Source organism: Magnolia sinica, chromosome 11 (genome assembly GCF_029962835.1).
Source record: "Magnolia sinica isolate HGM2019 chromosome 11, MsV1, whole genome shotgun sequence".
In the NCBI taxonomy this organism is placed as follows: domain Eukaryota; kingdom Viridiplantae; phylum Streptophyta; class Magnoliopsida; order Magnoliales; family Magnoliaceae; genus Magnolia; species Magnolia sinica.
In genome coordinates, this window is record NC_080583.1 from 31,816,636 (window position 1) to 31,960,814 (window position 144,179).

Sequence of the window (144,179 nt, forward strand, 5' to 3'; positions counted from 1 at the left end):
CCAGCCCATCCAATAAGAGTGTCCCACTTAGTTACGGGGTCAGACCGAGTTTCAGATGCATCCAAATTTCAGGTGGGCACGAGCAAGCACTTTTATGTGTTTTAGCATGTCATCACATGATTTTAGATGGTGTGGGCCACCTGAGTTCCGTGTACGGCTGATTCTTGGGATATCCCAATAAGTAAAGGGGACCCATCAAATGGACAATGTTGATGTTCAACACGCATCATGGTGGGGCCTGAGGTGAGGCTCACTGACCCTGCAATTTCCAAGCAGCAAGACACTGCTTGTTGCACATCCTCTAGACGCTGGCAGCAACAGCGTCCAAAGCTATTGTGTGTGTGTGTGTGTGTATAAAGGTTTTTCATAGGTGGGGCCCACATCAAGATGATCCATTCCATCTGTTGCATTCTCTAGCTTATGACAATTCTAACGAGCCCAATATTGGATATGTTTTGACGCACAGAAACATCACAGCGGTCCCTAATAGTCTATATCGCCAAAACTACTGTTTTCTACAACGTGGCGCGCCAAAGATTCGGTGTGGCTTCATTTTTCGGCTCAATGCCTAAAATGAGTGGGGAAATTGGGTGGATGATGTGGATCAATACATATATCAAGGCGGGGTCCATGTCCAGTGGATTGGATGGTGTGGGTAAAACACTCACGTCATGGTGGGGTCTTGGATGTTATGAACTAAAACACATGCATCAGGGTGGTGCCACAGGATGCACTCTGCACATCATCAAGGTGGGCCCCACGTCCCATGCATGGACAGGGTGGATTTCAACATATACATCAAGGTAGGCCGCACCATCTATGGTTGGACGATGGATGGGATGGATGAAATGCATTCATCTAGTGGGTCCACATGTGTGGCCCACTAGCTTGTATCAAGCTGATATTTGTGTTTTTGTTGCGTCCAGACCTGCTGGATGGTGTGGATAGCAGCCTGTCCGGGCTGGTCACGACCCACCTAGCCCACATACTCACCACCTGGACGGACGATGTAGATAAGCAGCACATACATTAAGGCAGGGTCCATCAGGGTGAGCCACACAGTCCTAGGACCAGGCAGATATTTGGGTTTTGCCTTACACCTGAGCCCAAAACGGCAGTAGGTGGCCCTGTTGCTGGATAATGGGCGTCCCACTGTTGGACAGCTGTGGGCCCACTTGATGGACAATGTGGATCAATATACATCAACAGGTGGGTCATCATACAATGGAGAGAGAGAGAGAGAGAGAGAGAGAGAGAGAGAGAGAAACGTGAGGTGGGGAGGAGCTCCGCCACTATGAGCTCCCCCAAGACAATCACAATACATACATCAAGGTGATCCCAGATCATGTGGGCCCTAAATCAACAATTCTGGGTGGGAATCCCATTCCCACCACAACAATCAAGGTCTAGATGACCTCTTGTAAATGGATAATAATTAAACATCATGGTGGGGTCCATAGAGAATGGCTCCATCATGGAATACACATATATATCATGGTGGGCCATTGGCCACACATTGGGTCTAAAATAGGATCCATACCATTAATTGGAAGGCCCAACTTGGCCCACTACTAAAACCACAATCTAATCTTACAAAGCACCCACCTATGGTCCTCTTCCTTAGCTCCTTGGAATCCTTGCTTCCTAAGCTCTCTCTTTGATGGAGGATGATGAAGATTGAAGGGTTGAATGGTGAGATTTCGGGTAGGGAAGTGAGCCTTGATCTTGGGTTCTTTCTCTTTTCTCTCCTTAGTCTTTTTCAGGAGAGATGACATGAGGGTTGACTTTTGGGTGAGAGAGGGATGGGTGTGATGGGTGGAGTGATGAGTTGTGTACTTGACTTGTACTTGATTGATAGAGATTCTCTTAGGATTCGCAACGCGTGGCGACGGTGCGTTCGCTAAGGTACAAGTCTCGGGTCAAGTTGACTCGGGTTGACAGGGCGCAACTTAGGGTCGCGTACAAATGCCGACTACAGGTTGCTGGTTGCCGAAATTCAATGGGGAGGATCGCGAGGGTCTAAGGAACGGTATGGACTAGGTTACGGGCCTTATAGTTTCGCACGATGTGGCTGTGCTACTTAAGTATCAACGGAATGTCATGTTTTTCCTTAAAGTCCATCTCCTTTTCGAGTTGGGAAGGGTTAAAATTCCCTCCTTTGGAGATTGGACGGTCCAAATCAGGGGTAGTCAAGAAAACACTGACTTTTTGGGGTGGGTTTCCTCAGTGCTCACGGTTTTCGCGAGTGCCGTTACTATGTGCGAAAGAACTCTATTCCGATTTGGATGTTGATAGGTGGGGTCTACTTTTGATGAACTTCTTAGAAATCCACTCCATCCATCATCTTTGCAAGGTCATGCCCAGCTATGACATCAAATATGGGACAAATCTAAGTCTTAGGTAGGCCACAGTACATTTGACAATCAGACCGTACCAACGCTCTAACGTGCATGTTGAGGCAACATAACATTGATACATATTGGTCATGACCTCATGTGGGGTCCACTGTGATGTTTGGTGAGCAATCCACTCCGTTCACCATATTTGTCCCACTCTGTTAGGACACGGGGTAAAAGATGAGGAAGTTTCGTAAATCAGGTGGGCCGCACCATTTAAATAAGTGGAAATTGACACTCACTATTAAATCTTTAGTATTGGTTGAATAGTGACATGCACGTGCTAGTTTTATTTATAAAATTGCCAGCAATTCCTCAATCATTACCTTCCGACATTAGTTATGTTAAAGTACACCATCCAAACGCCCTGAAATTTAGCAGGTATCTACCATTTTTCGTGCTCTTTCCATCGATCCAATTTGGGTCCCGATCTCCCAAGGATGTCCAAAACATTCTTTTAAATGACTAACAGACTTCGTGCTTCAAGACTGAGGTTACACATATTTGGTTGAAACTTCTAACATGTATACCCTTAGTGGGTTGATTTCTGGTCCCTGGGCAGTGACCCCCTGACCCATCTGTGCCGTGGAGCAGGTGTCCCATTGTCGGATGAGCGGTTGTTCTGAATTTGGTGGCAAACGAATGACCCAATTGACCGCGGGGGCCTTATTTGCGATCAACGATCGTTGGTGATTGATCGGGGCCACAGTTATACGGATATCAGCAGGGAAATATTCTTAACTAATGCTTCGAGTTTGGTTGCGATCTAACGGTCGGAAATCCACAACTTTTGTGAAAAAGTGGAAGGTCTATTTCACTTAAGTTTTCAGATTACAACCTAGGAGATTCGCGCCTTTCAAGCACTTAGCTTCTAGCCCAAGTTGAACAGTTCTTGGCACTTTCTTGGTTCATCACCCGCAATGGATGTCAAGCCCAGTGAGACGGACATTATTCTATAATTTTGGAACTAATGGACCACTAACGAGCGGTCTGGAGCATGTTCGGATGATCGGGCATTTTTTAATGAATTGGATAGAGAGATTTCTTAGGTGCAGTTTTTAGGGTCTAGATTAACTAAGTGCACAGTGTGACCTATTTGAAATTAACAAAAATGGTGATTCAGTCATAATTATCCTAAGCCGTTGGTTCTTAGGCTAAATGAGTAAATAGGTTGACTTAGTCCGTTAATTAAGATCCGGGCCATAACTGGCTTGGCTTTGGGTAGATCTTTAATTTAGTTATGGTTGTCTTGATTAGTTAGTGATATGTTGGTTATAATTGGGCCCTAGATGAACAATTTACAAGGCTAGACTTGAGGTTTAAGTGATCAGGCAAATTTGTTGGCTTCATATGGTTGGTTAATCGAATTCGTGCAGTTCTTTACTGGTATCGTGTATGTATAAGCTCACCTCGAGCATCAAGGGTCAATAAGTGACGACGTGGGCTAGTTATATATATATATATATATATATATATATATATATATATATATATATATATATAAATTAAGGATTTTTTGTCATCCAAAATAGCAAAAATTCAAGACGTTACACATGTATTTACTTTATCAGTATTGTACCTTAAACCATTGTTTAATGGAGATGTATGTTGCTTATAGAGTTCTTCACGTTCATATGCATGGTATGGTGCATACTAACTATGCTAGTCTGGATTATTGTAGTCTACCCCCCTTAAATTTTTTTTACCTAATGGTTTACTACAATTTTTATTTTATTTATTTATTTATTTAAAAGATTTAGATTCATGACGATAGGTCCCCTCTATCTAGAGTAAAAATATATGTTTTTAATCTTCGGCTAACACGGAGAGACGGTTGTAGTTGGCTTGAACCCGATACATTGATCATCTACCTGACCAGGGTAGAAGGCTCGTTGTATCCATTCCTAGTCCTAGTGGATCCTGGTCTTTTACTCGGTCAAATCAGTGAGTACATTGGTAGTCATGCAGGATTGAGAAATGGGTTAAGCCGCGAATGCCTCGTAATTGTATGATTTTGTAATTTCATAATCCGATCATCCTAAATGTTTAGGGAATATCATAATTCATCGAAAAGTTTAAGCCTTATATTTAGAAGGTTATCATCCGGGTCTTGGTCAAGGAAAGTTCTCATTTTAATTCTTGTCTAAATCAGTAATTAATAAATCTCTCACTATGCCTATGGTCAAACGATTATCCTGAAAAGGTTTCCAGTAGCCTAAGGTTTTCTCTTGACGTTACCGTTTCGATCGTATGGCCAGTGAGTTATAAACAAACCGTGCTTCGGTTTCGTTAACTTTGAGAGGAAGGAAGAATCGAGAGTTCTAAGATATTTCAGAGGTTTGGAGTTTTAGTGACATAAGGAAAGTCGCATAAAAGGAAAGAGGAAGGACATCTCCTCAACGTGGTCTGAACCTTGAATCCATAAGAGAATAAGAAACTCATAATCTTTTAGTGAAGTCCGTCTTGAATAAGAACTTACAAAGTATTAAATAATCAAACTCAACCCTATTCAAGAGTCATAGTTCAACCGTACTAGAAACTACTTGAAATAAAAATAATATATATATATATATACTAAAAATAATCTAATTTAATCATACAAGACAATTTCTAACATGGTTAGAAGCAATTCCTAAAAAGACACCAAATACTAAAACTCTAATATGAAAACGATACACTTGATTAATCAGCGAGGTTACATAAACTTTTGGTTTCACATGTCTATTGTTCGTAACATCCTTGCCACTGTTACCTACTAAATTATTTTTATAATTCCTTTTTTTTTTTTACTAATTCATTCCTAAGTTAAATTTTATCCTACAAAATTTCATTATATTTCAAGCTTCATAAAAATTATAAAAATTCTAGAAGTACGAGTCATCCAATACCAATGATTTTTTGTTTGTTTCTAAAATACATCTACTTCTTATACCGTTTTTCATACTTAAAGTAACTAAATTATTTTCTAAATTTTTATAGTAAATTATCAGTAAGTTTACTCTCATATTAAAAAATTTCATCTCATATTGAGTTGTAGAAAAATTATTAAAATTCTAGAAGTGACAGTTGTCTGAAACTAACAATTTTTATATGATGGCGAAATGTATCTATTTCTTGTAATGTTTCTTATACTTTTAATAACTGAATTATTTTAAAAAATTTTATAATAATTTATCATTAAGTTTAAATCTATTTCACAAAATTTCAACTCATTTAGAGTTATGGATAAATTACTAAAATTCCAGAAGTAACAATTGTCTGAAACTAATGATTTTTGTACAGTTGTCAAATCATCCTCAATTTAACTATATTATAATTTATTAATAATAATAATATTATTATATGAAACTAGACTTATCAAGCTTTAATTTGGCTTTTGAATCACCTAAATTGAAGTTATATTGAAGGAGATATGATTTTTCAAAATTTGCCTAAAATCTGAATTTTTCTAAAAAAATCCGGTAGTGGCCCCACCACCCCCTGTGGTGTTCAGCGGTGGTCCACCAATCTGGTGGTGCCGCGTCGTTTTGGTGGTGGCTCTGCCACTCTTTGTTAGAAATTGGCGTATCTCGCAAACCAGAATGAGTAATTCAACGTGCCATATATGATTTTGGGGTAAGAGGAGCCAATTTAGACAAAAAAACTTAGTTATTTTGTGAGATTCCATCAGGTCAATGGTCTATAATCCAATTTATTTACATTTTTACTATTTATAGTAAGTTTTAATTTAATTATAGCTCTTCATCCTTTGAGCTTTAGGAGTTGTGTATAATATGAAAAGTACTTAGAAAAATTAGAAGAATAAAGTGGTGAAATGTGAGAAGTTGGTGGCCTTGAGGAAGATGAGTTTAGGGAATAAGGGAAAATGTAATAAGATGGTGTTTGAAAGGGAGATTCTTGTAGCAAGATGACCTAGAGGTGAGGAGATTCAAGGAAAGGAGGTTTAGTGGGGAGGATTTAAGGGTTTGGAAGCAAGGGTTTAGGTTTTTGAGGGGGAGTTGGAAGAAATTCGAATTTAAGGTAAGAACGGGTAGGTTTAGGGCAAATGGGGCTTAAAAGGGGTCTATCAAAAGGCAGAAAGGGGGCCCACACGCTTCCACTGTGCCCGGTGGCGATACCAAATTTGTAAATTTTCGCCTGATTGCAGGCTGAAACACATTCTAATGCTCCAAGACCCAGCCTCTACTATCATCATAGCTACTCTCTTTTCATTTAGGTCTGTTCTAAATTCAAATTTATAAACTAAGACCCGAATACTCGAGATGACTACGTGTTCGGCCCTAGGGTTCAACGTTGCTAAGTTTTAGTGCTCCCATCCATGTCAGCGAATGCATTATGTTGAGTCCACAGCCTACGGCCTAGTTTAATTCCAAACCATGCTCTGATACTACCTGTAATGCCTTGGATTTCAGGGGCCAAGAGATACTCGACTCCTGACATCCCGGGTGCCACTTATGTCTTGCGAATTAACAAAATGCGAGTATAATCTAATTGATACATGAGCAATTGAGAAATTAAATGGATCATGCGACATAAACCACGACTAAATTACTGAATTAAAGTGCAACTAATAAAATATATAATTAGCAAAATGAAATAGTACGGGTGATATACGGGACAACGTCCTAACAAAATAATGGTCTAAAAGAATGTGCAAATGTCCCCTTGCCCTAAGGCCCCATCGCTAGTCCCAGGCCTATGGTGATTTGTCCAAAAGCTACAAGTAGGAGAGTTCCTCCTCCTTGTCTATACTCACCCCATCTAGCGCATCGAGCTCCATGACACTTGCCTCTAAGATAAGGTCTGGTTGGTGTTTTAAAACACCGTCCCAGAGTGGGAGTGAGTGATCAACTCAGTGGGTTCCATTAGAAATAAGTTACACAAGTTATCAATTCCATAGACACAATTACTGAAAAACATCAAACTCAAAGTTCCTAGCTACTTTTTTTAATGCATATGCATGTTATTATGATATGATGCATGCCCTCGCCATCAAACACTCCCTTGAGCAACACCATCTTACGTTCACAAATGCCCAACACTCCCTCAATGCGGCCTCGATTGCCAAATTGCCAACTTAACTAATGCAATGCGATGGAGAATATGTTAGCCAAGTGTTTAGTTACATTCATCCATCCAACAGTTTTGGGAAAACTGGGACACCATAACGAAGTCAATGCCCTAACCGGATCGTGAGGCCCAGGTGGCCATGGTGGCCTTGCGCTTGCGATACTTGATCCATTTGGGTTCATTACTCCCAGAAAATGCATACGAAAGGCAGCTTGTAAAGTAGGCTTACTCGCAGTTATTATGGGGAGGTTCATCACCCCAGGTAGGTCGACAACTCGAGCATAGTGTCCCATTCCACCATGCCCAACTCATGAGGCGGGTTAGTACCCTAGATTGCTGGTGGTCATTATGGGGAGGTTTATCACCCCAGCAAGCATAGTATCCCATTCCACCATGCCCGACTCGCGAGGCGGGTTAATAACCTTGATTGCTCGCGGTCACTACAGGGAGGCTCGTCACCCCAGCATAGGCCGACAGCTTTAGCATAGTGTCTCATCCACCATGTCTGGCTTCCGTGACTTGTGGATCTCATCATATTCGTTACCAGTGGGCGCTACATGGGCGTAGGGTGTCTCAGGTTCAAACAGGCGCGACCATACATGGTTAATAGACATGGTTGGTCAGTTAGTGGGGCCAATTTGTTCAATTCAGGCGAACAGTGGAACACTCGGCATTGGGTGCGAGCATCCCACATAGTCCAACTACTGCCTGCTATCCGTGTTCAACCTAAATTGTTCAGATTGGTCATTAAATGGCTCAACCAGTGGGGCTGCCCGTACAGGTCTTGTAGTTTCGCTGGCCAACCCAGAAAAGGATTTAATCATTTAACATTATACTAGAGATCATAAACTACTCTTAGTCACAGAAAATTCAGGCATGCATATCAATAAACATAGGCATTCAACCCAATCGAAACATATTAATGACATGTAGGCATATTACCCCCAAATCATCACAAATTTGGGGGTACATCAAAATTAATTTCATATAACAAAATTTGAAGTAAAGAAGGGCAACAATTCAATATCTTGGCCTAATCTAGCATGGAAGCAAACATTGGATATTCTAAACATAATTAGGCAAATTTAAAGAGAAGTAATTACTAACAAATTTCTTACTAATCAACATGCACAGCAACTTCACACATGTAATCATTAATTTCAGCCTAGGTTCAGTAATTGGTCACCTACGGATAATGGTCCACACTTAGGAATGGTTTGGCGGTTTGCAGAGCCACTCTCAAGGTGTCGGTCGTGCGGTTGAGCGTATCGGAGCCCCGTGCCGATAGAATTTGCATGTTAGTGTGCATGCAAGTGGCCTAATGTGCTAAAACTTGCAAAAGGGCTGGATGGATTACCTTCCGATTGTTGGTGGGCCGCTGCTACGGCGGTGGAGTCGTGGGCTCCCACGCGGGCTGTGGTATGAGGGGGAAATTCTTCAAATTTCATCTCCTTTGAGCTCTCTCTCTCTCTCTCTCTCTCTCTTTCTCTCTCTACCCTCTCCACTCTCTCTCTCTATTTCTCCCACTTATAGTAAAAATTCGTATGGGAGAGAGGGAGTGTGATTTTGGACTTGTATAGTCTGGAATTTTTGTCTAAATGACCCTATGAACTCTTATTCTAACATGCGTACCTCTAGTGGGTTGATTTCTGGTCCCTTGGCCCATTCCAGTGGCCCCCTGACCCATCTGTGCCGTAGACCAGGTGTCCCATTTTTGGATGAGCAGTTGTTCTGAATTTGGTGGCAAACGGATGACCCAATTGACCTCGGGGGCCTTATTTGCGATCAACGGTCGTCGGTGACCGATCGGGGCCACAGTTATACAGATATGAGTAAGGAAATATCCTTAACTCATGCTGCGAGTTTGGTTGCGATTTAATGGTCGGAAAACCATAATTTTGTGAAAAAGCGGAAGATCGATTTCACTTAAGTTTTCAGATTTTAGTATAGGGGATTCGCACGTTTCAAGCACCTGGCTTCTGGCCCAAGTTGAGCAGTTCTGGGCATTTTTTTGGTTCATCACCCACAATGGACGTCAAGCCCAGTGAGACGGACATTATTCTATAATTTTGAAACTAGTAAGCCACTAACAAGCGGTCTGGAGCTTGTTTTGATGATCAGAGCATTTTTTGAATGAATCGGGTAGAGAAATTTCTTGGGCGCAGTTGTTAGGATCTAGATTAATTAAGTTTATAGTGTAGTCTATTCGAAATTAGCGAAAATGGTAATTCGGTCATAATTACCCTAAGCCGTTGGTTCTTAGGATAAATGAGTAAATAGGTTGGCTTAGTCCATTAATTAAGATTTGGACCATGGCTGGCGTGGATTTGGGTAGATCTTTAATTTAGTTACAGTTGTCTTGATTAATCAATAATAGGTTGGTTAGAATTGGGTTCTAGATGAACAATTTACAAGGCTAGACTTGAGGTTTAAGTGATTAGGCGGATTCATTGGCTTCATATGATTGGTTAATCGAATTTGTGCGGTTCTTTACTGCTATTGTGCATGTATAGGCTCACCTCGAGCGTCAAGGGTTAGTAAGTGATGACGTGGGGTATATATATACATATAATACTCTTTAGACATAATACTAAGAAGCTGTAACATCCTAAATTTTTGCTATTTTGAATTGCCAAAAATCCTTTTATATATATATATATATATATATATATATATATATATATATATATATATATATATATATATATATATATATATATATATATATATAAGGATTTTTGGCAATTCAAAATAGCAAAAATTTAAGATGTTACAGCTTCTTAGTATTATGTCTAAAGAGTATTACTTGAATATTAGTATAAAAGAGCCTTTAGAAGGCCTAGCATTACTTAGAATAAAACTAGTGATTTGATTGGTTATCCTAGTACAGTCGTCTCTTTTGTTGGGGAAAATTGTTGATTTGTTGATGTATTTGACTGCTTAGGGGACAAGGCGTCTTAGAGCACTTCCAGAAGCATACATGAGAGAGCACATACAGAAAAACAGAAGTTTAATTAATATCTAAGTTCAAATTACATTCCAAGCTATTACATTCCACAGGTCCTTAATTACATTCCTGGGAAAATGCCCTTGATTTCGAGATATAACATGCCAGTGCAACCTTTGATCATGGATAAGAATAACGACGCATGACATCCTTTACAGAGGTGTTACCTTGGCTCACAAGGGTGTCCTTACGCTTTATTTATTTTGAATATGTTCCAAGCACTTTTGGAAGGAGAAAACCCCTGGTGAGTCAAAACAAGGGTGCTCGGGACAGGAGTCCAATGTCGCATATGCATGGCCATCATGGGGCTTGCATTGAGGGGTAGTCCTATTGACTGTGAAAGATTGGCTCTTAGGACCAGCCTAGGGAACATCCTTGTGGGAATGTACAACGGGCATCCTATTCTTGGGGCGTGCAGATGGCCAGCGACCTTCTTTCTTTGGAATTCAAAGGGTGCCCAAGTTAGGCGGACATGGTGGCCATCCAATGGCTTGATACTTTTCCGAATTTTGGACTTAGCTCGGTAAAGTGTCTTTCTTCAGTGCGCAACAAATAATGAACCAACATAAATTTATGAGCCATACCATGAAACATTGGAAGAGACTGATCGAACTAATACGAGAAAATCAATTTGCATTTATTCCGGGAAGGTCAACCGTTGAGCTATTTTACAACTCAAGCATTTGTTGAAGAAATACAAGGAGATGACCTCCAAATCGTCTTGATTAATTTAGTTAAAGAATATGATAGATTCAAAGAGGATTCATCTAATCCGGGTTTGAAAGGAAATGTGTTTCAAGAGAATACGTTGTTATGATTAAGGATATATATGAGGGAGTAGTAACAAATGTGAGGACCATTACTATGGAGTTAAGTTAGTTTCCAATTACTATAGGCTTACAATGAGGGGTTGGCATTGAGCTTGTATCCTTTTACACTAGTTGTGTACAAGTGGACGAGGCATGTACAAGAATTTACAACAACAAAAAAAATAATAAAAATAATAATAATAATAATAAATGTAAAAAAATGTAAAAAATAAAAAAATAAAAAAATAAATAAAAATTAAAAAAAAGAAGTGAAAATTGTGATTAAAACCTCGTTAACAATTCAAACATTTAATAAAACACAACTTTTGAATGATGAACCTAGCAAAAAACCCCCTGATGGATTGTACTATCAACCAAATCTACGCTATAAGAATGTTCCTAGGCTCTTTTGGATCATATAGACTTCAATGGCATCCTAATGCATGCAACTAGCTATACCCACATATCAGCCACTGCAATTGAATTTACGAGCTAGGCAAAGTAGATTAGACAAACTTTTGAGTGATGAACCTAGCAAAAAATCCCTCGATGGATTGTACTATCAACCAAATCTAAGCTATAAGAATGTTCCTAGGCTCTTGTTGGATCATATAGACCTCAATGGCATCCTAATGCATGCAACTAGCTACACCCACATATCAGCCACTGCAATTGAGTTTACGAGCTACGTAAAGTAGATTAGACCGTAAACTTAGAATTCCCTTAGAATTCCCTTATGTGTCTGAGCTCTTGATTTGGAACAGAAAAGCATTTAGAAACTATTACTTTTAAGACCAAGGTGTTAACACACCCACGAGTCCCGTGTGACTCATTCGAGTTGACTTTAGCGGGGAGAATCCAATCTGGTTCTAAATCAAATCTTGTTCTGAGTCAGAATTGAAAATATGGTTGACTCAGCTTACTCACCCCCATTCAGGCAAGTGGCCAAGTCTTAAAACCATGCTTAAGACTACTATTTCTCACATCCTCCTGAGTAGGGAAAAAAGGATGGCACATGGAGAATGGAGAATGTGAGAACTTACCTTGCTGTCAAGAACACAATTGTGGTGGAGGAGAGGAACATCTGGTATTGGTCATTGATGAGTTTCTTGATGAGCTTGTGAGGCCTGTCATATCCTAAAGATTGATATTCACACGGTACGCCATCAAATAAGAGAAGATGATCTGGATATGTATATTTCTGGCTTGACGGGTAAAGAAACTGCTGAGCATGGATCTTTCAACCTTGTGAAACTGTCCTCAAATTTTTTATCACATTCTTGTGGTTGATCATCCGCAATATATGCTGTTAACACTAGAAAACCTAGAAAGTATCGAAACACTCACTCAATCAGACAAGTTAGTTTTCTTATCACACAATTTGCAAGCAATGGCACCATCCCAAAGAGAGTATCTGTTAGATTGGCCAAAAACTACATTTAGAGGAGATTATGCTACACTACCCCTCCGCCCCGAATGCTGCTAGTTATGACAACATTGCTCTTCCCTGCCCCACCAGTTAATTTCCAATTTGTGGCTTTCCTGACAAACAATCCCCGAACCGTTAAAACTTCAAAATGGCTCTTTCACAAACTATGAGAGTATATGGATATCCAATCTTTTTCTGATTTTCTTCAGAAAACTATAGAAATAAGTTGCTGAGATTGCCAGTGGAGGCAATGAATGGTGGTGATCTGCTACTGAGAATGCATACATACTGACCATTTCTATCGTGATGATCAGCTTATATAAATTTTTGCATTGTGTGCTCAAAATTGGAACCTCAAAAATTCAACTTGTCCGTGTTTCTGCGAGCAAGTGGATTCCCACTACCGTGCATTTGGGCTATTAAATTCAAGATACGGTAAAACTAGGGCTGGCAATGGACTGTGGACTTGAGCTAAGCAAAATGAAGATTTTGAATAGGGCAGCCCATCTGACGTAGGGATGAATGTGATGAGGTCAATCACCGTCTTCCTCAAGGATAACTACTCTTAATCCACGGAGCTTCTTTGGACTCCTCACGGAGACTTCTTGAATCCACGAGGAAGAGAAATAGAAATAATTTTAAAATATATGAAAGAAGCTTGTTGAATATTGATAAACAAGTCTACAACCCTTTAAATAGGAATACCAAGACTTGGAAGAAGTTTAGGAATTAAACTATAACTAAAACTCCCTAAAATTTGTAACTTACCATAAATAATAAATTTCTATTTATAGTGTCCTATGTGGCTTAACCACGTTAAGCTCCTAATTTTTCTAAACACTTTTCATGTTGGACACAACTCCTAAAGCCCAATGGATGAAGAATTATAATCAAACAAAAACTTACTGAAAATAGTGAAAACGAAAATAAACACGAAATTTGACCATCGATCTAATGGAATCTCGCAAATTCGGCATGGGCAACCCAGCTATGCCAGGTTGGTTGGCTAAAGTAGCTCAACCTACCCCAAAATCATATATGGCACATCGAGTAACTCATTCTGGTTTGCGAGATATGCCTATTTTAAGGTTCTAACGGTCTTGATGACTTCTGTTGTCGACCGGGCCTTTTCTGATCCATCTTGGCCATGAAATTGTCCGCGACACGCTCTACATCACCATCAGGCCCAATCCGAACAGTTCAAAATTTGGGCCTAAGACAACCCCAGGTCCAGCCGTTGACAGTCCTAAGAAAAACCAAGCAGCCTATCACTAAATGGGGACTTCAAAAGAACCGTTCCTTATATATGAGTATTTGGGGAATGGGGACCCGTGGCATGTTCGCAAGATCGGGCCATCCCATCAGACAGAGCCCACCATCTACATGCCTGGCCTAAAAGCCAGAGTCCACACATCATGTGGGCCAGTGTAGGCTCATTGTGGATCAGAGTTCAATTACTTCAAATGCCCATTCATATCATACATGCGTGGCACACCTAATGAGTAACATTAGGGCCAGAGAAAATTCTTTGTAGGGTCCACTTACAGTCCAGATCCCGTACATGTACACACACGGCACAGAGTGCATCCTCTTTGCACCAATCTCCTTTAGCAGGATTGAAAAGCTGTAGACAGAGAGAAGCAAAAAAGACAACTGAAGAGGGAGAAGGAAAAAAAAGAAAGAAATACTAAACCATCTCAAATGTACAATATTTATCATATTTTATTAATTACCATGAGTCCAGATCCAATAACAAAACTTTGTATGGTACAAAGGTGCATCAAAGTGTATTTAAATGCGTATTGGTGTGTCCAAGTTCATCTAAGTGCTATATACTTAGATGCACTTATACAACACTTAGACGCACTTATACACACTTTGGATGTGCTTATACACACTTTGGTACACATTGTACCAGTACAAATTTTCATAAAGGATCAGGTTCTTAGTATCATTCTATAGAGAAAGATGACATAGGCAGTTTTTTTTTTTTTTTTTTTTTTTAAGGGACCTTTGAACCTTTTACAGCAAGAAAGAAACTGCAATAACACTGCAATCGATGCAACAGTATGAGTGCCAGTGAAAAATAGCAAATGGCTATTACTTAGAGTGAAATTGGTAGAAAGCAAGTAACCTGCCTGTGGTCAGCTTGTGATTGATTATCATACAGTACGTGAGCAGTCCTTTGAGGGGAATTTTGTGCTTTCATTGCCTGTGAAATTTGTGCTTTCATTGCCTGTCTGAAGCCCAATTAAAGGAGGGTTGCATCAGGTTGGCAGCCAGCATGAAACTTTTGCCATAACTTTCATCACGGATCCTGGCAAGATGGCAGAACAAGATTCATGTAACCAAACCCAACCGGTCGGGTTAAGGCTTAGATGATGATGAAGTCAGCAGTCCACGAAAGAGTCTGCTTCCATCTTTAACCTCTCATAGGATGGATTTGGGGGTCCCACGGGCCATTTTCTACACGATGTATACAGGAAAGTGCATGCAGGGAATATCTTCAAGAACAAAAAAGAATAGCCGTGATGATCCAGAAAACCAAGAATCAACACCATTGCACTGTAATAATCCTTCAAATTCTGTAGAAATTGCACATAGCTAGCTTTGCTGGAGGCTATCTTCTGTAATATTATACCAGGAGTCATCTACCATGTATCCTTTGGGAGGTGAACGTATGATAGAAATCATAAGAGCTTGCTAGATGGGCCATTTTAGTTGCATTCCATCTTTGTTGTTCTTGATAGCTTACCTTTTCAACAATGACTGTGGTACTCTAGCTGTGCCATAGCACACCAATTTCCCGATCTGGTGAACTACACCCAACCTGGATGCACGGAACAACCATCTATGATTTGGACTCTTCATTGTGCAGGTTCCGCCACCGTCAATGGACCACTGTCCAAAAATCAATCAAGATTGGATGATCCTACCTGTCCAATCGATGGCCTTTTTCACATGCATTGCCAACATTCTTTCCTGCTGTCCATCTGTAGGCTGTCAATCCAACCTTTGAGATCTTCCAGTCTGTGAATTTCTCTACACTGATTGATCCAGTCGAAACCACCCAATGAACAGTTCACATACTGTACCATCATGCCATGCATCCAATTTGAGCACAGCACACCAGAGAAGGGAACTGGTGCAATACTCTTCCCAATATAAAATCAGAAGAATATGTTTTACCCCAAAAGGAAAAAGATCTCTTCTTCCCGGTGACCCTATAGGCATCCTATTCCAGGTCAAACAAGCTTTTTGCACCAGTGGAGAACACTAAACAGTTTTGGTTCGAGAATATTCCTAAACGTCCGTTTACTTCTTTTTGCATCTTCGATATCTAGAGTTCTATATGCAAGAGCCAGCAAATACATCGCAGGGTGGAGTCTCCTGCACATAATTAAAGAAACATAAGTAATGCAAGTCCAATGTCGGAAATAAAGTAACCATACAGCTGAAAATGAAGGTTGGGTAGAGCATCCTGCAATTCCTAATCAGATAAGTGAAGAAAATATATCTTCTTAATTTTTTTGGTAAATTATGGAACTATATCTATTTGTATTGTTTCTATACTATATACCATAGTTTAGAAACTTGAAAACAACTTGACTCGATATCCAGTTGGGTTGGGTTGACTTGAAAACTCAATTCAACTTCACTCAGTACTTAAATACTAAACTAGGATTAATATTTCACTAAAAATTGATATTTTGAATAGTACGACTACAAAAATCGGCAAACAAAATCGTAAGTGATCTATAGCTTGTTTAAGGTTGCTGGTAAAAATTCCTAGCAATTGCATAGATCTTTCCACATAAAAATGAATTCACTGGGCAGGTGACTTGGTTCAAGTCATGTCAAGTCGACCGAGTAGGCGAGCCGACTAGACAAGTCTGAAAAGTGTCAATCATGCCACCGAGTTTCAAGGAGACAGCTTGATTTCTCGTCCAGCCAAGTTGACTCAGCAAAGTTACAAGTCGAGGCATGAAGATTCAGAACTATGGTCTAGACACAGTTCACTAGCCAGTGAGAGTGAATCCGTTTGGAAAATAGAAACTTAGTTAAATTTACTGAAAATCAAAGAGATAAGAGGGAACTGAGTAACAATGGCTAGTGAGAATACAGTCGACTAGAAAATAGAATAATTGTCTTCCAAAGCTTCCAAAAAGTCATAAATTGGATCCAACATGCATTTGGAAAAGTTTAACACGCTAATCACTACAGTTATAGTATTATCATATATGTCATCATAGACTTGTCCTAGATATTTGGGGTTGGTTATTCAAATCATTTTTCAATTGTAATTCCTATCAAAAGCCTTATCCCCCACCTCAATCCTTGTCTTTCAAGTTCTTCCTCTCATCCCTTATCTGATTCTTTTAACCTTAATAAAGGTTCGTGTAACGACCCTGAATTTTTGAACTATATTAAACCCAGATTAATTAAGATTAAAATTTGATATTTTAATTTATAACAAAAATGAAATACTTAGAACGTTGGTAGAGGTACTCTCGCGGAAGGTAAGGTCAGAGGATCAATTCCTGGCACTATGAGATTTAACTTTTTGCGCAAATTTACAAAACCCAAGAAGAATCTTCTAGATTCAGGGCTTTCTCTCTATATAAAGGGAGGAATCATAGGAATTTCATGCGGAAACCATAAAACCAAAAAGAGCAACAGAGAGAGAGAGAGAGAGAGAGAGAGAGAGAGAGAGAGAGAGAGAGAGGTCATGGAAAGAGAACTTCTGCCGGTAAGTTCCTAGTTTGGCTTTCTTAAAATTTTGTATTTTGATTTAAAACCCTAGATCTACACAATGAATGAGCTAGATCGACCCTACATCCACTGTTTCAATCTATAGGAGGATTTGAAGATGAGAAGACGACTTTTGTGCGAGATCTCGTGTCGTAGAGATTAGCTTTCAACAATCCAGTGTAGGTCTAGATCCATTCGATTTGGAGGTTTCCTAAGGCCAAAACCTACCATGGCCATGAATTCTTCTAACTAATGGGTTACCCACAGCGACGATCGCATATGCTATTCGACAACATTAGCTGTAGAACGGTTTCAACTATCAATTGTAAATCCCGATATTCGGATTCGGGGATCCTCTAGTTTTCCCAATTTCTGATGTGGGAATAATCATTGGATGGTTTGGAACTAATCCATGAATTGATTGAATCCATAAAAGTTAAGGTGATAGAGGGAATAACCCTAAGTTTTTGGAAAATCGGATTGTGTAACAGAACCCAGCTGACTTCGATCGATCGATCAATCAAAAAGGTCGATTTTTGTCTAGCAACCAAAGTCTGAAATTCGTAACATGGATCAATTGATCGATGCTTAGGTTCAATCGATCAAGGGATTCCTCGAGCGATCTCGATCGATCGAGGGTATCGATCGAGGATGATGAAATCTTTCCAGCGACCAAATTGATTTATTTCCAAACTTTTTTGATCCATCGATCAAAGGATTCGATCAATCGAAGGGGACCAAAAGTGTCCAGAGACCTAATCTTATAAATTTAAATTTCTCCAATCTAGTCAATTGATTAGAGGATCGATCAAGAGCCTTCGATGCTTGCTTGCTCGCTCGATCGATCGATCATAGTGATCTACAGTCCCCTCTTTTTTCAAACCGAGTTAACGAATTAATAAGACTAATAGATTAATGGTGGGTCATCTTCTATTAAGCAAAGGTGGACCCCATTGGATGGAATAGCTAAATTAAATTTGTGAATTATTTAATAGGGATTCACATTCTAGATTCCAAAGCATAACTGTTCGGCGGATTTAGCTCTACCAAAAACAGGTGAGAGAATCCCAATGTGTCTCATTCCTATACAATTAAGATACACGTTATGAATGCTATGACTGTTATGATTGTTACGATTGCTATGTGTTGTGTTATCATGCTAAGATGATCCCTGTTGTATGATCAATGCTCTGAACGATTACTAATGTAAACTGCATGTGTGGGCATATTAACTATTACGTTCAAGAATTCATTATTTCCTCTCATACAGAGAGATGTATATGTTGATTGCATATGTCGATACATAGACATTGTGCATGCATTACAAGCATCCAAGCGACCCTATGTTGATTCCTAGAGGCCAACTCTAGGTGACTTCATGCACACCTTGTGCCTGTGTTCCTTGGGGATCTCTCTAGATGGTCTCCTGGTAGATTCGCTACCAAATGCCCATGTTAGTGGATGCCTACTTATGGAATAGATGTGGGCCTTGCCCATGCCTACCTACGGTGGAAGCCTGCTAGGTGCAGATGCGGGTTAACAGATATCCAACCCAAGTAAGTGGATGATCATCCCACTTGACATGCATTCCATAACATTTCTGCATAAATATTCATACTGCAATATCTTACTTGTGTTGTGTATGAACCATGACGGGTGCACTCACTAGCCTGGCCAACTAACATTGTGGATTGACAACCGTACAGACGCAAAGGAGACAGGAAATTTGAATCAAGTGCCGAAGAATGAGGCCCGATTGGCGGATGAAACTTAGGATCAATGGCTGTATTTGGTGGAAGATGAACTAGTTGAATTGGATAGATGAATTGTTTATATGATTGATTGATAAGAGATTTAGTTTCCCTTAGTATATTTACTAATGTCTAGGTTTGATTCAAGATTGTTCAAGAACATGATATTGCTGAACGATTATCTGATTTTATAGTTGAATAAAGTCCAAAATGGGTGGACGTAGTTGAATTTCGGAATTTAATTATGTGGTTGTGAATGTGATGGGTTTGGTAATGGAAAAGTATGCGATTGTGTGGATGTATGAATGTTAATTCAGTGTGAACTTAGAATACGTTAAATTACGCCTCCAAACAAATGTATGATAAGTAGAATTATGTATACTTGGCATACGAGTCATGGACTGTAACTCGGGTCTGAGGGTGCACACTCTACATTTAAATTGTAGGGCATGACAAAATGGTATCAGAGAGAGGTTTTCATTAAACTTAGAGTGACCTGTAGGCAGTGTATAAAATATCGGCGATATTATCGAAATATCGCCGATAATATCGGTGTCGCCGGCTATGTGACACTGAAACCCAGTTTTTTCGATTCGCTCCCAACAGTCGCCGATAATCTCGCCAGATTACTGGTATTTTCAAAATAATCGTAGATATGTCGCTGTTCCCACTAAGTGTTCGAGTTGTCGATATCGCTACAAGTTTCGCTGGCCAGAGATAAAGATATAATATCGTTATCGCCGATAATATCGCCGATAACCGGAAATGCAGAGAAAAAGGGGGGAAATTGGGGAAAATGGTGGAATTTTTCAGTGAAACTTCAAGACATGCCTAAATACACATATTTACATATTCAGGAATGAAAATTTTGCAAAAAGAATGCATTAAATTAGAAGTTTCCATTTAATGTGGGCCAAAAAGTGTGCGTTGTCGTAAGAAATCACTCAAATAGTAACTAAAATTAGTTTATATAATATACAAATGCAAGCTTACAACAATTAAGACATGAAAAAGTAAATGAATTGAAAAAAATACACATTTCTGGCCATGTTTCATCCCCACATGGAGTGACGAGGTGGCTCGTAATCATTGTCTGGATCCCGTGGCAGTTGAGAGTAGTATTGATGCTCAACATATTGGCAGTACTGTTCCCATGTCATCCTCTGCTCGTACCAATTGAGGAACTCTCTTATGTACCTCTGATATTTATTTATATCAAAATTAGTTTATATAATATTGGCAGTATTGTTCCCATGTTTCTAGGTTTCGCTAAGCCCACACGCCTGCATAAGACAGATCATGAACATCGCCCCCACTTGTGCCAGCTTGGCACATAGGTGCAAGATCCAATTCATTAATCAGGGTGGAAGCACTATGAAGATATCATGGCCCAATAATCAAGTGGGCCACTTAATTAGAATGGCTACAGCTATCAAGACAAATGCATGGTTTAAAGAAATTGGCTGAAATTTTCCAAGCCATCCACCTATTTCTAACTTCACGGACCACCTGATTAGTGGTACGGCCTGAATTTTATACGAGAGTATTTTCCCAGCTGGACCCACCTGATTAGTGGTACATTCGCCCATCACACGTGGCAATGTGGCAGATATGAATAAGAACCAAGCCGATCATCAGGCTGGTCCTCTCCATGTTCCAAAATTCAAGGTGGGCCATGCATGTAAAAAAAAGGTGGGTAAAAGAAATTGATATTATTAGCTGTCCGTATTCAATGTACACGTGAGGTTTAATCCATTTTTTTTAAGCCCACACATTATGTGTGTGCTAGATCTACTCCGTTTACCAATTTAACATGGTCATTCAAGGGCATGGTTTAAAAAATGAGCCAGATCTATGACTCAGTTGGGCCAGAATATCTAAAAGTATATCTACCGTTGAAAAGTAAATTATTTCATCCAGGGCCCACCATATGCTCTAGATCAAATTCGAATTGATCATTGGTGCAGCCAGTATTTGAAATATCGGTATCACATTATACAAAAAATGAGGTATATCCCAATCTCAAGTGTACCACATTATACGAAACAGTGTTGAATGACCTTAAACCATTAAAAACTTTTTGGGGCCATCAAATCATTAGATCAAGCTGATCTTTGTTTTTTCCCTTCATCTGGGTCTTTATGACCTAATCAACAGATTGGATGCAAATAAATAGTACAGTGGGCCTTAGTGGGATTTACATGATGGATATCCAGTCACTATTGTTTTCCTGTGGTGTGGTGCACCTGAGATTTATAACCCTTTGATTTTTGGCATAAAGCACTAAAATGATATTTAAAAATGGATGAACGGAATGGATGAAATAAATACATCATGGTGGGGTACACAGATCACTGACAACCAGCCACGGGCTGGTGTCAGGGGGTGTAGCCAATCCGTTCCCCTTGTCAGTATCCAATCCGCGCCCAATTCGCAGGGTGTTGCTCTGCAAGCTCAGGTGGGGCCCACTGTGATGTTTGTGAAAAATCCTCCCCGTCCATCCATTTTGTGAGTTCATTTTAGGACATGATGCCAAAAATGAACTGTATCTAAAACTCAAGTGAGTCTAAAACGTGATAATTAAACATCCACAGTTGAAATATTCGTGGGGCAACAGAAGTTTTGATTCATGCCAATATTTATTTATTTTTTTAGTTCATCCCAATTGTAATGATATTATTAACGGTATGGATGGCATCTAAACATCCCTGTTGAACCCAGGAAGGTTTCAACGGTAGGAATTTCTCAAACCACATTTTCCTTTAGTACAACTCATTTGAGCTTTGGATACCATTCATTTTTTACAACTAGTCCTAAAATGAAATCACAAAACGGATGGATGGAGAGGACTTCTCACAAACATCACAGTAAGCCTCACCTGAGCTTGCAGCGCAGGAACACATGGAAAGTTCAGGAAATCCACGTCCAGATCCGCGCGCTGCGGAAACGGATTTGGCTACTCCCTGCCGTGCTCTGCGAGCCCCATCACGAGGTATGTGTTTCATCCATGCCATCCATCTATTTTTATAGATAATTTTATAATGCGTTAAAAAAAAAAAAAAAAAAAAAGAGGTATATACCAATCTCAATTGGACCACATTACAAGAAACTGTGTTGAATGAACTTTGACCATTAAAAACTTTTTGGGGGCCATAAAGATTTTGGAACAACCTGATCTTTGTTTTTTCCCTTCATCTGAGTCTTTATGATCTAATTAACAGATTGGATGTCAAATAAACAGTACAGTGGGCCTTAGGAGGATTTAAATGGTGGATATCCAATCACTTAAGTTTTCCTATGGTGTGGTCCACCTGAGTTTTAGATCTACCTCATTTTTTGGATAAAGCTCTAAAATAATATTTAAAAATTAATGGACAGCATGGATACAATAGATCCATCATGGTGGGGCCCACAGAGTACCAACCTGCACCCTCAACGCCCAAGCCATAGTGGGGTGGCCTCAAAGTGATACACCTAGGTGAGCTTGCAACGTCAAAGCTCACCTGTGGAGTCCACCGTGATTTATATATTTTATCCACTTCGTCCATCCATTTTAACAGATAATTTTAGTTCTTGAGCCTAAAAACTAAGTATATCCAAACCTCAAGTGGACCACACCATAGGAAACATTATGAATTGAACATTTACCGTTGAAAATATCTCGGGGCCATAGAAGTTTTGGATCAAACTTTTATTCGTTTTTTCCCTTCATCCATGTCTGTATGATCTTATGAACAGGTTGGATGAGAAATAAATATCACTGTGGGCCCTAGAAAAGTTTTAATGGTGGAAGATATTATTCAAACTGTTTCCAATGGTGTGGTCCACTTGATCTCTTAGTACACTTAAATTTTGGTCTCAACCCCTAAAATAATATGGAAAAACGGATGGACCGCATGGATAGACCAGATACATTCTCGGTGGGCCCCAGTACGATAAGAGCGTACTGAGTAACCAAGTACGCAATCCAATCATGCCCACGGCCCGCCCGATCCCCAATTTGGGATAAAAACCCAAAATCCCTCTTCACCTTCCGAAAATTTCAAATTTTCATTCCATCCCACCGATTTCTCCGTATTTTTAGATCGAAAATCCCTCTCCCTCATCCCAAATAAAAAAAAAAACCCTCTATTTTCGAATAAGATCTCAGCCCGCGGATTTGAGAAGTTGATGAAGATTTTTCGACGGAAAAAAAAAAGAAATTTATGGAGTTGAATCTTACCGAAAATGCGATCTGCACTCAACAACAGCTGAATTCGCATCGTTCTCCAAATTCGGGCAAAAAAACGGGTATTTCTTTATGTTTTTTTGTGATTTTCTCACCGACAACCCCCCCTTTTATTGATAAAAGTGGGTTGTTGGCTATAGTTCCTACCCGTGGTTGGTGGGAACAACGAAATATCGGTGTGATAATGGAAATACCGATAATATTGGCGAGATTTCGGTGATATCTGGAAACGACACAAAATTGCCTCACTGGCGACACCGAAATTATCGGCGATATTTCGATATTATCGTCGACAATTTGAACACTGGTTGTGACTTACCGTGACCTGGAGCAATGACCCTAAGACCCAATGGATAGCCAATTGGATTCCATGATTTCCATCAATATACTAAAAATACCTGTTTTTTCGCCTGAATTTGGAGGAAGACGCGAATTCACAGCCTTAAGTGTAGATTAGCAATTTTCGGTAAGATTCAACCCCAAAAATTTCCTTTTTTCCATTGAAAAATCCTGCAACTTCTCGAATCCACTTCCGGGGCGAGATCTTGAGGGTTTTTTTTCTTATTTGGAATGAGGGAGAGGGATTTTCGGTTGAAATTTTGCAGAATTCGGTGGGCAGGAGAGGAATTTTGAAATTTTGAGAGGGATTTTCGGAATTTGGGGATCGAGCGAGCGTAAATGGGGATCGGGAGAACGTAAATGGGATCATGTACGTGGTTTCGTACGCTGTTAACGTACCGATTATATTCTGTTGGGCCCACCGAGAATGTATCTGGTCAATCCATGTCCTCCGTTTTTCCATCTTATTTTAGGGGTTGAGACCAAAATTTAAGCATACCCAAAGATCGAGTGGACTATACCATTGGAAACAGTTGGAATAATGATTTCCACTGTTAAAACCTTTTTAGGGCCCACAGTGATGTTTATTTCTCATCCAACCTGTTCATAAGATCACACAGACATGGATGAAGGGAAAACACAAATATCAGCTTGATCCAAAACTTCTGTGGCCCCTAAGAAATTTTCAACGGTAGATTTCAATTCATACTGTTTACTATGATGTGGTCCACTTGAGGTTTGGATATACTTCGTTTTTAGGCTCAAGATCTAAAATTATCTGCTAAAATGGATGGACGGAGTGGATAAAATACATAAATCACGGTGGACCCCACAGTTGAAACCTTCGTGGTTCACGTTCAACTGCTCAAGTGAGCCGTACGAAAGGAAAAATGTGGTTTGGGAAATTCCAACCATTGAAACCTTCCTGGTTCAACAGTGATGTTTAGATGCCATCCGTACCGTTAATAATGTCATTACTCTTGAGATGAACTGAAAACAAAAATATTGGCATGAATTAAAACTTATGTGACCCCACGAATATTTCAACTGTGGACGTTTAATTATCACTTTTTAGGCTCACTTGAGCTTTAGATACGGTTCATTTTTAGCATCATGTCATAAAATGAACTCACAAAACGGATGAACGGGGAGGATTTTTCACAAACATCACATCGAGCCCCACTTGAGCTTGCAGCGCAGGAAGGAAATCTCAGTCCTGCACTGCATGGGCGTGGGCGCGGATGAAAAATAGGTTTCGTGGGTGGAAATCATTATTTCCACTGTTTCCTGTGGTATGGTCCACTTGAGACTTGTATAAGCTTCAATTTTGGGCTCAATGCCTAAAATGCTATGGAAAAATGGATGGAAGGTGTGGATAAACCACATAAATTCACAGTGGGCCCAACTTAGAGCGTACTGAGTAACTCAGTAGCTAATCCGATTTCTGGATTGGCTACTGACAAAAGTTGTAGCCAAAGACACCCAGAACCATAGCTCAACTCGCAGACTGAGTGGAGATACCTCATTTCAACACATGGTATCGATCCCCAGTGGGGTGGCTAATGGCTACTGATGTGACGTCACCGAGCTATGTGGACCCAACCATGATGCATGTGTTATATCCATACCATCCATTAATTTGGAGAGAGATTTTTATGGCATGAGAAAAAGAATGAGATAGATCTAAAGTTCAAGTGGACCCCACCATAGAAAACAGTGGGGACAATGACGTCCAGCATTCAAAACTTCTTAGGGGCCACTGAAGTTTCTGATCAAGCTGATATTTTTATTTTCACTTCATTTATCTCGATGTTAACTTATGAATAGGTTGGATCTCAAAAATACATCACAGTGGACCCTATAAATATTTCAACGGTGGGTGTGATTGCTCCCACGGTTTTCTGTGGTGGATCCACTTTAACTTTAGATCTATCTCATTCATTTTCTACATTATTTTATAGAATGAGACCGGAACTGAGGTATATAGTCTCAAGTGGACCACATTATCGAAAATAGTGTTGAATAAACTGCAACCATTAAAAACTTTTTTAGGGCGGTCCTGTGGTGTCAAGTGGACCATTAAAAACAGTGTGGAGCAACAGGATGACTATCAGAGGTACATAAGAGAGTTCCTCAATTGGTACGAGCAGAGGATGACCTGGGAACAGTACTGCCAATATGTTGGGCAGCAGTACTACTCTCAACTGCCACAGGATTTGGACAATGATTACAAGCCACCTCGTCACTCTATGTGGGGATGAAACATGGCCAGAAATGTGTATTTTTTTCAATTCATTTACTTTTGCATCTCTTAATTATTATAAGCTTGCATTTGTATTATATAAACTAATTTTGGTTATTATTTGAGTGATTTCTCACGACAACGCATACATTTTGGCCCCCATAAAATGGAAACTTCTAATTTAATGCATTCTTTTTGCAAACTTTTCATTCATGAATATGTAAATATGTGTATTTAGGCATGTCCTGAAGTTTCACTGAAAAATTCCACCATTTTCCTCATATTTCCCCCTTTTTCCCTGCATTTCTGGTTATTGGCGATATTATCAGCGATAACGACATTATATCTTTATCTCCGGCCAACGAAACTTGTAGCGATACCGACAACTCGAACACTGCCTGTAGGTAATGCGACCATACACACATAAATGTAGATCCCTAAAATTATAAACTCTATACTTAGGATTCACCCCTTGATTGTGATGATTGACAAAGAACTTAGAAACCAAGTTTAAATGCCACCAACACCCCGAATTGTGCTTAGTAACTAATAACTGAAATTTGAACTTTTAGTCCGCAACATTCTGCAAAACAAAAGTGGACAGCAGGAAACATTTATACCAAACCTTAGCTCTTATTGTAGGACATGATGGCCCCAAAGAAGACACGCGGTTTACGCGATATTGTCCCATCGGCTAGTGTCATTGTCCCCCCACGAACCAGCAGTAAACCCAAAAATTCCATTAGAATTTGAAACGTCTGTTAGAGAACAAGATGAGAACGTTGAGGGGGGAGAGGAGACGAAAAGTCATTCCCCTGCCCCTCTAACGGGAAACTTGGGTGGTGTCGAGCCTAGTGCGTAACTTCCATTACCACAGACTGCTATATACGCACATTACGCTGGATCTAGCCCCCAACCACGTGATGTCACGTTTTTATTAGTAACTTAGATGGCAGATATGATAAAACAACAACAAGACCAATTTGTAGCCCAATGGAACATGACAGTGAACATGAATCAGGCACCTCAAGGCCAGTGTAATCCAGCCTTATCTAGACACGAGCCATTAGGTGGAGTATACTTGAGAAATTCACAAAATTGCGACCACCAATGTTCAAAGGCGCTTCAGATTTGACAATAGCAGAAGACTGGCTGATGGAGGTTGAAAAGATTCTACAAGCGATAGATTGTCCAGAAAACCAAATGGTTAGATTGGCGACGTTCATTCTCCAAGGTGATATATGGTGGAGATCGGCTAAGAGATTGGTCTCGATGGAGCATGTGTGGACTTGGAGAGAATTCAGAAGCAAGTTCCACGAAAAATACTTTCCTAAGGCCTATCGTTTTCAGAAGATGGTCGAGTTCTCATAGTTGGAGCAAGGGGCTATAATAGTAGCTCAATATGAGGCAAAGTTCGCCAAATTATCCCGATGTGCCCCGAAGGTGGTGGAAGACAGAATAAAAGATTCAGAAAATTGAAGAAAGCCTACATCAGAACATTAGAACCTGATTTGGTTGTGCGGATATCCAGAAGTATTCTGAAATCGTCGAGAAAGCCTCGCGAGTCGAACGAGACAGGGAACGAACCCGTGCTCAGTTAAGAGAACATCAGAATAGGACCACACCCAGTAACAACAACCATAAGAAAAGAGGCAACAGACCAATGCCCCAACCACAACACCAAATACTCGAGTGGCCTTTTGCAGGGAATTGTACATATTGTGGGAAGTATGAGCATAAGGCACAATTTTGTAGGACTCGACTTAGAGACATCGGACAATTGTCACCACTTCAGCAATCATCTTCAAGGCTACCGTCCCCTGCACCAACTCAATAGTTCGTCCAGTCGCCCCAGACATCTAGACTGTCACATTCATAACCTTAGGCGTCGCATTCTGTGCCTCATCAGCCGTCACAGAATTAGCAGAATCGACCCCAACAATCATCACGACCTGCGAATTCTGAAGGATGACAACCGTTCAGACATCAGCCTACGCAAGCGAAAGTTTACACCGTCACACCTACTGAAGAACCATAAGTTGATAATAATGTCATAGAAGGTACGATTATCATGTTCGATAAGCTTGTTGCCATATTGTTTGATTTTGGAGCTTTGTTATCATTAGTTGCAACTGTGATAGTTGAATGGTTACGAGTTAAAACCAACAGCTCTTAGTAAGTTAATTTCGGTATATCACCAGTGGGGAAAACTGTCACATTGGACAAGATATGTAAATCCTTTGAAATTAGAATCAAAGCTATCCTGATGCTAGTAGATCTAGTAGCAATGAATATGAAGGGGTATGCTATTATTTTAGGAATGGGTTGGCTTACTTCCTATCACGCCAAGATTGATTGTCATGCCAAGACAGTTACTTTCTCTGTTCCAGGGAAAGAGCTTTTCCAAATCCAAGGGTGACAAAAGGACGAAAAAGTAAAACGTATTATGGTGCTAAAGGATGGAGAATCGTAGAAGTTGGTGTTAGAGAAAATTGTGATTGTTGAGGCATAAAAAAATAAGAGGAAAGAATTCAAGAAAAGAAGATTGAAAAGTGAAAAGAGGAAGGAAATAGAAAAAGAAGAAGAACAAGTATTTTTAAGGAGGGTTTGCGTGGGTCCGCGCAAGGCATATCGATTGCGTGGGGTCGCGCAACCAATAACTTAGTTGTGTGGGGTCGCGCAACTGATTTCTGTGCTTATTGCCCATGAATGATCAAAATCAATGAAAGGTAGGTCCCTTGGCACCAAGATCGAGGTTTCTCACGTGCGGAGGCCTATAAATACCCCCCTTCCCCCCTCATTTGAAAGTATTGAAGATTTTGGAAGAAGTGCAGAGCAGCAAAGAAGACTGAAGGTAGGATTGAAGAGAAGTCCGTGGTTTGCGCAGACCCGCACAAACCATGTTGGTTGTGCGGGTCCGCGCAACCAGACTGCCATGCAGTTTATAATGATGAAAGGCTGAAATGCTGCCGGAATGATCAAGCTTCAGTTTTCCTGCTATCCAAGCTTCAAGAAGAGAAATCAGTTGATTGGATCCACATGATATTCATCTTAAAGAGATGATCAAATCATGAGTTGAAGTGCTGCCGAATTTGACAGCCGACTTAAACATTTGAACTTTGTTAATTTCTATATTCTAAATAATTTATCTTAGAATCAAGGGATGCTGAGGATGTAAATGAACTCAAAATTAATAATACAATGATTGTTCTTGATATACTCTTTCTCTGTTATATTTGAATAAGATAATCTCCCAAATTGAAATACATTTGTTTCTTGTTTGAAACAACAATTGTGGAAGTATCCAGAGGTTTTTCAAGATATACCTAGATTGCCGCCTAGAAGAGGTAGAGTTCAACATTGACCTCGTACCATGAATTGCACCTATATCGATCTAGCCATACAATATGCCACCGATAGAGCTGCAAGAGCTTAAGAAATAGTTAGAAGAACTGAAGACTCAAGGTTTCATCAAACCAAGTACGTCACCATGGGGAGCACCTGTACTATTTGTGAATAAGAAGGATGGGAGCATGCAATTATGCATAGATTGTCATCGGCTGAATGAAGTGACGATAAAAAATAAATACCCACTCCCGCGTTGTAGACACCCCACCCAGGCTAATACTTTGGGGAAGCTAAAGACAGTCTGAGAACCGTGATCAAACACCGAACCCTGATCCGAACCAAACCCTAATCTGAACCCCCTGATCCAAACCAAATTCGAACCAAACCCTAATCCGAACCCTGATCCGAACTAAACCCTAATCCAAACCTTGAACCAAACTAATCCAAGCCCTGATCCAAACACTAATCAGAACTCAAAAGCCCGAAAGGAGACTGCCGGACGAACCAGGGCATTAAGTGAGGCCCACCGACCAAAGCTCGACCCGATCCAAGCTTGGGAGGTAGTTGAATTACCGTGGGCGGTAATCTAACTGCCGCTCCAGAAAGAGACAATTGTCTCCTCCGAACAACAGCTATCTCTCGTCCCAAAGTCAACTTTCATATGGATTTACCCATCCAGCCTACCTTATTTACCATTTTACCAACCTCCAAGAGCCAATGAGAGCATGCCATGTGGCATTCATCTCTCCTCAACCAATCCCAAGCTGCCATGCCAGCATTTACCCCCCTCAAACCCAACAATAACCACATTCCATTGGAGAAGGCTATAAATAGCCCTCTCCTCTTCACATTTCACACACTTCCCATTCTTAAAATCCAAGCGAGAGAGAGAGAGAGAGAGAGAGAGAGAGAGAGGTCCAAGATCAGATTTTTTTAGTCATCTCTTAGCCTTCTCCTAACCTTCTCAATCTCGAGTCTAGCACTGATTGATCATGGTGCAACCCATGTTTTAACTTATCCAAGTTCAAGCCAAAGATTCTTTTACTTTATGCAAGCATTCATCATAGCATTTACTCCCTTCTCAACCCTCCTGCTCCTTTAGATCTCTAGTGAACGTATGCTCTGTGACTTGCCGTACATCGGATCCTATCATATCAGAAATTCATAGTAATCTAGTCCATTTTTCTTTACCTCTTTACATAAGCATCATCACATCCGCCCTTTAAACACATTGTTGAACGTATGCTTTGTGCCTTGCCAAAATCTCGGATCTTGCCGCATCAAAAATCCACATGTGCCTAGTCCCATTTGGACTCCATCATCCAACCCTTGAGATTGTTTTATCACACTAAGTAGAGACCATACATTTATACAGGCAGAGAGGATGCTTAACCCCTTCCCTCTTTGTAACCGAGGTTCCTTAGAATCCCGAATTGCAGACCAGGAGTCAATATAAGGTAGGAGAGTCTTTGGATTTCTCTAACCTTGAGTATTCCGCGGGATCTAGCCGACTACGTGATTCTAAGATTAAGTGGCTAGTGGCGACTCCAAACTGACATCACACACACCCCATCCTACAAACAAGCAAAAACATCTGCAACATCTGAAAGATTCGCCAGATGAGCGTGGCCGCCGATTTCCAGCGTTCACATGTGCATTGATGATTTAATTATCTGAAGGGAGCTGGTTACTTTTCTACGATTGACCTAAGGTCGGGATATCAACAATTATGGATCAAGGAAGAAGACGTTTATAAGACGGCTTTCAGGACACGCTACGGGCACTATGAGTTCCTAGTTATGATGCCCTTTGGCTTGACCGATGCCCCAATCGTGTTCATGGATTTAATGAATAGGGTATTCCAGTCGTATTTGGATCAATTTGTGATCGTGTTCATTGATGATATATTAATTTATTCTAAAGACCAGCAAAGATCACGAGGTGCACTTTAAAATTACGCAAGGTGGTGGTGGGCCACTCGAGTTATACATGTAGAAGCTTAGCAGAGCTAAGGAATGAATGGCTATGAACTAGAGGGGGGGTGATTAGGACCAAGGACTTACCACGTACACACCCGTGTTGATGGCCGACACAAGGGCTTACACACGTACTCACCTATGCCGGTCACACGTACTCACCCGTGTTGGTGTCAATACGGTCCTACACAAGAACCTACGTGAGTTTGGGTTACAAACTCTACAATCAATCCTATACAAGGAAGGAGTGTGTGGACTCTTACAATTGAGAACTTATTTGTCAAATTGAGCCCCTTTTGTAGTGTCGTGCTTGAATCATTTCTTTAAAGCTCTCTCGTGCTTGAATCTGGTCCTCAAATGCTCCCCCGATCGTCGATGTTGATGCTTTAGCTCATACGATCATTTGCCTTGCATATTATGTGCCAATGAGGTAACCAAGGCAATGGAGGTTGGGTGAGTCTCCTATAGCACATGAGAATATTGTAATTCCTAGGGGATTCACCTAGAAGGGTCTTCTAGAGAGTTTAGACAAGAATTTGACTATAGGCAGTGTCTAATTTCGAAAAGGTGAGAATCCATCCACATCTTCGAATAGGAGCATGGAATGCTCATTAGATTAAAGAATCACAAGAAGATTGGCATGAAACTCTTTGGATTGAGGTCTAGGATGTGTGGCATAAGTGGGAAAACACCTAGCCTCTATTTGAACCAAAAACCCCTCCAAAAGCCCAAATATTAAATGCCCTATAAACAGTGTTAGAAGTATCGGTATAGCTACAAGTTTCGTTGGCCAGGGATACAGAAACAATATCAATATCGCCAATTATATCGCTGATAACCGGAAATGCGGGGAAACATGGGAAAAATGATAGAATTTTTAGTGAAACTTTAGAAGATGTTAAAATGTACATATTTGCATATTTAGAAATAAATAAATAAATAATTGCAAAAAGAATGCATATATAACAAGTATCCATTTAATGGGGCCTTAAAAGTAGGTGCTGTTGTAAGAAATCAGTCCAATCGTCTCGTTTGGCCTATTTAACCATCCAACCTTCCATCCAAACATCCATCGATATTGCAAAATATCAAATACATGATATTTCACCAAAAAAATCATTAACAATTGGAAAGGAAACAAAAGATTGTCATCGCATATGTTGCAATATCGAGATATTATCAATATTATCAATGACAAATTGAACACTACATACAACCATGTGCCCATAAAAAAAAATTTGAAATAATTTTTTTTTTTTCTAATAAACAATTTTGATGATATTGATACGTTGGCGATATTATTGAAATATCATCAATACACTTATGAGACAAGCATTACCTAGAATTTACACAGTCGAAAATATTGACGACACATTAGCGATATTAATGCATTGGCAATACAAGCGACACCTAGAATTTACATAGTTGAAAATATTGGCGATTACATTAGCGATATTGATACATTGGCAATACTTAGCGATACATTACTAATACCTGAAATTTCTGATACTACCAGCGTTATCGGTATCGCTACCAGTGTTATCGGTATCGCTGAGTTGGAGATAAAGATAATATTGAAGATAATTTGAACATTGCCTGTATATAGGAACCAAGTTCCAACAGTAAAAAAAAGGGGCAAAAATCGGTCAGTTCAATGGGATCGAAAGACCCTTTGATGAGATCAAGCACATAGAATTTCCAACTGAAATGTTGCTAGACAGATATGATGCTTCTACTCGATGCTATCGAGTGTTCTTCAATGCTATCGAGCAGCTTCTTTGATCCCATCGAGTGGTATCTCGATGTCATCAAGTAGCTCAGATATACAGGTCAATGCTTGCTAGACAGCTCAGACCCTTCAAAGTTTATCAAAGACGAAGGCGGCCAACGAATACATCTTTATGGCTCGATGATGGTTCATGGCACAACCAATGAGGATTTTGAAGACCTTACACGTGTCCCTAAATTAATTGAAGGGCCTATATTAAGAGGACACATGTGTAGGATGAGTTAGAAGACTGATTTGTTACGCATGATTTATTTATTTATTTCTTTATTTTTAAGAAAGCTTTGTTTTGCGCGTTTTTTTTCTTTTGTTATAGGGGTAGTTTAGTCATTTTCTTTTAAATCCGAATTTTATAAATAGGGTGTTTTCTACCCTAAACCTAATAATGATGCTTTTTAATGAAAGCTTGGTGCCTCACTGTGATAATTTCTTCTCTTCCCCTAATTTCTTCTCTTCTTCTAAATTCTATTTCTAATGTCAGCAGAAGGGATGCGTGCAAACCTAGAGAAAGTCAAGACCATAGTTGATTGGCCTGAACTAAGGAACATCCATAAAGTGCGACGCTTCCATGGCTTAGCCACATTCTATCGTCAATTCATTAGGAGTTTTAGCACGATTATGGCTCCCATTACATAATGTATGAAGAAGGGAGAATTCGTGTGGTTGAAAGCCGCAGTTAAGGCTTTTAAAGAAATTATGGGCAAGATGGTCGAAGCTCTCGTCATGCGCTTTCCCAACATTTTTAAAGTCTTCGAAGTTGCGTGTGATGCATCTGGTGTTGGTATAGGTGGAGTCCTGAATCAAGAGGGTCATCCTGTAGCCTATTTCAGTGAGAAATTGAATGAGGCAAAACAAAAATACTCTACCTATGATAAGGAATTTTATGTGGTAGTGCAGTCTTTGAGACATTGGCGCCACTACCTCCTACCACAGGTATTTTTGTTATTCTCTGATCATGAGGCCTTATGTTATCTTCACCCCCAGAAGAAACTTAATCAAAGGCACGCTAAGTTGGTTGTGTTCTTTCAAGAGTATTTGTTTGTCCTGAAACACAAGGCCGGAGTAGAGAATAAACCAGCTAATGCCCTTAGCCGTAAAGTGGCGTTGCTCAATTCTTTGAGTGTAAGAGTTGTCAGTTTTGAGCAACTGAGAAACGAGTACATGTCCAAATTTTGAGGGTACCTATACGTCACTCTTGAACGATTAGTAAAGTGCGGGGGATTTCGTGTTGAGAGATGGATTCCTTTTTAAAGGAAATCGTTTACGTATTCCCCGTACGTCTCTCCGTGAATTCCTCGTCTGGGAGCTTCATTTGGGAGGGATAGTTGGCCACTTTGGCTGTGATAAGACTATTGCCCTCGTAGAAGATCGTTTCTATTGGCCAAGTCTTAAGCGAGATGTCGCCAAAATTTTAGGGCAGTGTAGAATGTGTCAGATGGCGAAGCAGCAAAAGAAAAATTCCGGATTATATACGCCATTACCTGTGCCACATGCGCCGTGGCAAGACATTAGCATGGATTTCATGCTTGGACTTCCCAAGACGATTAAAAAGCATGATTCCATTTTTGTCGTTGTGGATCGCTTCTCTCAGATGGCGCATTTCATCCCATGTTCTAAAACTTCAGATGCTTCTAATATTGCTAAGGTCTTTTTCGATGGTGTGGTCCATCTCCATGGTTTACCTAAGACCATAGTGTCTAACCATGATGTCAGATTTACTAGCTATTTTTGGAAGACACTATGACACATGATGGGAACACGTTTGTAATTTTCTACTACATACCACCTCCAAATTGATAGACAAATTAAGGTGGTTAATCGTAGCCTTGGAAACCTCTTACGATGCTTAGTGGGTGAACATGTGAAAACTTGGGATTTGATTCTACCTATAGCCAAGTTCGCCTACAACAGTTCAGTCAATAGATCTACAGGGTTGAGTCCATTTAAAATTGTTAGTGGGTACAAACCTCGAATGCCCATAGACTTGTTACCCATGTCAGTTACCCAAAGATCTTCTGAGTCAGTCAATGCATTTGCACGACCCATTCATGACTTGCATGCACATGTTAGATAGTGAATAAATGCAAGTAATGATAATTATAAATGTTCAACTGACCAACATCGAGGGTGGACAGAATTTAATGAAGGGAATTATGTAATGGTTAGGATTAGACCAGAGCAGTTTCTTCCGGGTTCCGCTAAGCAATTACAAGCTCGCAGTAATGGACCATTCAAAGTATTGCTTACAATTGGGTTTAATGCGTACAGGGTAGACTTTCCACCTGAAATGGGAATAAATTCGACGATCAATGTGGAAGATCCAATCCTCTGTCCTAACCCTTACATCATTTCTTCTTCTCACCCTTGGCCACTTTCCGACTTTACTTCTCAACCCACTCCACCCCTTCCACCATCAATTGACTGTAAGGAAGCGATTGAAGGAATAGTGGAAGAGGAGATTGTTTCCACACGAGATGAGGGCTTCCAAAGGTACCTTGTCAAATGGAAGAACAAGCCACCATCCGATTCCACGTGACTTACAGAAGCGGAACTGCAGTGGATTGATCCAGATTTTCTTGAGACGCATAAAAGTTTTAATTTGTCAGAGCCGAGTTCTTCTCACCCGAGGGGAGTTGATGAGGACATTAGACCCTTCGAAGTTTATCAAAGATGAAGGCAGCCGACGAATACATCTTTATGACTCGATGATGGTTCATGGCACAATCAAGGAGGATTTTGAAGACCTTACACGTGTCCCTAGATTAATTGAAGGCCCCACATTAGGAAGGCACACGTGTAGGATGAGTTGGAAGACTAATTTGTTATGTGGGATTTTTTTTCTTAGAAAGCTTTGTTTTGCGCATTTTTTTCTTTTGTTATAAGGGTAGTTTAGTCATTTTCTTTTAAATCCGAATTTTATAAATAGGGTGTTTTCTACCCTAAACCTAATAATGATATTTTTTAATGAAAGCTTGGTGCCTCCTTCCCCTTTCTGTGGTATTTTCTTTTCTTCCCCTAATCACTTTTCTTCTTCTAAATTCTATTTTTAGCCCTCCAACCTTCTTCTTCTCTTTTTATGCCTAGTATTCTTTGATTGCTATTGACCCTGAAAATCTGAGAATTGATCCCAACCCTCTCTCAGATTTTTCAGTCGTCCCTATTCCAGAAATCCTTTGATTTCCGGGACTGGATAAGCTGCATTGATTATTGGATTGAAACCATGCAAGATCGGGAGGTCCCATCCCTTGCCGGATCCAATCCACACATGATTTGAATATGATACCGCAGGATTGTGATAATGGTCTACAACCATTGCATGTTTCCTTTGTTATTATCTTTACTATGATGTGGAATGTTGAATATTTCAATTGATTTGCTCAGTTTATTTCGCTGGATAATTTATGTGCTCACACATGCATTTTACTTTAAACCGTCCTGCATCACCTAATCCATGAATTGATTGAATCCATAAAAGTTAAGGAGATAGAGGGAAAAACCTTTAAGTTTTCATAAAATCGCAACAGAACCTAGCCGACTTTGGTCGATCGATCGAAGATGACCTATCGATCGATCAGGTCAGTTTTTGTCCAACAACCAAAGTCTGAAATTCATAATATGGATCGATTAATCGATACTTAGGTTCGATCGATCGAGGGATTCCTCGAGCGATCTCGATCAATCGAGGGTATTAATCGAGCATGGTGAAATCTTTCCACCGACCAAATTGATTTATTTCTAACCTTTCTCAATCCATCGATCAGAGGGTTCGATCAATCGAAGGGGGGACCAAAAGTGTCCAGAGCCTAATCTTATAAATTCGAATTTCTCCGATCCATAGTCAATTGATCAAAGGATCGATTGAGAGCCTTCGATGCTTGCTCGATCGATCGATCACATTGATCAACAGACCCATGTTTTTATTTTTCAAACTAAGTTAACGAATTAATAAGACTATAATGGATTAATGGTGGGTCATCTTGGATTGAGCAAATGTGGACCCCACTGGATGGAATAGCTAAATTAAATTTGTGAATTGTTTAATAGGGATTCGAATTCTAGATTCCAAAGCGTAACTATTTGAATGATTTAGCTCTACCAATAACGGGTGAGTGAATCCCAACGTGTCTCATACCTATACGGTTAAAATAGATGTTATAATTGTTATGATTATTATGATTGCTATGTGCTGTGTTACGATGCTAAGATGATCCTTGTTGTATGATCCATGCTCTGAACGATTGCTAATGCAAATTGAATATGTAGGCATATAAACTATTACATTCATGAATTCATTATTTCCTCTCATACAGAGAGATGTATACGTTGACTGCATATGTCGATGGATAGACATTACGCATGCATTACATGCATCCATAGCGTTCCTGCGCTAATTCTTAGAGGCCCGCTCTTGATGAGTGCATGCACACCTCGTGCCTGGGCTCCTAAGGGATCTCCCTAGATGGTCTCCTGGTAGAATTGTTGCCAGATGCCCACGTTAGTGGAAGCCTATTCACGTAGTAAATGCAGGACTTGCCCATGCTTACCTACAGTAGAAGCTTGTCAGGTGTAGATGCGGGTTGACAGATATCTAACCCAAGTGGACGATCATCCTACTTGACATGCATTTCATAACATTTTTGCATACATATTCATACCTGTATATATGTATATGTGTGTGTGTGTGTGTGTGTGTGTGTGTGTACATATATACTAGATGTTGCTTGTGCTATCTTGTATTGTGTATGAACCATGATGGGTTCACTCACTAGCTTGGCTAGATAACATTGTGGATTGACAACCGTACAGAGGCGAACGAGACAGGAAATCCGAACCAAGTGTCGTAGAATGAGGCCCGGTTAGCGGATGAAACTCAAGATCAATGGCCATATTTGGCGGAAGATGAACTAGCTGCATTGGATGGATGAATTGTTTATGATTGATTGATAAGAGATTTAGTTTCCATTAATATAGCTACTAATGTCTAGGTTTAATTTGAGATTGTTTATGAACATGATATTGTTGAACGATATCTGATTTCATAGTTGAATAAAGTCCCAAATGGGTTGACGTACTTGAATTTTGGAATTTAATTATGTGGTTGTGAATGTGATGAGTTTGGTAATGGAAAAGTATACAATTGTGTGGATGTATGAATATTGATTTGGGGTGAACTTAGAATACGTTAAATTATGCCTCCAAAAAAATGTATGACGGGTGGAATTATGTACACTTGGTGTAAGAGTCATGGACTATAACTCGGGTTTAAGGGTGCACACTGAATCCAAATTGTGGGGCGTGACAGTTCGCCTCCTTGGATCATCTCAATGTTACCCAAATCATAAAATACCCCTACGTTTTGCATTATGAATTGCGCAATCTCGATTTGAGAACCAGATTGCTATTTTTAGCTGTCTGAAATATAGTTCTATTTCACTTACTATTGATTAAGTTGTAATGAAAAACTTATATTTACAATGTACAGACTAATACTTCTATTTATTCAGTTATAATATAATACTAAGCATGCAGGGTCAATAATAACATGCATAATTTCTTACAAAATTTGCAACATGAGTTCATACATAAACCTCTATTGCATACAGTTAGTGTATGTACTGAAGCAACACATGTCCTACCCCCAGATTACCATGTATTGGAGGAAGTAGTGTACCACTTACCCGTTCATGTACCATGTCCTGACGCGACCCACGATCCAATTAAACCTTGGGCCATCTCTAGGTTCGAGTACCACATCACCAAACCATCTCAATATACTCTTCATCATTGTATCTCCTGTTGGGCCTATAACGTGCTGCTCACAATGACCTCATTATTGATTCTATCCATACCAATCTTCCCATCCATCCTCATCTCTTCAAAGCTCATTTTGCTCATGTTGCTGACTCATTGTCCAACACTCTGCCTACATAGCATCGCTGGTCGTATAGGAGCCTTAAACAAATTTCCCTCAAGTTCATTGGCACATGACACATGCGAGGTTTGCAAATTCCACATGATGGGGAGCCCTGCCTATACACAAGCAGGCACATATGTTGTTATGGAAACTTGTGCGAGATTCACACTTGATCAAGCGGGCTACATTGTTTAGATGTTTTGGCCTAAAAATGAGGCCATTTCACACCCACCTTGGTTGGGCCAACACATACAAAACAAATGAATATCCAGAAAACACACACACACACACACACACACACACACACACACACACACACACACAAAAAATCAACTGTCACTTAGCATTCTACAATGTGGCTCACTTGCAGAGCGAAATGGTCCAACGTTTAGGCAACAGATCCAAGCATTGTTTCCAATAAGATGGAACACTTAGATCTTGCACACATGTTCCATAATGGCATGTGTACCTACAGGCAATGGGCAGGGCTCTACGAATGTGGAATTAGAACCTCCACACATGCCATGATCACAGAGCACATGGAAGCCCAACTCCACTTCAGCTCTTAATCTATTGGATACATTCTCACTAATCACTCCATTCTTTTGAATTGTAGAACCAAGTTATGAAACATGTCAATTTAAGGATCTCCTAGACATTGACTTCAACTAAAGCCTAACCTCTATAATTATTCACACTAAGTTGCATTCCATGTACTGTCTTGTTTCTGTTAATTTTAAAACCTCTAGACTTAAAGCTTTCCTCCAAACCTGTCTTTGAATTTACCCACTGTAAAAGCCCATTTGGTGGATAAGGTTAAAGACATTTGATTGGCCCTTTGGCTGCATAGCTCAATCAGTCCATTCGAGGGGCCATTGGGTTGGATCTGTCAGCCTCATAGTCCAATCAGACTGCTGGATTGGTCCAGATGAGTCATCTGGCCCTTGAGATCATCCAAATCAACAATCAAGTCAACATGAACTGTTGATGTGTTCAAATATGCAATTTGCAAGGATGCAATTTGCAAGGATGGATGGCGTAGAACATTAGGTGTGGTTAAATTTTTAATCAGAATGACATGGATAGTTGGATCTTCAATTAGGATATCCTAGATCATTTGGATGAACAGTTGCCAGGTAACACATGCAAGTCTGGTCTCACACTAGTACAAAAACAGTTTTCAGCATTTTGAAAAAGTAAAACTGGGCTAATTAAGCAATTATTAAAGGAGACACTCAAAGCAATGAGCAGGGCAACAAAGACAGCTATAGCTGAAGCTGCAATGCATAGACGTTATTATATGTTGAAAAGGTTAACTTACTTCTCGGGTTCCATTGAACTGAAGACACCCCATTCCCTTTGGGATGGGACTGTTTTGCCTTTCTTTTCTCGGCCGAATGTTTCGACATACCAACCACCAATGTCATGCATGCAACAACGAGGCTCAAACAGCCAAAATCTACATAATAACACAAAAAAGATGTTGTCTCAAGTTGTCCACAAATTTGAAACCTCTCTCTAATGACTCGCCAACAAAATAGGAAAAAAGAAGAAAGAAAACAAAATGTGCATAGGAGCTATGGTTTCAACACATTGTATAATTACAAGAAATTCATCACATGCATTAACTGATATTACACAAAGATCCATTTGATGTCAAGGACATGCATATACCCACCTTTACCCAAAATGTCAAATCAGGGTCAAACTGAATAGTAAAAAGATGGACAAAAACCATGAGTTTTCAGAGTTTTTTGAAAATTAATAAAAATAAGAAAAAAGTAATATATAAAGAAATAATTTTGTAGCATCTATTATTCCACATCAAAGATCTTAGTGAATCAAGAACTTAGTGCCAGCGCATTTCCATGGATGATGCATATGAAGCATCGTCACGAATCTAACATAGAAAGCATCAAACCCTGTTACATCGTCACCACTCTAACATAGAAAGTATCCAACCTTGTTAGTTGCCTGCAACTCCATTCCATCTTTCCATTAATCCCTATGATATGGTAAGTATAAACTACAAAATCTACTAGACTTCATTTAATTCTTTTTAATGGCAAATTTTACAGCGTACAAAAATTTTCGTTAAAAATAGGATTGAAGTTGAATCATGAAACATTTCCTACGAGAGTCAAATAAGTCATAAGATTTGAGTAGATTATTGGATCTTAACAACTTAGGTTTATTGTAAATAACCTACGAAAACAACCACATCAAATGAAAAATCACACAAAAAAAAGAAGTTGTGGAATGAAAGGAAAATGATGTATAATAATTTTAGGGTATTGTTATTGTTGATGATTGTGGATGTGGGTGTTGTTGATGATTGTGGATGTGGGTATTGTTGATGATTGTGGATGTGGGTCGTGATGAATGAAATAATGGGCCATACAGTGGTACAACCCACCTAGCTTTGTGTTTTGTCCATGTGTCCCTTTACTTAGTCTATTAGGTATACTTGAGAAACTTATGAAATATTGTAAATTAGTGAGATATTTTTTTGGGAAATTGCTTTTTTGACTTGATATATAAAGGAAGAGAGCAGGATGTGTAACTCTTATTCACTCTCTATTCTCTTTTTCTTTCTTTTTACATCTACATAATTCTATATGGTATTAGATCGGATTTCATTCTGATTTACACAACTTTTATCTCTTCTATCTCATATTTTTTTTTCTTTTTCTTTGTGCTCTTCATATCTCACTTGTGCTGAAGTAAAGTTTCTTGGGTCTTTTGTGATGGTTCATGTGTAAAAGGGTATGTTGTGTTCGTAATCATCACTCTTGTGTTTGGTTGGAACATGTAGGCTAATTGTTTCATCAAGTGTGGTGTGTACATGGTGTGGAGTGTACAAATGGAGCATTCTTATATCAGGCGGAGTCAACCCTCATTGGTGTAAGCATTGTGCTATGCTCTTTGGTTTCTTCTTCTTATGGAGGTGTAGGGTGATCAAAGTTCTGATTCCTAAATCCATTTGATTTTCTTGGGGTTCAAATAATCTCTATAAAACTAAATGGAGCAAATTATCACCAATGGTCTAAATCGATCCTTGTATTTTTATATGGCCAAAGGAAAATTAAAATATTTGACCAAGGAAAAACTAGATGAAAGTGATAGAACATACGATCATTGAATCCAGGAAAATCCTTAGATCATGATGCGGTTGTGGAACAATTTGGAAACATATATCTATTAGTGGGAATGTGATAATTCTAAATATTGCAAAGGAGGTGTGGGATACATGACGAGAGATGTATTCATTCGATGAAAGCATTTCTTATACACATCAATTGTTTGAAAAGATTTTTGCATTCCAACAAGGAGATGAGACTGATGGGAACATCCCGCGCACACGCGCAGGCATGCCGGGCCCCCTATGCACGTACGCCAGAAGGAGGGCCCCACCGTCGATCTGGATCGATGACAACGTCCAGGGAGGGCTTCCTAGTTAGAAGACGAAATTTTGGTTCAAGAGAGTGGACCCGATAGCCAAGAAAAGCCCATCATGGGATCTCATGATCATGGCCCACTAGTCAGATTGATTTCATATTTTAGGTTGTGCTTATTAATGTTATTTAGAACATCATGGATGCTTTAGATTTCTTTAATTAGTTTTTATTTTGGTTTACTTCATCGCCAAGTAATAGGTTGCGCACATGGCGCGAGTTTTGAGGTATAGGGTTTTCTTATAAATAGGCACCCCTTGTAGCTTTTTTTTTCATTCATTGAAGATTAATAAAAATTCTGCGTTTTCCTACTCTCTGAGTTGTAAAGCCTAATTGGGTGCGAAAACCTCCCTTCATCGAAGGGTTAACTACCGTGGTGCGAAGCCACATCTATCCCGATTCGCCCCCATCCATCGCCATCTCTACTACCCATCTTCTACCATCTCTTCTTCTCATTTCACCCCGTTATCTACACTTCGAATCAATCTATTGCAGCAATTCTCCTCCCCACAGTAGAATTTTAGAATCTGGCCCTACAGGAGGGCTGAAACTTCAGTGGAGCACCATGCACAAACCGTGCATCGGATCGAGCTGAGATTTGGGAGTTTTGGAGTCCATCCCTGGCCGACCAAGGCCAATGTGGCCTTTTTCTGAATAGTGGGCCCCACACACGTGCGGCCGTGATCACACGCACGTGCGTCTGGGCCATTGTTGTTGTTCGCGTGCGGGAATTGTCTTCCGGTTCAGGTTTTCTTCTTATTTTACCCTCTCATACCAGTTTTTCATAAACCCTAACCCTAGATCGCATTATCCTTAATTTATTTGTCCCTTTTCTCACCCTACGGTTCCTTGAATTGAAATTGGTGAATCCCTTGGATTAAAGACTAATTGTTGTGCATGTGTGGATGATTACTGCTTATCTTTGAGCATCGTTTGGTTTATAATTTTAATAGATTCAGCCCTAACATGTGTAGGCCTGGACCCGCATAGATTCCCCTTAATTGAATGGTTTGGACTTTCATGTGGGATATGGAATTTGTGTAATTGTTTCTGAACTAACGTGATCTTAAGCTTGAAATCTTGCACATCATATTTAAATTTCATGTCTTGCATCAAAGACCTTCAGTGAATATTTTTTAAAACTCAAAGGAATGTGGGAAGAATTGAATGCATATTAGCCACTGACTAGTAATATTGAGAAACAACGTCAACAACGTGAGGAGTTATGCGTGGCTAAATTTCTATTTGACTTAAAACTAGAATATGAGCCAGTGAGTGCACAGATCTTAGGTGGCAAGGATGTTTCATCTCTAAATGAATTTTATACCCACCTTCAACCTGTATGCCGTGACTCTATGGGTGGAGTCAGTAATAATTCGGTTTTAGCATATTTGTTGGGCGTGTCAAAGGTCATGGTTGTGGTGGCCAAAGTAATAAAGGTGGTGGCAGAAGTAATCAAGGTAATCAAGGTGGTCGTGGTGATGTAGGGAGAGTTTGTGGTAGAGGTTATTGACCTAAGAAGTGTACTCAACATGGGCTTACAAATCACAACGTTGATAAATGTTGAAACATACATGGAAATCTAGCTTGGGCAAATCAGGCATCTTATTTAGAAAAGAGTAGTGGGTCTCGTTCTACTAGTTTTACTCCAACTCAACAACCAAGTGCATCTAGTGACATGGTCATGCTAACTAAAGATGAGTATTCCAAGTTATTGAAGAATCAGCCTATCTGTACTACTACTCCCACTTCCATAGTCACTTTCCTAAACTCGAGCATGACTTGTTTAGGGTACTAGTTCTCTACTCTATGGGTCATTGAATTTGGAGCCTCTGACCATTTGACAAGATAGCCTAATGCCTTTTCCTCTATTGATACATTATGGTCAAGTTGGTCAGTCACTTTGGCAGATGATACCCAGTCCAAAATGTGTGTAATGGGTACCATTCATCTACATTTGTTCTTTCATTGTCATTTGTCATCTTTGTACCTAAATTTCCTTTTTATTCTTTTGTTTGTTAACAAACTGACAAAATCACTTTATTGTTATGCAAATTTATATCCTTTTTTTATTTCTCATTTCTATTTCTTTTTGCTTCTACATAGTTCTATAGTTATCTTCACCCACTCTGACTGATAAATACACCTATCCTTTATTTTTATTTTTTATACGTAATGATTTAAATATCGGTGTTGAAGCATATATCGCACACGAAAACATGTAAGTATCGCATGGGAATGTTCCATGCATCACGAAATGTATTGTTGTTTTAGGGAAACATGGGAGGGAAACATTGGGAAATTAATTGAATTTTTCATTGAAACTTCAGGGGATGCTAAAAAAAAAAAAAAAACAAACAAACATTATTACACAATGACTCTAGAGATCACGAAAAACAAGTATACATTATAAGTTTCCTAATCCTTAGTAATGGGTTCTAAATTATGCGTTTTCTAACAGAAGTGATGCAATTATATCCAAAAATCAGTCATATCCTTTATAAATCATATAAGATGGGTATAAAAACACAACCAATGCTTTCGAAAACACAAAAAGAAGTAAATATATACATGTGCCCTCATTACACCTATGCAATTGTGCCTCAAATCCACGTACAATTACACAGCAGTTCAAAGTCATCAACTCCATCTCCACAGGGGTGGCCATAATACTGCTCCTTCACGTATCAACGATTAAAATTCTTATGTATTGATAATGCTCATCCTCACCAAGCTAGATTAGTACACCCATCCATGGATATTGTGTAATTGTCAGTCCGTGGTTGATGTGGATCTGGAGCTGGATATATGTTGAGTATATATGTCACTCCTAGATACATTTGCCTATAGTGATACCATGGATATCCCTACTCATGTTTAAGTATACTATTGCCTGTATCAATAGCCGAATGATAGCATATATGTATTGTAACTGTTGAGTCACTTGTCACATATCTATATTATGGCACAAAACTAGAGCTACCCTACCCACCATTGATATCCATCGATCCCGTGGTCCGTGCTAAAGACTCCTTAGTGCCCCTAAGTTGCTTCTTCTTATGACGATTATACTTATTCTTTGGCTAAGAAGCCCGTGTAAGGACAAGATGAGAATCTTAGTCTTCGTCCTCAGTGACATGCTCAAATTCTCCCCCTAGTGAACGAGCTAATAGGCCTCTGACTTTTGAGTCTTGCTACAGACTTCACCGTCGTTGTCACCTCATCATCACCACCATCATGGCCATCACTACCATTGTCGCCACCTCCATCACTTTGTGTTGTTGTTAGTGTCGTAGAGAGTGTGGCCATCACGTGCCCCATGAGATCCTGATTTTTGGCTCTCCAATACCCCTGGACAATGGAACAAAAGCTTTGAGGGGAGATCTTGCATCCTCTACAATTGCACCAATGTCGATGCACTGGGATGCCACCTCCTCTATTATCTTTGGATTTGTCTATCCATCTACTTGATCCAGGTCAACTAACTTAAACTCGTAAAATGGGTTATTTGTATCCCCTTCATAAAATGCATTATGACCAATCATCATGAGATCTAGTGGGTCCTCTTCTGCTCTTCTTACACCTACCCATAGCAGCCTCTGTCGAAACTATATGTTATAGTGACAGAATAACAGCCTTTGGAGCCTCTCGTAACCCAATTTGTTTCGTTTCTTCATGCGGAAATGCAGGGAAACATGGGAAAAACCGGTGGAATTTTCTGCGAAACTTCATGAGATGTTAAAATGTACATATTTGCATTTTCAGAAATTTTTTTTTTTTTTAAAATATGTAAAAAGAATGCATACATAACAAATTTGCATTTAATGGGGCCTTAAAAGCATGTGTTGTAGTAAGAAATCAGTCCAACCATCCCATCTAGCCCATTTAACCATCCAACCCTCCATCTAAACATCCATCGATATTGCAAAATATCAACAACACATGATATTTCACTAAGAAATCATCAACAATTGGAAAGGAAACGAAGGATTGTGGTCTAAATATCGCACGTGTTGTGATATCGATAATATCGAGATATAATCAATATTATCAACAACAAATTGAACACTACATACAACCATGTGCCCATGAAAAAAAAATGAAATAATTTTTTTTCTAATAAACAAAAATTTGATGATATCAATACATTGGCGATATTATTAAAATATCATTGATATACTTATGATACAAGTATTACATAGAATTTACATAGTCGAAAATATTGGTGATACATTGGCAATATTGATGCATTGGCAATACAAGCGACACCTAGAATTTACATAGTTGAAAATATTAGCGATTACATTAGCGATATTGATACATTGGCGATACTTAGCGATACATGGCTAATACCTGAAATTTTTTATACTACCGGCGTTATCGGTATCGCTGAGATGAAGATAAAGATAATATCGGAGATATTTCGATAATATCGGAGATAATTCGAACACTGATCGAAACTATATGTTATAGTGACAAAATAACAGCCTTTGGAGCCTCTTGTAACCCAATTTGTTTTGTTCCTTTATGTAAATGAGTTAGAACGTGCTCCAATTTTACTGACACGATGATGATGACACCGTTTGTGTGAGTCGTAGATAGCTAATCACTATAAGGTCATGGATCACTCCTGTGCATGGCCCACCAATCGGTTGCAAATTGATCGTGGTCATCTCTTAGTCTCATATGTAATTTTAAAACACAAAGACTAACTTTTAACTACAAAACTGCATGCAACAACTCACATGGCATCAGTCTTTTTCGCCTCTTCTGCAACTTTGCACCCAAACAAGCCCCTCGCATCTCGAAAGTCCACAATATGTTGATGGCATTTTATACTAATTGTCAGTATAATGTCTGGCAGGAACCAAGGGAAGAATTTAAATGTAATAGTTTACGTTGTTTCCAAAACGAGCTTTCTTCAAAAAATTGGGGAATAACTTCTCGTATACTTTGTGCACCATAGTCTTTAAGTCATTGTTTTCGAAAGTCTACGACTGTAGTGGTACTAGGAATTCAAGAAGTATGCTAAAACACATCACGGTGCACATATTTACACTTAGTGTCAAAGAAATAACCATACAGGCCCTTTCTATGGAAGCAACCAATAAAGCATTGAAACATATAAACAATTAAATAAAATTACTTACAAGCCATGTGAAGTGGGCACTCAAAAGCCCCATCCCATCGGTCATCAATGATTGTGCATCCACTTATACACCTTCAAGGCTTTAACCTTGATGACATCTTTCATGTACCGTAAGGACTAGTACATGGAACCCATCAACGGATGTCTGGTTATCCACCATCCTTGGCACTTTGTATGCAGTCTCAAAAAGTGTTGTTCATGATAATCCCCTCAATCGTCATTGCCAATTTATTGTTGCTTTGTTTCCAATTTGCATATTCTCTAGAATTAAACAACTCTCCATACTTGTGTTTCAAAATGCTTTCTAAGGCAATGAAGTTAGTGGAGAATCATGTCGCCCCTGGCCATAGTACATCATCATAACACCTCACATGTATCTCGCCTAATAGGTAGGTTTGATTGCAGATGAAATTTGTAATTATCCAAGCATGAACAATCACCATCTTAATTGCAGGCATGTCCCCTATCACCTCAACATTAATCAATGCAATGAATTGTGCACAGGGTCCAGTATAGCTCATACTTCTTCATCAACTCCTTCCTCCCCTTAACGAATGCACTCATGTTGCCAGTGACAAACTGCACAACATTCTTCCTCCCCACCTTCTTCATTACATCCTTCATTGGCCAATATATATGATGCAAGGTATTCCGTATCGGCAATAGTGGTCGTAACGGTCACCACAGTTACCGATGTGGGTATCAGTCGTTATGGCCGATACGGAGGCATAGCGACCGTTACGACCCCTGTAACAGTTGAAATTTTCTCCCCCGAAAAATTCTAGAAAATTCAGAATAATGTAAATATTCCAAATTTGTATTCATTCTTTTGTTTTGAACATGTTTATGGTAACGCAACAGTCCACTCTTTGGTGAGAGTGTTGTGTTGGGCTGTCTAGTCAATTTATAAGCATGGTAATGTGTCTCTAATCTTTACACGTCACAATCAAGCATTAGAATTAGAAATCGTAAAAAATGCATGTATACCACTTTTTTATTTTTTGAAAAATTGACCCTCAGATCTTCTATTCGCCCAAATCGCTTCAATTTACTGTTTTAATTCTAAAAACTATAGTACGAGTGGTTGAAATCTATCGTAGGATGATCAGGGAAAGTTTTTTGAATGAGAAATTTAAAAATAATAATAATAATAATAATGAGAAAAATGGATTTACATCGGAAAAAAAAAAAAAGTGGTCATTTTTCAACCGTTATTGGGGTAATGGTCGTCATGCCGCACAACGGCCAATACGATCGCAAAAAACCAATTGCTTCTTTTCACCCCCATATCATGTAACGGTCACGACCGTTACCCATACGTATCGGCCTTTATAGCCGTATCATAATAGAGATGAAACACCTTGATATGATGTGTTCTCAATTTCATTCGACATATTAACGAACTAATTTTAATAGACTATAAAATTTATGATGGACAACTTTGTCAGCCCTATCCATCTGTTACAACCAATGTTCGCAATATCGATACTATCAGCCGATATATCCTGTGATACTATCAGTATCGCAGTCCGACGATATGAAACCCTCAGAAATTAGAAAAAAAAGAAGAAGATAATTTGATAAACTCCTTTGTATTGGCGATATATTGCAAGATATAGCGAAATATCGACTGATATCACCAACATTGGAGAAAAATATAGAAAAAATTTCTCTTACGGTTGTGATCTTACTGATGGAGTTGCTTTCTTCTGGATTTAGTGGGTCGCTGTCAACATCGCCGGATCATGTAAGAAGATCCCTAAAACCTTTCTTTTTTCCTTCAAAGAAAACCATATTTCCGGCGAGGATGATGTGGATTTGGGTTGGGATTTGCAAAAAGAAAGATTTTCGGGAGAGATTTTTGGAAATATTGCGATTCCAGCAAGATTTTGAGATGGATTGCACTGTTCTCTCGACTGTCTTTAACGGAGAAGAGAGTCGAAAGACTCTCTCTCTCTCTCTGTCTCGTCTTTAACATAGAAGAGAGTCAAAGGACTCTCTCTCTCTCTCTATCTCTCTCTCTCTCTCTTAACGCAGGGAATAGATTAGTTGTTATGCAGATACAGCCAAGTGGGTGTTAATCTTACCGCGTGGGGCCCATCTTGATGAGTGCATTTTATATCCACACCGCACATCCTTTTTTTTTCCGATTATTTAAGGATGTTATCCAAAAACGTAAGCAGATCCAAATCTCAGGTGGGCCTTGGGAAATTTTTTAATGATGAGCGTTCAGTAATCACTATTTCATGTGGTGTGGTTCACTTGAGATTTGGATATGCTTAATGTTTGGGACCATGACCTAAAATGGGCTGGAAAAACGAATGGACATATTAGATATACAGCATATCATCAAGGTGGGCCCTATAGTAAGGTGAACACCCACTAAGCTATTATCCGGGTAACACCTAATCCACACCCCTTAACTTAAGGGAGAGTGGATTCGAAACGACCCGATTGCACAAAAGGCAGTGCGGCCCTTTCAGTGGGGCCCACCTTGATTTATTTATTGTATATCCATTTCATCCATCCATTTAGAGATATCATTTTAGGTCATGAAAAAAAAAAAGAATGAGGCAAATCCAAAGCTCAAGTGGTCCCTGCAAATATATATATATATATATATATATATATATATATATATATATATATTGGGGATTAAAGGCCTACCATTAAAAACTTCTTTGAGGCTTGGGGCCACAGATGTTTTCGATCAAGCTAATATATGTGCTTTCCCTTCATCCATGTCTGCCTAAACTTATAAACAGGTTGGATCTCAAATAAACATCATGGAGGGCCCCCCACAAATGGTTTCAAGTTTCAACGTTAGCCATCATTATCCCCACTGCTTTCTGCGGTGTGTCCACCTAGGCTTTGGATCAGCCTCATTCTTTGGCTTGTGATCTAAAATGATATCTCCAAATGGATGGATGGTGTGGATATAACACATACATCATGGTGGGGTTGCAGTCAGGGTCCCACCCAAAACCCTGTTCGGTCGCACGCGCGATTGGGTACTACCCCCACCTGGTTGAAATCGGATTGTGTACTGAGTTACTCAGTATGCTCCTATCGTACTAAGTAAACTCTATTTGGGCCCACGGTGATTGTACTTAGTTTATCCATGTTTACAGTGGTATGATCTACTTAATCTTTGGATATGAATCAATTTTGGGCTCAAACCCTTAAATTAGATGGAAAAATGGATGGACGGCGTGGATAGACCACATACATTCAAAGTGGACCCAAATGAGTGGTCACTGAATGTTTAAACAGTGGTCACCGAATCTCCACTATTTCCTCTCGTGCGGCTGCCCTGAGTTTTGGATCCACATGATTTTTTGTCTGATGTCCTAAAATGATCTTTAAAAAAAAAAGATGGATGGGATGGATTTTTTAGAAACATCATGGTGAGCCCCATGTAGCATCCCAGTGTAGCAAATAAACCCCTAGCCGGACGCGGATTAGTTTCTGACAGGTTGAGTTGCGAGACTCGCTACCGAGGTGACGTCACCAAGTTCTGTAGGCCCCACCATGATGTATGTGTTGTATCCTCACTGTCCATCTATTTTTCTAAACCATTTTAGGGTATGAGACCAAAAATGAGGTATATACCAATCTCAAGTGGACCACATTACAGGAAATAGTGTTGAGTGAACAGATCATTAAAAACTTTTTGGGGCCCATAAAAGTACTGGATCAAGATAATCTCTGATTTTTCCCCTCATCTTGGTCTATATGACCTAATCAACAGATTGGATGTCAAATAAACAGTACAGTGGGTCTTAGGAGGATTTTAATGGTAGATATCCAATCACTATTGTTTTCATGACGTGTGGTCCATTAGAGATTTGGATCTGACTCATTCTTTACCTCGTACACTAAAATGATATCTTCAAATGGTTGGACGATGTGGATACGAAACATAAACCATGGTGGACCCACAGAATCTCTCGATGTCGCTTCAGTAGCAAGTCTCGCTACTCAACCTGTCATAGCTAATCCGCGTTCCTACGGAAGCGGGTACGTACGTGTCGTGTGAGGACGCGAATTGCGCACTGAGTAAATTATGTGGGGTCCATTGTGATTTACATATTTTATCCACTCCGTCCATCCATTTTAATAGATAATTTGAGGGCTTTAGCCCAAAAACTAAGTATATCCAAATCTCAAGTGGACCTCACCACAGGAAATAGTGTGAATTGAAATTATACCGTCTAAAACTCCATAGGGGCCACATAAGTTCTGGATCAATCTATTATTTGTGTTTTTCCTTCATCCATGTCTTTGTGATCTTATGAACGAGTTGGATGACAAATAAACATCACTGTAGGCCCTACCAAGGTTTCAACGGTGGAAATCATTATTACCACTATTTACTGGGTGTGGTCCACTTGGCTAGAAATGTGTATTTTTTTTTTTTAATTCATTTACTTTTACATGTCTTAATTATTGTAAGCTTGCATTTGTATTATATAAACTCTTTGGTTACTATTTGAGTGATTTCTTACGACAACGCATGCCTTTTAGCCCCCATTAAATGGAAACTTATTATTTAATGCATTCTTTTTGTAATTTTTTCATTCCTACATATGTAAATATGTGTATTTAGGCATGTCTTGAAGTTTCACTGAAAAATTCCATCATTTTCTCCATGTTTCCCCATTTTTCCTTGCATTTCCAGTTATCGGCGATAACGATATTATATTTGTATCCCCGGCCAGCGAAACTTGTAGCGATACCGACAACTCGAACACTGGCTACAATAACTTAAAATATGTAATGCATCAATATATCATTGATGCATTGCAATATCCTGCAATATATTAGGCAATCCAGCCCATCGGCATCATGCGATATTCGATAGACTAATACTATTGATATTTAAATCGTTGGTTATACGATAGTGCAATGTTATACCAATGTATTGATAACAAAAAGAACTAACAACATATAGCCAGAAGCAGAAAGGATGGTTGTATTTATCCATCAGACTGGGAATAAACAATGACATACTAAATTTATGGATAAACTAATCCAATACGGAAATGATGATTCAACTTGAATATTGCAACAGTGATCACTGAAATAATTAGGAACCCATCTGTCAATATAAATTTTACAGAAATGGCTCAGCTTACTTGCTGGGTGGTAACCTGGCTCTGCTGCATCTGCATTCACAAGCTGAAACTTCATCTCCAACTTGGTACCAATGCATGTGCTTCACCTAAACAAAGTAAACAATATCACTTGATCACAGAGATCAACAGAAAGTCAATTTCTTGAACACCGACATTCAATAGCAAAACAAGAATTACGAGACCACCCTACGGTAACTTTGGGTAGTAAATATATGATCATATGTGCATGAAAGAGTCAACCAATAAAAATATAGTATAATGAAACTAGAAGAAGCGTTAGGTTAGCTTAATAAACAACCAGTCACAAGTGCAAACATGTTAGGGGTTATGACCAAGTCTGTCACGCCCCAAAAAGGGACCTCGGGCCATATAACATGTCTGCACTGCCCCTAATGGGTATGTGACTGGGCCACAATTGGGATTTGACTGGGGAAATTTTGGGGTTTGTACAGTTGGTACTGTTTCCCTCAACTATGATATCCAACAAGATAAGAGAGCAATTCAAAATTGTATTCCACTATGTAACATTTATAGGTACACGAATGCGTGAGTTTCAATTGACATAAATACACCGCAAAAATCCAAAGGATGAAACATTAGAGTGTGCTAATATAACCCTTACTATGCTACTCCTGTTGTTTGCCTTCGCCTGACAAAAAAAATGAGAATAAGGCATGAGCTAAAAAGCCCAGTGAATACATCTCTCATGTGTGCGGTGTTTCTATGATATGCCATGAAACTTAACAATATCAGAGTGCGCAAGGTACCTGTATACAATGCAATATGATACAATGGCATATGATGCCAATAAACATGATAAAATGCAATAATGTATACCACGCCTCCAAGGCCAAATACCCAACACATCAAGCAAGTCTGTCACACCCCAAAAATGAAGCTCGGGCCCCTGACTCCGCTCTTGGGATGTGACTGGCGAAAATTTGGATAAACTTTTTTTTTATATAGTTGGTAGTGTTTCCCTCAACTATGATGTCCAATGAGATAAGAGAGTAATTCAAAATTTTATTCCACTACGTAACATTTATAGGCACAACGAATGCACGAGTTCCAATTTACATAAATACACAGCAGAAATCCAAAAAATGGAACAGCAGAGTGCGTTAATATAATCTATGCTATGCTACTCCCATCATCTGCCTTGTCTTGAAAAAAAAAATGAGAATAAGGAAGACATAAGCTAAAATACCCAGTCAGTACATCTCTCGTGAGTGCAGTGTTTCTATATCATGCCATGAAATTTAACAACATCAAAGTGCACAAGGTACCTGTATGCAATTCAATATGATGCAATGCCATATAATGCTAATAAACATGATGTAATGCAACAAAATGCCAAATGCAGTCATGTATACCATGCCTCCAAGGCCAAATATCCAACGCATCTCAGTACTGTTATCCTCTAAAAAGCATCAGGGTCGATACCCAAGCACACCTAGTTATGGCCTCGCATACCCGCCTCGTCAATGGGACCAAACACATCATGGCCAATAAACTACTCCACCCGGCAGTCGGCAACAGACCCTATTGCACTCCAACACACCAAGAGGTCAACCTGAACCCATTTTGCACATCCGCCCATACCAGGTTGGACAGACCTCTTCCCATGCGACCACAACGGTGAGAGTCAAACGCATCATGACCCATGTGTCCACCCAGTCTCAATGGTACCAATGAGGTTTAGAGAATTTCACCCACGAGGCTTAGTCTATTTATCCCCAATATAAACAATAGTCCCGGTGTTCCGAAAAACCACGAATAAGTTTGTGGTATCAAATCGATCATAATATGCCATAACATCCAATCATGCATGAATATAATATGTCCACAATTATGCCATGATTCTAACACATGAAATGCACCCAATCATCCAATGCCTTAGTCATGCAAATGCAATGCACAAGTGCAATCATGCTCATGCTCCATCCGCATATACAATGTACCCAATCAACCAAGGTTCCAACCAAGCATTACCCAATCAACTAGGGTTCCAACCATGCATATACAATACATCCAATCAACCAAGGTTTCAACCAAGCATGAACCTAATCAACCAGGGTTTCAACCAAGCATGTAACCAAGCAACCAGGGTTACCAACCTCCACATACCACCTAACATAAATTGTGGCTCCTCAGTCCACATATAATAATAATCATGGCCCATAAGTCCATATGTAATCCACATCACAATAACCATGGCCCCTCAAATCATGCATATGACCATTCTGTGATCCAAATTCATGAAGTCATGAAAATGCTCTTCCATATGCTCCATACACACATGCCATACATCAAATCAACCATGATGCATATGTATGCATGTCTAGTGTATCAAAATGGCACGGTGAAACATACGTGCACTCGGGTAGCCCCACTATATATATATCGAGGAATGCTTAGCCCCACTATATATATATATATCGAGGAATGCTCACCTGTGCACAAGTGATATGAACGAAAAACTGAACCATCCATGTGATGCAGCACCCCATGAAAACCTCAGGGCCCAATTTTCACCCTAATCCAAAACTTTGGGGGGCCATGGCAAAAGGAAACAGTTTCCTCCCTCGATTTGTCTCTCTTTTTCCATGGCCCACCAAAGTTTTGGATAAGGGTAAAAGTTGGGCCCTGGGGGTTTCATGGGGCGCTGCATCACATGGACTATTCAGATTTTGGGCTCATATCACGGGAGATGAGTTCTGAAAAGGTTCTCATGAGAACTCGTGAGAACTGGTGCGCAGGTGAGCATTCCTCTATATGTGTGTGTGTGTGTGTGTGTGTAAGGTACGTACAATAATACAAGACCGTGCTCTTTACTTACCCCCGTCCCCCCCCAAAAAAAAATCTAGTTATCAAGTTGGTCGCATGAGGTACTAGTCAGTCAATCAGATAGTATGAGTTAAACTGCCCACTATTTTCATACAGGGTGGGTTACGTGATGAGTGGACTACCCTGATGTTTGGGTCAGGTGATCTTCATGGTGGGGTCCACCTCGTTATTTGTTGAGAATGTGGTGAAAATAGATGAAATGCCTTTTTTCTTCTATACATTCTCAACCACTTCTATTATTACGGTAAAACCAAAACAAAAGGAAAAAATATTCGCCTACTCAATTAGCAAGATTACAAGAGTATCCCAATGATAATAAAAGATATGTATACCAACACTCACCCTCAAGCTAAAGCATAAATATCAATCATACCCAACTTGCTTGTGATATAACATAGCCTACTTTTCTCAATTTCTTTTATATGAATATGGGTCATGTAAAGTTCCGATTGGATGTAAGCCACAATAATGAGTTCTGTAGCAACCTTTTCCTTTCCGCTTCTATATTTGTTCTCTCGTGCTACATTGGATTATTTTCTATGTGAATTATTGCTTGGTTATCATGGTAAAAACAATAGGAGAACAAACTTCAATTCCCAACTTCATCAAAAGCTTCCTTAACCGCATTAATTCATAGGCAGATCCAGTGTTTTAAATATCGATGATATCGGCCGATATATCTTGTATCCCACCTGTGCGATACAAAATGCAAAAGTAGTGGGATATATCCCACATGTTTGATCCGGTGAGCATTTTTTTATTTTGATTCTTTTTTCTTTTTTTTTGTAAATTATGTTAAATTAGTGTCATATTGTTATAAATCAATGATTTTTCATGGTTTGCATGAAAAATCATGGATTGGGAGCTTTGATTTTGAGATTTGGAGGAGAAGGACCGAGTAATGGAAAATTGAAAAAAATCAAAATTTTCCCAATTTCTCGCAAATCGGTTGCAATCTTTATATCCAAACATAAAATCAAACATGTATGTAACCTGATCTAGTGATTCTTCTTTTGCTTTTGAATGTGTTGCTTGTGTTTCCACACATCTTCTTACATTTATAAATTATATGAGTAAACTTTGAATATACTTGCATCAATTCAATTAAATAACGCATAGATTAGGACCCCATACAAAGATAACCTATTATGTGAACTTGTTTTTTTGTAATGTTTTGATTTGTAAGTGTGTATTGATGTCTTTTTTAACAATCACTGAAATTTCATTGAAAAATTCGACCAATTTCCAATGTTTCCCCATGTTTCCAACAACAGCGATACATTACGCGATACAACCAATATATCCCATGCAATAACTAATACATATCTGTATCCCAAGGGTGCGATACATAACGCGATACCGATATTTCAAATACTGGGTAGAGCATGCCAAAACCCAACAGTTTGCTTCAACAATTAATCTAGCCACCACAAATTGTTTACTGCTCTTCCAACTAACAAGTTTCTCACCAAAGAAGGTAGAAAATCCTATAGATGATGCCTACCTGTCTTCAATTGTGCCCAGTTTGCATCTGAGTATCCCTCCATGCTCATTTGCTCATGATTTGAATACAAGATATCATTCATAGTTGCCTACTTCAGGTATCTCGGGATTATATTGGCATTTGCCATATGAGATAGCCAGGGTGGATGCATGAATTGGCAATGACACTGATCACATATGAAATTTCACATGTAGTTATTGCAAAGAAATTAGTTAGAACACGATCTGCAATAACCTCATCCTAACTGACATGTTTTTAATTAGTGTATCACATTGCCTTGTCCCAAACATACTTACATTTTTCCATAAATCTAGTTTTATTTTCTCATAAATACAAATATCTAAATGAGCAATCTCAATTCCCAATAAGTATTTAAGTGTCCCGAAGTCATAAATGTCAAAATCCTGATGTAAATACCTCTTGAACTTCCCAATCTCACTTGTGTCATCACCAGTAAGGATAGCAATTTTCTCTTCCTTTCTCCTCACAAGGAATGCATGATCTACTGAACTCCTCTTATGCCCATCTTCAGCATGACACTACTGAAATCTATCACAAGCTGCCCTGAGAGATTGTGTTTAGGCCACATAGAGCCTGTTTCAGCTCACAGACTTTCCCACGCTACCCCATAGGCTGAAACCCAAGAGGAAGACAACATAAACTTCCTCCTGGATGTCCCCATGTACAAAAGCATTCTTTACATCAGACTGATACAAAGGCCATATCTACATCATATGTTTGTGTAAAGTGACATGCAATTGTTTATGCAATGTTTGTATAAAGCGCTATGCAACTGTTCATGCAACTAAACAGCCTTTATACTTGTCACGTGAAGACCTTCCCGCTTGCCACTATGGACAAGAAAGAGCATCTATGACACAGGAAGGAATTTCAACAGTCGAAAATGAAGCAACAAATGACTGAAATGAAGGATAAGGAGAATTATGGGAAACAAAATTACTAAGAGGATGAGAAATGGCATGAGTTGGATACCCAGTAGGACAAGAACAAGGACCTTAAGGAATAGAGGACAGCAAGGAATTGTGAAAGAGATTAGTGATTGGTCAATTGAGGTGATATGAATTAAACCTTCTCCCCCTGTCAAGTATACACCTACAACTCTTTAGTGGCAGTTGGAGATTTCTCTGAAGCAACCAAACTACCAGTGGGGGCAATGGAAGGAAGAGGTACCATCTCAAAAGAAGAAGCAAATTGTTGATGAGGACAAAAGAATGGTACAGAGATGTCCATGAAGACAAGATTTTCTCAGGAGAGGATTGTAACGCTTATGCTCCCTGATAGTACTAGGGTATCCAAGAAGACACAATGGACCAAGGACCCAACTAATCCTTTGTTTTCCAAGAATATGTGCAAAGCAAATATACCCAAATACATGAGTAACGAACAATTTTTATTTTTATTTTTTTATTGAATCTTGGATTTTTACCATCAAAGTTAGGAAATGGTGTGTGAGTTATTATAGCAGTAGTTAGAACCATCACATCCCAATACATTTTTTCAACTTCACCCCAAGAAGTGGGCATTTGGTAACTTCAAGTAGATTATTTTTCTATTCTGCTACACCATTTTGTTGTTGCATATATGGACATGAACTCAGGAATATCGAGCCTTCATCCCATGTTCTTGAAAGAAAAGTTACAATTAGTTACTCATGTATTTCCACCCATTATCCGAACAAATGACTTTAATTTAGCAGTCATGTTCATCCCACATTATCCAAATGAAGAACTTTAGTTTAACAGCCAATTGAACTTGAACCATCTTTTGAAATCTTTGAAATATAGGAAAGATATAATATTTCAAGTTCATAAGAGAAATCCATGCAACACACAAACAGTCGTCAATAAATGAAATAAAAATAGCGAAAGCCAAGAAAAGAAATAATGGGAGTTGGTTCCCAACATTGGAATGAAAAATCTCAAATGGAAATAAACTTCTTTTATTTCTAACTAGAAAGGGCTTCTACAATGTTTCAACAATTGACAAGTATCAAGCTGTACCTTAACACTATCAGACTCGAGTAAACTCACAAAAAGAGAATGAATGCAAGAAAAAAGGAGTCTAACCAAGTCGAGCATGCAATAAAGTAAATTGGTTTTTGTTCTGCACTTATTGAGAGATAAAAGCTACTAAGGGATCAAACCCATTTTCCATTGTTTGTGAAGCCTTTCTTTGTGGGAATTTGTGAGAAACGCCATTTCCCACTTTATTTCCATCTCTAAGAAAGGCATTTTTCCATAATGGAAGGAAAATGGATTTCTCAAGGGTAAACCCGAATATGCCACCATCCATCTTCAATCGCCTCACATGTGTCACGTGTGTCAATGTGCCACTATTGTCCATCTTTGATGATGATCCACATGTTCACTATGTGACATGTGCCAATGTGCCACATGTGTACCATCCATCTTCTCTACGCCCCACATTTGTAAAGCGTCCCACATGTGCTAATGTGCCACATGTGATACCATCTTCTCTTGCGCCCCACATGTGCTAATGTGTCACATGTGCCACATGTACCACAATTCATCTTCTCTTGTGCTCCACATGTGATAGCACTTTGCATGTGCCAATGTGCCACATTTAGTATTGCCCATCTTCAATTGTTCCAAATATGCCACAAGTGCCAATGGTGTTAATGTGTAGAATTGTTGCCATCTAGTTTCAAGTGCACACGTGTTATATGTGCCAATGTGTGTCGTGCGCCAATGTGTGTCGTGTGCCTCATGTGCTACCGTACAGCTTCAAGCACCTCACTTGTACCACATGTGCCACACTTCAGCTTCAAGCACCCACATATGTCGCGTATGTCACATGCCACCGTCCATCTTCAAGCATCCCACATGCGCCACATGTGCTAAGTTTAACAACAAATCTGAAAATATATCCTAAATTCTAGGAAAATCTCATTGAAAAACAAACAAGGAAGCAATGTTTCCTTTCTTGTAGTCCGTTGGAAATAATGTTTCCCAAGAAAAACTATTTCCTTTTCTCTGCTTTTCATGAATCCAAACAGGCCCTAAGGTAGTAGCTTCTCACTGAAGTCCTCCAAAATCAAATCACCACCAATCACCTTCCCCCATTATGTTTCAATTTAGTTGTTTAATGATGCTTGGCACTTTACTAAAAGGAGATTTGATGATAATGAAGGAACATGTAAAACTGATATTGCAAGAGTGACTAAAAGGTCCCTCTTATTTGAAATGGTAGTTCTTCAACCATCAACAATTTGAACAATTTCATAACTAGAAATATGATAGAAGGATGAAAAACTAATGGTCAGTCATGTGATCAAAGGCACCTAAATCAATTATCCAAGAAACACCAGGTTCTAAAATTGAGGCATGATGTAAGCAGATCAGTGTAGGTAGAGGGGAGAAGTTGAACAAGTTGCTTCCTCAAGTCTACAATGATCACATCTATGAGGTTGCAAAAAGAACATCCTAAAGGCAACGAATGATGGTTATCAATAGCGTCACTACTCACAACATTAGATATAGTGGCACAAGGCTTTGGCTTGAACTCCGGTGGCTTTAGCTCTAGATGAAGGATCCAATACATGTCTATGGTATGTTCTTTCTGCCATTGTCCGGGCATCAAAATTTTCACTTCTCAACATGCATAAGCCTTCTATTTCCAATATTAAGAGTATCCAATCTTCTATTAAAATCGCCTTGTGTATTCGCCATCAATATTGAGTACTCGAGTATAAGAATAGTTGGGATCAACAAATTGATGGCCAGAGATGAAGATGGGCAGGATTGGTACTAGAGCTGCTGGAAAAATGAATTAGATGAAGGTGCTCTCACTGATTTCGTTGGATAAACCACTGGGAGAAGAAGATGATGATGACGAAGATCCAACTATGTAACTAAATTTCGATGACAAAGAACATATTGTTAGTGCACTGATTTGTGCATCTTGTTTGTCAATCACGTGAGTCCGTGTGTCATGTAGTCGGTTGAGCCCTTGGAAGCTGAAGACCGAATACACAAGTGAACATGAGCATCAAGGAGCAAAGATCATGTAAATGAGGTCCCTTGGTGACCCTAACCCTTGACCCAAAACATCCCCTTAAACATCTAGATGATCATGATTTAATAAGTAAACCTTATTGATCATCCCTCAGCCTTAGGAGCCTAATTGGAACATGATAAGGCTAGTAGAGGTGCTAAGTTGTTATGAAATCGTATGCCCAAAACAACAGTTTTCAAGTAGCCTTCGATCCCATCGACAAGGTGTCGATGGGACTCGATCCAATCGAAGGTCCACTCAATTAGATCGATTAATGAGTCCAACAACCATATAAAGATAATTATGGATTTTCTCAATGGGATCGACAGAGGGTTCGATCCTATCAAACGACCTTCGATCCCATCAAACGACCTTTTGATCATATCGAAAGAGTCGTTAACTAGCCATTTTATAGCCGTTATAAATCGGTTTCTTATAAAAGAACATTCGGTTCTTGGGCATTTGCATGGGTTTTTTGTGCAATAGAAGCCTAGTTGATTCCATGATTATATCCCTCATTGTAAGCCTCTAAGTCCATGAGATCTAAATTATCTTCCTTGTGATTCATCACTTGAAAGAGGATTCCAACCTCAATGTTGAAGATGAACTTGATCTCCACCTTGTTCTAGAGATTGGATTTGAACCAATAGTCAAATCTTTGTCCAAACCCTCTTGATCACCCATATAGGTGAATCTTCTTGGATTACAACCTTTCATTAGTTGTAGACTTGCAGCAGATTCACCCAACCTCCCATCACTGATGCAGGACATGAAATTTAAGTATAAGATGCAAGAATTCAGGCTTATATCATACCAATTCAGAAACAGTTACACAAATTCCACGTCCCACATGACAATCTAAATCATTCAATTAAAAGGGGAATCTATGCGGGTCCAGGCCGACACAAGCTAGGACTGGACCAATAAAAATTATAAACCAAACAATGTCAAAGGGAAATAGAAATCAACCACACATGCATAAAAATCAATCCCTAATACAAGGGGTTCCCCAATTTCAATTCAAGCAACCCTGGGGTGATAAAAACGGCAAACAAATTAGGGAAAACGCAATCTAGGTTTAGGGTTAATGAAGAAAACATGTATGAGGAGGCAAAGAGGAATAAAACTTGAACCAAAGACGATTCCCGCATGTGGACAGCGGGCCTAGGGCGCTCGCACGTGCGCAGGTACCTAGCCGGACGGGCAAGGGGACGTCGATTGTGGAAAAACTCTCCTTGGCCCTGGTCGGCCAGGGGTGTGCTCCAAAACCCCGAAGTTTCGGGTCGATCTGAGCTACGGCTTGTGCGTGGTGCTCCGCCGAAGTTTCAGCCCTCCTACAGGGCCAAAATCTGGAATTCTGCTATAAAGAAGAAAACTGCTGCACCAAAGGGCAAATTGGAAGCACGAATGGTGGTAGAAGATGAAAAAGAGAGATGATGGAGGATGGGGGTGAATCGGGATCGATGTGGCTTCGCACTACGGTAGTTAGCCCTTCAAAAAGGGAGGGCTTCACACCCACTTTTGAATTCTTCCACAACTCACTAAGAGAGCAGAAAAATAAAGCAGGAATTTTTATTAAACTTGAATGAATCCAAAGAACTACAAGGGGTGCCTATTTATAAGGAAAACCCTATACTCCTAAAGTCGCATCATGTGTGCAACCTATTATTTGGCGATGAAGTAAAATACATTAAAAACCAAACAAAGAAATCTAAAGCGTTCATGATGTTCTAAGTAATAACAATAAGCAAAACCTAAAATATGAAATCAATCCGACTGGTGGGCTACGATCATGAGATTCCATGGTGGGCTTTTCTTGGCTATTGGGTCCACTCTCTTGAACCAAAACTTCGTCTTCTAACTAGGAGGCCCTCACTGGACGTCGTCATCGATCTAGATCAACGGTGGAGCCCTCCTTCTGCCGTACGAGCGTAGGGGGGGTGGTGTGCGTGCACGTGTGGACGGCGTGCATTAGATGTCCCCATCAATTCTCCCCGGCTGCGAAGATTTCGCTACTAGCGAAATAAAACTCCTGAACCACTCCAAAATGTAAGGATCAAGTCTATGAAGCTCCTCAGCGAGTCACGCATTGGTTGAAGCTAGATGTGACTTCCAATTGACCAAGAACTTCTGCAACCCGCCGTCCGACGTTGAAACTATGTGATGGTCCAGGATATCCTCTATTTCTTCTCTGGGTGTGTGAAGGTTAGGTATGGTAAGTAGAGGCTGGAAAGAACAGTCGGGACGAGTAGGTGTGGGAAGTAGATGATGGAAATATGGGTCGGGACGGGTAAGTATGGGACGTATAGGCTGAAAAAATGGGTCGGGAATGGTAGGTATGGGAGGTAGAGGCTTGGAAAATGGGCCGAGTCGGGTAGGTATGGGACATAGAGGCTGGGAAAATGGGTCGAGAAGGGTAGGTATGGGAGGTAGAGGTTGGGAAGATGAGTCGGGAGGGGGGCATGGATCAAGGGATAAATCTGGGGAATCAGGATGATTAGGCAAAAGGCTGGACAATGCATCAATGACCCCTTGAAATGCAACTAGATCCTCCACATTGAATGTGGAACTAGTTCCCATTGAGGGTGGAAGATTTGCCACATCCGTATTGAGACTATTTCATTTTATAATTTTGAATGGTCCAGCGCTATGCACGTGTAATTTTCGAACGGCTCCCTAAGGGTACCGCTTTGGCCTAATGCGGATCATCACAGAGTCCCTTACATTGAATTCCTTGAAACATTTATGTTGGTCTGTAGAAAGTAATCTTCATTACTAGTCATGATCTTCTGCCTGATTTCTTGATGCCATGAATGAATGTGATGCGCAAAAGACTATGCGAGCTCTGACAGCCTATGGGACAGTGACATAGGGACAAGATCAATAGGTTTCCAAGGTTTATAACGAGTAACGACATCATAAGGACTGAGACCTGCGGACCTATCGACAAAACTATTAAACGCAAACTCGGTTGTAGGTATTACGGTGTCCCATGTTCTGGTATATTCTGTCCCTCATAGGAGGAGACTTATCCGGTAGATCATCAGGAAAGACATCACGAAACTCATCCACTACCGGAATGGCCTCAGTGGATAACTCTACACTAGCCTCTGGTGCACTCTCTCTAGCCACGAGGCCGCATATGTTGTACCCTCAAAATAATGGTCTTGATGTGCCTCATGGGGTGAGGGCACGGGTGCACGCCCATGGCTGATTCCTTGGCCACCTGCTTGAGATTGGCCAGCTTCCCTAATGGTGGGGTTTGTCCTAAGGGAGGCCTCTATTTGGTCAAGGCGTTAATCTACGCTTTGTTTCAAGCGCTTACCCCAAGACTCGATATACTAGGACACCTCGTTTAATGACTCTAGCAGTTGTTCCATGTTTAGTGTAGGGTACTAGCCAAAACCATGACCCGTACGTGTGGGCGTGTAACTTGCTAACTCCACCTAAGGACTTTCTACGACGACTATATGGGACTGATCCTATGAGACTATATGAGGGGACTATGCAATGTTACTCCAACAATATAGTTAATAAAATAATGGACTATGGACTCCTAAAAGCTACATATGATGGACTAGATGCATGACGGACTCAAACAAACTAACCCTAATCATGTAATGTATTCCCTTATAAGAACCCTAAGCTCTGATACAAAATTTGATGCAGGACATGAAATTTAAGTATGAGATGCAAGAATTCAGGCTTAGATCATACCAATTTAGAAACAGTTACACAAATTCCACATCCCACATGACAGTCCAAATCATTCAATTAAAAGGGGAATCTATGCGGGTCCAGGCCGACACAGGCTAGGACTGGACTAATAAAAATTATAAACCAAACGATGTCAAAGGGAAATAGAAATCAACCACACATGCATAAAAATCAGTCCCTAATCCAAGGGATTCTCCAATTTCAATTCAAGGAACCCTAGGGTAATGAAAACAGCACACAAATTAGGGAAAACACAATCTAGGTTTAGGGTTTATGAAGAAAACATGCATGAGGAGGCAAAGAGGAATAAAACCTGAACCAAAGACGATTCCCGCGTGTGGACAACGGGCCTGGGGTGCTCGCACATGCGTAGGTACCTAGCCGCACGTGCGAGGAGGCATCGATTGCGGAAAAACTCTCCTTGGCCCTGGTCAGCCAGGGGTGTGTTCCAAAACTCCGAAGTTTCGGGTCGATCCGAGCTGGGCTAGTGCATAGTGCTCCGCCGAAGTTTCAGCCCGGGCCAAAATCTGGAATTTTGTTGTAAAGAAGAAAACTGCTGCACCAAAGGAAGAACTTGAAGCACGAATGGTGGTAGAAGATGAAAAAGAGAGATGATGGAGGATGGTGGTGAATCGAGATCGATGTGGCTTCGCACTCACTTTTGAATTCTTCCACAACTCACAAAGAGAGCAGAAAAATAAAATAGGAATTTTTATTAAACTTGAATGAATTCAAAGAACTACAAGGGGTGACCATTTATAGGGAAAACCCTATACCCCTAAACTCGCGCCATGTGCGTAACCTGTTACTTGGCGATGAGGTAAACTAAAATGAAAATCAAACAAAGAAATCGAAAGCATTCATGATGTTCTATATAATAACAATAAGCAAAACCTAAAATATGAAATCAATCTGACTAGTGGGCCACGATTATGAGATCCCATGATGGGCTTTTCTTGGCTATCGGGTTCTCTCTTGAACCGAAACTTCGTCTTCTAACTAGGAGACCCTCCCTGGACATCATCATCGATCTAGATCGACGATGGAACCCTCCTTCTGGCCTACGAGCATGGGGGGGGATGTGCATGCACGTGTGGACGACGTGCGCTGGATGTCCCCATCAATCACCTTGTTCACCTCAAAGAAACACTTCATGCAAGGTGTTTAACTTGAAGCATAAGCCTTGGCAAAGTATTAACATCATGATCTGGGGAGCAAAGGGGGCATTAATTGAAGCATGGGAGAGCATCGATCACACAACCACGACGGCACGTCAACGAGTCTCAACTCAACAAGTGTCATTGAGTGAGTACATGTACACTCCTTCCTTGTGTAGGATTGAGTGTAAGAGTTTGATTTCCAAACTCGATTAAGTTCTTGTGTAGGACACTAGTTCTTGTGTAAGACCTAAATCAAGTCATTGTGTAGGCAAGAAACATGGGTGAATACGTGTAGGTTCTTGTGTAAGACTGAGTGTAAGACCCGAGGCCCCGAAATCTAGATCGAACACTAGATAGCCGTTGGCTGTAAGTCCATTGGCCCCGAGAATGTTTTGACTTAATCATAATGTTGTTCTGTTATCGATCCGCAAGCCGTATTTCAACCCGATGTCCGAATTTTAAGATACGGACTACAAATTAAACAATCTAAGAAATGACAATTATGTCCTTATTTTATCTGGCAGAGCCCCACCATCGAGTTTTCAAAATCCGTTAGGTCCGAGAGCCTAACCGTTGTGACCGTAGTCGAGTCACGGAGTTAATGGCGAAAACAGCATGTTAATAGGACACCCGCATTGTAAGTTATGCATAGATATGCATATGTATATTTTAATAAAATAACTCAAATGACATCGATTTTTTTAAAATCCTTGGAATGTTTTCTTTCAAATCACTTAAATAACATTTTGTTTATTGCTACTATAAGCTTAAACTTCTCAAAATCATCACAAAACATCCCATAACCCTCCTTTTTAAACAAAAGCCAATTTAAAACCATTTTCAAATCCATAAATATGAAAACTAACATCCCATTTCCAGCACGCTCTTTCTTTTTGAGTGTGAAGTTGAGAAGAAGAAGAAGAAGAAGAAGAGGAAATAGAAGCTGAGGTTGAGAACCAAACCTCTGATAGTTACAGGTGAGTGCATAGATTAGGAGCACGCTTATGTGTACGTTGGGGTTTCCTTGAAAACCCTATCGCTGGATTTTTATTTAGGGTTAGGTGAGTACTGGAATTTTTGTTTTAAGGTTAGATTATTGCTGGATTTTCTGTTTTAAGATTAGGTTTATGCTGGATTTTCATTTAGGGTTAGGTGAGTGCTGGAATTTCTGTTTTAAGGTTAGATTATTGCTGGATTTTCTGTTTTAGGGTTAGGTGAGTGCTGGAATTTCTGTTTTAAGGTTAGATTATTGCTGAATTTTCTGTTTTAGGGTTAGGTTTATACTGGATTTTCATTTAGGGTTAGGTGACTGCTGGAATTTCGGTTTTAAGGTTAGATTATTGCTGGATTTTCTGTTTTAGGGTTAGGTTATTGTTGAATTTTCATTTAGGGTTAGGTGATTGCTGGAATTTCTGTTTTAAGGTTAGATTATTACTGGATTTTCTGTTTGGATTAGCTTCTCGCTGGATTTTCATTTAATGACTCCTCCCTTAGTCTGAGAATCTCTCTTTTGGATTGCATAAACACGAGGTTGCATTTGAAGGGGTAAGGGTTGTCTACGTTGCTGCCGCTGTGACTGCTATTGAGACTGTTGTTGTTGGGGCCTATACTGTGTCCTATATGGTGGCCTTTGCTGCTGGGGCTGCTGATGCCTAGGTGGTTGATATGGCTGCTGTTTCTGCGGATTGGGACAATCCTTTTTACGGTGCCCTACACCACCACAATTATAACAGGCTCCGAAAAACTGTCGCTAAGGAACAAACGGTGATACTGGGAACTGACATCAGGTTTGGCTAAAAACTGTCGTTGAGGAACAGATGGTGATACTGGGAGTCTTACATCAGGTCTGGCTGCATTATCATATCTAATTGTAGGCCTCTTTGGGGATGAAAAGGGCTGAAAACTACTACCACTCTCTGAACTAAATCTCCTCTTCCTTTGCTGATTAGAAGTAGATGGATGCGTACTTTGTTGTTGGTTCCAATCAGACTTGAAAATCTGTGCCTTCGCTACTACTCCCTCAAGAGTCGACAACGCAAACCCCCTAACTCAAGATTGCAAACTAGGACGCAAACCATCGTCAAATTTCCTCGCCTTTAAATCATCATTGGCTACTAAATGTGGAGCAAAACGAGATAATTCTATAAAACAAGCCTCATAGTCAGTAACAGACATCTCACCCTGAACCAAAGAATCAAATTCATGTGCTTTCTGACGACGAACAGCTACGGGGAAAAACTTACGATCGAATTGGTCTTTAAATGCTTCCCATGTCCACACAACTTTTGGATCTACTGAACGAACAACTGACTTCCACCATTGTTCTGCCTCTCCTTGCAATTGATAAGTCGCTACGGTAACACATTGCTTGAAAGTACAACCCATAACTTGAAAAAAGTTTCTCTATTTCTGACTTCCATAACTCGGCTGCTATAGGATCTGGCTTACCAGAAAAACAAGGTGGACAGTGAATCCAGCAATAACCTAACCCGAAAACAGAAAATCTAGCAATAACCTAACCCGAAAACAGAAAATCCAGCAATCACCTAACCCTAAATAAAAATCCAGTAATAACCTGACCCTAAAACAGAAAATCCAGTAATAACCTAACCCTAAAACAGAAAATCCAGCAATCACCTAACCCTAAATGAAAATCCAACAATAACCTAACCCTAAAACAGAAAATCCAGCAATCACCTAACCCTAAATGAAAATCCAACAATAACCTAACCCTAAAACAGAAAATCCAGCAATCACCTAACCCTAAATGAAAATCCAGCAATAACCTAACCCTAAAACAGAAAATGCAGCAATAACCTAACCCTAAAATAGAAAATCCAGCAATAACCTATCCCAAAATTAGAAAATTCAGCAATAGGGTTTTCAAGGAAACCCTAATGTACACATATGCATGCTCCTAATCTATGCACTCATCTGTAACTATCAGGGGATTGGTTCTAAACCTCAGCTTCTATTTCCTTTTCTTCTTCTTCTTCTTCTTCTCAACTAGAGTGCTGGAAATGGGATATTAAAAGAGTGTTTTTATGTTTTTATGTTTATAGTTATGTTTGGGAGGTGTTTTGTGATGTTTTTGAGAAGTGCGGGCTTATGGTAACAATATAACAATGTTATTTAAGTAATTTGAACTAACGTATTCCAAGGAGTTTAAAAACATCGAGGTCATTTGAGTATATTTTCTCAAAATATACATATGCAAATCTATGCATAACTTACAATCCGGGTGTCCTATTGACATTAGGGCTGAAAGTTGGGCGGGTTCAACCTGAACGACCCGTGACCAACTCGACCGACCCGTGACCGACCCGACATTGGGTGGGGCTCCGCCAGATAAAATAAGGACATAATTGTCATTTCTCAGATTGTTTAATTTGAAGTCCGTATCTTAAAATTCAGGCATCGGGTTGAAATACGGCTTGCGGATCGATAATAGAACAACATTATGATCAAGTCAAAACATTCTCAGGGCCAATGGACTTACAGCCAACGGCTATCCAGTGTACGATCCAGATTTCGGGGCCTCGGGTCTTACAATTCTTCCCTTAGAGGGTCCGTGAGTGGAAATCCCTAAACTCGGATTGGAACTATTGGGAGCAACCAATGCCTAGACCGGGTGGAAGAATAGAGCGTTGGAATGCCAAAATACCAAAGTAGGCAGCGACTCCCACCAACGCGTGTCGATTGGTTGAGAGGTTTGACCTGACCTGTTTATAGGCAAGCAAAGACAGGCTGTGTGTGACGAGCTCGTAAATTGTCCGTTATCGTTTTGCCAGGCGACTTATGACTTCTCTCTGTTAGGCAGATAGTGAGGTTCAACACAAGTGGGTTAGACTTAGTTCGGCCCATGAACTATGTAGTCCCACCTCTGTAGTTGACCACGGTGGAAAAGTCTGTACAAGTGGGTAGCAATCATATGCGAGTCCCACCTCTGTTTCAGACTTTGGTGATCCAATTGGGAAATGTGGAAAGTTGTGGAAATGTTGAAAGAGTGTATGTTACGAGTGGGTAAAAGTCCCACCTCTGTATATAAAAATGATTTGGAACATAAAAAGTGGCATAATGCATGGTATCTTTATTTTATTGTTATCGATCCAGAAAGCCTGTGCATTCCTGTGCATTATAGGAGCATGACATGAAATATGCATTTTCACACACACGCACTCACTGGGCTTAGTAGCTCAAGCTTTCCTTTCTATTTTTTTTACAGGTGAGAGTAGGGAGTTGCGGGAGTAGAGGCTACAGACTCCAGTTGTCCTTTTTGTTTTGTACATATCAGTATATATATTTTTTTTGTAATACCCTGAATATGTACATCAGGTATAGTAAATATGACATGGTTTATGTTTTGGTTTTGCCTTGATGTACTCAGTTGTATACAATAATATATATTGAATATGATGAAATTTTGAGAAATGATATGTGTTTGTCGTCTTTACTTTTAAAAATCCTCCTTATGGAGCCCCGCTTATGGGACTTAGTATGTGATAATTGAAAGTCCCAAAATCGGAGTTCTACGGATGCTGTTAACCAAAATTTGGTGTATAGTAATCATGAATTACCAACACTAGATTTAGGGTCGTGACAGAAAATGGTATCAGAGTATGATCTGGGAAATATCTGCATAAATCATATAATGTATTTACTATATGTTGTTGTTTTAGAGTTGTCAGGTTCATGCTTTGCGAAGTAGAGGAGTTGTATGGTTATTTACTATTGTGTTACTTGTTCTTTTTAGGCTAATTCGGTGTTTTATCTATAGGATGCCGCCTAGAAAGAATCCTGTTCAGACTCCTCCAGTGCAACCCAAGTCTAAGTCAAAATCTACATCAAAATCTGTTCAGACTCCTCCAGTGCAACCCAAGTATAAGTCAAAATCTATGTCAAAATCTGTTCCAGATCCAGTTATACCTGTTCCTGCAACACAACTTCAACAATTGTTGTAGACTATGTCAACTATAACGGCTAATCAAAAGCAGCGATCTAGTTATATTCTTGAGACATCAGCGCAGGAGAGAGCCATTGCTCCTTTTATGGAGTTTAGACATCTAGATTAGTGAGATTATTAATGGAAGGTTGGATGATAGAGATGAGTTAGTTTTGTTTAAATTCATACAAATTGCCATCGGTTTCTCGCTATCCCTTACAAAGTCCACCCACTACCTGTTTGACAAAACGTTTACAAAGTCCGCCCACTACCTGTTTGACAAAACTTTTAAAAGAATTATCATTCCTCCTTTTGATGTAGTTAATTCTTGAGAAAAAGCATGCTTGTGGCATGAAGTCTTATCGCGGAATGAATTCCGGATTGGAGTTAGATTGGCTAAGTCATGTGCATATCATATGCATGGTTCATAGTTGATGTATCATTGTATGATTGAGAGTGAATGATTCATATCATGGTATGGTGATCATAGTGGGTTGTGTTGCGATAGACGATGTGTCGATGATTAGTATGTAAACTGTCTAAATACAGGATGCATTACATGAGACCCCTATGAGAAACTTAAAATGCATGAGGAGAACACATGAGGAAGGTCATCCTTTGCTTATATTGAAAAACATGATATATTGTGCTTGTATTTGGACTCATGCATACATGCATATAGTGATTGTAAATGCGATGAAACATGCTTTGTTATGACATAAGTTAGACACCACACCGAAAATGTGTAATTCAACAGGACATGATTAGAGGGTCCGTGGGTGAAAATCCCTAAACCCCGATTGGTACCATTGGGAGCAACCAATGCCAAGACCGGGTGGAAGAACAGAGCGCTGGAATGCCGAAATACCAAAGTAGGCAACGACTCCCACCGACGCGTGTCGATTGGTTGAGAGGTTTGACCTGACCTGCTTATGGGCAAGCAAAGATAGGTTGTGTGTGACGAGCTCGTAAATTGTCCGCTATCGTTTTACCAGGCGACTTATGACTTCTCGCTGCTAGGCAGATAGTGAGGTTCAACACAAGTGGGTTAGACTAGTTCGACCCGTGAACTATGTAGTCCCACCTCTGTAATTGACCACGGTGGAAAAGTCTATACAAGTGGGTAGCAATCATATGCGAGTCCCACCTCTGTTTCAGACTTTGGTAATCTAATCGGGAAATGTGGAAAGTTGTGGAAACGTTGAAAGAGTATGTATTTTACAAGTGGGTAAAAGTCCCACCTCTCTATATAAAAATGATTTGGAACATAAAAAGTGATATAATGCATGGTATTTTTATTTTATTGTTATCGATCCAGAAAGCCCGTGCATTCCTGTGCATTATAGGAGCATGACATGAAACATGCATTTTCACTGCACACACGCACTCACTAGGCTTAGTAGCTCAAGCTTTCCTTTCTATTTTTTCTTACAGGTAAGAGTAGGGAGCTGCGGGAGTGGAGGCTATAGACTCCAATTGTCCTTTTTGTTTTGTACATATCAGTGTATATATATTTTTGTAATACCCTGAATAATCAGGTATAGTAAATATGACATGGTTTATGTTTTGGTTTTGCCTTGATGTGCTTAGTTGTACACTGTAATATATGTTAAATATGATGAAATTTTGAGAAATGATATGTGTTTGTCATCTTTACTTTTAGAAATCCTCCTTGTGGAGCCCCGCTTATGGGACTTAGTATGTGATAGTTGGAAGTCCCAAAATCGGAGTTCTACGGAGGCTGTCAATTAAAATTTGGTGTATAGTAATCATGGATTACCAACACTAGATTTAGGGTCGTGACAGCGAGGTTCGTAACTAGCCTAAAAAAACCATGTAAGTCTCCAAGGAAACTAGTCCTTGTGTAGGATTGTAAAGGTTAGAGGTGAATCTGATTTAAAACCTCCGATACTGAAATCCGGTACACTCATGGGTTGAGTGTATGTCACGCCCCGGGATTAGAATCCGGTATATGGGTGATGGATGTTTTCTGCTTATGGGCCCACCATGTTGTACGTGTATATCCACGCTGTCTAGTCCACTAGACATGGGCCCACCATGCTGTACGTGTTTCATCTATGCACGTGTTTCTTGGCTATCGGGTCCACTCTCTTGAACCAAAATTTCGTCTTCTAACTAGGAGGCCCTCCCTGGACATCATCATCGATCCAGATCAACGGTGGACCCCTCCTTCTGGCGTACGAGCGTGGGGGGGTGTGCGTGCACGTGTGGACGGCGTGCGCTGGATGTCCCCATCAATCACCTTGGTCACCTCAAAGAAACACTTCATGCAAGGTGTTTAATCTTGAAGTATAAGCTTTGGTAAAGCATTAGCATCATGATCAGGGGAGCAAAGGGGGCATTGATTGAAGTATGGGAGAGCATCAATCACACAACCCAAGACGGCACGTCAACAAGTCTTAATTCAACAAGTGTCATTGAGTGAGTACATGTAAACTCCTTGTGTACGATTGAGTGTAAGAGTTTGATTTCCAAACTCGATTAAGTTCTTGTGTAGGACATTGGTTCTTGTGTAAGACCTAAATCAAGTCATTGTATGGGCAACCAACATGGGTGAATACATGTAGGTTCTTGTGTAAGACCGAAATTCGTAACTAACCTATAAAAAACCATGTAAGTCTCCAAGGGAGCCAGTCCTTGTGTAGGATTGTAAATGTTAGAGGTGAATCTGATTTAAAACCTCCAATACTGAAATCCGGTACACTCATGGGTTGAGTGCATGTCACGCCCCAGGATCGGAATCTGGTGTATGGGTGATGGATGTGTTCTGGTTGTGGGCCCACCATGCTGTACGTGTATATCCACGCTGTCCAGTCCACTAGACATGGGCCCACCATGTTGTACGTGTTTCATCTATGCCGTCCACTTGTGCGGCCCACTGTGACGTATGATGTATCCACGCTGCCTGTCCGTTTGGACAGGCCTGGATGAAGGAAAATGCAAATATCAATTTGGTTCAAACTGTGGTGGGCCACTCACGTGGACCTAGCTGCCATATGTGTAGGGCCCACCTTCTTGTATATACAGGTTGCCCATCCATTTTTCCTAGATTATGGGCTGCCCCATTGGCCCAATGTGATGTATATGAGGCCCATGTAGTGAGGCCCAATGTGATGCAAGTAAGGCCCTTATGTGAGGCCCAATATGATGTATATCAGCCCTTATTGTGAGGCCCAATATGATGTATATGTAGCCCTTGTGTGAGGCCCATTGTGGTGCATATGAGGCCTATGTGATGAGGCCCAATTGTGATGTGTGATTCCACCATGTTGTATGTGGTGATGTTGTTAGTTGTTGTTTGTGAGTTATGTTTATTATGAAACAAATTCATATTAAAAATCCTCCTTGTAGGATCACAGGATCGGAACCTGATATATAGGTGCCGGGAACCGAGAATAGGGTACTATGGAGGCTGTCAGCGCCAGATTCAGCGATTGGAAATTTTGTGAGCCCGGTTTCCGAGTTTGAGGCGTGACAGTGCGTCTGCCAGGAGTCGAGTAGGGAAACCGAACTAATATACGTGCTTGTGTTTAGGATTGTCTTTGTGCACTTGTTTAATTATGCTTATGTGATTGATTGATGAATTATATGTATGCATGATTAGATGAATGTTAGGATTTGATAGTTAGCACATCCCACAGACATGTATATTATCATGTTTATAGACTAGTTGCTTCATAGGAATATGATTCGTAATCTATATGATTGGAAGCCTTAGTGTTAAATTTCCCTACTTAGTTTTAATTGGAAATTAGTTTAAGTAGGCAATTGGATTTGATTGTCATAAATTTTATTTGGTCCTAATCACCCCCCCTCCCCTAGGACATAGCATTCATTCCTTAACTCCGTCAAGCTTCTGCACATATAGACTGCGGGCCCACCACCTTGTGCAATTTTAAAAATAATGCAAAAGTTGAAAATGTCAGATCTATTCAAAATGAGCAAAACATGACTTAGAAATTGCAACAATTACGCCCTTGCTTCAAATAGGTAACAATAAGAGGAGGTAACAATAAGGGATGGACTGTTCCTTCGATGTCCATTCAACCTCGTAATTGTTTAATAAACATCGAGTGGGATAATTCCAACGTTCTAGGGGTGTGAGGCGTTAACACACCCCAATTGAATAAATCAAGAAAATTTGTTGTCTCTTGTAGACTAGTTGTGTGAGTCGAATAAGGAACAACGGCATCAACTATGGACTCAACTGAGTTGGATTGACCCAGATATGAAGCATAATGCTAAACATACAAATGAAGCATTGAGAAAATGATACACTTGCAACATTTATTGAAGTATACTCTTAACTTCACAAGGCATATTGACAAGATATTTTCCCCCAAGTTTGCTGAAACTTTCATGTTGTATTAGTATTTGGGGGTGTTAATTAAAATGAAACTAACTAAAAGAGTGTGAAATGAAAGTTAAACAGGGTTAAGGTGGTGCATACATTTCATGTTGGAGTTAAATTTCAGCCCTCTCTACACTGCATCAAAATCAAACTGGACAAACAATAAGGGTTTCACATGATCTGGAGAGATACAACGAATAGATGTTTTAGGAGGAAAATACAATAAGAAATATGGCAGCTCCTACCAACTTTTGGGCCTTCAAATTTTCAGGGAAAACAAGGAGAAATAGAAACTTATGATTATGTGGGGTAAGGATATCAAGGATGTTCTATCGGTTTAGAAAAATCATCAAGGGCCAAAAGGTCATTTCCCCATTTAGGTGGTGGGTTTTGATGATTGATTTTAAAGGTTCTTTGTGGAGGAAATTTCAAGGGAGCAAGGACAACTTGATTGGAATGTTGTAATACGGAAAAAAGTAGAAGAAAAACTATTGGGGAATCCTGGGCATTCTACAAACAAATATTGAAATTTGTGCTTTTATGAAAAAAGTTAAGGGCAATGGAGCTCTATGCTTGTAGTTGCGCAAAGAGATTCAAGGTTCTCGAAAGATGGACAAAGGGATAAGTCTCTCATGAATGTGAAGAAATTTATAATAGAAGCAAAGAACCAAAAAGTTAAAGATTCCCAGGCAATCCACAAATGAAGAGAAATATAAGCTTGTTAAGAAAATCTAAAAAGATTAAAGTGAGGGAGAGAAAGAAGGCGAACAAGGGAAGACACAAGATGGAGAGACGGGGAGAGAGAGAGAGAGAGAGAGAGAGAGAGAGAGAGAGAGAGAGAAGAGATTAGGGCTTAATTTGTGTGTTAGTTGTTGTGGAAATGAGGGTCACAATGTGCATAAGTTCCTGTGGAGCACGATACTAAGGATCTTTGTCATTTATTTTATTCTCATCCTTTGTAATATTATATTTCTATTTTTGTAAATATTCACTCATTATAAATAAAGATATTGAGTGGGAGAGAATCCCCCTCTCTCTTCTCTAATATCATGAAATAAAGTGGTACGAGACTTCCTTAGTAAGTTCGTTTTTCTTCCTCCCAAATCTATTGTCTTTTCTTCCACCCTCATATTTCTTTTATTTCTTTTCTTTGAGAGTCCACTGAAAAAATCTGATAGACCCTTGAGACCCTTTTTCTCCTTATGGTGATGAAAGAAGGTATACTAGCCCCATCATTATCTTCTTAAGGTTTAAAGGGACCCATCCAGCACCCTCAATAGAGCTAGTAGCCATTTGCATCTGTAGCAGGGTCCATGGACCCCCACTTTATTCCAATGGTAAACCCATTAGGATCCACTTATGCTAGCTCCAGGGTCCATAGACCCCACTAATGTCACTAGCAAACCCATCACTGTCCACCTACATCCAGTAGCAGGGTCCAGGCACCCCACACCAGTGTACCTTTCAGGGCCCACCTCCATCAATAGCAGGGTCGAGGCACCCCACTGACATCATCAGCATGCCCATAAGAGTTCACCTGCATTAGTAACAAGCTTCATAGACCCTATTGCCATCGCTAGTAGAACCATTAATGCAGGACATGAAATTAAACATGATGTATGAGATGTCAGGCTTAAAATCACCTTAGTTCAAAAACAATTACACAAATTCCATATCCTACATAAAAAGTCCAAACATTCAAGTAAAGGGGAATCTATGCGGGTCCAGGCCTACGCAGGATAAGACTGGACCAATAAAAAATTATAAACCAAACGATGCTCAAAGGAAAATAGAAATCAACCACACATGCATAGCAAACAATCCCTAATCCAAGGGATTCCCCAATTTCAATTCAAGGAACCCTAGGGTGAAAAAAGGGGTAAATAAATTAGGGCTAATGCAAATTAAGGCTAGGCTTTAGGAAATAGGAATGAAAAGAGGAAAACCTGACCTGGAGAAAGCTCCTGCGTGCAGATAATGAACCAGGGCTGACACACGTGCGCGGGTGGGCTGGCCTCACGTGTGATGGAAGCCCGCCTCCCCAAAGTGAGACCTAGGCCTTGGTCGGCCAGGGGAGTCCTCCAAGTTTGACGACGATCCGACGTAAGGTGGAGGCGTAGTGTTCCGCCGAAGTTTCAACTCTCCTACAGGTCCAGATTCTGGAAACTGGCTGTAGGGGGATGAATAGCTACAAAAGCTGAAAAATTCAAAGCGATAATGATGATAGAAGATGAGATATATGGATGGGAGAGGATAGAGACTGATGGGGATAAATGTGGCTTCACACCACGTAGTTAGCCCTTCGAAAAGGGAGGGCTTCGCACCCACTTTTGAATTCTTCCACAACTCACTAAGAGAGTAGAAAAAGAAAATAGGAATTTTTATTAAGTTCGATGAATCAAAAGAACTACAAGGGGTGCCTATTTATAGGAAAAACCCTATACCCCAAAGACTCGCACCATATGCACAACCTATTACTTGGCGATGAAGTAAACTAAAATAAAAACCAAACAAAGAAATCTAAAGCGTTCACGATGTTCTAAATAATAACAATAAACAAAACCTAAAATATGAAATCAATCCGACGAGTGGGCCACGATCATGAGATCCCATGATGGGCTTTTCTTGACTATTGGGCCCACCCTTTTAAACAAAAACTTCGTGTTCTAGCTAGGAGGCCCTCCCTGGACGTCGTCATCGAGCCAGATCGATGGTGGGGCCCTCCTGCGTACGTACGTGCGTAGGGGTGGCATGCATGCGCGTATGCGCGTGACGTCCCCATCAACCATCTGCATCCAACAACACTAACAACAGATTCTATGGAACTCACATTACTGGCAAATTAGTCTAGGTCCATCAGGGTTCGCAGTAATGTCCACTTAATACATCATTCTTCTTGAGCATCCCAGCTCCATCCACTATCATCAACTGAGAATTTCATGGGTCCCACCACCATAGCAACGAACCTCATAAAGACAGTGGCACTTGCAGAAACATTCTCAAGTCAAATCTATTCCTTCTAAGTACTTTTTATTAAGATGACAGAAAATTATCAAAAAGTCCAGTTCACAAGGGGACACAATGATCATCCTGGTCTTACGATAACTACTGTCAAACTAGATGGCGGAAATTATCTAGAATGGTCGCAATCTATGAAAATGCATGTTGGATATAGAAAAAAAAAAAAAAAAACTTAGATTTGTAATGGGCAACAAGAAAGAAGTACCCACCCATGATCAATCTCATGATATAGCGAAAATGAGAATTTGACCTTCATGTCATGGTTGTTGCACCCAATACAACCAAACATATATCAAGGGTCATGGTTCCTAAGGACAACAAAGGACATCTGGGACACAGTCACCAAGACATCCTCTCAAAGAAATGATCTGGCCCATCTATATAAACTTTAACATTGAAATTGCTAACCTTCAGCAAGGGGAAAAGATTGTTGAGGAATGTTTATGGACCTACAAAAGAAAAAAAGAAAAAAAAGAAAAAAGTAGTTGGACCATCATCAGGCTATTACATTGCAAAACATGTCTAGAAATAAATGTAGCAACTAAGAATTTTCAATTTTCAAGCTAGATTCCATCCTGATTTTAAGTTGTAGAGTGTTCAGATTTTTGAGAGAGATTCCTACACCTTTAAAATGTATAATTATATTTGAGGAGAGGCTAGACATCGAGCAACCACTTTTGGAATAATCTGTTGTTTCAGAATGCCCTATTCTAGCAGTTGACACTAAACCATTCAAAGCACAAGCACTGGGAAAAAAGTATACAATCTTCCTATAGACAAGGATAGGTTGAGATGCGCTCATTACAGGAGAAGACACCTTTGAAAGCAATGTTGAATCATCAATCCAAGTCTCCACACGAAAGACTTGTTAAAAATCAAGGGCCAATACGACTATAGATCAAGGGGGAGAAAGGTTCCAATGATCCTAGTTTAAATGGTTTTACTCCAAACACAGGCAAAGACATTAGTGGTCTTCAGCAACAATTGGCAGCTCTTAAAGATTCTCTTCCATCTACTACACTGGTGGAGTGGTGAGGTACATACGTTATCTACTAATCACATTTTTCAGTCGACATTTACATACTAGCTAACCGATTCAAGAGCATTTTATCACATGACTAGTACAAAAAATGGTTACCTCTCGTATTCTTCCATGTTTAGTGTATTAAACTCGCAGATGGGTCCTTATCCCAAGCCTCTAGAAAGAGAACCTATTGTCTTTCAGTCTCTTCACCCATATGAGTATCACGATGGAGAGGATCGTGCTGTCTTCTTCCTACTATTCGTTGAGGCAACACTCAAGTCCAGCAAGACCAACTGTAAGGTAAAAGAGGTCTACCAACCTCATTATGAGTATCTTGGAGCAATATTAGTGCCTCCAAGTTGAGAATGAAAGTATTTGGGCATATGCCATGTAATGCAGGGGCATTTTCACACCGGGCTCGAGTGGGGTGGCCTGTGGGATGCAGGGGCACACTCAGGGTGGGCGGCCCATGTGAGGCGGGTGGCTCATGTGAAGCGGGCCCCACCGATGTGAGGTGGGTGGCTCGTGTCAAGTGGAACCTATGTGAAATGGGGCCCACGATGGGGGTTCAGCCAAGGTCCTAACCCATGTGATGTGGGGCTTGGGCTATGAGATAAAGGGATTAATTCGCCATTCTCTATCAATTCGAGCTTTTAAGGCAAGTGATTAATTGTCCTGCATCAAAGTGGTATCAGAGTGGGAGGTCTCGTGTTCGAGACTCCTCACCGGGGATGATTAATGCAGAGGAATTTTCACACCAGGCTCGAGTGGGGTAGCCTGTGGGATGCAAGGGCACACTTGGGGTGGGTGGCTCATGTGAATCGGAACCCATGTGAAGTGGGGCCCACGAGGAGGGGTTCGGCCAAAGTCCTAACCCATGGGATGTGGGAGCTGGACCATGAGATAAAGGGATAATTTGCTATGCTCTATCAATTCGAGCTTTTAGAGCAAGTGATTAATTGTCTTGCATCACCATGTCATAGGAAGACAATAACGCGCCAACTCCTTCACGAGCAATTGGTAGAAGCCATATGAGTTAACCCACAAATAAGGTTAGGACCTGTTGTTTTGCTGTTTGTAATTGCCACCATTAATCGAACCACCAGCCTCCACCACTTGGATGTGTATTGATTGAAGCTTATTCCCCATTTGTCCCATGGACTCCCTACAACCCAAACCCTCATTAGCCGCCATGAAGCCCCCACCGCCGCCGCCCGCCTTCTACTCTAACCCAACATATGAACCGGGGTAATATCGACCAGTCCACACACTGCCAATCAGCCAACCAGCACACAAGTAAACCTAACATCCATCGTCTTTCCATTGTTGGGCGACCTAAGATCCCCACGTCTTTGCTAATATGGCACACCAACTTATGCTTTATCTGATGTGCATCCTCCCATTTATAGCCTACCTCACCCACAAATTCCTCAATCACCACCAACTTATCCAGATCCACTACCTTATATATGTCAAGCTCCCCCACCAACAGGTAACCTGCTTCCTGCTTTCCCACCAGACTGTACCGGCCTCGCGGTCTATATTGAAATCAACACCATGCTGAATTGGAAGAGTAGCCCCAACTGAAAAACCTGCATCTATTTACCATAGAGATCCACATCAACCCTTGTCTTCAGGAGTTCATGCCACTCCAATATGAGAAGTTTGACTGGTTGTAGGAAACTCTAGGTTATTCATGAAGGAATTCCCTTAGTCCTTATATCATGTCATTGTGCCAGTTTTGACTGTTTCTCGAGCCTCTCGCCGCCCTCCATCTCTACATGGCGGCAGATGCAGGTGACTTTTAGTTTCACACTATATCCTCCTAACTGTTCAACACCCAGGACCCAGTTTTAGTACACAGAATGACAAGGAATCATCCGACTCCTACACGATCCGTTCTTGAAGCCTCACTGTTAAGTTAGGATAGACCTTCTCTAGACAACAATAATAATAATAAATCAACAAATTTGTGTGCAGAGCCTGCAAATAAAGACCCGGAAAATCATCTTGGGGCGGGGCTCATGTCATTCCAAGAGTAGATGATCAAGACTGTCATTGATGATGAGACCTTCAAAACTTGAACTACATGAAAGGTCAAAGTTGATGAACTTGTGAGGAATCTCAGTGCTGCAAAGGGCAGTAGGGTGGAGTATGTGGCAACAATCAAGATGATAAAGGAAGAAGAGGTGGTGGCCATGCACAGAGAGAAGATTTATGGCTGAAGGATTACAATTTTCAACCTAAATGATACTGACAAAAGGCATAACAGCAAGAAGGTTGCAGTTGTTGCATTAAAGTATGATATTAAGAAGGGGAATTACACCAAGTCCTGATCCTGCCAGTATCATAAGAAATTGGGCCAAGGCACTTGATTCTGTGGGACCATTCACGAATTATTCGCAATTGCATAAAAACACAGCAAGATTGGAAACAAATGTGAACTCCAGCATTGTTAAACAAACTAAATAAAGAAAAAAACAGAAGTGATCTGTATTAAAAGAGGGGCTGGAGCAATCTTATTAGACTAGAGCTCCCAGGTGCACAAGGTGCTATAGCACACTCCACTCTTTAGATTACAGTTCTTGACCCCTTTATACAGATAGAAGTCACCAACCACCTCCCCGCAAGTATCCGATGTGGAACTAAAGTTGAAAGACAATAAACAAAAGACCCCACAAAATAATAGGCTGAGTTAGTATTCTCAACTAGCACAGAAGACAAAAACATACCAATTAAACCTCTAAATTTCTCTGAGATGCCACACGGTTGATAGAGAACTCCAATATACTCTGAACTTCTTGTAGAATCCTAAGTTTTAATGTGGTGGTTTTCAACTCATACAAGGGGGCATATAGAGGCTGAAGTGGCATGTTGTGGTTGAACACCATGATTCACGACCAGTCACAAATTGTTTGAGCTGCACCCTATCTATTGGCATGGCATGCTCTGATTTGAGAGGCTTAGCCAATCTTCTCTCCATTTGCCTAGATGAAGATCCCTTTAGTTGATTCAATCACCGGAAACCATTGGAAAGAAAAGAAGACTATACAGAAATCAGACTTGTAGTTCCCTTCTACCTTGTTTGATTCCACCCCTCTTCAATTCATTTTTAGTATGTGAGCAGGCATGCTTGGTTCAGCCAGCGTGCTGGCACTTACAGTCTTTTATCTCGCATTTTCCCGCTTAGCTTGTTTTAGCTTTGACAGCAAAAATGATAGGCCACCTTCTGTTACTAGAAACCAGCCTTACCTTCGGGTGTGTTTTGCCTGGATAACAAAGTGAGTGAGATTATTTAGCCTATTCTGCCCCCTCGTTTACAGTTCAATCATGAGACCAGACAACGATGCACTTACATCCTTACACCAAGTACCCAAACGGTAGCAGCAGGAACACATATTATAGGTAAGCATTTTCGCATCAAAATTAAATTGGTTGTAACAATTGATGGTATGGTAATGAACAAGCTTGAATTTACGAGCTACATCTAACAGTGAATAAAAACAAGAAATTCTGAGAGTCATGCTAAAACCCAAATCTAGCATTCCAAGTGTATCCCAATGCACCACGGGTTTTTTTTTTCAACAATATGCTCTATTTACAAGAAGGAAGCAGCCATAACAATAATGCATAAATTGGAAACATCATATTTGTTTTCTACTTGAGGGTAACAAGAAAGCAAATGCATCCAAAAATGAATCAACAATATTGGATCATGGAAGATAAAAAGAGAAGGACATTGAAGAGAACAGTTGTACAAACCATCAATGTTCTATGCTTCATAATCGCATGAGTTTTTGTACCACTGTTATTGTAGACAAAGCAGGATCCATCTTCTGAGTTGGTTCCTAGTCCAGATATCGTCCCCAATAGAATCCTTGATCCAACTGAACTGCTTGAACTTGAAATTGAGGAAGATGTTTTCCTCACACACATTTCATCTACATTAGAATTGAGGAAAACATGAATGTGATCTTGAGAATCTTGATTTTGAGTCCCACTAGCAAAGCTTTTAGGAGGAATCCTGGTTGCTACAGCAACTAATTCACCAGAAATATGCAGCTCCAAATCTTTATAAACATCTGATGCATGGTCTCTACAGTTTCTGATTTCCATATGCTCAACTTCATCATTTTCTAAATCTCTAGATTTCGTGGTAATGCTTACAGGCTGGACATGCTGAGACATCTCAGAAACTATGGAAATGAAAGGATTTATTTTTTCAGAGCAAACATGAGATATCTCCGGAATCTTGTCTACTACATTAACAATTCCAAAAAGATCACGTCCTGAAACCAAGTGCAGAACCTCGGGAGTTTGGTATGCAGACCTTTCCTCAGCTTCAAAACAATCTGGAAGCAGATCCATGGACTCAATGAGCGGACCATAGTAAGCTGCGTGTATGGCGGAATAGAATTCATCTTCAAGTATATCGAAGTAGCCTGAGCCAACCACGACCCTTTTCTGTGACAGTATATCATTTATAGCAAATCTGTACCATTTTAGCCATTCCACTACTTCCATCTGCTCTGTCTTAGTTACATGAGACTCATATCTATACAAAGTTGAACCCTGTCGTGGTTGCTTTGGGACGATCTTCCTCTTCGTGAACAAGTACTGATCATAGTGGGCCCTTCTCTCAGAATCCGAAAGAATCTGTACCGAATATTGATGAGATTTCTTAGCATAAAAATTTCCACCAATAAATATAAAATTATATAATAGTATATCATGGTATGTTGTACCAACACCTATGCATGACAAAATTTGTGCAAACAAACACACTTAGAATGCAAATGTGTGTACACTTATGTGCAGAAACATACACATGAGTACACACACACACAAGCAAATACATAAATATTTTGCTTATATAATAAGTAAAAGAGATGATCTGGGATAAGGCTTTCATTAGGCTTGAAGGGCTGAAAAAATGATAAGAGGAAGACATAGAATGTCACGCCCCAAACTTGGAAACCGGGCTCACAAAATTCTCGATCGCCGAATCGGACGCCGATAGCCTCCATAGTACCCCATTCTCGGCTCCTGGCACCCATACACCAGGTTTCGATCCTGGGATCCTATAAGGAGGATTTTTATAACATAAGTCTGTTTCATAATCAGCATAACCAAGATCATAACCCATAAATAATAACCACAGGAACATCATCACAAAATCCACTAAGAATAAAAACTTTACAATACAAGGCGCACAAAGGGAAAGATACAATGGCTATAACAAAACTCCAAAAGCTCCGCGGCACGCTCCTCCTGCTCAGCTACTGTCTAGCGTCACCTGCATGCATCAATCGTGCATAAGCTTATAGAAAGCTTAGAGGGTGGTGTAAGTGTGTGCAGGACAGGTGTCAAGTATGCAATATCAGAGTATGCGAAATATGCTAGCAAGACCATAAATACCACCAGCCGTAACAAGGCTATGCAATACAAGGCAAGAGTATCATCAGCCATCCTAAGGCTATGCGATGCGGGGCCTATATAGCCAAATGTCATATGCAGTATGCAATGCAATCATGCTAATCCTCATATCAAGTCCACATATCAGTACAGTTCCTCTCTGGGAAATTACTAAGGTCCAATACACTCCACACTGACTGCCGCCTTCCTAGCCGCGCAGCCCAACGAGCGGAAGAGACCTCACTACCAGCCTGTAGTCTACCAATAACTACCCGGCTCGTCGATAGTGGACCCATTTGCGAGCTGGTCAAACTCAACCTAGCTTACGCCGCCTCACTTCGGCGAGTAAGGCCACACCCCCTTCCAACCGACCACAACACAGTGGGAGACGCGTCCTAATGGTATTAGGCACCGGCGCTCATGATTCCACTCGGTCTAGACATTGGAGCATCTCCTATACCAAAAAGGTTCTGGGACTTTCACCCAAGGACATCCTACGTGCCCACAGTGCTAGAACTAAGCATTTTCGGTGTCCAAATCTGGCCATCCATGATGTGCCTACGGAGGCTACGGCCCTGATGTCACTAGAGCGAATAATAACTGTGTCATACAAAATGCGAGATGCATGAATCATACCAATCAACCATACAACAGTCCTGCGCATACAGCGCGCTCATGTGGGGCAACTCCACCACTCAGGGAGTCCCATATACAACCTGCCCAATGGCACATACTATGATCAATCACTCCTCAACCAAGCATACATATGATGCACATGGGAATGAATCATGAAGATAACTAAGCATAACATGTGTTGATGTTGTACTCTCCTCTTACCAAGGTCGGGTCTAGGTACTTAGACGATTCTACATGGTATGGAAGAAGCAAAACCTATAGTAGGGGCCCAACGGTTTGGGGTAGCCCACAAAGTCTAGGTAAGCAATACTATGGGCCCAATAGGTGAGAGTGGCCCTAACAAAGGGCTTAGAGAGGTTCACAATATGGACATTTAACCACCATTGTTCTCTAGAAGGCAGCCCCAAAAGGAATCTAGCTAAAAACAAGGCCCATGGCCCGGATACATCTATGAAAAGAAAATGGGCAGCAATCCATAACATCTCATACCACACAATGGGCCTCAAGAGGCGGCCCATAGCCTACATACATCAACATGGGCTCAATGAGGCAAACCATGGCCCAATTATCATGGCTAACGAATGCATGCATTATGATGGGTCTTATGGGCAGCCCATGTGCTCAAATACATAGGTAAGGCATATCCAAGATTCGGCAAGATGGGCCTTACAATTCAGCCCATGACTGGGCAAGATAGATGGGTAATAAGGATCCAAGTACATGCAACATATCAGCCAACAAGGTCCAGCACAATAGGTAATTAGCCCATACACAAAACTGGGCTCAAGGCTAGACGTCCAAAAATCTGGACTTTCTTGGTCCTCAAACAATCAGCTAAAGGCGGGCCTCACAAGGCACTAATGGGGTCTAATAATCACAGGAAAATACCTACATAGAGTGAGTACACAACACCCTCAATTTGGTGGGCCTCACAACATCACAGCTTCCAGCTACATACAGAATTTTTTTAAGGCCTTTGCTGGACATCTAGTCCACCCAACTTCCTGGGCCTGCTGGGGTCCAACAGATGGTAATTCTAAGTGAACATAAACTTCATGATGGCCCTTAATTATCACAATGGGCCCCATTAGATGGAAGGTGAGAATACAACACATAAATCAAAGTGGGCCTGCTGCTGGACTGCAAGTCTAGTAGCACCCCAAATGGCCTGGACGTCCGCCCTGCAAATACCCAAGGTGGCCCCCACTTGTGGACATCCCACTAGAGGGTGGACCACGTCCAAGTGGGCTACACAAAGGGGAGGATAGCGTGGATAGCACACATAATCAAGGTGGGCCACATGGGGGGAACGGCCAGCCCCTACTGGATGTTAGCCTAGCTGGAACGTCCAGCAAGTGGGTTGTTGGCCCAGCTATGGTAACCGCCAAAAATGGGTGATCCGGATGGTCCACATACACCTGAGGTGGGTCCTAGCAAGATGGGCCACAAGGAAGGTAAGAGGAGAATCCATAAATACATACAAACAGGAATTAAAAATCTGGACAGCAAGGTTTTTTTTTTTAAAAAAAAAAAATACTGCTGGAATGTTGCTGTCCCCATCTTGTACACCCAATGGAGTGGGCCCAGGCCCGCCCAATCAAGGGGAAAATGGGTGGATTACATGCATCCATGGATGAACAATAAGTGAGGTCCACATGAGTTGCCCACTATCCCCAAAACCAAGTTGATATATGTGTTTTTCCTTCATGCAGGACTGTTGGATGGTCCAGAAACTTGGACCATCCAGCCCTCTTGGGCTTGCTCCATAAGGCTCCAATTAAGGGTGGATGCAAAGGGGTTTCATCATACATCAGGGTAGAGTCCACACCTTAGAGGAATACCCAAAAATCAAGGGGAAAGAAGAGCTATAAAAAGGGCTTAAGCTTTACACAAAACTATACAACAATGGGCCAGAAATCTAGACAACAACATGTTGCTATCCATTCCAGCCCAATGTGCAAAAGATTGGGGGATTTTATCTCAGATTCATCAAGGTGGGGTCCACCTAGATGGGTCACAGATACTCCAGACCAAAGCCCCCTTTCAATACAACTATATAATCAGGCCTAATGGCCATCCAAACCATGCAAACAATGATGGGCCCGGGCTCCGCACCTGGACGCCCGCACTGGGCCTCGGACGCCCTACATCTGGACAACTGGATGCATGGACACCTCGTGGGCCACACACATCAAAAAACCAAAGAAAGGAGAGAGGGAAAACAGAGAGAGAAAAGAGATCTCGGCCATAGGAAGGGCTCCGCAACTATGAGTCCTCCTCAAGCAATCACCATACAATCAAATACACATGGGTCCCATGCATGCATGGGCCCTACAATAAAAAATATAAGGTGGGGATACCATCCCCACCATGGATCTAGGGTTTAGATGACCCAACCAACTACGGATCAAAGGAAAAACATCATGATGGGGTCCATAGAGGATAGCCCCATCATGGCAACATGCATGCACAAAGTGGGCCATTGTCCACACTCATGGAGTCAAATAGGATCTCCACCATTGATTGGTGGGTCCTACATGCTCCCATGAAAGAAAAACATGTTTCAATGGAAGAAAAAAAGAAATCTAGTCCTAAGATTGCACCCACCTCAAAGCTCTTCCTTCTTCTTCTATCCTTGGGTTCTCCAGCTCCAATGGGGTAGTTTCAATGGTGGAGATGGGTGTAGGAGGGTTAGATTGATGGGAATCAAGGGAGAAAGGGACTGGAGAAATGGGGGAGGGTTGGATGTTCCAACCTCTCTAACAATGGATGGAGAGGAGGAAAGAGGGAGATGGAGTGTTGTAGAAGTGTCATCATAGCATTATAAGGTGATTATTACTTTTTGGGAAGAAAAACACTCATTGCCTTGTTGGGAAGAAAACTAATTATGACTTGTAAGAGAGGGTAGGCTATAGGTAGATCTCATAGGAAATGATAGAACTAGGGTGGGTCCACCTAGGAAAATGTGCACAAGCACAAGGTAGGTCCCACATCATGATCAACGGTGCAAATATTGCATGGGATACATCTCTTGATCTACACCTCGGATTGGCGCATGAGACGCGGCGTTGGAACCACGGCGACGATGCGGTCGCAAAGGCATAGTTCGGGTCGAATTGGTTCGGGTTTATAGGGTGGAACTTAGGGATGATCGCAAATGTTACCTATAGGTCACGGGTTGCCGGAATTCGACTGGAAGGACCGCGGGACCTAACGGAATGGAATGGATACTAAGTTATGGGTCTGACACCAGGAAAAGCCGGAGAGTGTTCCCTACGCGTCTCTTCTCAAGTTTTTCTCAGGACATATCCCAAAACAGATGAGGAAAAGTAGGATATGACTTATGAGCCTTATTCGAATGCGGTTGGCAGTGCATGCCATGGTTTGTATTAGACCGGTTATTTCACAGGTTATCGATGTTGTGATATATCCCATGATATATCTTGTATCCCACTTGTACGATATGAAACGCAATAGTAGTATATCCCACATGTTCGTTTCAGTGAGCATTTTCAATTTCCGATCCATTTTTTTTGTTGAAATTATGTTAAATCAATATCAAATGGTTACAAATCCATTGGTTCTTCATATTTTGCACGAAAAAATCATGAAGTTGGAGCTTTGACTTTGACATCCATTGGTTCTTCATGTTCTCCATGTTTTTTTTTTTCGAATTTTTCCTTCAACTAGCTGTCAATTGAGGCTAATTTTGAAATATTTAGGAGTATTTGATGAAATGACCATCACATACACTCTAATTATCATCACATACTAATGCAAGCCGATGCATGAACCAACTATCGTGTGAGATCAAGTAGCAAAATTAAGATAATTAACAAAAAAATATAAAACTTACCATAATCATCACAAATACCATGAAAACCAAAAGAACATCATGCATAATCCTAGCCTAAGTTACCAACATTGTCACACAAGATCATTAAATAAAAGAAAACTAGGATCTAATGGGTGTAGGGACACCCAATTAGCATAGGGTATAGTCTATCTCAAATTAGAAGACCTAATACACCCTAGTGTGAAATTAGGGTTAAAAGAGATTGAGAAATCTAGGAATAAATCGGGTGAATTGGTTAAGGGGATTTGGGGAAAAGATAAGAGGTTTTTGATTTAAGGTTGATGGAAAACCAAAAGGGCAAGGATTCACACGTGTGGCCGTACGACCACACGCACGTGTGGCGTGGGATGGATGAGTTTAGGTCGGTTAGGGTTTAGGTGGTAGATAGGTAAGGGAAAGATGAGTTTAGGAGAAGATGAAGACTTAGGATGGAAGAATTGAAGAACTTAAAAAAAATACCTTGATAAAGGGAAGAGAGATGATGATGTGGGGATAGATGGAGACCTCGCACCTCCGTTGATGAAAATTAGCCTCACATCAATCTCCCTTCCAAATCACATAGAAGTATCTTGAAATCTCATGAAGATGGAAGAAGAAGAAAAAAAAAGCAAAAGTCTCTTCTTCTTTTTTTTCTTTTTTTTCACAAAACCTAATGAGGGAGAGAGTCACACGCCGACCCTCTTTTTATAGCTTCACCAAGTTTCACTAATTACAAAAAACACCCTATCTTATGAAATTTTAATAAAAATGACCCTAGTTTAAAAAGAATCTACTAAATCACTCACAAAGGTGTCCAAACATAAAATAATCAAAACTAAATCCTAAAAGATGATAAAATAAAATAAATAAATAAATAAATAAAACCTAATGTAGACGATCCACGATCAATGGCTTGATCATGTGATCCATGCGATCCAACGGCCCGATCGTCACATCTCTCCAATCCAACAGTCTAGATCACTCCCTACATACATCAACATGGGCTCAATGAGGCAAACCATGGCCCAATTATCATGGCCAACGAATACATGCATTATGATGGGCCTCATGGGCAGCTCATATGCCCAAATACATAGGTAAGGCATATCCAAGATTCGTCTAGATGTCTTCATCACATACACTCTAATTTCGAATTTGAGTGTAGGTGGTTGATTTGAGAAATTTTCAAAATTTTTCCAATTTCTCCCAAATTTCTTGTAATGTTGCACTCCAAACATGTAAGAGGGTTGATCTACTGATTTGTCAAGTCTTTATCAATTTTTGAAAAATAAAAATATTTTTTTAATAAAAAATATTAAAATATTATTTTTTCTAAATTTTCCTTCAACCAGCTATCAATTAAAACTAATTTCTAAGTATTTAAGAGTGTTTGATGAAATGATCATCACATACAGTCTAAATGTTATGCATTCAATTTGAATACATTTCTATTAGTTCAGTTAGACAGCACATGGCTTAGAACCCTATACAAAGGAAACCTATTATGTGCACTTCTTTTTTGAGATGTTATGATATAAAAGTGTGTATTAAGGTTTTTTTTAACAATCCCTGAAGTTTCATTGTAAGATTCAACTATTTTTCCAATGTTTCCCCATGTTTCCCAAAAAGTGTGATAAATTACCTAATACAAATGATATATCCCGTGTGATACGTAACACGATGCCGATATTTCGAACACTGACTAGGGGAAGGATCTGAATGTTTACATCTTAGTTATCAAGCACTCAATCTTGGAACATGCATAAACAATGTACAAGATCCAAACCATGTATCTCTTGGGACCTAAAATGGATAGCAATACCCTACAAATCATAACTGCAAGATGATCCCAACCACTTATTGAACATTTTCAGGGAAAGCAATGCGGTGGCAAATAGTTTGGCATGGGTGGGAAGCAGCACCCAAGGCTTCATGGTTTATAGGTCTCACAAGGGCCTCCCCAAGGTAGTGAAGGGCAGTCTGGTCATGGATAAGGGGACAACATGAGGAATAAACTCCTGCCAAAATGATAGCTTTGTGGATGAAATCAGCAGAGTCGTTCCGCAGTCTATGGCAGTTGGTTCTGCAGCAAAATTCTCTCACCTTAGCTGCTCATTTCCCCTGCTTTCTCTCCTAGTACCTTCTGTCCAATAGTGTGCAGCTGGCGTAAGCATGGGTTGTGGCCTGGATGGGGCAAAAGCCTGGAATGGATTTGAAGTGTGTACCATGTGTGATGTGCTACAAACAGCATTCCATGGCACGACAGTGTCAATGTTCAATGGGGTCAGCGTGGCAATGTCAGATTCTGTGGCAATAGCAACAGCAGCTTCAGTTGCAAACAGCATCAGCTCCAGCAGCAGCATCTTCTGGTTGATGCTCTCTAATCGGCTCCAGCTAATGCAGAAGCATCTTCACAAGTGTTGTTTGGTCTTGAACAGTTCAGAAATCCAGCAGCAGCAGCAGAAAATTCAGGTGTTCTCTCAGCAGCACTCTCATCCTCAGCAGCAGCAGCAGTGCTTTGTGGCCTGCTCTGCTATGAGATCCCTCTGGATGGCCAGAGAAACGTTGGTTTGGTTAGTGGTTATTTCTGTTTGATGTTGGTAGTTGGTGATAATGATGTCAATGTTCAATCGACCGGTAGTAGCGCTGCAGCAATGGTTTTTGGTTGGTGGGAGCGTATCTTGGGCTCAGTGGGGTTCAGAGCAGGAGGGCTGTATGTTGTGGCTGCACATGGCCTGTCCTGATTGGCGGGCATTGTAAAAGCAGGGGATTGGTTTGTTTTGGATGGATTAGTCTTCTATCTGTGGGGGTATGGATTGTTTGTTTTGTATTGGTGTGGGGGTTTTGCAAGTACCAAAAGAAAAGGAGAGAGATGCCTGTTCATCTCTGTTTGTTGCTCTGCTGCAGTCAGCAGGGATGTAATAGGTGGTGGTTGATGTGGAGTGTTGGATCAAGCAAAGGTGATCTGTCTCCCACAGGTGAACTGTGTTTTCTGCAGGTGGATATGGGCCCTGACCCTAAGTTCTTTTTGGAGAGGAGTCTCTCTTGGGGGTTGGTTAGAGGCCTTAGGTCGGAGACCCTTGGTTGGCTCTGTCCATTAACAAAGGAGGAATGTTGTTTCCTTTTTCTTTTTTCTTTTCTTTTTTCCTTTTTTCTTTTTTTATAGCTTATGTGTTTTGTTTGGTCTATATGATAGGCATGGCCATCAGGTTTTTTTTCCCCCTCCCCCCTTAGCTTATGTTCTTCTTTTTCCCTCTCTAGGCCTTAAGATTATCAATGGTGGACATGTATTCAGTGTTGGTCATTTGTTTCTATTCATCGGCAATGCAGGTCTTCCCCACTCGCACGGGAATTGATTACCCTTAACATGCACATAGAAGGCATCTTTAGGAGGAGGAAGCCCACTAAGGTGCAATTACCATTTGCACCAATGCAAAGAAGATGAGGAAGCACAAGTTAAGGCGCCTTTAGTCACAGTTATGTATATGTATTATTGGATCCCTAACATGTTGGACATGTTCAAATGAATTTTTACATGTGTTAGTGCTTCTTGGGCTATGCCACCATAGAGTAAATAGCTTTGAGTGACTGGAAGGAATCAAATGACATTCACAGTGGCAGTGAGGTTAGGAGTTACGAAGCTTAATCTATACTCACATGCTTTAGGCAAAACCTCTGTTTGATGAGGCTAGAAATTGCTAAGCTAGTACTCACGCACATTAGGCAGGACCTCTATCTCCTGATGATGTCATGACCTGTATGGAAGTTATGAATTCGATTTTGATCCAAGACTCTAGTATCTAATTCAATATGATCAGTGCATTGTGCAAGCAAGCAGGTCTCGTATGTGACCCTTGTGCCCTCATCTACCCACTTTTGAGTATAAGAGGGCGGGATTGAGTATCGCTGGTTTAGCATAAAATAGGATGGCCATAGTTGATTCGATTGGGGTATACTGCTAGGAAAGCGGTTTAGTCGATTCTGAATTATGTAATTTCGTGGGAAAGACCCCTTGGTAGCAACACCAGGTTCCTAAAACCATGTTTAGGCACTTTAAACTTATCTGTCATGCCATTATCAAGTTTTGTGAGATGATAATTTGCAAACTTATTCTTAAAATTATATGTATGTAAATAATTTATTTTGCAAAAACTTCAAAGAACCTTTGCAAAAGATTTGTGATTTGAACATGATAAGAGGTAAAGTGCGTATGGTGGCAAAGCGATCTTAGATCAAGAGTTATCTCCATCCAGTGTGGTAATGTGGGTCTAGGGTAGGCCTTGGAGAGCTTGGGAATCTGTACACTAGTGCAGTGGTCATTTAGCATACAGGCACATGTGTATAGAGAGTGGAATCCCGGCTGGTCCTACCTCCCTGATTCTTACTCCATGTATACGACATCGGTCAACATTGTTAAGGCGAATTGTCCTACCTCCTCAATTCTTACTCCATGTATATGATGTCGGTCAACACCGTTAAGGCGAATTGTCCTACCTCCTCGATTCTTACTCCATGTATACGACATCAGTCAACATTATTAAGGCAAAAGAAGAGATGAGACATAATGTGGGGCCCTATCCACTTGCATTTGATTAAGACCATGCCATTGGCATACCATCTTTGTCATCAAATCAAAGAGTTAAATTGGCTTGTCTTCCCGTATGTGGTTACTTTAAGGGGGCCACGGGATTCTGTTTTTTGGCTCACTGACTCGGTCATGTAATCGTATCACTCGATCCATAATAATAATTACCTAAAATATAATGTGCCACATTGTCTGCATGCGTCCAACAAATGGAGCATAGCCTAATAATTACACTAACGAAGATAATACTAACCATCTGTTTTTTTACCCCTTCATATTCAGAGCACTCACTATCTATTTTACTTTTAACCATCCATTGATGGACACCAATTGGAATAAATGGTTAGCATTGCTTGATCATTGTGAATTTAGATATTTGCTCCTTAAACAATGTGATCCACCATTTGGATGGTCTTGATAGATGTACATCAGTGATGATGAGTCACCAGTCTAGCCCAGTGAGAGATGTGAAACCCGAACATTGAAGCCCTGACCTACACCAATCGCAATTCAATTCAACAGTTCATCCAACCGCAGCCTAAATTCAAACATGAAGCTCCAACGATTTTCAGCCATTCAATCGGACACGCGATTCTCAACAAGATTACAGGTCTGGTAAGGATAAGAAAAGTATGCCCATCCATACCTCATACGCTGCAAGAATTTGGACGAACTGTCGAGAGGCAGACGCATCGTCACCGTCGGATCGTGCGACGTCTGGATGGGTTTCTTTGGCCAATTTACGGAAAGAAGCCTTGATTTCTGCGAAGGTGCTAGTTTCAGGAATCCCTAAGACGTCGTAGGCGTTTCTGCCTAAAAAGTGTTCGTCCGTCGACTTCGTACTGAACTGTTTGGTACGACTCCTTATGAAGAAGGAGAGAGAGCAGCTATTGCTGGAAATCGGAAAGGTCGTGTCGAGATACAAACGTTTCGGTACGAAACTTTCTCCGATCCGATAATCCATCTTCGAAAATCGGAACTATGTTAGCATCTCCGACGAGTTTAATTTACAATGGCGGAGAATGATTCTGGGGGAAGTTATTTTATACTCGGCCAGAGCATGACTCTTTGATACGAAGGCACTCACAATTTTTTTTCTTATTTTATGTATATAATGGCACTCACGAGTTTTTTTACTCGCCTCGAAGTCGGCAAATTACTTAAAAAGCCACCACACTTCATGTATCCTAAAAGTGGCCTTTTAACAAGCTTTAAAAAATTACTTAGACTAAAATGCCCTTGTCCTTTGTAGGATTTTCTAGGAAATAAGAAGTTACGTCATATTTAATGTCAAGAAAGTGATGTGTATGGAACCATTTTTGTGCGGGGGCAAGGACCAAACTCATAGGGGCCACATTGATGTATGTATATAATCAATCCATGCCGCCCATCCTTTTTTGTCGTATCATTTTAGGGCTAGGGCTCAAATATCAACCTGATTCAGAGCTCGTGTGGGTCAATGGAACCCACTATTGAAACTTTTCAGGCTCACCGTGATGTTTATTAGACGTGGAAATTGTCTAAGTCGGGACTTTTTGGGCCCACGGCGAGCTGTCCGACAAGGTGGATGGAACGGATCTCCTTATTATTGGCCTTAAGCTATTGTACCAATGATTATCCTTTCATTTGGTAGTAAAGAAAGTGAACATGTAACAACCGCGACCTCATATAACATGAGAATCACGACCCATATAACATGATAACTATGACCCATGACAATTACGACCCCTGACAACCACGACCTATATAACATGAGAACTACGACCCATGACAACCACGACCCTTACCACATTACAACCACAACCCTTACCGCATTACAACCATGACCCAGGTATGGGTTGTGGTTACTATATTATATGTGTCGTTGTTTTCATGAGGAAAGGGTCATGGTTGTTAGAAGGTAAGGGTCGTGGTTGTCATGCTATACAGGTCGAAGTTTTCATTTTATATGTCATGCCCCAAACTCGTCAACCGGACTCATAGAATTTTCAATCGCCGAATCCGGTGCCGATAGCCTCCGTAGTGCCCCATTCTCGGCTCCTGGCACCCATATGCCATATCCCAATCCTGAGATCCTACAAAGAAGAGTTTCAATATGAATTTTTTTTTTGTAATGAATCGTAATCACAAGCATAACCAAGTCACAAAACAACAACATTACATATCTACTATATCAAAAACTTTGAGTACAATACGGAAAGGAAAATACAAATATAGATATCAGAACTCTAAAAGCTCAGTTACACGCTCCTGCCTCAGTGCTGCTGTGATCCAACGTCACCTGCACGCAACGGTCGTTCATAAGCTTACGAAAAGCTTAGAGGGTGGTGTAAGTGTGTGTGCAAGGCAAGTGCCAAGTATGCAATATCAGAGTAATGCGAAATATGCTGGCTAGTTCATGAATGCTATCAATCGTATCGAGGCTATGCAATGCAAGGCATGAATGCTATCGGTCATACCAAAGGCACGAATGATATCGGTCATACTAAGGCCATGCGATACGAGGCCTACGTAACCAAATGTCATATGTGAGATACAACGCAAACATACCAGTTCTCATTAAGTACATATATTAGTACAATTCCTCTCTGGGATATCACCGGGGTCTAGTACACTCCACACTGATTGCCGCCTCTTTAGCCGCACAGCCCAGCGAGTGAAAAAGACCACACTATCTGCCTGACTAGTAGTCTGCCAATACCTATCCGGCTCATCGATAGTAGACCCATTTACGAGCTGGTCAAACTCAGCCTAGCTTACAACCCCCTCACTTAGGCGGATAAGGCCACACCCCCTTCCGACCGACCATGACATAGTGGGAGACGCGACCTACTGCTATTCGGCACTCGTGCGCTCATGTATCCACTCTGTCTAGATGTTGAAACATCTCCTGGTACCAAAGAGGTTCTGAGACTTTCACCCAAGGACATCCTATGCGCTTACAGTGCTAGAGACAATATTTTCGGTATCCAATCTAACCATCCACGATATGCCTGTGGAGGCCACAGCCCTGATGTCGCTAGGGCGTAAGTGAATCATGTCACACGAAATGCGAAATGCATATGTCACACCATCCAGTCATGCATCACTCATGCGCATACCACACGATCATGTGGGGCACTTCGTCTCATACGGAGTCCCATAAATGTCTCAGCCCAACAACGTATACAATGATCAAACACTCCTCATAATAAGTATACAAATGATGCGTATGGGCATGTATCATGATACTATACTAAGCATATTCTCAGTGTGTCTTACTAGATTAAATAAACTAGTATGATTACCAGATGTAACAGCCAATAACCGGTCTTAACCGATATATCACATACAAGGAGTAGGAGCGGAACGATACACCCCATTAGGCACGAAGTAGTCTTTATGGTATGACCCATGATAGACCATCATAATCTATTCAAGGTATCAATGGAGCCCAACAGTTTGGGTTAGCCCAATAAGGAAAGGCGGTAATACAATCATCGATGGGGGCCCAGTGATTTGGGTTAGCCCACTGGGTAAGGGTGGAAGTGGGCTTAACAATGGGCCCTAGGGAGGTTTGCAACAGTGGGCCTTTAACCACCATTGCTCCTAAGGTATGGCCTACCATAAACATCATTACATACATCATGGTGGAATCATACATCGCAATGGACCTCATATACATCACATTTGGCCCCACACAAAGGTCTCACATACATCTCATTGGGCCTCACTCATGGTCCTTATATACATCACATTAGGCCTCAACCCATGGGCCTCAAATACATCACACTAGCCCTCATATACATCAAGTGGGCCACATCACATGGGCCGCACTAATGGGCCTCATATACATCAAGTGGGCCACATCACATGGGCCACACCAATGGGCCTCATATACATCAAGTGGGCCACATCCACGGGCCGCACCAATGGGCCTCATATACATCAAGTGGGCCGCATCCGGGGGCCGCACCAATGGGCCTCAGATACATCAAGTGGGCCACACCATCTACACCATTCATCTATTTTAGAAATCTTTTTAGAGCATTACCCAAGAATGAATCACATCGGAAGATCATCTGGACCATACCACAAATAATAGTGGAGATAATGATTTCCACCCTTAAAATTACTATGGCCCACCATAACGCTTATTTTCCATCCAATCTGTTCATACGGTCACAAAGACCTGAATCAAGAGGAAAAACAAATATCATATTAATCCAAAACTTCTGTGATCTCTAAAGGATTTTAATGGTAGGTGTTTAATTCTCCACTGTTTTCTGTAGTGTGGTGCACCTGATAGATCTGCCTCATTTTTTAGTCTCGGGCCTTAAGACAAGCTCGCCAATTGGATGAACGGCTTGGATGTAACACATACATCAGAGGTGGGTCCACGCCCCAGCTGGACGGTTTAGATATAACACATATATTGCACGGGACCCACAGGACCTGCTGACGTCCTTCCAGCAACTATGGGTTGCTCGTCCAGATGGTGGACGGATGGTCTGGATTCCACCCACGCATCAGGTGGGTCCCGTCCAGATGGACGGACGGTGTGGATGAAATCCACACAGCAGCTAGGTCCCACAGACCTTGCCGACGATAATACAACAACTATATAGTTGTTATATGATACAGCAGTTGCCCTCAATTCAGCACAGGTGGGTCCTACGTGGGTCCCCCCACAATATAACATATATTATTATTATTATTATTATTATTATTATTATTATTTATTTTTGAAACTTGCCAACGTCCAGGCCCTGGAGGGCCTGGACAGCGTGACTGGTCCATGGATGGACGGTTTGGATGCACCACGCATCAAGGTGAGATCCACATCAGCATGGCCCACCTGAGGAATCAAGTTGATATTTGTGCTTCCCCATCATCCAGGACCTTCCAAAAGGGGCAGCAAGGTGGCTGCAACGTGGGCCCCATTGGGTCCACTTGGTGCTCAATAAGGTTGAAATACATACATCATAAGTGGGCCATAAAATCAAGGGGAGAGAGAGAGAGAGAGAGAGAGAGAGAGAGAGAGAGAGAGAGAGAGACGCGTGTGATGGAGGGACCCTGACACTATGGGCTCTCTAAAAGTACCCTAGTTTGTCAATTAGCTTGAGTGTTGAGTCAGTAAGACAAGTGAGCCCCATAGGAAGAATGTTCAAGCGTCTGCCTCAATCGGATGTGGCCTCAGATCTCTACAAAGGTAAACTTAGCCTCACATCCCATGTCCCAAAACACCAGGTATATAAAACCCTTAAACATGGTTAGAACAACATAGGTTTTAAGGTGTGAAAACTGTTTTGCAAAATCAGGAAAATCTCTAAGTTTTCAGCCTTTGTCGATTTATCAATAAGTGCTTCGATGAAATTGGACTCTGTTATCGATGTCCTCGATACTCACTCGATGTTATTGAAATGAGGACTTTAGATGTCCAACAACCAAAATGAACTTTGGGCTGAATTATCGATGCATCGATGACAGGATCGATATCATCGACTTTCGAATCTCGAGTTTATCGAATAGGCTCGATAAAATCTACATCTGGTCAACTTATGTCCAATAAGCAGTTAAGGAAAATCAGGTGATGTTCAATATCTAGAAGTGAGCCTCGATATCCTCGAAGTTCAAATCTCGATGATATCGATAGACCTTCGATGATATCGGATTGGGATACAAATCTAACCAGCAAGCTTTCAAGTAAAATCTTTTAATTGTTCAAAGTATCAAGGATCACTCGATGATATCGATATTCAAAGATCGATCATATCGAGACCAGAACGATGTCATCGAATTGGGACACAAACAGTCCGACAAGTTTATAGGAAAATTCTTTGAAAAGATCGATGACTCGAAACTGATATCGATATCATCGATATTCAAAATCAGATGATATTGAGGGATGCTCGATCATATCAATACCTGTTTAGTTCCTGTGGCGAAACTGCTCTCATGTTTTTCAAATGTCTAGGAATCGTTCCATGGGTCGATGAAATCGGAGTTCGAAATCCGATGACATCGAAGCATGTTTAATATCCTCGATCAGTTGGCAAAAAGGTTCAAAAGCGTTTGACAGATTGAGTTTGTGTCATCGAGCGGCCATTCGACGTTATCGAGAGTATACGCTCGATGATATCGAAGCCTGCTCGATGATATCGAACTCTGTCAAAAAATATGACTGTTTTATTTCTGTTGGAACTTTTTGCCTATTTAATGAGAGCTTGCCTTAGGTAGTGTTTAGAGAGAAGATAGATAGAGCTTTTGTGTGTTTAATTCAGATCACCTACCCTAAAGCCCTTTTCTCTCATGGGAGTTCATCCTCCAATCCACCCTCATCATTGATATTCAATAGAGTGGATTGGGGAATGAACTTCCGCATTCAAGGATCATCTAGCTACTACCTTAATGGCAAATCATTGAGCTGGGATACCTTGAATGCTTAGATGCTTGGAATCACTCTACTTCTAAAATAGGAAAACATTTAATACAGTAGGATTCCAACATAACCTTGACCTAACCCATCGCTATACATTGGAGCATCATCTGTGTTGTGGTTAAAGGGAGCTGAAGTATCTTCATCAACATGCTAAATGGGGCTCATCTACTTATCTGTAAGTCATTAGAGTCCAGAGACCCTGCTGATCATTCCTATGTGTAGGATTGGATCACAGGTGATTCTCACCCCTTTCAAGTCCTCATAGGAGGCCTCCGACGGGAGAATACGTGTGGGTGCTGTGTGTTGACCCTTGCTCCTGGGGAGCATAAACTCGAGGTTCCTTGTGTGGATCCTTGTCCTGTGTGGCCTAAAACCTAGGTGTTGTGTGTTGACCTTTGCTCTTGTATAGGGCATAAACTCTAGGTTCCTTGTGTGGATCCTTGGCCTGTGTGGCCTAAAATCTGGGTGTTGTGTGTTGACCCTTGCTCCTATGTGGGGCATAAACTTGTGTTATGTGGAGACATGTTAGGTATCTTATGTAGGTCCTAGAGTCAGCCTTGTGTAGGTTGTACTGGTTTGAGGTGAACCTGATTTGAAACCTCCGTTAGTGAGATCTGGTATACTCAAGGGTTGAGTGAGTCCGCCGGATGTGGAGTAGACACATAGTCGAACCACTATAAAAATGACTATACTTGGGATTGCTATTTACTTTTAATACCTGTGTGATTTCTCTGAATGTTCTCATAATGCATGCATACATGATTTTTTAGAAACGAATTAAAATCACATCTCACACATAGTCACATCCATCATAAACTATGTTCCTCATCTTGTTTAGGTTTGGAATAACCTTATGATTAGATCCTTTATTTGGCTTGGAAGCCATTTAAGTTACATTGAAGAAATTCTGATACTTGCACATTAATACAGGATTGGGTTGATAGGTTTTGAATCATCATAAAATTATAAAAAGTCCTATTCACCCCCCTCTAGGACACCTTGGTTATTCCCACTTCTATTAAAGCGGTCATTACCGCAATTTCACTTGGTGTCAAAGCGGGTCTCTCTTAAGGGCTTCACCGCCTAAAGAGTGATCTTGACTGAAGTTGGAATCATGACCAAATGAGAGGGCTCATCTGTAACTAGATCTCCTGTATTTGATGGATCAAATTATGCGTACTAGAAGGCTAGGATGCATTACTTTCTCTTTTTGGGACATTGTTGAAAAGGATATGTGCTGCCAACCGAACAAATATTTCTTGCAAATGGCACAATTACGACCAAACCAAAATCCAAAGAAATGTGGACAACATTCGATAAAGAAAAACAAACTTCTGAAGCTAAAGCAATGAATGTTATCTACTGTGTTGTGTCCCACGAAGTATTTAATCAAATCAGTATGTTTGGAATAGCTAAAGAAGCATGGGACTTGTTGGAAACAACTCATGAGGGAACCAGCACAGTTAAAAGATCCAAATTGTAACTCCTAACATCACAGTTTGAAAGTCTCAGAATGGAAGAGCATGAGACCTTCATGGAGTTCTACATGAAACTGAACATTATCTGTAACTCCATGGGGGGATTAGGAGAAAAAGTTTCGGTTCCAAAAATCTGTAGGAAAATTCTGAGATCCTTATCGGAACAGTTTAACTCAAAAGTTACAACCATTGAAAAATGTAGAAACATGGATGAAATGAAAGTAGAAGAACTCGTAGGTTCCCTACAAACATTTGAACTACACTTCAAGCAAACTCCTAAACCCAAAAATACTGTCCTCAAAATTTCAAAGAACACTACTAATGAGGAAGATGATAGTGAAAGGGAAAATGAAGATGAAGAAGTGGCCCTGTTGGCTCAACGGTTCAGAAAATTCTTCCATAAGAACCGTGGCCGACCATTTAAAGGAAAACAGTTGGACAACAAGCATTATACAGGTAAACCTGGTAAAAAGTCCAAAGAGCCACAGTGTTACAGCCGAAAGTTTGGGCACCTGTCCACTGAATGCCCTAATAGGAAAACCAAAGGAAAGACGATGGCAGCCACATGGGATGATACTGAAGAGTCAAATTCAGAATGTAGTGACTCAGAAAGTGATGGAGACCAAAAATCCCTGAAAATACTCATGGCCTTCACATCTACAAACATTCCTGTGATAGCCAAGGAAAGTGATGGACCTCGAATCGAAGAATCATTTTCATCCGATGATGAGAAAGAAGAAGAAGAGGAAGAGAAGGATAAACTACAGGATGCCTATAATCAACTTTATATCCATAGCATCAATATTCTTAAAAGACTTGGGATTAGTGAAAATAAAAATAAATTGCTGCAAATGGATCTAGATAAAACTTCAGAAGTCAATACACACCTGATCAATGATCTACAACAATACCACTCTGAAAATGATAAGCTGGAAAGAATCAATCTGTCCCTCAAATCTGAATCATCAAAACAGACTAAATAGATTGATCTATTGGAAGATGAAAATGTGCATCTAAAGAATGAGAATCACACACTTAGGTTTGATGCAGAACAATCTAGGAAGTCGGTTGAACTAAATTACAAATTTTCCCAGAGTAGTGAAAAATCAGAAAAACTCTTAGCAATGGGAAGACCTGGAAAAGACAAGAGTGCATTAGGATATGAAAAATTCAAACCAAGTTCCAAAATGCAACATCAATTATTGAGACATCAGCTGCATCAGGAAGTAAAACAAAAGCTACTTCTATCTGTCATTCATATGGAGACTCTGGTCATTTTAAATTTGAATGTATTGATCTTAGGTGGACTCAATCTAATTCTGGTCCAAATCATATTGGTAAATACAGACAAACTAGAAAAATAATACAGAATGTCAAAAGTCCACCAAACAATATGGCAAGAGATAAGATACGTCCGTCTCCACTTAGAATGACTAAGAGAATGGAGGAGTTAGTGAATCAAGTAGCTCAACTGAATCAAACAACAAATGATCTAATAAAACAAGGAAAAATGATTCAGTTACCTAATGTACCCAGACAAGTTCTTGACAGAGTAAAGGAAACATCCTCAAGAAAATCTGTCACAACATGGGTAGTGAAAGAAAAGAAAAATTGTCTTGTTACTCACTTAAATCATTCAACAAGCAATTGTACTAAATCGTACCTAGACAGCAGGTGCTTAAGACCTGTCACAAGTGACAAATCCCTTCTCTTAAATTACTCAAATCTTGATGATGAGATAGTCACTTATGGGGATGGAAGCACCGCTAAGGTAATAGGGCAGGGAACTATCAAAGGAATGGATATGCTCAAAAATAAGAATGCCTTTTGTATAAAAGGATTGACATAAAATCTAAGCATTTCTCAAATATGTGACAATGAGAATGTGGTTACTTTTGACAAACTAAAGTGCAAGATCTAGGACTCATCAGGAAAATCTGTTATGGAGGGTCTTCGCACCAGCGACCACTATTATGTCATCAAAGGCAATGGAAAGGTTGATCCATATACCTAGTAACAAGTGAGCAGGGAAAACATGTCCAGGTCATGGCATCTAGACCTGGATGGATGTTAAGATGATTCATTTTTATGATTTTCATGATATATCTGAGGTCTCTACACCTCAAACAATTTTTTTGTGTATAAATATTACTGATGTTTATAATTTTAGATAGTACAACTTTTTGTAAAAATTTTGATTACATACTGAAGCTAATATGAAAATATTTGATGATATACATATGTGGAAGATTATCGAAAACTAGAGATAACATGTCCTATCCTTCTTCTCGATAAGTGAATCGTTGAATCAAACGAGTCGTTGACATCATCGACACATCATCGATCCCATCAATGACCTCTCAAGAATCTGAAACGTCAGGTCGATTGGTCTGCCCTCGAACTCGTCATCAATAACATCGATTAGGGTATATCGATATCATCGAAACCAAGTTCGATGATATCGAAGGTTACCACCCGATAAAAGGTGGACGAGCGGGAAAAATCATTTCTCTACTCGATTTTCATCCTACTCTCTGCTGCTCGTCTTCCGTTTTTCATGGTTTTTCCTCTGTAAGCAGTGCAAGATCACCCAAATCTGTTAATTCTGTGTCTATTCTCTTTATTTCTCAAGATTGCATCTTGTAAGTTTGGTTATTTCTATATTAAGGTGAGAAGTACTGTCTAGGGAATCATCAATTCGTGTTCAAATCCTTCAAACCTCTGTCAGATTCCATTCTCCGTCACCCCATTTTGAGGTATAAACGTTCCATGGGGAAGGATAAAGGAAAAAATCCTATTTCTGGGGAATCCTCAAGATCTTCCAGACATAAAATCCTTGCACCTAAAGAAAGGGCAAAGGCGTCTGATCAAGGGACCCCAACACCCCAGCGAAGTACCAGACAAACATCATGTGGTGGGTCTCAACATACCGCACCTGTTCCTCTTCCTGCTGCAGTAGACCCTATTCTGGCAAAATATACTAGAAGGAAGTTGGTCCATGAATGAAAAATTGACAGGGATTTCCTAAAACCCTACAACTTGGAACCTTTGTTGGTTGTAATAGATTGGCTGCCTATGCTTGATTTTGGTAGCCCTTGTCATTATGAAAGAACCTATAGCTTCTTTGCTTATAGCCATTCTCCTGTCGTAGAACCTCCTTCCATCATTGTCTCTGTTGGGGATACCGATGTAGAAATTACCCCTAAATCTATTACAAGTATCTTTGGGCTCACTCTGTCTCCAGTTGGTCTCTCTGATCTGGATCTTAAAAATCCAGTAACTCGATCTATGATCACGTCATTCTTATGCCAGGGTAGGGATATTCCTTGGTACCAGGGTAATGCATTAAAGGCAAAATTTATGGAACCCAAGTATTGAGTTCTACATGGCATATTCGCCACAAATGTGTACCCTAGAGGTACAAACCGAGCTGACCTTACAGGATTTATGGTCATGATCGTGTACTATGTGGCAACCGGGATCAAGATATGTCTACCCACTTTGATAATTCACCAATTGGTGTATGCCATTCACACTTCTAGAGACATCCATCTACCCTTCCCTCGGATTATTCATGTGCTAAGTGAAAAGATCGGTCTTCTATTGACAAATGATCGGGAGCTACCTCTCCAACATTTCAACAAAATCACTATTAGGAAGATGGATTTGAAGTTTCATCGATATCTAGAAGATCAACCCGAGGAGGGGATTCATGAAGAAGGTGAAATGGGTGAAGGAGCTGCATAAGCCGAAGGAGCAGCACAGACCGAAGGAGACCGACTCGAATTGCAGCAAGCTTCGGCTCCATCTGACCCTGTACAGGCCAAAAGATTTAAATTACATCAAGATCGGATCAGGATGACATTGCAAGAAGTAACTCAGATGAAGGAAACGATGAATGAACGATTCACTGTCCTGGAAAGATTAGTGGCTGGGGTGCAGCAAACGATGCAACAACTGGTTGATCTGATAACATGCCGATGAGACAATACAACACCATCTTCATTAGCCCCTCCACCACAATATCGATAGCTTTCGTGCCGTCACATACACCAGATACTCATCTCGGCGTACGGACATGGATATCTTTTTGAATGCCCTACGATCTTGTGAGTGTATGTGATGGTTAGCTAACATGAAAAGTCTAATAGTTTTTTTTTTGTGGTTTATGAATATCGTTTACATGAGGAAAATACTTGTATTTTGGTAGGCCCATGGTTGGGCTAGATATTTGGATGTGTTGGTTTGGGATGGATGATGAAATACTGCTAAGCCTTGGGCAGCATACTTTGGATCTTTTATTGTGGATGGTTAGATTCTGCCAAGCTTTGGCAGTTTTTATTTTGGATATTTTTTTATGGCTGATTGATATCTTATATATATATATATATATATATATATATATATATATATATATATATATATATATATATATATATATTTACTGCCATGTCTATCTGCTCTCAATTATGCCTTAATTTATGTGGAATGTTGATATAAACTGTGATATCCTTTAAAGATTGAGACTTGGATTGTGAATTCTGTCATTTGAAGCTATTATTTTTTTGAACTCACAGCTCTCCTTTAACCTGATATGCATGGATGGTTTCCATGAGTATAGAGATGTCATTATTTGTTATGAATGGAATTATCTGGGTCTCTATTGATTCTCCTATGTTTGAATGCTTCAACTTCAGTCAAATCATATTTAAAATATTACCCTTTGCCAATGACTGACAAAAAGAGGGAGAAGAAATCCCACCACGGAGACAGTTGTGTGTATCTATGTATAACTGGTGGTGCAGGTGTTAGGGGGAGCAGCTACTACTGAATATCACAATCGTGTGTGTAAACTCAAATAGCATATTTGTAAAATTGTGTAAAGTTCTTATACACACAATTTAGGGTGTTAGTCTAGATGTTGTTCTAAGATTTAAGGTGTTACATAATTGACAAAGGGGGAGATTAAAAGTGCCCTGGTTTGTCAATTAGCGTGAGTGTTGAGTCAGCAAGACAAGTGAGCCCCATAGGAAGAATGTTCAAGCGTCTGCCTCAATCAGATGTGGCCTCAGATCTCTACAAAGGTAAACTTAACCTCACATCCCATGTCCCAAAACACCAGGTATATAAAACCCTTAAACATGGTTGAACAACATAGGTTTTAAGGTGTGAAAACCGTTTTGCAAAATCAGGAAAATCTCTAAGTTTTCAGCCTTTATCGATTTATCGATAAGTGCTTCAATGAAATCAGACTATGTTATCGATGTCCTCGATACTCACTCGATGTTATCGAAATGAGGACTTCAGATGTCCAGCAACCAAAATCAACTTTGGGCTGAATTATCGATACATTGATGACAGGATCGATATCATTGACTTTCGAATCTTAAGTTCATTGAACAGGCTCGATAAAATTGACATCTGATCAGCTTGTGTCCAATAAGCAGTTAAGGAAAATCAGGTGATGTTCGATATCTCAAAGAGAGCCTCTGAAATTGTGGTAATTGAAATTGCGGTAATGACAACTTTAGTTGAAGTAGGAATATGCCAATATGTCCTAAAGGGGGTGATTGGACTTTTCTAAAACTTTTATGGTTTATTTAAAGACCTATCAAACTTGTCCTGAGTAGATATGCATGAATCAGGATTTCTCCAAAATAACTCTAATGACTTCCAAGCCAAATAGAGGATCCAATCATAATGCTATTTGACAGATAAGATACATTTTGTAAATTAAGATGGATGTGACTGTGTGTGAGGTGTGTTCTTAGATATTCAGTTATGAAAGCATTTAAAGGAATCATACAAGTAATCAAAGACTAATATCAATCACAAACATAGTCATTTTTAAAGTCGTTCAACTACTTGTCTACTCCACTTCCGGCTGACACCCTCAACCCTTGAGTGTACTGGATTTCACTAAGAAGGTTTCACAACAGGTTCACCTCAAACTGGAGGTTTTAAATCAGGTTCACTTCTAATCAGTACAACCTACACCTAAGTTGGCAGTTTATGCTCCCACGAGCAAGGGTCAACACATAGCACCCAATTTTAGGCACACTGGCCAAGGATCCACTCAAGGAACCTTACAAATTTATGCTCCCACGAGCAAGGGTCAATACGAAGTACCCAACTTTTAGACCACCCTGGTCAAGGACCTACTACAAGGACCTAAGAGTTTATACTCTCCATAGAGCAAGGGTCAACAAAAAGCACCCACCATGTACACTCCCGCCGAAGGCCTCCTACGAGGACTTGCAAGGGGTGAGAAACACCTTAGACCCAATCCTATAGAAGGAATTATCACAAGGGTCCTTTGGACTCTAATAACTTACATATAAGTAGATGAGTTCCTTTTAATGCATTGTTAAAGATCTCCTCCTTTGATTAAGAACTTCAGCTTCCTTGATCAGCAACTCAGAAAATGTACCAATACATGGCGACGGGTTGGGTCAAGGTTATAATGGAATCCTACTCTATTGAATATTTTTGTATAAGGGAGATAGAGTGATTCCAATCATCTATGCATTCAAGGCATCCTAGCTTAATGATTTTCCATTAAGGTGGTAGCTGGAGGATCCTTGAATACGAAAATTCATTCCCTAATCCACTCTATTGAATGTCAATGATAAGGGTGGATTGGAGGATGAACTCCCATGAAAGAAAAAGGCTAAGGTATATGATCTAGGGTTAAGCACACAAAAGCACTCTCTCTTTTTCTCTATCCAACAACCAAGGGCAATATCTCATTAAATAGGAAGAAGATTCTAATGGATATAAAATGGTCATATTTTTGACAGAGTTCGATATCATCGAGCAGGGTCAATATCATTGAGTGTATACTCTCGATAACATTGACTGGCCGCTCGATGACACGAACTCAAATGTTAAATGCTTTTGAACCCTTTTACTAGTTGGTCAAGGAAATTGAACATGCATCGATGTCATCAAATTTCAAAATCTGATTTCATCGATACAAGATTCCTCGACATTTGAAAAATGAGAGAGCCTTGCCTTTAAAAATTTTCAGGTTTAAAAGAATGATCGATAGTCGTGTCGATGCATCGATAAATCCAAACGATTTTTCAGTTAAGCTTGCTAGATAGTTTATGTCTATTCTCAATGCCATCGACCCAGCCTCGATATCATCGATATTTGAATATCAATTCTATTGAGTGACCCTCGATCCAAGATAGAACAACTTAAAAATATTGTTGGAAAACAAAGTGTTCAAAACTGATATCATTGAAGGGCTTCCGATATCATCAAAATTTGAATTTTGAGGATATCGAGGATTTTATGATTTGCCTTAGCAGAACTTGGACACATTATATATGATGCTGATTTTATCGAGTCAGCTTCAATAGACTCGAGATTCAATTATCGATGATATCGATATGACTATCGATACATCGATAATTCCGTCCAGAGGTATATGCGGTTGCCGAACATCTTATGTCCTCATTTCGATATTATCGAGTGAGTTTCGAACACATCAACAGCAAGGTTCGATTTCATCGAACCGCTTGTCCATAAATCGACAAGGGTAGAAATCTTAGAGATTTTTCTGCAGTTTTGAAAAAGTTTTCTAACCCAAAAACTTTATGATATTCTAATCAATCTTAAGGGTTTTAATTACCTGGTGTTTTGGGACATGGGATGTGAGGCTAAGATTTACCTGTGGCGAGTTCGGGCCCACATCCAGTTGAGGCAGATGGTTGATTGATCTTCCTATGGAGCTTCTTTGTCTATCCAACTCAACACTCACGCTAATTGACAAACTAGGGCACTTTCAATCTCCCCCTTTGTCAATTACATGACAAAATACCAAAACACCCTAGAACAACTTCTATACTGACATCCTAAATTGTGTGTACATGCACTTTACACAATTGTACAATGCTATCTAGTTCACATACACAAACATTCAGAAGTTGCTCCCCCTAACTGCAAACTCCCCCTATCTTGTTGCAGTTGCTCCCCCTAACACCTGCATTACCAATCACAAGCAAATACACACAATTTTCCTTTGGGGTGTGGGATTTGTTCTCCCCCTTTTTGTTAGTCATTGGCAAAGGTAAATATAACAGGTGATATTGACTGAAGTAGATAATATGGGAGAACCATCATTCAGGGAACATACGCACAAAAATAGATAGATGTAAACCATGTATGCATAGTAAATCAAATAGAGAATAGTGAGATAAACAGATAATATAAAGATAAAGCATCACATCCCATAGATGATATAAACTAGACAGCAGTAAAGATCGATGATATATAAATTGCCATAACTAAAAGTATCCAAAAATATACATGTACTGCCCAAGATTGGTAGTAGTATAATCATTCATCCCATACTAAAAGAAAATTCAGCCCATCCATGGGCACATCAACAACAAAAAAAAACGTTAGACTTTGTAGGTTAATAATGTATCACATACACTCATGGAATCGTAGAGCATTCAAAAAAGATACCAATGCCCATACGCAAATATAAGAGGAGTGTATGTTACGGATCCCGGATGTCTTCACTAAGGCGAAGGAGCAGAGGAGGACGGCGCTGTATCGTCCCGACGGCAGGTGAGCAAATCAACCAATTGCTGAACGGAATGTTTCACCCCTTGCACCAGACGTTCTAGTACATTGAATCCTGTATTGGTTGACTCCTTCAGCTGGACTACATCTCGCTGTATAGCGCTAATCCGATCTTGATGTAGTTTGAATCGTTTTGCATGACTAGGGTCAGATGGGGGCAGAGCCTGTTGAGATGCAGGAGGGTCACCCTCAGCCATTCCAGCACCTTCTGCTAGAGCATCCCCTTCACCACGTTCGCCTTCTTCTTGAATCCCTTCCTCATCTTCGGGAAACTTATGGAACTTTAAATCCATCCTTATAGAAGTGTTGAAGGGGAAGTTCCGGATCATTTGTTGTGGAAAAGCCGATCGCATTGCATATAGAGTTAATGATCCAAGGATAGGGTAAGTGCATGTCCTGAGATGTATGAATGGCATATACCAGCTGATGAACGATCAAGGTAAGAAGGTAGATTTTGATTCCCACAGCTACGGAGTAAACTATCATGGCCATGAACCCGGTGAGATCAGACCGATTAGTACTTCTAGGACATATATTTGAGGCAAAGATACCGTGCAAAATGCGATACCGAGGTTCCATGAACTTTGATTTTAGTGCATTTTCTTGATACCAGAGGATATCACGACCATGCTAGAGAAATTTGGTAACCAAGGACCGGGTTTCATGGCTCTCCAGGTCCAAGTCAGGAAGACCAACCGGTGATAGTGTAAGCCCAAGAATGTTGGCGACCACTACAGGAGTGATCTCTACATCATCATCCCCAATAGAAACCGTGATGGAAGGAGGATAAGACGCTAGCGAATGACAAGCGGCAAAGAAGTGGTAGGTCTGTTCATAGTGATAAGGACCCCCAAAATCAAGTAGAGGTAGCCATCCGATTTCGGCTAACAGGAGTTCTAGATTATACGATTGTAGGCATTCCCTGTCGACCCTTCTCTCAAAAATTAACTTCTGCCCAGTGTACTTTGTCAGCGCCGGATTTATTCTGGCAGGAGGCACTGGAGCTCTGGATTGGGACTAGCCGTGTGTGGTCGGTCATATTCGCTGCTAAGTGGGAGTCCCGTGATCAATAGCTCTTGCTCTTTCCCTTAGAGAAAGAACTTTCTGTCGGGATGACCGTGAAGATTCCCTAAGCCCGGACGATTTACCCTTGTCCTTCCCCATTTTTGATTCTCACAGAAAGGGATTTGAAGAGAATGGAGATAGAGGAGCAAAGTTCCCTTTGAAGATCAAGAAATACCCCAACAAGACGAAGATGAAATCTTGATAGTGAAGGGGGAATAAAGGGAGTATTGCCTGATTTGAGGAACGTCTGGAACCCATTGATGAACTTCCGGCTGAAGGGGACGAACAAGGAAAGAGAAAAAATCTTTTTAGAAAGGAAATGTGATTTTTCCTGCTCGACCGCTTTTTATCGGGCTACATTCTTTGATATCATCGATATCGATGGACCCCATTCGATGTTATTGAGATAGCCTTCGATAACAGTCTCAATCATACGACTTCTTAGATTCCAAAAAGGCATCGATGCTATCGATCCTTGGTCGATTTAATCGAGAGAGCCCATGAATTATCGATAAACATATCGAAGATGTATATTTATCATTTATCAGCATATCGACAATCTTCTATGTGTAGTAAAGTATTTCTTTATATCAACCAGTATACATAGAAAAAAATTTATACAAGCATTGTACAACTAAAAATTATAAACATCAAGATGTTTATATACAAAAGATGAGGTGAGAGACCTCAGATATAACATTAAGAGTTCAACAAAATTGCATCATTTTAGCCGTTATCCAGATCTAGATGCAAGATCTGGACTCATCTTTCCATGCTTAATATTTCAGGGAATATGAATAGAGTGAGTTATCAGGCATTTTTTTTCTTTTCTTTCACAATCCATTTTGTGATAGGATTTTTTACTGTGGTAGATTCAGTTTTCTTGTTTAACTCGGCCACTTGATTCAATAACTCCTTCATTCTGTCATTCATTCTAGGTGGTGATGGATGTGTATTTCTTTTATCCATATTCCTAGGTGGACTCCTGACGTCTTGTATTTTTCTGGTTGGTTTGATTTTACCAAAATGATTTTGACCAGAATTCTGTTGTGTCCTCCTAAGTGTCAAGCATTCAAACTTATAAGACCCGAATCACCACATAAATGACAGACTGGAGTAGTTCTTGTGTTGCTTCCTGAAGCAGCAGATTTTTCAGCCATTGGTGCTGCATTTCTGGTTTTTGTTTTAAATTTATCATATCTTAAGCCACTCTTGTCCTTGTCATCCCATTCCTAAGAGTTTTTCTAATTTCTCACCACTTTAGGAAAACTTATAGTTTATCTTAGCAAGTTTTCTAGATTCTTCTAAATCAAACAGGAGTGTGTGATTTTCATTTTGAAGGAGCATGTTTTTGTCTTTTAATAGCTCAACCTGTTTGTTTAGTTTTTCAGACTCAGATTTAAGGAAGGTGTTAATTCTTTCTAATCTATCATTATCAGAATGATATTGCTGTAGATCATTAATTAGATGTGAATTAATTTCCAAGGTTTTATCCAGATCGTTTTGCTGCAATTCCTTTTTATTTTCAGATATTCCAAGTCTTCTAACTATATTGATGCTATGGATGTAGAGTTGATTGTAAGCATCTTGTAATTTGTTCTGTTCTTCTTCTTCCTTTTCAGTTTCCTCATTATCAGATGGAAATGATTCAGTGGCTTGCGGTTCTTCCTCGTTCTCAGTTTCAATGGGAATGATTGGAGTAGTGGAGACCATAAGAATTTTCAAAGATTTCTGATCTCGATCGCTCTCTGAGTCGCTAGTTTCTGAGTTCGATTCTTCTGTATCATCCCATGTGGCAACCATTGCTTTGCCCTTAGTTTTTCTATTTGGGCATTCAGTAGACAGGTGTCCAAACTTCTAACAGACATAACATTATGGTTCTTTGGTCTTTTTACCAAATTTACCTGTAGAATGTTTGTTGTTCACCTTTCTTTCTTTAAATGGACGACCACGATTTTTCTGAACCGTTGTGCCAATAAAGCCACTTCTTCATCTACATTTTATCTTTCACTTTCAATGTCCTCATTTGATACATTCTTTGATGTTTTGAGGACAGTAGTTTTGGATTTAGGGGTTCGTTTGAAGTGTAGTTCAAATGTTTGTAGGGAACCTACTAGTTCTTCTACTTTCATTTCATCTGTGTTTCTACATTCTTCAATGGTTGTTACTTTAGGATTGAACCGTTCCGGTAATGATCTTAGTATTTTCCTATAGATTTTTGGAAGTGGAACTTTCTCACCTAATCCACCCATGGAGTTGCAAATGATATTCAGTTTTGTGAAAAACTCCATGAAGGTCTCATACTCTTCCATTCTGAGACTTTCGAACTATGATGTCAGGAGTTGCAGTTTAGATTTCGTCACAGTGCTTGTTCCTTCATGGGTTGTTTCCAATAAATCCCGTGCTTCTTTGGCTATCCCACACATACTGTTTTGATTGAAAATATCCTAGGACATAGCACAGTAGATAGCATTCATAGCTTTAGCCTTAGCAGTTTGGTTTTCTTTATTGAATGCTGTCCACTTTTCTTTAGATTTTGGTTTGGTGATAGTTGTGCCATTTTCAAGTACTATTTGTTCAGATGGTGGCACATATCCTCTTCCAACTATATCCCAAACATTATGATCCAAAGATCTCAGAAAGTAGTGCATCCTAGCCTTCCAGCATGCATAATTTGATCCATCAAATACTGGAGGTCTAGTGACCGATGAGCCCTCTCCTTTGGCCATATTACCAACTTCGGTCAAGATCACTCTCTAGGTGGTGAAGCCCTTTAAGAGAGACCTGCTCTGATACCAACTGAAACTGTGGTAATGATCGCTTTAGTTGAAGTAGGAATGTGCCAATATATCCTAGAGGGGGGTGATAGGACTTTTATAAAATTTTTATGGTTTATTTAAAGACCTATCAAACTTGTCCTGAGTAGATATGCATGAATCAGGATTTCTCCAAAATAACTCTAATGGCTTTCAAGCCAAATAGAGGATCCAATTATAATGCTATTTGACAGATAAGATATATTTTATAGTTTATGATGGATATGACTGTGTGTGAGATGTGTTCCTAGATATTCAGTTATGACAACATTTAAAGGAATCACACAAGTAATCAAAGACTAATATCAATCACAAACACAGTCATTTTTATAGTGCTTCGACTACTTGTCTACTCCACTCCCGGCTGACACATTCAACCCTTGAGTGTACTGGATTTCACTAAGGAGGTTTCACAACAGGTTCACCTCAAACTGGAGGTTTTAAATCAGGTTCACCTCTAACCAGTACAACCTACACCTAGGCTGATAGTTTATGCTCCCATGAGCAAGGGTCAACACATAACACCCAATTTTAGGCACACTGGGTAAGGATCCACTCAAGGAACCTCACAAGTTTATGCTCCCACAAGCAAGGGTCAACAAAAAGCACCTAACTTTTAGACCACCCTGGTCAAGGACCTACTACAAGGACCTAAGAGTTTATGCTCTCCACAGAGAAAGGGTCAACACAAAGCACCCACCATGTACACTCCCGCCGAAGGCCTCCTATGAGGACTTGCAAGGGGTGAGAAACACCTTAGACCCAATCCTATAGAAGGAATTATCACAAGGGTCCTTTGGACTCTAATAACTTACATATAAGTAGATGAGTTCCTTTTAGTGCATTATTAAAGATCTCCTCCTTTGATTAAGAACTTCAGCTTCCTTGATCAGCAACTCAGAAAATGTACCAATACTTGGCGACGGGTTGGGTCAAGGTTATAATGGAATCCTACTCCATTGAATATTGTCGTATAAGGGAGATAGAGTGATTCCAATCATCTATGCATTCAAGGCATCCCAACTTAATGATTTGCCATTAAGGTGGTAGCTAGAGGATCCTTGAATGCAAAAGTTCATTCCCCAATCCACTCTATTGAATGTCAATGATGAGGGTGGATTGGAGGATGAACTCCCATGAGAGAAAAAGGCTAAGGGTATATGATCTAGGGTTAAGCACACAAAGGCACACTCTCTTTTTCTCTGTCAAACAACCAAGGGCAAGCTCTCATTAAATAGGCATAAGGTTTCAACGGATATAAAACGATCACATTGTTGACAAAGTTTGATATCATCGAGCGTATACTCTCGATAACATCGACTGGCCGCTCGATGACACGAACTCAAATGTTAAATGCTTTTGAACCCTTTTGCCAGCTGGTCGAGGAAATTGAAGATGCATCGATGTCATCGGATTTCGAACTCTGATTTCATCGCTACGAGGTTCGATTCCTCAACATTTAAAAAATGAGAGAGTCTTGCCAGTGAAATTTTTTAGGTTTAAAAGAATGATCAAGGCACACTCGATATCATCGAAATTTGAATGTCGATGATATCGATAGTCGTGTCGATGCATCGATAAATCCAAAAGATTTTCCAGTTAAGCTTGCTGGAAAGGTTATGTTCATTCTTGATGCCATCGACCCGGCCTCGATATCATCGATATTTGAATATCGATTCTATCGAGTGACCCTCAATCTAAGATACAACAACTTGAAAATATTACTGAAAAACAGTGTCCAAAACCGATATCATTGAAGGGCTTTCGATATCATCGAAATTTAAATTTCGAGGATATCGAGGAGACTTTTATATATCGAGGATTTTATGATTTTTCTTAGTAGAACTTGGACACATTATATATGATGCCGATTTTATCGAGTTAGCTTCGATAGACTCGAGATTCAATTATCGATGATATTGATATGACTATCGATACATCGATAATTCTGTCTAGAGGTATATGTAGTTGTTGGACATCTGATGTCCTAATTTTGATATTATCGAGTGAGTTTTGAGGACATCGACAGAAGGTTTAATTTCATCGAACTGCCTGTTGATAAATTGACAAGGGTAGAAAACTTAGAGATTTTTCTGCAGTTTTGAAATAGTTTTTTAACCCAAAAACCCTATTATATTCTAATCAATTTAAGGGTTTTAATTACCTGGTATTTTGGGACATGGGATGTGAGCTAAGATTTATCTGTGGTGAGTTCAGGCCCACATCCAGTTGAGGCAGACGGTTGATTGATCTTCCTATGGATCTTCTTTGTCTAGCCAACGCAACATTCATGCTAATTGAAAAACTAGGGCACTTTCAGTAATGACCGCGTTAATAAAAGTGAGAATACGCCAAGGTGTCCTAGAGGGGGGTGAATAGGACTTTATAAAATTTTATGACAGTTTAAAATCCTATTATCATAATCTTGATCTAATATAACAATTTATCAAGATTGCTTTAACTTAACACTAATGGCTTTCAAGCCAAATAGAGGATCTAATCAAAAGACTATTTAATATCTAAGCAATATATAAATTTAGTCTATGATGGATTGAATGAGTGACTATGTGTGGAATGTGATACTTATTAGTTCTAAATAGTCATGTTATCATGCATTATGTGAACATTCAAAGCAAACACAGAAAAGTAAAGTGTAAAAAACCAATCCCAAACACAGTCATGTATAGTGGTTCAGCTACTTACCTACTCTAATCCCGGCGGACAAACTCAACCCTTGAGTGTACTGGATTTCACTAACTGAGGTTTCAAATCAGATTTACCTCAAACTAATACAACTTACACAAGGCTGACTCTTAGACCTACACAAGGTACCTAACATGTCTCCACAAGACACAAGTTTATGCCCCACACAGGAGCAAGGGTCAACACATAGCACCCAGATTTTAGGCCACACAGGCCAAGGATCCACACATGGAACCTAAAGTTTATGCCCCACACAAGAGCAAAGGTCAACACACAATACGTAGATTTTAGGCCACATAGGCCAATGATCCACACAAGGAACTTAAAGTTTATGCCTTACACAAGAGCAAAGGTCAACATACAACACTTAGATTTTAGGCCACATAGGCTAAGGATCCACATAAGGAACCTCGAGTTTATGCTCCCTAGGAACAAAGGTCAATACACAACACCCACACGTATTCTCCCGTCGGAGGCCTCCTATGAGGACTTGAAAGGGGTAAGAATCACCTATGACCTAATCCTACACAAAGGAATGATCAGCAGGGTATCTGGACTCTAATGACTTACAGATAAGTAGATGAGCCCCATTCAGCACGTTGATGAAGATCTCCTTTGTTGATGAAGAATCTTTAGCTCCCTTGAACCGCAACACAGATGATGCTCCAATGTATAACGACCAGTTGGGTCAAGGTTATGCAAGAATCCTACTCTATTAAATGTTTTCCTATTTTAGGAGTAGAGTAATTCCAAGCATCTAAGCATTCAAGGTATCCCAGCTCAATGATTTGCCATTAAGGTAGTAGCTGGATGATCCTTGAATGCGGAAGTTCATTCCTCAATCCACTCTATTGAATATCAATGATGAGGGTGGATTGGAGGATGAACTCCCATGAGAGAAAAGGGCCTTAGGGTAGGTGATCTGAATTAAACACGTAAAAGCTCTATTTATCTTCTCTCTATACTACCTAAAGCAAGCTCTCATTAAATAGGTAAAAAGTTCCAACAGAAATAAAACAGTCATATTTTTTGACAGAGTTTGATATAATCGAGGAGGCTTCGATATCATCGATTGTATACTCTCGATAACATCGAATGGCCTCTCGATGACACAAACTCATTCTGTCAAATGCTTTTGAACCTTTTTGCCAACTGATCGAGGATATCGAACATGCTTCGATGTCATCAGATTTCAAACTCTGATTTCAATGACCCATGTAACGATTCCTCGACATTTGAAAAACATAGGAGCAGTCTTACCTTAGGAACTAAACAGGTATTGATATGATTGGGCATTCCTCGATATCATTTGATTTTGAATATCGATGATATCGATATCAGTTTTGAGTTATCGATCTTTTCAAAGAATTTTCATATAAACTTGTTGGACAGTTTGTGTCCTAATTCGATGACATCGTTCGGGCCTCGATATGATTGATCTTTAAATATCGATATCATCGAGTGATCCTTGATACTTTGAACAATTAAAAGATTTTACCTAAAAGCTTGATGGTTAGATTTGTGTCCTAGTCCGATATCATCGATGTTCCATCGATATCATCGAGATTTGAAATTCAAGGATATCGAGGCTCTCTTTGAGATATCGAACATCACATGATTTTCCTCAAATGCTTATTGGACACAAGATGAACAGATGACGATTTTATCGAGCCTGTTTGATGAACTCGAGATTCAAAAGTTAATGATATCGATCCTGTCATCGATGCATCGATAATTCAGCCCAAAGTTCATTTTGGTTGCTGGACATCTAAAGTCTTCATTTCGGTAACATCGAGTGAGTATTAAGGACATCGATAACAGAGTCCGATTTTGTCACGCCCCAAACCTAGAAATCGGATTCACAGGAATCCCGATCACCGAACCCAATGCCGACAGCCTCCGTAGTACCCCATTCTCAGCTCCCAGCGTTCATACGCCAGGTTCCGATCCTAGGATCCTACAAGGAGGATTTTTCAACGTACATTTATCTCATAAGAAGCATAACCACAAGTATACCCAAATCGTAAAGGCAACATCATCATCACATATCCACTAATATAATCATTTGAATACAATGCTGAAAGGAAAATACATATATTAAAATCAAAGCTCTAGAAGACAGCCGCACACTCCAAGTTTAACGTTGTTGCAACCTAACGCCACTTGCATGCATCTATCATGCATAAGCTTATAGAAAGCTTAGAGGGTGGTGAAAGTGTGTGCACAAGGTAAGTACCAAGTATACCATAAAGCCCATAAATCATACATCATCGGAATAAGCAAAAATACTGATAAGATCATGAATTATACGATTTCGGAGTAATCAGAGTAAGCAAAAATATACTGATAAGTCCATGAGTCATATCATATCAGAAGACGCAATACAGATCAACAATGCAAATGAGGAGTCATAGAGAGCCAAATATCAGATGCAGAGGGTACAATGCACTATGTTAATCCGGCCAAGTCCGTCTAAGCCATATAAGTATAGAAAACATAACGACCCAAAATGCCATATGAATGCGGATGCAATATGCGATGCGAATGAAATGACCAAGCTGGAGTGTGAGGTCGGGATGATAGTACGTGGTATCGCAGGCTACGGGGTCCATCACAAGGGACTTCTATCCAAACCAGTCCCATACCTAAATTTGGATAGTCAGACTTAATGTGGTAAACTCCTGGTCTCAGGTTAGCAGCACACCCAACCGAAATCCTGGCCATGGGAAGGTACACGTAACAAATAGTTACACACCACCAGCCTGAGTGGATCATGAATGAATGAATGAATGAATGAATATGTAATTCATGCTCAATAAGTCCACATATCAGTACGGTTCCTCCCTGGGATCATCATCGGGGTCTAGTACACTCTAGCCACCTGCCGCCCCATCAAGCGCACAACTGGGTAAGTGGAAGAGACCTCACTATCCGCCTGGCCAGTAGTCTGCCAATACCTACCCGGCTCGTCGATAGCAGACCCATTCCTTGAGCTGGTCAAACTCAGCCTAGCTATGCCTACTCCCTCGGGCGGGTAAGGCCACACCCCCTCCCAAACTACCACGGCACAGTGGGAGACGCGGCCTCCTAGTATTCGGTACTTGGGCGCTCATGTATATTTACTCAGTCTCGACGTTGGGGCGTCCTTTGGTACCAAGAGGGTTTTAGGAATTTTCACCCAAGGCCATCTATGGCAGCTCGATGCTCAAACAGACTTTCGATGTCCAATTTGGCCATCCACGATATGCATGTGGAGGCTATGACCATGATGTCGCTAGGGCGTACAGTAATCATAAGTCACAATACAAGATGCATGAGTCATATAATCCAGTCACGCATCAGTCCTGTGCATACCATACGCTTACGTGAGATAACCTCCGCCTATTAGGGAGTCTTATAACGATCTGCCCAATGACATATGCAATAGTCAACCACACATCATAACAAACATGTAGATGATGCGTATGGGCATGTATCATGATGCTATGCTGTCACATACTCATAATCGGTATTAATAACCGGCGCTGATAATCAGCCTCGACAAGCAAAATCGGTAATCAGCCTAACAAAGGGCCGAAGGGAAAGTCACAATGAGGACATTTAACCATCATTGCCCATTAATGTGGACATTCAACTAACATTGCTCTCAAGGAGTGGCCCTCGTGGGGCCAAACTTATAGTGGGCCTAATCACATGGGCCTCATATATACATCGAATAGGCCGCACCAATTAGGCCTTACATACATTGCAATGGGCCATAACCCATGGGCCTCGCATACCTCACAATGGGCCTCACATATATATATATATATATATATATATATATATATATATATATATATATATATATATATATATATATATATATTAAGGCGGGCCTCAACAACGGGCCTCATACACATCAAGGTGAGCCTCACCAATGGGCCTTATACACATCAAGGTGGGCATCAACAATGGGCCTCATACACCTCAAGGTGGGCCTCAACAATGGGCCTCATACACATCAAGGTGGGCCTCAACAATGGGCCTCATACACATCAAGGTGGGCCTCAACAATGGGCCTCATACACATCAAGGTGGGCCTCAACAATGGGCCTCATACACATCAAGGTGGGCCTTAACAATGGGCCTCATACACATCAAGGTGGGCCTCAACAATGGGCCATAAATATATCAAAGGTTCACAGATGGGCCATAAACATATCAAAAGTGGGCCTCATAGATGGGCCATAAACATATCAAAGGTGGGCCTCACAGATCTGAACAGATGGATGGCTTAGAGAACTATATGCATCAAGGTGGGGTCCACGTTCCTTTATTGGACCGACAGAGTGGATCACACTTACATCATAGTGTGTTGCACCCACCACCACCCAAATACGGACAGTGTGGGTATAAGATACTTGCATCAAGGTGGGTCCCACGTGGGGCCCACCATATATAATATATATATCAATGTGAACCCACCACGTATATAATATAATATTATATACAATATGTGATTGCTATAGTTGATAACCCCTTTTTGTTGTCAAATTTGTGGTGCCAAAGACACTATTATGAAGCTTGCATATATGAAGAACAAAGCTCTACTCAAGATCAGCTTTGATTGACAAGCACTATTCACAAGTCAAGACTTGAGAGAAAGTGAGATTGTTCGGCTTAATTCAAGATAAGGATAATGCAAGATCCCAAGAAGCTTTCAAGTTCAACCTTAAGATCTCAAGAAGCTTTCAAGTTTGAGCTACATCATGACTTCAAGCTTCATTACTTTCAAAGGTCACTCGTCTCTAAGTTTCAATATCCTTACTTCACTATTGAGGTATGACTGACCTTAGGTTGACCTTTAAAGTATGTCATTCAGGATACATAATTCATATGTTTTATATAAGTGAGTTTAGTCGGTTCTAAGACTAGTCTTGGACTTTGTTCGACTAGTCCTAGCACTGCTTCGACCTATCTAAGAATTTTCTAGATTAGTCGTAAGCTTGTTGCAAAATTCAAAAATTTTCTATTAGGCTTCGACTAGTCTTAGGGACTGTTCGACTAGTCTATGAACAGTGTCGACTATTTCATCGACCAGTCGTAAACCTACGACTCAAAGTACAGTGTTGAAATTCGGCTAGCTTCGACTAGTCGTGAGCAACCTATGACCAGTCGTAGACAAGCTACGACCAGTCGTGAAACCGCCAGATCTTATCGTGCCTGAATTTTCAAATATCTGTTGGTTCTACTACCAGTCGTAGAGATCTTTAGACCAGTTGAAGACGTGATTTGCTCACCAATAAATAGAGAACGAATGTCAGAATAAAATATGAAATTCAAGCTGATTTAATTCGGCCTTCTGAGAGATAAGTCTGTGCTCCATTTAAGCTAAGTGTGCATATTTAATATTCTCTTTCTTTAGCTTTTCAAATTAATTTTGTTTCTTGTATTCCAATCTAATCTGAAAAAGAGGAAGTTTTATTTTTCCTTTTTCTGGAATCAAAATCAATTAGAGCTAGCCCCATTTGGTTTAATTTAAAATCTATTAGAACCTAGAACCATTATAAAGTGATTATTGGACATTAAATTTTGACATTCAAATCTCTACTCCGACTTGGTTCTTTTAGGCTGCTACAATGAAGGAGAAATTCAGGTATTTTATGTTTATGTAATTTACTGTCATTTGGTTTTCTTTTGGAATTTGCCAGAAAAATCTCATTATATTGGTTATCTGAGGAGAGCCAAGAAAACTCAGAGGAGGGGTTTTTTAATTGTGTAAGCCCACAGAGAAAGACATAATTATGAAGGTTTTGGGTGAACCTGGAAAACCTATCTTTGATAGTGAACGTTGATATCCCCTGTGTGAGGATATTAGGAGTGGAGTAGCTATGTGGCTGTTTATTAACGGTTAATGTACACACAGGCGAACCACTATAATCCCTTGTGTTTTGTGGTTGTGTGATTTATATTTCATATATTTAATTATTCATTTGTGGGATGTATATGTGGATGTGAATGTTGTAATAAGTTTAGATTTATATTTCTGTAATTTATTCCTTGCTATTTCTTTTTGAACTTCAGTTTCTCTATTTGTTTTAGTAAGGTTGCCCTGCCATTTTTATGGTGCATGGTTGTCCTTAGAACAATCAATATTTTGAGATTGCATTCCGCATTATGTATTTATTTATTTATTTGGCTCTTCTCTCTTTCTTTATTTCCACTGTATTTATTTTAAATTTGGCATAGTCCTATTCACCCCCCCTCTAGGACATAAAGCTTGGCCATTTCAAGTGGTATCGAGCCTAATAGCTCACTTTTATTGCTTTTTATTTGGATTTAATTCCTGAGCTAACGATCTAAGCTTTATATAAGATATCAAATTTTGATAGCCTTTCAGTCACTAGGCCTCCACCCTTTGATGGCTCCAACTATGCCTATTGGAAAGCCAGAATGAGGATCTTCCTCAAATCAATGGATGAGAGTGTGTGGCAAGCCACAGTGATTGAATGGAACCCACCTACCACTGAAGTGACTGGTATCGATGGTTTAAAATCGATGAGAGTAACTCTTTATTTCTCTTGGACCACCCTTTAGAAAAATGAGAGTAGTGCCAATGCAAAAGCATTAAATGCAATCACTTGTGCACTATCACCGGATGAGTTCAAAAGAATCATATCCTGTGATACTACAAAGCAAGCTTGGGATATATTAGAAATGACACACGAGGGTACTACAATTGTCAAAAAATCTAAAGTCCAACTCCTCACAACCAAATTTGAAGAAATTCATATGGAGGAAAATGAAATGTTTATGGACTTTTACACAAGATTAAATGACATTATAAACTCAATGTGGGGTCTTGGTGATAAAATCCCAAAAAGTAAAGTCTATGCAAAGATACTACGCTCACTTCCTGAAAGGTTCTACTCTATAACCTTCCTTTGTTTAAAAATGTTTTGTATGTTGAAGGACTAAAACATAATCTTCTAAGCATATCTCAAATTTGTGATAATAACCATAGTGTACGGTTTTCTAATCAATGCTATGTGATTCTAAACATTAAGGGTTCAGTAATACTAATTGGACGTAGAACGTTCGAAAACTGCTATATTGTTAGCAAATCCAGCTCATCTAATCAAACGTGTTACATGGTCCATACAGATGAGACTGATTTTTGGCACAAATGTCTTGGACATGTACACTATCGAAATCTATATAGATTGAGCAAACGGGAATTGATAAGAGGTCTACCCAAACTACAAAAATTAGACAAAATATGTGGTGAATGCCAAATTGGCAAACAGACGAGGAACTCACATAAAAAGGTGAATTCCGATACCACATCAAGACCACTCGAGCTTCTCCATATGGATCTTGTAGGACTTACTAGGACGGAAAGTCGAGGTAGCAAAAGATATATCTTGGTAATAGTAGATGACTTTACCAGATATACATGGGTTATTTTTTTAAGAGACATATCAGAAACCCTTGAAGAAGTGAAAAAGGTTCTCAAAAGGATTCAAACTGAAAAAGGTTCTCAAGTCAGTAAGATTCATAGTGATCATGGGTCTAAATTTGAGAATAGCGGTTTTGAGAAGTTCTATAGTGACTAGGGAATATTACATGAATTCTCAGCGCCCAAAACTCCACAATAAAATGGTATAGTTGAAAGAAAAAATAGAGTGCTTCAAGAGATGGCTAATGTCATGTTGAATAGTATGAAGCTCTCTAAGAATCTTTGGGCTGAAGCAGTCAATACAGCTTGCTATATCATTAACTGGGTTTACACTAGTAAAGGTAATAATAAAACGGCTTACGAAATATGGTTCGACAAAAAGCCTACTGTCAAATACTTTCGAGTTTTTGGCAGCAAGTGCTATATTTTACGAGATCATGAAAATTTGGAAAAGTTTGATACGAAGAGTGATGAAGGGATATTTTTAGGATACTCTTTAAACAGTCGAGCTTATAGGGTTCTGAACAAAAGGACCGATGTGATTCAAGAGTCTATCAATGTAGTCATTGATGATCACTTAAACACACCCGTCTCAAGTTCAGATAATGATGAAGTTCTAGTAATTGATAAATCTTATACCTCATCTAATCAGACTGATTCTAAACTAAGGACTGTTAAAGATCATCCAACCACACAGATCCTTTGAAACCCTCTCACTGGTGTTTGTACCCGTAGACAACTTGAGGATATATGTAATTACGTACGTTTTACATCCCAGATAGAACCATCTAATGTAAAACGAGCTCTTACTGATGAAAACTGGATTGTTGCGATGCAAGAAGAACTTAACCAATTTGTAAGAAATGATGTTTGGTATCTCGTACCTAGACCTAAAGATAAACACATCATTGGAACCAAATAGATTTTCAAAAATAAGTTTGACGAGCTTGGCAATATAATTAGAAACAAGGCTATGCTAGTGGTATAAGGTTACACTCAAATTGAAGGTATTGATTATGATGAAACCTTCGCACCAGTAGCACATCTTGAATTAATCAGACTCTTTATATCCATTGCGTGTTTTAGAAAGTTTAAGATTTACCAAATGGATATGAAAGTATATTTTTAAATGGCGATTTGCATGAGGAAGTCTATGTTGAACAACCGATGGATTTTGAAGACCTTAAAAATGCCGATCATGTGTATCACCTTAAAAAGACACTTTACGGTTTAAAACAAGCTCTTAGGGCATGGAATGAGAAACTAATAAAGTTTCTATTAAGCCATAATTTTCAAATGGGAGGTGTTGATAAGACTCTATTTATTAAAAAACATAATGATCATATTTTAATAGTACAGATTTATGTTAATGATACATTTATGGATCTACCTGTAATGACATGTCTATTGAGTTTGCAGATTTGATGAAATCTCAGTTTGAAATGAGCATGGTTGGGGAATTGAATTATTTCCTTGGGTTGCAAGTAAAACAAAAACCTGATGGAATGTTCATTTCTCAATCTAAATATGCTATGAATTTGATTAAGAGATTTGGATTTGAGAATTGTAAGAATTTTGATATTCCTATAAGTACAACTTTAAAACTCTCGATTTGACTAGTAAAAATGTGGATCCGAAATTATATCGGAGTATGATTGGTAGTTTACTGTATTTAACTGCTAGTAGACCCGATATCACTCTAAGTGTTGGTATTTGTGCTAGATATCAGTCTGATCCTAAAGAGTCGCACTTGATTACTGTCAAGCGGATTATGCGATATCTCGCAAGTACTGTTAATCTCGATCTCTGGTATCCACATGAGACTAGTGTTCAATTAGCTAGGTACTCGGATGCTAACTGGGCTGGTAATCTTGATGATAGAAAATCAACCAGTGGTGGTTGCTTTTATATTGGAAACTGTTTAGTTTCTTGGTTTAGCAAGAAACAAAATTATATCGCAGCTGGTAATGCGTGTACACAACTTGTTTGGATGAAACGTATGCTAAGTAATTATGGAATTAAACGGGATTCTATGTTATTATATTTTGATAATTCCAGTGCCACAAATATTTCGAAAAATCTAATTCAGCATTCTCATACTAAGCACATTGACATTAGATTTAAGCACATTGACATTAGATTTCATTATATTCGAGAATTAGTAGAAGAAAATGTCATATCTTTAGAATATATCCCTACCGAGAATCAACGTGCTGACATTTTCATTAAACCGCTCGACAAAAGCAGGTTTAACAAAATGAAATTTGATCTTGGCATGTGCATTTTAATATGAGTATTTATGTCTATTTGTATCATATTGTATATAATTGCTTGATTAGAGTTCAATTTTTGTATATATTACTGGAAATTAGATTTTTTGGCCGGTACTCGACCAGTCGTGAGTATACATGACCAGTTGTGTTACGACCGGTCGTGTACATTCACGACTAGTTGTGAATCGCTTGAATCACTTAAAATTGGGGAAAATGCTTCATCTTCTTCATTTCCTCTTCACTCTCCAACGAGCCGACGCCCGACTAGATGAACCATTCCTTCAAAATCTTCAAGGTTAGTGCTCCATGTGTATTTCTCTTATAGATTTGTGTCTAGATTACTTCTATTTTACTCTTGAAGTTATCTATTTCAAATTTCGTAGAGATTTGGGGTTTATCTTTTGTAAAATCTGATTTGAGAAAACCCTCTTCTCAATCCTTTACAACTCTTTATTTTCTTGAAATCCTTGTTTCAAATGGCATCTAGAAGGAGAAAGACAACATCCCATGGTCCATCTTCTTCCTCCAGATCAGCCCCTATCACTAAGCGTCATCTTCGAGCTCCCGAGGACGATCCATCTTATGTTCGAGACATCAGATTGCGTAATGTTATTGTTGAACATCCTGTTGATATTAACCATGTTGCTCCTTTTGATATCCTTCCTATGCTCCAAGCTGTAGGTAGGGATAACTTATTGCATTGGGGTGGGCCAGCATACCGGTCCATTGCCCAATCCATGTTCGCATACATATGTGATTTTTCATTGAAAAATTTATCTTTTAAGATAGCCACAAGAGAAGGACCATTTGACGTTGATTGTCATTTGATTTCAGCTCTTATGGAAATTCTTGTGAACGATGAGGGCATTCCTATCCATACCTTATCTGAAAAACCCTCAGTAACTGAAAAACGTATGCTCACTAAAGATTTATGCAATTTGGATGTTCAATGGACACATAAAGGGAATGCGCTTCCCTCAAAGTATCTGTTACCCAAATATAGAGTTCTTCACAAAATTTTTGTGTCTAACTTGTATCCTCGATCAGGTAATAAATCTGAATTAACTTCCTTCATAGTTCGTGTTCTTCATGTTATTGCCAGCGGTGCTCATGTTTGTCTACCATCCTTGATTTGTCACTTCATTATTTAGTTTCTACTCCATCCAGGTCATAGTGACATTCCTTTTGGTTATTTGATGACTGTGTTGGCTACGCATATGCTAGTCGATATGCCGGTCGGAGAGGCCCCAATCCATCATCTGATATTTAATAATTCCAATATTAATAAGATGAAGCTTGATTTCCTTCCTGGTCAAGGTGCTAGTGTTGGCAATGCTGAAGCTGAACATGAGGAAGAAGCTAGTGATCATCCTCCTGCTGATATTAACATGGATGATATTTTTGACGAACTTGAATCTGATTCTGCAACTTATCTAGATTATGAGCCTTCTGAGTTTGATGCACGTCTACGTGCATTGGAAGATAAGGTTGAGAATATGAATGTTAAAATGGAAAACATGTCTGTTGCCCATGATTTACAATTCAAGTACATGCGCAAATATCTTAGACGCTTGAATAAGGGCATGCATCAACTTGATCCTTCCATCCCTGCTCCTTCATCTGGTTCAGATTAGTTCTTTTAAATTTACTAGTCTGTTTTAACTTTATTACTCTTGCGCTAGCTTAACTGGTTTTGAGATTGTAGCTATCTTTGACTTAGCTCAGTTTATGAATTATGTGGTTTGTTTATGCTGGTTACTCATATCTTGTCTTGTTACTTCTCATATATCTCTTTACTTATTTCTCCTCAGTCATCTGTTCTATGCTTCCTTTGTCCTTTTGTGATAAAAGGGGGGAGAATGGATATGGATGTATGTGTCTGATGATTATGTTATGAGGAGGGAGTAGCATTATGTTTTGGATGTATGTTACTCAGGGGGAGTATGTGCAAAGAAGTGGACTGTGTGCCGGTTGATGACAACTGGTGCATGATTTTTTAAGCAGATATTATGCGTTATGTAACATATCTTGGAATTGTCACTAATTTGACCAAGGGGGAGATTGTGAGTGCTATAGTTAATAGCCCCTTTTTGTTGTCAAATTTATGGTGCCAAAGACACTGTTGTGAAGCTTGCATATATGAAGAAAAGAGCTCTACTTAAGATCAACTTTGATTGACAAGCACTGTTCACAAGTCAAGACTCGAGAAAGTGATATTGTTCGGCTTAATTCAAGACAAGTATAATGCAAGATCTCAAGAAGCTTTCAAGTTCAACCACAAGATCTCAAGAATCTTTCAAGTTTGAGCTACATCAAGACTTCAAGCTTCATTACTTTTAAAGGTCACTCGTCTTTAAGTTTCAATGCCCTTACTTCACTATTGAGGTATGACTGACCTTAGGTTGACCTTTAAAGTAGGCCATTTAGGATACATAATTCATATATTTTATATAAGTGAGTTTAGTCGTTTCTAAGACTAGTCCTGGACTTTGTTCGACTAGTCCTAGCATTGCTTCGACCTGTCTAAGAATTTTCTGGATGAGTCGTAAGGTCGTTGTAAAATTTAGAAATTTTCTATTAGGCTTCGACTAGTCTTAGGGACTGTTCGACTAGTCGTATGAACAGTGACGACTATTTCTTCGACCAGTCGTAGACCTACAACTCAAAGTACAATGTTGAAATTCGGTTAGCTTTGACTAGTCGTGAGTAACCTATGACCAGTCGAAGGAGACCTATGACCAGTCGTGAAACCGCCAGATCTTATCACGCCTGAATTTTTAAATATTTGTTGGTTCTACTACCAGTCATAGACAAATGCCTTCTCACAAGCATTGCTCCAAATGAACTCAGTGCCCTTTCGGGTTAACCTGGTCAACGGGGCTGCAATACGAGAAAATCCCTCAATGAAATGTCTGTAATATCCCGCTAAACTAAGAAAACTGTGGATCTCAGACACGTTCGTGGGCTGGCCCCGCTGACGCATGGCATCAATCTTCGAGGGGTCCACTGCAACGCCCTGCCTCGTCACCACATGACCGTGGAACTTCACCTCCTCCTGCCAGAACTCGAACTTCTCCAGCTTTGCGTAAAGCTAGTATGCGCAGAGGGTTTACAAAGTAATCTCTAGATGCCGCTTATGCTCCTCACGAGTCCTTGAATATATTAGAATGTCGTCGATGAACATCACAACAAACTGATCAAGATATGGATGAAAGACCTCGTTCATCAACCGCAAGAATACCGCGGGTGCATTGGTTAGTTCGAAGGATAAGACCTGGAACTCAAAATGACCAATATGAGTCTTAAATGCTGTCTTCGGGATATCCTCCTCACAGACCCAAATCTTATGATAACTAGAATACAGATCAATCTTTGAAAAGAACTGTGTACCCTGTAGCTGATCAAACAAATCATCAATCCTTGGGAGTGGATACTTATTCTTAATCGTGACCTTGTTGAGCTCGTGGTAGTCCACGCAAAGCCTTAACGAGCCATCCTTCTTCACGAATAGTATCGACGCTCCCACGGTGAACTGCTCGGATGGATAAAGCCTAACTTATGCAACTTATCCAATTGCTTTTGTAGTTCTCGCAACTCCAATGGTGCCATGCGATACGAGGCCTTCGAAATAGGTCCGGTACCAGCCACGAGATTAATCTGGAACTCGGGGTGCCGATGAGGTGGTAACCTTGGAATCTCCTGTAACACATCAGAAAAACCACAAACAACTAGCTGCTAATCGATACTCAAAACAGCTGACTCCTCAATGGCACATGACAATAGGCAGGAAAGCTTCTCTCCTTTGGGCTTAGCTACAAATTGGAATTGCGGCTCATCGGGTATATAAAACATGACTGTCCTCACGAAGTAGCCCAATACGGCGTGATACTCGACGAGTCAATCCATGCCCAGGATGACATCAAACTCGGACATCGAAAATACGAACAGATCAGCAGGCAAAAAGATATCCCCAACCAGAACGGGGCAAGATGAGAAAAATCGGCCCAACACTGTAGTATTCCCCAAGGGCGTCGATACTGATAAATCCTCACGAGCAGAATCCAACGACAAATCGGTCGATCGACAGAAATCCTCAGTCATAAAGGAATGTGATGCACCCGAATCAAACAATATACATGCTATGCATGTAGAAACAGGGAGGGTACCCTCGATGATCCCTCCTGATGACTGAGGGTCCTGCTGGGCGGCATAAAATCTACCTTGAACCTGCCGAGGAGGTGCATGTCCCCTTTAAGGTCTCTACTGCTGCTACCACCACTGTTGAGGCCTGATCTACTACTGTAAGACCCGTGTCCTAATCCGTACTGTTCCGTTGGCTTCCACGGTCCTTCCGGTCAAATTTCGGCAACCTTCGCACCGTATCCGGTGTTTGCGCATGATCCTAAGCCAGGTTCCGCGCACCGACGTTGGTTCGATCTGAAACCTATGTCTTGGCAACCGCGTCGTCGCTGCGGTTCCAACGCCGTGACTCGCGCACCGAACCGATACCTTAGCAAGAAGATGCCAATCTGCGTTTATTCTGAAGAAACACCGTGCGTTACAGATTTCGAGGGAATCTCTACACAATTAGTCCCATCAATCAACCAAAAATGCAACCATACCTCAAGTACATCAACCCAACCCTCTTTCTCCACAAAGTCAACTCTCTCTCTTCACCCATCCCTCTTTTACTCACTTTTCAAACAAACCCATGCTTCATTAATTACACCAATCACTCCATCACCTCATATCACTCCCATCCTCTCATTTTCTCTCTCATTTCTCAAATCTCTCCAAGCAACTCAACCCCCACACGTCCAACCCTTCTCTCCCTCCCAAGTGTGGTCCACCTTCTCATCTTCCATCTCAACTATCTAAACCCCATCAACCTCCATCAAAGTTAAAGCTAAGGAGCATTTGAGGCCAAGGGAGCAAGGAGGAGGCTTAAAGGTGGGTGATCCACCGTTGAAATCTTGATCTTTAGGGCCCACTTGTTGTGGGACCCATTTTGATGTATGTGATGTATCAATAGAGGGCCCATAGTGGCGGGGTCCCTCCTCTTTATCTCACCGTATATTTCTTTCTCTCTCCCTCTCTCCCTCTCTTGTTGTGATGGTGTGGATCCCACCAATATGTGTTACATCTACCCCGTTCATCTACATCAGACAGTGTGGCCCACTCTATTACAGGTGATGATCCACACCATCCACTGTTTGGATGGGCCCAATGCATTTCTTTTTCTCTATATGTTATATTTTATATAATATGTATTATATATATAATATAAAATATATTTATTATTATATATATGTCCGTGGGCCACATCCACGTGGGACCCACCACATTAATGAATTTATGCATGCATGCCGTCCGTTGACGCTGGACGTTGGCGAACAGTTAAGTGTAAACTGACATGGGCTGTACTAACGAGCTAGCCAAGAGGAGGGAGTGGTGGGCCACTCATGCAGGCCCCACCTTGATGTCTATATCAAATCCAAGCCGTCCATTTTGTTCCCCATCTCATTTTAGGCGTTGAGCCGAAAAATGAAGTTGATCCCCTTCCTTGGCGGGCCATACCATAGGAAACAGTGTTCCTACCTTCGATTTACTCCCTGATGCTCCTGTATATCAAAAATAGCCCAATATTGGACTCTATGGGCTTGTATCAAGCCACAGGAGCCCATGGTTGGAGTGGATCTTGTGGATGCGGGCCCCGACTATGAAAATCCGCAGAAAAACTGTTTTTTTCAAAAAAAAAAAAACGCAGGCAGCGCCTGCGGCTGCACTGGCCGCTGACGGATGGACGAGCTGGGGCTCACGGCCCCAGCTGTGGGCCCCACCTTGATGCTTTTCAACCATCAACACCGTGCATTTGATGGGTCCCCTCAGTCCACACGTCCATTCTAAAAATCAGCTTTATACGGAACTCATGTGGGCCACACCATTTAAAATCATGTGAAGGCATGCCAAAACGTATAAAATCACTTAGTAGGGCCTACCTGAGTTTTGGATGTTGCTGAAATCTGGTCTGGACCGTCAATCAGGTGGGACTCACCTAATGGACGGGCTGGATCTGTGGACTACATCACGGTGGGCCCCAGGTTTGGGTGGCCTCATCAACATTGAAAGGCAAATAAACATTACTGTGGTCCCTGGTCTACGAGACCTTGTAAGCTGGGTGGAGGACAGATAAATATTCCAGTGGGCCCTCCTTCACCACGTGGCCCTTGTGAACAGGTTGTATGAAAAATAAACATTACGGTGGGCCCCTCCACCACGCGGCCCTATGAACAGGTTGTATGAAAAATAAACATTTCAGTGGGCCCTTGGTCCACACGACCCCATCAACAGGTTGTATGGAAATTAAATATTACAGCGGGCCCTACCCTGGTCCACGTGACCTTATGAACAGTTGGTTGGAAAATAAACATTATATTGGGCCCTACGTTGTTTGGAAAATAAATACTACTGTGGGCCCCGGTCTGAATGACCTTATCAATGGGTTGGATGGGAAATAAATATTATGGTAGGCCCCACATGGGACCCACTTATGTATGTATTGTGAACCATACCCTCCATTAGAGTGGGCTCCATCATGATGCATGTGTTTCATCCAACTGTCCAACTATTTTGGAGATAATTTAAGGCCCATTGTGGAGGCCCATCTTCATGTATTAGTGGTCCTTGTTGAGGCCCACCTTGATTTGTATTAGGCCCATATTCTGAGGCCCATTTGATGTAGTAGAGGCCCATGGGTCAAGGCCCAATAGGACATACATAAGGCCCAATGTAGTGTAATTCCACCATGGTATATGTATTGATTTTGTAACGGGCCACGCCTTGGGAGCAATGCTGGTTTGACGTCCACATTGAATGGATAATGTTGGTTAAATGTCCGCATTACGATTCTCCCTAAGGCCCATTAATAGGCCCATACCTGTAGTATATAGGCCATCCAGGCCCATCTTCATTTTGATCAGAGCCCATCACCACATAACATGATTAGTATAGATCCATGATTCATGATCATTCGCATCATATGTATGCCTAATGTGAAGAGTGACCGATCATAGCATATGCCTTTGAGCAGACTGTTTATGGGCTCCCTGATAGGCGGAGTTGCCCCATAGAAGTGCATGGTACATACAGGACTGTTGCATGACTGATAATGTGACTCATTCACTTGCATTTGTGTGATTGTAGTTACTGTATGCCCTAGCGACATCAAGGCCATAGCCTCCATAGACACATCATGAATGGCTGGGTTGGATACCGAAAATGTTTGGTTCTAGCATACGGGCGCCATAGACGTCCCTGCGTGAAAATTCCTAAACCCGATGGTACCAGAGGATGACTCCAATGTCGAGACCGAGTGGATATATGAGCGCACGAGGGCCGAATACCAGGAGGCCGCGTCTCCCACTGTGTCGTGGTCGGTTAGAAAGGAGTGTGGCCTTACTCGCCCAAGGGTAGGGGGCAATACTAGGTTGAGTTTGACCAGCTCGCGAATGGGTCCGCTATCGACATGCCGGATAAGTATTGGCAGACTATTGGCCAGGCGGATAGTGAGGTTTCTTACGCTCACTTGGACTGTGCGGCTAGGAGAGCGACAGTGCCATTTGGAGTGTATTGAACCCCGGTGATTATCTAGAATGAGAACTGTACTGATACATGTTGAGGATTGGCATGCTTGAGTTGCATTTCGCATTGCATGGCCGTGTTATGGCCGATGGCATTCATATCTTGCACCGCATAGCCTTGGTACGGCTGATTGCATTCATGTACTCATCACCATGATTCTGCATTACTCTAACCTTTGCATTTTAAGCACGTTTATATTGCGCACACACTTACACCCCCTCTAAGCTTTCTATAAGCTTATGCACGATTGATGCGTGTAGGTGACGCCAGGACGCAGTCGCAGCCATAGTCTCGCTGTAGTTGGAGCGTGCAGTCGAGCTTCTAGAGTTTTGTTTCTTTTGTTACATTGTATTTTTCCTTTCAGTCGCATTGTACTCAAAAGTTTTTGATCATAGTAGATTTTGTGGTGGTGTTCTTGTGTTTATTGTTCGTGGGTTATGCTTTTGTTATGCTCATTATGAATCAGACTGGTGATTATAAATCCTCCTTGTAGTATCCCAGGATCGGAACCTAGTAAATGGGTGCCGGGATCCGAGAATAGGGTTCTACGGAGGCTGTCGGCGCCGGATTCGGCGATCAGAAATTTTGTGAGCCTGGTTTCTGAGTTTGGGGCGTGATAGAAGTTGGTATCAGAGCATAACTCGGGAATAACCAAGAACAACATTACATATCTGCTATGAATGATTTAAGTCCTAAGTTCGGATAGCCTAGCGATCTTTTATTACAGATCCTTGACGTGCGTGCCTTCGCGAGCCTTTAAGTTGATAGGCACCTTCGCTCTTTCCTGTAGGACATGATGCGCAGGAGAGTGACCCGATCGACTCCCGCACCACCACCTGAGACTCCGGCTCCACCACCTGTGACTCCCGCACTACCACTTACGATCCCTGCTCCACCACCAGAGATTCCTACTGCCCAGCCTGAGGATGTCGCTCCTCTACCAGAGATTCATACCACCCATCCTGAGGATACTAATCCTCCACCAGAGACCGGTGCGGATCCGACTGTTTCCGTGAGTGCTTCTCAGTTACAGCAGATGCTGCAGGCTGTGACGGCCGCACTCCAGGGGCAGAGCAGACACCTGGTTGTTTCACCGGCCCAGGCAGAGCAAGAGCGTGCGAGTGCCCTACTTCGAGAGTTCCGACAATTTGATCCTCCTCGTTTCCAAGGCGAGCCAGATCTGACAGCAGCTGAGAGATGGCGCTCCGATATGGAGAAGATCTTCGATACCATGTCATGCACGACCGAGCAGCGAGTTCGGTTGGCAGTGTTTCTTTTCCAGGGCAAGGCCGAGCACTGGTGGACCTCCGTTACCCGCGTCGCAGGACCTGACTACGTCTGGACATGGGATGATTTTATAGACTGATTCGAGGAGCAGTATTTCCCTGACCATATTCGACGTCAGAGAGCACTAGAGTTCGAGACTCTGGTGTAGGGAGATATGACCGTGGCACAGTATGCGGCTCGTTTCGTGGCGCCATCGAGGTTTGCGCCTTATATGGTTGATGATGAGGGGCGAAAGGCCCGCTGTTTCGAGAGTGGCTTACGTTACGGTCTTCGAGGCCATGTGATTGGGCACGAGCTTCTGACCTTTCAGGTTGTAGTGTGGAGGGCTCAGATCTACGAGACTGAGTGGGCTGGCGCGCAGGCCGACAGAGATCAGAGGAGGGGTCAGAAGAGGCAAACCCCCTCCAGTAGCTCCCAACAGTAGTGACGACCATAGAGGTATAGGAGCCACCCACCTGCTAGAACACCAACAGCCCCAACAGCACCTCCAGCGCCACCCCAGCAGCCATTTGCAGGGACTTGTTTTGGATGTGGTGGGACAGGGCACCGCCTGTCTGAGTGCCCTCGCCCTCATCTGCAGCAGTCGAGAGGATCACAACAGCCTCATCTACAGCCGCCGAGAGCACCACAGCAGCCTCCAGCACAGCAGCGACCTCAGCAGCATCCTCCAGCACAGCAGTGACCCCACCAGCAGCGACCACAGCCACCTCAGCCGCCGAGACCCCAGCAGCAGCAGAGGCAGCAGTATAGGCCACCACAGAGGCAGCAGCAGCACCAGGGACCTCAGAGGGGAAAGGAACCTCCCCAGCCAGCTCAGGCTAGGTTCTACGCGGCTCAACAGGACCCGCAGTCATCCGGAGGAGTCGTCGAGGGTATACTTCCCATCTCTTCATGCATCGCTCAAGTATTATTTGATTCTGGCGCTTCTCACTCATTCATGTCCGAAGGTTTCTGCCGATCTACTGGATTGCCGACAGAGTCTACTAGTGAGGGATTGACCGTATCGACGCCCTTGGGGAGGACCACAGTATTGGGCCGTTTCTGTTCATTATGCCCGGTTCTGGTCGGTCATATCTTTTTGCCCGCTAACTTATTTGTGCTGCCGATGACAGATTTCGACGTTATCTTGGGCATGGATTGGCTTGCCGAGTACCACGCTATCTTGGACTGTTCTGCGAGGACAGTCACATTCTGCATACCAGGCTTGCCGCAATTTCAGTTCGTTGCAGAGCCCCGAGGAGAGCCATTATCTTGCTTGATGTCCTGCGCCGTTGAGGAGCCTGTTGCCATTTGTATTAATCAGTGGCCGGTTGTCTGCGACTTTCCCGACGTGTTCCAGAAGATTCCAGGATTGCCTCCGCGCCGTCATATTGAGTTTCAGATTAACCTTGTGCCCGGTACCGCGCCTATCTCGAAGGCCCCGTACTGTATGACACCGATGGAGTTGCGTGAGTTGCAGCGTCAGTTGGACGAGTTACGTGAGTTGGGATTTATTCGTCCAAGCAGTTCGCCTTGGGGAGCGCCAGTACTCTTCGTCAGGAAGAAGGATGGCTCGTTGAGGCTCTGCGTAGTTACCGCGAGCTCAACCGGGTCACGATTAAGAACAAGTACCCGCTCCCGAGGATAGACGATTTATTTGATCAGCTGCAGGGTGCACAGTTCTTTTCGAAGATTGACCTGCGTTCTGGTTATCATCAGATTCGTGTCCGAGAGGAGGACATCCCGAAGACAGCTTTCAGGACGCGTTATGGTCATTTTGAGTTTCAAGTCATGTCCTTTGGACTGACCAATCCACCCGCGGTCTTCATGCAGTTGATGAACGAGGTCTTTCGTCCATATCTCGATCAGTTTGTTGTAGTCTTCATTGACGACATTCTGATATATTCGAGGACCCGTGAGGACCATATGCAGCATCTGGAGATCGCCTTGCAGACCCTCCGTGCTCACCAGCTATATGCGAAGCTGGAGAAGTGTGAGTTCTGGCAGGAGGAGGTGAGATTCCTCGGTCACGTGGTGACCAGGGAGGGCGTCGCAGTGGACCCCTCAAAGGTTGAGGCAGTGCGTCAGTGGGGCCAGCCCACGACTGCGTCTGAGATCCGCAGTTTCCTTGGTTTAGTGGGATATTATCAACGTTTCATTGAGGGCTTCTCCCGTATTGTAGCCCCGTTGACCAGGTTGACTCAGAAGGGCGCAGATTTTATTTGGAGTGACGCCTGTAAGCGATCATTTATGGAACTGAAGGACCACCTGACGTCCGCTCCTGTCCTCACTCTTCCCTCTGGGAGTGATGGATTCGTGGTATTTATTGATGCTTCGCGTATTGGATTGGGTGCTGTCCTAATGCAGCATGGCAGACCTGTAGCATTTGCGTCTCGTCAGCTCAAGGTTCATGAGCTAAACTACCCTACGCATGACTTAGAGCTGGCAGCAGTCGTCTTCGCATTGAAGGTGTGGAGACACTATCTCTATGGGGTTAGGTTCGATCTCTTCTCTGACCACAAGAGCTTGAAGTATCTATTCTCTCAGTCTGAGCTGAACATGAGACAGAGACGCTGGATGGAGCTTCTGAAAGATTATGATTTTGACCTCCAGTACCACCCAGGCAAGGCAAATGTGGTAGCGGATGCCCTCAGCCGTCAGCCACGAGGCTTGGTGGCACATATGATGATTCAGGAGTGGAGGATACTCGAGGATATAGCAGAGTACGACTTTGATTTTGGCCTGCAGTCTTCTATCGTTCAGTTATCGAGCCTGTCGATTCAACCCTCTCTTGTCGCAAGGGTGATCGAGGCTCAGCAGACAGATGAGTCGTTACAGGATTACCGAGCAGAGGCAGCATCTGAGAGTCAGACAGATTGGCAGATTGGTGCTGATGGTGGACTTTGCTTTAGAGGCCGATTGTGTGTCCCAGATATGCCTGAGTTGCGAAGAGATCTTATGACCGAGGCACATCGATCGCGGTTTTCTATCCACCCTGGCTCGACGAAGATGTACCATGATATGAGGCGACAATATTATTGGGAAGGAATGAAGTGCCAGATTGCCAGTTTTGTGGCCGAGTGTGACACATGCCAGCCTGTCAAGGCCGATCATCAGAGACCCCCTGGTCTATTGCAGCCGTTGAGTGTCCCGACGTGGAAGTGGGAGCACGTATCCATTGATTTCATTATGGGTTTGTCGAGGACTCAGCGTGGTTATGATGCCATCTGGGTTGTCGTGGACCGTCTGACAAAGTCGGCACATTTTCTTGCGATTCGTGGGACTTGGCCCTTGGATCGGCTTGCGAGGTTATTCATTGAGGAGATTGTGAGACTGCACGGCATACCAGTCTCGATCGTTTCTGACCGAGATCCGAGGTTCACGTCTTAGTTTTGGAAGAGTTTTCAGAGAGCTATGGGCACTGATTTGCAGCTCAGTACCGCGTATCATCCGCAGACCGATGGCCAGACCGAAAGGGTCAACCAGATCCTTGAGGATATGCTTCGGGCCTGCGTGATTGACTTCGGTGGTAGCTGGGATGAGCATCTGCGATTGGCTGAGTTCGCATACAACAACAGCTATCAGGCGACCATTGGCATGACTCCTTTTGAGGCATTATATGGCAGACCGTGCAGATCTCCGAGTTGTTGGACCGAGGTTGGAGAGCGGTGTCTCCTAGGTCCCGAGCTTGTGTAGGAGACATCAGAGGTTATTGATATCATCAGGCAGAGGATGCGCACAGCTCAGAGCCGGCAGAAGAGTTTTGCTGATCGCCGGTGTCGTCCCTCGGAGTTTGATGTAAGGGACTACGTGTATCTCAAGGTCTCGCCTATGAAGGGCGTAGTTAGATTTGGAACGAAGGGTAAGCTTGCCCCGAGATTCATTGGACCTTTCGAGATCACTGAGTGCATTGGCGCTGTGGCCTATCAGCTTGCCTTACCATCTCAGTTGTCTGGCGTCCACGACGTTTTCCACGTCTCTATGTTGAGGAAGTGTGGGTCAGACATAGTTCCTGTTATTGATTGGCAGCCGTTGGAGGTTCGTGAGGACGCTTCTTACATCGAGCAGCCAGTACGTATCCTTGATCGGAAGGAGCAGGTCCTCCGAACCAAGGTCATTCCCTTGGTGAAGGTTCAGTGGGGCCACCATTCTGTGGATGAGGCATCTTGGGAGCGCGAGGCTGAGATTCGAGAGCGCTATCCTCATCTCTTTGATGATTGATTGTATGTTGTATGTTATATGTTGTCTCTGATATTTATATGGCGATGCCTTGCTTCCTCTTCTATTATGACTTATACTTTCTTGTGATGATTGTTTAAATTTCGAGGACAAAATTTTTATTTAGAGGGGAGAGCTGTAAGACCCGTGTCCTAATCCGTACTGTTCCGTTGGCTTCCGCGGTCCTTCCGGTCAAATTTCGGCAACCTTCGCACCGTATCCGGTGTTTGTGCTTGATCCTAAGCTAGGTTTCGCGCACCGACGTCTGCTCGATCCGAAACCTATGTCTTGGCAACCGCATCGTTGCCGCGGTTCCAACACCGCGACTCGCGCACCGAACCGATACCCTGGCAAGAAGATGTCAATCTGCGTTTATTCCGAAGAAACACCACGCATTACGGATTTCGAGGGAATCTCTACACAATTAGTCCCATCAAACAACCATAAATGCAACCATACCTCAAGTACATCAACCCATCCCTCTTTCTCCACAGAGTTAACTCTCTCTCTCTTCACCCATCCCTCTTTTACTCACTTTTCAAACAAACCCATGCTTCATTAATTACACTCATCACTCCATCACCTCATATCACTCCCATCCTCTCATTTTCTCTCTCATTTCTCAAATCTCTCCAAGCAACTCAACCCCCACACGTCCAACCCTTCTCTTCCTCCCAAGTGTGGTCCACCTTCTCATCTTCCATCTCAACTATCTAAACCCCATCAACCTCCATCAAAGTTGAAGCTAAGGAGCATTTGAGGCCAAGGGAGCAAGGAGGAGGCTTAAAGGTGGGTGATCCACCGTTGAAATCTTGATCTTTAGGGCCCACTTGTTGTGGGACCCATTTTGATGTATGTGATGTATCAATAGAGGGCCCATAGTGGCGGGGTCCCTCCTCTTTATCTCACCGTATATTTCTTTCTCTCTCTCTCTCTCCCTCTCTTGTTGTGATGGTGTGGATCCCACCAATATGTGTTACATCTACCCCGTTCATCTACATCAGACAGTGTGGCCCACTCTATTACAGGTGATGATCCACACCATCCACTGTTTGGATGGGCCCAATGCATTTCTTTTTCTCTATATGTTATATTTTATATAATATGTATTATATATATAATATAAAATATATTTATTATTGTATATATGTCCGTGGGCCACATCCACGTGGGACCCACCACATTAATGAATTTATGCATGCCGTCCAGCGTCCCTGGACGCTGGACGTTGGCGAACAGTTAAGTGTAAACTGTCATGGGCTGTACTAACGAGCTAGCCAAGAGGAGGGAGTGGTGGGCCACTCATGCAGGCCCCACCTTGATGTCTATATCAAATCCAAGCCGTCCATTTTGTTCCCCATCTCATTTTAGGCGTTGAGCCGAAAAATGAAGTTGATCCCCTTCCTTGGCGGGCCATACCATAGGAAACAGTGTTCCTACCTTCGATTTACTCCCTGATGCTCCTGTATATCAAAAATAGCCCAATATTGGACTCTATGGGCTTGTATCAAGCCACAGGGACCCATGGCTGGAGTGGATGTTGCTGATGTGGGCCCTACCATAGAAAATCCGTAGAAAAACGGTTTTCTTTAAAAAAAACAAAGCAAGGGAGGCAGCAGCGCTGACGCTGCTACTGCCACAGCGCTGGCCGCTGACGGACGGACGGGCTGGGGCTCACGGCCCCAGCTGTGGGCCCCACCTTGATGCTTTTCAACCATCAACACCGTGCATTTGATGGGTCCCCTCAGTCCACACGTCCATTCTAAAAATCAGCTTTATACGGAACTCATGTGGGCCACACCATTTAAAATCATGTGAAGGCATGCCAAAACGTATAAAATCACTTAGTAGGGCCTACCTGAGTTTTGGATGTTGCTGAAATCTGGTCTGGACCGTCAATCAGGTGGGACTCACCTAATGGACGGGCTGGATCTGTGGACTACATCACGGTGGGCCCCAGGTTTGGGTGGCCTCATCAACATTGAAAGGCAAATAAACATTACTGTGGTCCCTGGTCTACGAGACCTTGTAAGCTGGGTGGAGGACAGATAAATATTCCAGTGGGCCCTCCTCCACCACGTGGCCCTTGTGAACAGGTTGTATGAAAAATAAACATTACGGTGGGCCCCTCCACCACGCGGCCCTATGAACAGGTTGTATGAAAAATAAACATTTCAGTGGGCCCTTGGTCCACACGACCCCATCAACAGGTTGTATGGAAATTAAATATTACAGCGGGCCCTACCCTGGTCCACGTGACCTTATGAACAGTTGGTTGGAAAATAAACATTATATTGGGCCCTACGTTGTTTGGAAAATAAATACTACTGTGGGCCCCGGTCTGAATGACCTTATCAATGGGTTGGATGGGAAATAAATATTATGGTAGGCCCCACATGGGACCCACTTATGTATGTATTGTGAACCATACCCTCCATTAGAGTGGGCTCCATCATGATGCATGTGTTTCATCCAACTGTCCAACTATTTTGGAGATAATTTAAGGCCCATTGTGGAGGCCCATCTTCATGTATTAGTGGTCCTTGTTGAGGCCCACCTTGATTTGTATTAGGCCCATATTCTGAGGCCCATTTGATGTAGTAGAGGCCCATGGGTCAAGGCCCAATAGGACATACATAAGGCCCAATGTAGTGTAATTCCACCATGGTATATGTATTGATTTTGTAACGGGCCACGCCTTGGGAGCAATGCTGGTTTGACGTCCACATTGAATGGATAATGTTGGTTAAATGTCCGCATTACGATTCTCCCTAAGGCCCATTAATAGGCCCATACCTGTAGTATATAGGCCATCCAGGCCCATCTTCATTTTGATCAGAGCCCATCACCACATAACATGATTAGTATAGACCCATGATTCATGATCATTCGCATCATATGTATGCCTAATGTGAAGAGTGACCGATCATAGCATATGCCTTTGAGCAGACTGTTTATGGGCTCCCTGATAGGCGGAGTTGCCCCATAGAAGTGCATGGTACATACAGGACTGTTGCTTGACTGATAATGTGACTCATTCACTTGCATTTGTGTGATTGTAGTTACTGTATGCCCTAGCGACATCAGGGCCATAGCCTCCATAGACACATCATAGATGGCTGGGTTGGATACCGGAAATGTTTGGTTCTAGCATATGGGCGCCATAGACGTCCCTGGGTGAAAATCCCTAAACCCGATGGTACTAGAGGATGACTCCAATGTCGAGACCGAGTGGATATATGAGCGCACGAGGGCCGAATACCAAGAGGCCGCGTCTCCCACTGTGTTGTGGTCGGTTGGAAAGGAGTGTGGCCTTACTCGCCCGAGGGTAGGGGGCAATACTAGGTTGAGTTTGACCAGCTCGCGAATGGGTCCGCTATCGACGTGCCGGATAGGTATTGGCAGACTATTGGCCAGGCGGATAGTGAGGTTTCTTACGCTCACTTGGACTGTGCGGCTAGGAGAGCGACAGTGCCATTTGGAGTGTATTGAACCCTGGTGATTATCCAGAATGAGAACTGTACTGATACATGTTGAGGATTGGCATGCTTGAGTTGCATTTCACATCACATGGCCGTGTTATGGCCGATGGCATTCATATCTTGCACCGCATAGCCTTGGTACGGCTAATTCCATTCATGTACTCATCACCATGATTCCGCATTACTCTGACCTTTGCATTTTAAGCACGTTTATATTGCGCACACACTTACACTACCCTCTAAGCTTTCTATAAGCTTATGCACGATTGATGCGTGCAGGTGACGCCAGGACGCAGTCGCAGCCTAGTCTCGCTGTAGTTGGAGCGTGTAGCCAAGCTTCTGGAGTTTTGTTTCTTTTGTTACATTGTATTTTCCCTTTCAGTCGCATTGTACTCAAAAGATTTTGATCATAGTGAATTTTGTGGTGGTGTTCTTGTGTTTATTGTTCATGGGTTTATGCTTTTGTTATGCTCATTATGAATCAGACTGGTGATTATAAATCCTCCTTGTAGTATCCCAGGATCGGAACTTGGTAAATGGGTGCCGGGATCTGAGAATGGGGTTCTACGGAGGCTGTCGGCGCCGGATTCGGTGATCGGGAATTTTGTGAGCCTGGTTTCTAAGTTTGGGGCGTGACAACTACCTTTGTTGCTGGGTGGAGGTCTTAGAGGCTGGTGCTGCGGTCGCTGGTATTGTTGTGGGAGCTGATGTGGAGGCTGTTACAGTGCCCTCGGTTATTGCTGCTGCAGATGGAGACACTCATGCCTACGATGTCCTGTCTTACTGCATCCAAAGCAAGCACCTGGTAATGGTCCCAAAGGTGGTGCTGGGGGTGCCACTGGTGTTAGGAATGCTGGGTGAGTCGTGCATCACTGCTGTGGACGATGCTGCTGTT

The 144,179-nt window shown here is 40.9% G+C and overlaps 1 protein-coding gene across 4 annotated transcripts; it reads right to left on the minus strand.

Annotated features, from left to right (window-relative positions):
* Nucleotides 1-15,245: 15,245 nt before the first annotated feature.
* On the minus strand, nt 15,246-94,920 carry LOC131219010 (chaperone protein dnaJ C76, chloroplastic). Of its 4 annotated transcripts, XM_058213967.1 has the most exons (6): nt 94,529-94,920; nt 83,174-84,067; nt 53,412-53,438; nt 52,790-52,875; nt 40,369-40,506; nt 15,246-16,101 (listed from the first exon to the last, which is right to left on the minus strand). In XM_058213967.1, exons 1-6 carry the CDS (start codon nt 94,844-94,846, stop codon nt 15,957-15,959), a joined length of 1,608 nt encoding a protein of 535 aa, XP_058069950.1. In that variant the 5' UTR covers nt 94,847-94,920; the 3' UTR covers nt 15,246-15,956. The 4 variants fall into 4 exon arrangements, with proteins under 4 accessions (XP_058069950.1, XP_058069952.1, XP_058069951.1 ...); XM_058213969.1 differs by lacking the exon at nt 40,369-40,506; XM_058213968.1 differs by lacking the exon at nt 53,412-53,438 and having other exon boundaries at nt 94,529-94,919.
* Between the last annotated feature and the right edge of the window lie 49,259 nt (nt 94,921-144,179).

Coding starts and splice junctions, on each gene's coding strand:
- LOC131219010 (XM_058213967.1), bottom strand. CDS start 94,846: ATGGATTATCGGATCGGAGAAAGTTTCGTACCGAAACGTTTGTATCTC. Junction 40,507..52,789: donor GCCAGGTTACCACCCAGCAA/GTAAGCTGAGCC, acceptor GTTATTATGTAG/ATTTTGGCTGTTTGAGCCTC. Junction 16,102..40,368: donor AGTTCAATGGAACCCGAGAA/GTAAGTTAACCT, acceptor AATTATGTGCAG/GAGACTCCACCCTGCGATGT.